This window comes from Microtus pennsylvanicus, chromosome 1 (assembly GCF_037038515.1).
Source record: "Microtus pennsylvanicus isolate mMicPen1 chromosome 1, mMicPen1.hap1, whole genome shotgun sequence".
NCBI classification, from domain to species: domain Eukaryota; kingdom Metazoa; phylum Chordata; class Mammalia; order Rodentia; family Cricetidae; genus Microtus; species Microtus pennsylvanicus.
In genome coordinates, this window is record NC_134579.1 from 126,646,042 (window position 1) to 126,785,770 (window position 139,729).

Genomic DNA, 139,729 nt, shown 5'->3' on the forward strand with positions numbered 1-139,729 from the left:
AAGTGGAGGGGAGAGAAAGGGAGGGGAGCAGAGAAAAATATATAGCTCAATAAAATCAATAAAAATAATTCTGTCAGTAGGACAGTGAGGTGACTCAGTGGGTAAGGGTGTGTGTCACCAAGTGTCAGTAGGACTCAGTGGGTAAGGGTGTGTGTCACCATGCCTAATAGCCTGAGTGGTAGCCTGGGCTGCATAGAAAATGTGTGTGTGAAAAGGAGGTAGACACTATAGAACATGCGGGGTTTCCTCCTGCCCTCCATTCCAAGTCCTTTTCTCCTTAGCTTTCCACGACCCTAAAAATCCTATGATTTCAGCATTCCTCCTCCAAGGGATATCTTTTGCATGTATGAACACAGAGCATCTTATGTAAGAGAGCACACATGTGTTCCTCTTCTGCTGCCACAGGAATATACACACAGACCTGCACATGCACATTAAGCAGGTGTCTTAGTTGCTTCCTTGTTTCTGTAAAAACACCACAACCAAGGTAACTTATAGTTCCAGAGGGTGAGTCATGGCTGGGCGCAGGGAGGCAGGCATCACACTGGAATGATAACTGGGCACTTACACCCTTTTCTGTAAGTAGGAGGAAGAGAGAAAGAGAGAGAGAGAGCTAAGTGGGCCTGGGTTTCTGAAACCTTAAAGCCTGCTCCCAGTGACACACCTCCTCCAACAAGGCCACGCCTCCCAATCCTTCCTAAACAGTTCCAGCAACAGTTCCAGGTTCCTTCCTAAACAGGAACTAGCATTCAAACAGATGAGCGAGGGTAGAGGGGCGTTCTTGTACAAACCCCCCAGAGAGTAAAATGATACCATAATGTAATTGCATTTTCTTTGCTGTATAATTTACCTAGAAACTTAAACTTTGAGATCACCCATGAATCCATCCTTTCCTTCTCAAAAATGTTATTGTATTACATCGTGAAAGGGCAAGTGTCATACAGTGAAGTCAGTTAATGGCTGTGTGTCGTACAGTGAAGTCAGTTAATGGCTGTGTGTCGTACAGTGAAGTCAGTTAATGGCTGTGTGTCGTACAATGAAGTCAGTTAATGGCTGTGTGTCGTACAGTGAAGTCAGTTAATGGCTGTGTGTCATGTACAGTGAAGTCAGTTAATGGCTGTGTGTCGTACAGTGAAGTCAGTTAATGGCTGTTGGGTTTCTTTTGTACGGTGTTTAAGACAGGGCCTAGCAATAGAGCCCAGGCTGGTGTAGAACTCCCATCCTCCTGCCTTGGCCCTTTCAGTTTTAGGATTCAGGCAAGTAAGCTGTTGGTTCTTGTTTGTGGTTGTTTGTTTTTTTAAAAAACAGGGTTTTCTGTGTAACAGCCCTAGCTGTCCTGAAACTCACTTTGTAGACCAGGCTGGCTTCAAACTCGCCTGCCTCTGCCTCCCAAATGCACCACCACCGCCCTGCTAAAGCTGTTGGTTCTTAACCTATGAACATTTGTCATTTTAACAGACACTCAGGATCCCATTCCAGAGTAGCCACACCCATCTCTTAACACTTCCTGCTGTTTTGTTGTTTTACTGTGACCTTGATTGAGCTGTGTCCTCCCAACCCCCCACCCCAGCACAACACACACATACACACACTCCCTCTGCAGGTGAGCTGTGTCCTCCCAACCCCCCACCCCAGCACAACACACACATACACACACTCCCTCTGCAGGGGCAGGGAGATGGGTGGCCCCAAGCTGCGCTGGTGGTGTAATGATGGGCTGTGGATTCTAGAGTGGGCTGCAATGACTTCCCTCAACAAGACAGGAGGGAGGAGAGCACCGTGTCGGCAGTGCTGAAGGCAGGCAATTTAGACCCATTTAGTCCTGCTCTCAGCCCTTTCGCCAGCACAGTGGTAGTGTGGCCACAGTTCTCACCCCAGAGTCCCCTCGACAAGTCCTGGGTACCCTTTTCTGGCAGAACTCACCTACTAAGGCCATTGGAGCTTGACCGAGATTGGAGTCGTTTTCATTTTCTGAGACTCTCAGCAAATTAAAAAAATAAAATGGCCAGAAAGGTTAGCAGAACCGTGTCTGTAATCTGGTCACCGAACAAGTAAACACTCTTAACAAGCACGGAGCCCTATAATCACTCTGGTCACAGATAATTACAAGATTCATAGACAATATTAATTCCTAATGCCCTGCAGATGGTGTAGTCCAGGAATGGAGCACATACGGACATCCATATGAAAAATAGCGTTCTTTATGCGTAAGTGCCTTGGATATGGCTAAATTTGGGCAACTTTCTAAACGTGAAGCAGGGCACAGCCCTGTTCCTTCTCTGGCCACTCGGTCCAGTTACTGGCGGGAGCGGGAGGGCTGGGTGTGCAGCTCTGTCACACGCTTGTGTCAGCACGGGGCTGGTGTGCAGCTCTGTCACACGCTTGTGTCAGCACGGGGCTGGTGTGCAGCTCTGTCACACGCTTGTGTCAGCACGGGGCTGGTGTGCAGCTCTGTCACACGCTTGTGTCAGCACGGGGCTGGTGTGCAGCTCTGTCACACGCTTGTGTCAGCACGGGGCTGGTGTGCAGCTCTGTCACACGCTTGTGTCAGCACGGGGCTGGTGTGCAGCTCTGTCACACGCTTGTGTCAGCACGGGGCTGGTGTGCAGCTCTGTCACACGCTTGTGTCAGCACGGGGCTGGTGTGCAGCTCTGTCACACGCTTGTGTCAGCACGGGGCTGGTGTGCAGCTCTCTGTCACACGCTTGTGTCAGCACGGGGCTGGTGTGCAGCTCTGTCACACGCTTGTGTCAGCACGGGGCTGGTGTGCAGCTCTCTGTCACACGCTTGTATCAGCACCCACCCTAAGTGCATTTTACAAACTCTCAATTGTGAGTATTCCAATTGAAATCATACTCGGTGGTTTGACCCATTGTTCCTCAGTCTACCACACCGTTTGGGGAGACCCTGGAGCTGACAGGAGGTGGGTCTGGCTGCAGGAAGCAGGTAGTGGCAGGCAGGAAGCAGGGCTTTGACTGACGATGGACTGTTCTGCCCGTTTCCTGAGCTTCGATCTCACACTTCCATGTCCACCATTCCTCCATGCCTTTTCTGCCATGACGGACTAAAACCCAGATAAGCCTTTCCTCCTCAAGCAGTTTCTGTCAGATGTTTTGGTAGCAGCCATGTGAAAGAACCTAGTAAATTAATGAATGTAGTTTGGGCTATTGTATTAAAATAAAAAGCGGAAAAAATGTTCGTCTACTTCTGGAGTTGTGACGGGGGCTTAAGTGACAGAGGTGGGGACTCCAGGAAATGAAGGAGTGGGTTCTGAGTCAGGAAGCAGGAGGTCTGGGTGAAGTAAGTGGGTTCTCAGCCACCAACAGTGCAAGCCTGGGTGAAGGGCCAAGGGGTTCTGGGACAGGCCCGAGAGATGGATCCTGGACAAAAATGAGGATTCTAGGCCATGACAGGGATGCATGCTGGGATTGAAAGCAGTAGGTTCGAGGACATACACAGATGGGCTGTGGGCTGGCATCCCACCCCACGCTCCCAGAACTCCCATGCACTGTTCCTCGGAGCCCACGCTTCCCTGGGCGCTGGCAGCGCGGTGTCCCCAGGCCCAGCTCAGTCTTCCCTTTCCATTCTGTGAGCTGGACAGAACAGACCGCTGCTGGCTAGACTGGGCCTCCCTGTGGGCAGGCGCCAGGTCTGCAACAGCTCCCGCCGGCAGCGCCCAGGCGGAGCACGGAGCCGCGGATCTTCCAGGCTGTTCCATTTGCAATTTCATCCCACGTGTCCGCGGGGCCTCAGAAGTGTGTGTGGGATCCATCACAGGCAAGAGGGGCAAGGGGAAGGACACCGAGGGGAAGAGATGCGGGAGGGAGGACCCAGCTGGACCAGTGCGGTTGAAACACGAAGACCCAGCGCCTGAGGCGCGCACCTGGCCTGCGGTGGGGCGGGGCTCGCGGACCTCCCCCCGCGGACACGCGCGGCAGGTGCACGCGCCGGGGGTCCCGCCCCGCCGCCCCCTCCCCGCCGCCAGGCGCGCGCGGCATTGTGGGAGTTGTGGTCCTCGGAGCCGCGGAGCGCAGCGCGGGCAGCACCGGCTCGGCGGGGCTCGCGGCTCGGGCCGGGCGGCTGCTGCGGGCGCGGCAGGGGGCGGCCGCGTCCCTGGGGCAGTGGCGTCGCCCGGCTCCCCGCAGCCGCCCGCGCAGGTAAGCGGTGTCTCCAGGGCTGCGGGGCTGCGGAGGACGATGCTCTGGGCGCCCGCGCCTGCATCTCAGGCCGGCCCAGGGCCCGCGGTCGCCTAGCACCGGCTGCATGCTGAGTGCCTCTCGGGCTGGATCGCGCCGCGCAGCATCACCCCCGCCTCCTCTCTTCCCCCTCCTCCTCTCTTCCTCTCCTCTATTGCCTTTTCTCCTGGTCCCCCATTCCTCCTCAGCATCACCCACTTTGACCCACCTCCCTGTCCCATGAATTGTCACGCGTCCTGACCCTCCTTCCTACTTTTCCAGGTAACCCTTACCTCAACATCTCATCCCCTGACTACTGGGCATTACTACCACCTGCGTTAAAACGTCTTTCTGACCTGGCTCCAGGGCCTGTGACACTGGCGGGAGACTCTGAGGAGGGAAGCTCCCTAGAGGGGAGGGCTCGTCTCCGGACAGCTCTCGGGCTCTCTGGTAGAGAGGACAGCGAACATCACACAGCTGCTGTGCTGTGCCTTGCAGGGGGGGTTCCGGAGTCTCCTGGCTTCACCTCAGGGTGACCCGGGCTCTTTAGCATCAAAAAGCCTCTTGAGCTGGTCACCTGATCCGGGTTAACTGGGTCAAATGCAGACTGTCTCCCCTGGCATTCTTCGTGTTAGAAGTTATCTTTGATTGGACTTGATTGAATTTGGCCTTTATTCCCTGGAGCCCGCTGGTCTTTGAGATCTGAGGTGTAGAACCTGCATGATGCCCATCACTGATGGGAACCAGAAGAACCAGTGTGCATCCACCCATCCTCCTGCTGCCACTCACTCCACTAAAACCAGAGATGTTTTCTTGTCACAGGTTAGCTCTGGGCTTGAATGTTCCTCCGTGGGTGCAGGAACAGCCAGCCTCTTGGGGCTCTAAGTGACTGGCAGCTCCCAGTTCACTCTCTTAGCACTGGATTGGATCTCTTGAAGAGGTTAGGGTCTCTCCTTGCTGAATCTTTCACTGTTCTGTCTTAGGGAGGGCTCTTGTCTGCCTTGTCCGGAATGAGGCTGTTGTGAGGAGGGGAAGGGCTCATGGCCCATGGAGAGCTCCCCTAGCCACCCACCCATTGTGTGTGTGCGCGTGTGCGCACGTGTGTGTACGTGTGTGTGTGCGCACGTGTGCGTGTGTGCATTTGACATGAGCAGGTTAGTGGGAACTCAGTTTCATAGGTCAGGTACTACCACCAGCTGAGTCTCCGGACACCCAGGAAACCTGCTGCTGAAGACAGTTTTACAACCAGCTGAGACTCTGGGCACCCAGGAAAGCTGCTGCTGAAGACGGTTTTAGTTGCAGTTTAGAAGGAAACGTGTTTCATTTGGGGAATCCTGGACTGGCTTGAAGAGCAAGTGCAAAGAAGACACCTTTTCGGAGCTTTTTCCCTTTTCCTAAACTGGAAACAGCGAAGCGTTGGTATCACCCATGGAGGAGGGGCCAGCGAAGGAGCTTAACACCCGAGCTTTGCATCTTGAGAAGAAACTGGCTTCTCTCTCCCCCATTCCTGTACTTTTCCTAGAAGCATGAGTCCCCATGAATATTCAGTATGTGTGTTTTTTTGACTTCCTAAACATTATAGTCAAGTGATTCTTTATTCAGCCGACACCGGGATGGTGCCAGTAGGTGAGGAATGGGCACCAAAGGTTCTCCATGAGACCAGGAGTGGACATCACCCCAAGTTGGGGTGTTTCGGCCTAGCATTCTGCTCAGGGTGGGAGTCTTGGGACACTCCACGTTTGGTTTGCCTGTTACTCTCACAATGAGGGCTCACTGTGACATTATCCCCAGCCAGTAGATGGATGAAAGCTTAGAGAGGGCTTAGAGAGGGGACATGCCCTGCAAACAGCTGGTGTCCACTCCTTGTCTAGCCCATGTCTAGTTTGGGTGTGTAACTTCTCTGCTGTGCTGAAGACTTCCCAGGCCTCGCTGGTCCAGGCAGCAGGAGACAGTCTTGCTGTCATTGTACTCTATTCTCCCCTAGGGAAGGAGGAGGAACACTGAGATGCTCCCAACTGTGTTCCTCTTGGTGATGGAGGGCTTCCAGGAGGACGCAGACCTGACTGCACCACTGTGAAAAAGGAGGGGTGGACAGAGTGTATCAGAGGAATTGGGGGACACTCTGGGTTCTGGAGATCTGGGAGGCACAGTTGGACTTGCATTGTGTTCTACAGTGACTTGGGTTCCACCTCCCATAATGGTGGCAAAGCAGCGTCACTGCTGTCCTCAGAGGTGGGAAACTGAGTCCAAGACGTGGACTTTTCCTGTAAGGCCAACTGAGTGGCAGAAAGAGGTGTATCTGCCACAGAGGCCACTCCAGGGCACCCGCTTCCTTTTCCGACGTGCTATTAGCCTGATTTACAGCATGCTTGTAAAGAGAGAGCGACTGTGCCATTCTGACAGCCCTCTGCTGTCACATGATGCATTTCCATCCTCCCGAGACTCTTGTATTTAGGACTTTTCTTTTCATAACTTTAACGTGCTGTTTTCTGCTTTCCATCCTAGGTTTGGACACCATGAAGATCCTTTCATGGTGGCTGACTGACTGCATTTGCTAATGGGATATAAGGCAGCACCCTCTGCCCAACTTCAGTGACTTTTGCTGGTGGGCCTCGTCAGCAGGCCTCACCATTCATCAATGGCGCCCTTGGCGGGAACTGAGGGACAGTGGCAGCCATGCCTCCCCCTGCTCCAGCTACTCCTTCCACCTTCTGCTAACCTGGATGTTGTGGGTACCGTGGCAACCCCCAGAGGACTGATCGTCTGAGCCAGCTTCCACCCAAGCACTGAGTTCCTCAAGATGTGGCTGGAGGGGCTGGTGGTCTGGAGCTGGTCTCTGGATGGCCTGAGGGACTGTATTGCCACTGGCATCCAGTCTGTACGGGACTGTGACAGCACAGCCGTTGTCACTGTGGTCTGCCTGCTGGTCATGTTTGTGTGGTACTGTTACCATGTGGGCCGAGAACAGCCCCGACCCCATGTGTCCGTCAACTCCCTCCTGCAGGGAGTGGATGCCAATGGGCTACAGAATGGGTCCATGTACTGCCAGTCCCCCGAGTGCGTGCGCTGCATGCACCACGATGGTCTCAACCAGAAGCTTTACCACAACCTGCAGGAATATGCCAAGCGGTACTCATGGTCCGGTATGGGCCGCATCCACAAGGGCATCCGGGAGCAGGGCCGCTACCTCAGCAGCCAGCCCTCCATCCAGAAGCCTGAGGTCTTCTTCCTGCCTGATCTCCCCACTACACCCTACTTCTCCAGGGATGCCCAGAAGCACGATGTGGAGCTGTTGGAGCGGAACTTCCAGGCCATCCTCTGCGAGTTTGAGACACTCTACAAGGCCTTCTCTAATTGTAGCCTCCCACAGGGGTGGAAAGTGAACAGTACCCCCAGCGGGGAGTGGTTCACCTTTGACTTTGTCAACCAGGGCGTTTGTGTCCCCAGGAACTGCAGGAAGTGCCCACGGACGTACCGCTTGCTTGGCAGCCTCCGGACCTGTATTGGAAACAATGTTTTCGGGAATGCCTGCATCTCGGTGCTGAGTCCTGGGACTGTGATCACGGAGCACTATGGACCCACCAACATCCGCATCCGGTGCCACCTAGGTACGTGGATGGGGTAGAGCCCCAGCATGCACAGTCATGGAAGCCTCAAGTAGCAAGGTGCTTTTGCCTCTTGAGTGCTTTGACCAAATACAGACACATTCAGCTGGGTGCAGTGGCACACACCTATAGTGCCAGCACTCACTTGCTTGGCAGAGGGTTGAGGCTTGAAGTGCTAACCTGCACTCTATGTGTGCACGTGTGTGTGTGTGTGTGTGTGTGTGTGTGTGTGTGTGTGTGCGTGCTGAGGCCAGGGATCAGCATTGAGTCTTGTGTCTCAGGATCTGTCTACCTTGTTTTTACAGGATTTCTCTGGAATCTGGGGCTCACTGGCTATGTTAGATTCGCTGGCCACAAGCCCCAGGGGGGTCTGCCTCCCCTTCTCTGACTCCCCAACCCTGTAACTCTAAGTGTGTGCCACAGTGCCTTGCCAGCTCACATGCGGAAGTAGCAACTCAGGTCCTCATGACAATACTATAAGTGCTTTACAAGACTTGGCCATATCCCAGCCTCAGAGCCTGATTTCTTGGTGGTGGTCTATAAACAACTGTGACGGCAGAATATGAACCTCATTTTTTTTATTCTCTCAAACTTTGACTCATTCTCCTGTGGTGCTGGAGATGGAAGCTAGGCACTCACACATGCTCTCTGCCACCAGGCCACACACCAACTTAAATCTAGGATCTGGCAGGAAAGGCACTGTCTGAAAGAACTTTGGAGGAGAGGCCGGTAAGTGTCCTCCATCTTCCCTGTCCATCGTGTGAGCTGCTGGCCACGTGTGGCTGTTGAGGGCTTGGGCCATGGTCCGTGGAACAGCTGAGCTAAAGTTTTCACTTAAGTTTATGTATCCAGCTATGGCTGGTGGCTGCTGTTCTCTGTGGTGGTTGACACAGAACCCACGGGGGTTCTGACAGTGACAGAGGGCCTCAGTGGTGCCTGAGAGGCTAGGAAAGATGCTTAAACATTCTGAGTCACCACAGATCAATGGTGTCCAGTATTCTGGTCATTTTATTTAAAGTCTAGGAATCGTGTGCGCTGTGTGTGTGGCATGCAAATTGAGTGCCAAGCTAAGCTGCCTTTTTATCGAGCCCAGCCATGAGTTAGCTATGCTACAAGTGTGCTGCTTCCCTCCTCTGAGCTGCCCCAGAGTGAGGCAGCAGCTCTCCCTTGGGGATCTGTCAGAGGAGGTGTGTCTCAGAGTGGCCATCAGTGCTAGGTGCAGAGTAAGGTACATGGAGGTAAACTTCACAGCTGTGGGGGACCTTCTTCCTGGTGAATGGTGACAGAGTAGAGCATGCTGAGCTAGGAGGTGGCAGCTGTAAGAGGCGGTGCTGGCTGGCAGGAGACGGGGAAAGTGGAGAATGAGTGTCCCGAGCAGGCTGTGGTGGGGCTCGCTAGTGCACTTTGCAGGAGCCTGTGCCAGATGCTAGGCCCCCACCCCCTCTCACCCAGCGGTTCTGCTCCCTCTGCTCCCTGGGTGGGGATTCTGGATACGGTGTGCTTTGCACTGAAGATGTCTGTGCTGAGAAGCAGAAGTACCATCGTCAAAGGGCTGCTGCGGTTGGCTTGACAGGCAGGTGGGACAGGGTGGCAGCTCAAAGCCAGAGTCTGGATCCACGGGCAGCTGCGGGCTGGACAGGGTCCGAGCCTCCAGAGACCTCATCGCCTCTCTGCAGAGTGGACACACAGCTCCAGCGCTAAGGAGAACTTTGAGGACACAACTCACTAAGTGGCCATTTGGCATAGTGCCTGGCAGTCTCCTGAGTGTGGCAGTGGCTGTCATGACTACACAGTGCTCAGTAAGGCATCTCCCACTGTCAGGTCCTGGAAGCCAAGCTTCCTCTTTAAAACAGGGGGTGGGGCGTGCTCAACCCTGCCTTCAGGGCTATTTGAAGAAAAGTAAGTAGTTCGTGCCTTTGAAGTTCTCGGCAGGCAGAGGCCAGCTTTATTACCAGGTAGGCTTTGATCCACACCATGGCTTTGCTTTAATAAACCTATGGCAAGAGTCCATAGAGGGAGCTGGGCTGCAAACAGCTGGAAGGCTGAGGTAGGGTAGGCTGAGGGGAGCAGATGGCTGACTTAGGCCAGGCTAGGCCAGGTTCAGGGCTGTTGGGAATGGGAGTGAAGCTTTTCTTTTGAAAGGTCTTGCTTTGTGGGAGCTTTTGATTTCCAGGGTACTGGGCTGAACCCGAGTCTGATGCATGCTGGGAAAGTGCTGAGCCACTGAAGTGCATCCCCAGCTGCCGTGCTGTTCAAAGGCTTTGGAATGCAGAGCAGGGGCAGGCCTGGGAGACTGATGTGGTCAGGATCCAGGGGTGCGGAGCAGGCAGCCGGGGAGAAGGACATGGAGGTTTGGGTCGCTGTGTTAATGTCTGATATGTGCGTACCATATACTTGTGTGAGCGTGCATGTGTGCAGAATGTGCGCACTGTGTCATTGTGAACACTCCCTTCTCAGGCCAGCTAGTAACTTGTAGGGAAAAATGGGTCCTTGATCTCCGTGGGAATAACAGGGAATTGTCTGTTGAAGAGGTCCTGTTGTAGGCTGGCTGTGCATGGACGAAGCTGGCTTGGATTCCCATTAATCCCAGGACGAGACATCATGAGTTCTTGAGGTCATGAGAACCTAGACTGATGTAAGCAATCGGTCTAGGGCCCAGACCAGATGAAACCAACCAAGGAGGAGTTTGGCTGGTAGTAGCCAGCACGGCCTCGCCAGTCCCGCCTGACCCTCAAAAGACTGACTGGCTGTGTGACAATTCCACATGCTGGGTGGCTGTCAGATAACAGGACAGGGCTGGCGATGTGGCTCAGTGAGCGAAGGCGCTTGCCTTACAAGCCTGATGACCTGAGTTTGATTCCAGGAACTCACAGTGGGAGGACAGAACCGCCTCCCCTAAGTGATCCTTTAATGCTCACACTCATGTGGTGTCAGGCACACCCCACACAATATTAATACAAAGTTTTAAATTAAAAAAGAACAGAAACAGCTGGGTGGTGGTAGGGGAACTGAGAGTTCAAGGCTAGCCTGGGCAACACGGTGAGACCCTGACTGAACAAACAAAACATCCCAGAGGCAGACTCCACAAGGTTCTGAGGCTGGAGGTCCAAGGCGGAGCTCTGTAGGCCCAAAGAGGCTCTGGCTGCCAGGTGAGTGTCTTAGCCAGGGTTCCTGTTTGCTGTGATGAACACCATGACCAAAAGCAAACTAGGGAGGAACTCACACAGGGCAGGAACCTAGAGGCAGGAGCCGAATGCAGAGGCCATGGAGGATGCTGCTTACTGGTTTGCTCCTCATGGCTTGTTCAGCCTGCTTTCTTATAGAACCCAGGACCTCCAGCTCAGAGATGGCCCCACCCACAATGGACCCTCCTCCATCAACCACTAATTAGGAAAATGTCTTACGGTCAGATCTGTGGAGGCATTTTCTCAACTGGGGCTCCCTCCTTTTGGATGACTCTAGTTTGTGTGCCATGTGGGCATAGATTCGCCAGCACAGTGGCCGTGGCGTCCTCTTGCTGTGACCTCATGTAGTACAAAGGTCCGTTTTATAAGTATAGATCCCATGCATTACCTTAGCCTAAAGATCCCTAATTCCATCATCTCGGTGGCCTCAGTCACCCACATATAGCCCACAGTGTGGACTCCAGGGGAGCGTGTGGAAGATCTAAGCTTTTAAGTGCCCACCGGAGCAGCCCAGCTCCACCTTCTAGCAGCCTTGAACCCTGGCCACCTTCACTCTCAACCCTCTGTTTTTCCCCAAGGTCTGAAGACTCCCAATGGCTGTGAGCTGGTGGTGGGGGGTGAGCCCCAGTGCTGGGCAGAAGGTCGCTGCCTGCTCTTCGACGACTCTTTCCTGCACACTGCATTCCATGAAGGTGGGCGCTGCCTCTCCCAGAGCTTGCCCGCCTGCTTGTTTATGGTTGTTTTTAAAAGAGAAGTTTTGGGGTACCAGACAAAACTGACCAGGAACTCCCAAGGCCCCCATTTCACCTTCCCATGCAGTCTCCCCACATGGGTAGCTGGTATGACAGGTGACGAGCCAACTTCAACCAGCTGTCATGACTTGAAGGCTGTCGTCACATTCAGGTTCATTCCCAGTGTCAGACGTTCTGTGGGTTGGGACAACAGTATGCGGACTGTGTCCGCAATGACAGTCCCACTGGCCTTCCCAGGTTCCCTCCCTGTTTTTCTTTCATTCGCTTTCCTCAAGACATTGGAGAGACCTTATGAACATTCTCCATCTGGGACGGGAGGCCTTCCCATGCCCATAGGCCTACAGCTCGGCCTAGATGAGTGTACAGGGCCACCCTGACCCCCTATGCTCCTCCTCCCCACCCTGACCCCCTTATGCTCCTCCTCCCCAGGTTCCGCTGAGGATGGCCCACGGGCGGTCTTCATGGTGGATCTCTGGCACCCCAACGTGGCAGCTGCCGAACGGCAGGCCCTGGATTTCATCTTTGCTCCAGGACGATGAGGACGTTGCCTGGGCTGGAGCCAGGCTGAGTGGGGCCCAGGTGTACTGTGGGACAGCCCAGTCCCTGCCGTGGTCCATACTGGAAGCGTGAGTGGCCTCCTGTCCCCATGAGAGCCCTCTTTCCTTTGGTTACTGGGAACTTCTTAGGTTTCTTTCCCCTTCCAGTTATCTACTGGGACTTCTGGCCTATTAGTGTGTCCCTTTGGTTGTGACCAGAGACTCTGTACCCCTCAAGTCTGTGACTTTGCTACCTGATGTCTTCTCTGTGTTCTGGAATAGAGTAACCAAATGGCCATTTGTCTGAATGAAGTCATCTTAAACTTTGTAGCTGTCTCACCAGAGACCACAGCCATTGGGCCCCACAGCTTGGCCTCTGATGCTGTCCCAGAGCAAGAGACAGCCTGCAGTCTGCACACCTGCTTGGCTTCATTAGGGTCTTACCAGTCACCATCAGGGTGGTAGTAGGTATGGGTCCAGGGAATCCATCATTATTGCTATCACCCGAAGTCTGTCAGAGTCCCTGTGGTTGTGACCAGGGCCTTTGCTTTAGTCACAGCTGCCTACAGAGCCGATGGCCAGTGAGGGCTCCCAGGTTAGCAAAGGACAGGGATGCTCTTAGCTCACTGCCTACCGAAGCCTACTGCCAAGCCACGGCTCACACGTGCTGCTGCTGCTGTGGTTTTAAGTCCACCGAGATTGTCAGGAAACATGCTCGGCTTAACCTTTGCCACCAACCAGGTGACCGGGTGTCCGTCATGCTTTGGAGTCTGTTGCCTAAGAGTCAAATGCTAGACTAGGGGACAGCAAAGAATCAGCCCCATGTCGATCAAAACATTGACTCAAGCCCATGGGCGTGAGGACACGGAAGAGAGCTACAGACCCTGAGATTCACAGATATGACATTGGTCTTTCGTCTCCAGAGAAAACACACAGTTCTCTTCCCAAAATGAAGGCTAGCCAGAGGCCCAGATAGCCACAGGTCAGCTGATATAAGATCCTAGTCAGCCATTCTCAGAACACGCTTTGGGAGTAGTGGCCCATGGTTCTTGCCCAGAGCAGGACAGAATGACAGGTTGCTTATGTAACCCTGCGTTAGGTCTGAATGCAAACCCGACTCCTCTAGAAAGCAATCCAATGAAGTCGGTCCACAGAGGAGAGAAACACACTGAGACTATTTCTGTGCTCAGGGTTGGAAGGGAATCTTTGGGCTCCAGAGCTTCTGCACCCGGGGTTCTCAGCAGAGACCTTCAGAGTGCATGGTTCCCATGTGTCCCCACTGCCCCCCTACATGCCAATGACATGGCTGTGGAACAGGAAGTGAATAAGAAACTTGCTGACAAGAGACATGCTCATGTAGCTTGTGAGAGCAGGCAGGGCCTGGGCAGCCGGAAGTGACGGGCTGGTGTGGGAGCATGCCTCTTAGTTTCTGAGTTGGCACCAATGGCTGAGGCCAAGGTCAACAGTGGGTGAGGCCAAATGGCTGTCTTAACAGAGTCCTGTGGTATGGCTCGGGGCAGAGCATGGCCTAGCATGCATGAGACCCTGGGTTCCATCCACACTACATATGGCAGGTGAGTGAGGGTGCGAACAGGAGCCAGCCAGTCTGCAGTGTTGAGTCAACTCAAATGGTAAAACAGACAATATTTGTGTGGGAAGAATTTGTAGTTCTTACATTTTGCTGGACTCATGCTCAGCATCTGAAGTTCACTCCCCTGCCACTTCTTGCAAACCAAGTCCCCTCTCCGAGTCTCCCTTGGTCTCCCTGAAGAAAAGTCTGGTGTTGGCCAGGCGTGGGATCCTCTGCATAGCAAAGCCACATATCCAAGAGGCAGGGATAAAGGAGGACGGGCCATTTCCCCTGGACAGCGGTGGCAGCCAGGTGCCCCGGGACAGCCTGACTGTCCACATGCCAGTGACAACCGACAGCCACAACAAGTCGCTGCACCAGGAAAGGAAGAGCGTGGTCCTCCCAGGGCCAGGGTGTTTCTCATGCTCCTCCGCATACACCGCCAGCCAAGCAGCTGCTGAGGTCATTTCTGTGTCGCCAGGACTGCTGGAGGGGAGAGAGGGGAGCAAGCCAGGCCCAGCTCCAGAAGGAATCCCCACTTTCCGCTCTTTCCAGTTCTTCATGCCTCTCCAGCCAAGACCGCAGCAGTTGCTTGATCAGCTCCAAGTCACCATCAGGTCCTCAGAGCCTAAACCCCTTTCCTGTCCATCACCTCTCCAGGATTGTGTGGGCTGTCTTGACTGCATGCAGCACAGACAGGTCTTCAGTGCCCTCCACCCCATCCCCACCCCAACAGCAGCTGCCCTCTCTGTCTGGGGTGGAATGCAGACCCACCTATAGTTTAAAACTCATTTCTGTTTTGGGTTTGAATTGCTGGGGTTGAGGGTCACTGATTTGCATAGCAAGGACAGTAAGCTGTAGACAGTAAGCAGAGGGGTATGTCTAAGCCCTGTTCTGAGTGATGCTGGGCAGGCCACCTGACCGGCTTCTACAGCAGCCAGTTTGCGATGCTTGACTACATCCTGGGCACCGGGTTTTGTTTCCTTGTTTGTTTGCTTGGGATGGATCCAGGATCTTGAACATACAAACACCCTACCACTGAGTCCTGCACTAAACTGTAACATCCCACACTTAGCTCATGAGTTTTGGGTCTGGCAGATCTCAACTTAAAGGCTAGACCTCTGACCCAGACCTGACCAACCAGCCTCCTGAGGTCCTATCCTGTTGGTTCAGATTTTGGGCACATGACCCAAGTTCTTACGCTGGGACCACTGAGAAAGAGAAGGAGACAGCTAAGAAAACACATGAACCACAGGAGAGTAGCTGGCCTCCATGTGGGGTCCATCTGCATCCGGATGCAGCTTGCCTGTTGATTGTTAGGTTCCAGGAGCAAAGCAACTGCACTGACTCTCAAGCCAAGTTTGAGTTCTGCTTTCTTTCCTGTGCCACCACGAAGTCCCAGTCAGTCTCGTCCACAGGATGGGTCTCATGCTTGCTTCGTAAACTTAACCTGACTTTTCAATCAGGCAGTACGATGTCAGATGGGAGGGCCTGTGCGGATGCACACATGCACGTTAGAGCAGACAGACTAGGGGCCAATGTTTTCCTAAGGCTCCCCACTGCACTGCAGGCAACGCTGCCAGCAGCCTTCTCCGACATTTCCCTCCCCGGGCAATGGCTGCTAACCAGCTGTAAACATGGGGAACAGGACAGAATGAGGCCACATACTTCAGAGCTGCTGACAGATGGCCGTGGACATACTCAAGCAGACTGCAGTGCTAGGTGGCCCTAGGAGGTGACATACTGGACTGATCACTTCCTGCCACCTTCCCAGGTGACCTCTGGTCACCTCCATTCTGTCTTCCTCCTGACCCCACTTGCCATGTGAGAGTATTCCAGGGGGGGTTGGGTGGCTCACTGCACTGCTGGGGATGGAACCCAGAGCTGCCGCACACAGGCAAATACTAACTGCTGCATTTCACCCCACTGATAAGACCCTAGGCAGCCACTCTTCCACTCAGCCATCTCCTGTCCCCTACGCAGGCATGGCTACTGAGCCATGCATGCCCCTAGCCCCTCACTGGGGGTTTCCAGAGGAGCTCTAGCATGAGCCCAGCCCCTCACAGGGGGCGGGTCTAGGCAGGTGCTCTGCCCCTATTCCCCTCATTGGGGGATCCTAGGGAGGGGCTCAGTCATGAGAACCTCTCGCTGGGGGTGTTCTAAGTAGAGGCTTTGCCATTGTGCCCTTCACTGGAGGATTCTAGGCAGGTGCTCTACCGCTGACCCATCAGAGTGCAAACACATTTAAAAAAAAAAACAGGGATGGAGCTCAGTGGTAGAAGCTAGCCTGAGTGAGGTCCCAGGTCCCACTCCAGCAGCTATGCAGCAGGCACCCACCTTTTGCCATTTCTCTTCAGCAAAGACTTGCATAGTTTCCCCTCTGTAGTCACCCAGAGGCAGCTTAGGTTGTGAGGACAGCTACACCACAGGGACTCCAGTGTGCAGATTTAGGTGTCCTGCTGGGGCCCATGCACTGTAGATGTGGACATGTACCCCAGACCCCTCCTTGGTACTAAGGCCCAAAACAGCCAATGTCCCGGACCCTTGTAGAATGCCTTGTCCTGAGGCTGTGGGAGGGCCAGCATCCTCTGGACTTTAATAAAAGGACAAAGACTGAGCAAACTGAGCAGGGGGGTGGGGCAGAGGGACACACGACACAACAGCCACTCACCGTCCTTGGTAATAGGTGCTGTAATAGGAGCCCAGATGCTGAACCTGGCACTAGCTTGGCAGCTGGGGTAGGAAGTGAATGTGGGGCCGCCCACAGCCTCCACAGAGCCCTAAGCCATTACTGTCGCACGCTGGGCCTGGCTGTAGGAAGGAGGGACAGAGACGGACTGCCACTTGGCAATTCTGAAGCAGGCTCTGGGCTCCTGCCGGGGCTCAAAGACACCCAGAAAGAACACAAAGCAGTTTCCCTCACAGAGAGGCCTGGAGGCAGGCGCCTCCTCTCAGAAGCCAGCAGTTGAGGGCTGGGAGCAGGTGTGTGTACTGGGCAGAAGGTGGATGCAGACAGAACCAGTGCTCACCTCCCCTGCACTGCTATTTCCATCTTGAGGTGGGCACCTGCCATCCACCAAGGAGAGTCACTCCCTTGTCTGCTGCCAGGTCCATCCACTTACTGTCCACCCTCTCTGGACCACAGGCTGCAAGCCCTCCCCAGGGGCAGCCACAGCCTTCTAGAAGCCTTTATCACCACCACCACTCTCCCTGCTTCCTACCCACTTGGGAGTGGTGACCTGACCTTCCAGCCAAGGACAGGCATGCTCTCATGCCCAGAGGCTCCTGGGAGGAGCTGGCACCTCAGCAGCCTCACCAGGCCTGCCTCCCCCACAAGCCACCTAGCCCACTGCACACTCAGAGTTCAGTTTGCAGACACAGGATATAGCAGAATCCTGCCATATGGCTATACCGGATGACTGTAAACTTACTGGCTTAAAATGTCCGGGATTCCCCCTTTGCAGCTCTGGAGGGCAGGAATCCATCCAGACCCCTTCAGCTCTCAAGCAGGTCCCCTCACTACTTCCTGGCACCCAGCAGCCACCGGCTTCTCCCTCAGCGTCCCTGTTCACACAGCCCTTCTCCCGGTACTCAGCTCCCTCAGCTTGTTTCAGAAGCACCAAGGACGGCACCCAGGGCCTGCCTGGACACCACGAGGCTACACGGGACTGTTACCGCACGTTAAGAGTCACAGAGTCAGGGATGGGATGCCTATGGGCCAGAAGCATGCCTCAGAGGTGGGGACTGTTAGGCATGCTGGCAACTGATGGGGTGAGGCCAGGTGACTGAGCCACCTGGAGGGGCCACCCAAGGGCTAAACACAGCAGTGACCACCAGAGTGGGCAACTCCAGCACAGCACCTGGGCTCCACCTGCACGCCTGTCACTTGGAAGTGCTGTGAGTGGATGTGCCCCAGTGTTTCCCAAGGGGTCTATTTTCCCAGTGGGAGTGATGGCCAGGTGGATCTCTCCTGGGAATGTGGGCCCCACAGTTCATAGTGGGGCAGGGAGTGACCCCAGCAAGGCTCGATGCCCTTTCCTCCTGTGGTCTCTGTCGTGTGAAGTCTTTTGTCCAGGTCCATGGTGACAATCTGGGTGTCAACTATGAAGCTGCAGATAGATCCCTCTGGCAGACATTGCCCCCGACGCTGCTGTGGAGGGCCTGGTGCCCATCCAGGACAATGAGAGTCTGCTATAACCTCTGCTGGGCCTCTGCTATAGGAACACACCATGTTTAGAGGGTAATTTGGGATGTGTGGGCTTGGCTATGCACAAACTGTCCTAGGACACTGGAGCAGGAAGCTAGGGGTGGGGAGGAGGCTCTTTCCCAGCAGCCTCCAGGCCAATCACTGTAGAGGCGACAGCAGTGCACACCTCCCTGGGCTCCCACAGGTCTCAGTGGACCTTCCATGTCAGCAGACAGACGTCACGGAGGCCTGCCGGACAGCTCGGTGTAAGTCCAACAGCCTGAACTGGCTTGGCAGGAGAAAAATGATGAGGCAAGGAGTGCCTGCAGTGTTTCAGGACTCAAATTCTTGAGTTAGCCCTGGGATGAGATGCACACGGGTTCTGCAGATCTAAGGGAAGTAACTCCCAAGATTCTTTTTGGCAAAAGTGGAAGTTTACACACACACACACACACACCTGCCAATGGCAAGCAGCTCCCTGTTTTAGGCAGCAGGACCAACTGGTCTGTAATCAGGAATGGAGAGGGACCTTTGCCCCCTCCCCGGCCACTGCCTGTCCACACCCCAGTGAGGTATCCTAGGATCAGGGAATGCTTCCTATCTGAGATCCCAACCCTTCACTGCACAAAGAAGCAGAGCCGTGGACTTGTCGCATCCTCTCAAGAGGTGGTACAAAAGGGACTGGTGAGGCTGGGGCAGGAGGCAGTTGGGTATCTGGGGCACTGTGTGTGGAAGCTATCTGCGTGGGAAATGTGACTCCAGTGTACTCCTGGGAAGAGCCTATGACTGCATACAGCTCAGCTTCACCTGAAGGGGTTGGCAGGGCCATCTGGAGCCTGATGGGGACTGGCAGATCCACTCCCAACAAGGTTCACAACCTGCTGGCCAGGCTACAGTTTCTCATGGGGCTACCTGTATGTCCTCACGACATGTGGCCCACACCCCCAAAATAAAAGGCCAAGAGAGGTGTGTGTGTTACTAGTGGTTGAGACCAGAGCCTCATGCCAGGAAGCATCTTAACCTGAGCAAAACCCTCAGCCCTTTCTCATTTTCAGGTATGGACTCAGTAGGAACCGCGGCTGGCAGCAGTGCAGGCAGCCCTGAGCTTGGGGTCTTCCTGCCTCTCCTCAAAGCTGGGAATACAGTGTGGATTACGGGTAAGAGCAGGCTTACTGCAAAAGCATGTGGACCCGAGTTCAGATCCCTAGTGCCCACATAAAGAGCTGAGTGTGACCATGCACATGCCTGCACCCCACCCCTGCAAGGAGGGGCAGGGGAGTTGTGAGGTGGGAAATGGCAGGATACCCCATGTCCTCCTCCGTTCTCCTCCACACACATGTACCATACACACAGAAAACTAACCACTTGATACGTCCATGCTCAAGACAGAATATGCTCCTGATTTATAGAAAGACTCCTGGGGGTATTTTTAAAGACTTCCCATGCAGTGGTGCTCAGGTCACCTTTGGTCCCGACTTTACTCCGGTGTAAGTTTAATCGGGAGGCCCACAGCAGCCCACAGCACTGGTTCTACAGTGGCTGTGTTCTGAGTGCAAAGCATTCCTGGGCTCAAAGCAGTCCTGCCAAGGTGCATGGGACAGGTATGGGCTGCACACAGCTCCATGTCACACGAGGACTGAGAGAGGTCAGTGACATCCCTTGGAATAGCTTCCTGCAAGAGTCCTCAAACCCAGGCAGTTAGTGGGCCACAGAGGGAAGATGGGATGCCTCCAAGCTCCTGACACACCACGGGCTGTCTTCTCAGAGGTTAGGGCCAGGACTTAGAAGGTCTTGCGCAGCAGTTGGCAGAAGGGAGAGTGTACCATGCGAGCACCCCCTCGGCTGTAAAACACACTGTAAAGCCATCAACAAACTTCCCAAGTTTCTTTCTAGAACTGTTTAGGGACAGTTCTTTCTAGAACTGTATCTGGCTGCTGACAGCAGGACTCTCCTGGCATGGACATCAGTCTGTGGTCAGCAAGTGCTGGAGAGGCCTCATGGAAAGGAAGAGACCGCAGGTCACGTGGCTTATGACCCTGTAGACAGGCACACTGGTGTGTACAGTTCATGGAGAAAACACAGCCAGCTCTCCAGATCCATGGGTTCTGTACCTGTAAGCCCAAGGATAGATGGGAAAGGAAATCATGCCCTGTCACCATGCAGACTCAACATAGTTTAGAAACTCCCTCTGCAGCAGGCCTGTGAGGCTGGGGCTGTCAATCACTATCGGTCAGTGTATATGGGTTCTATGCAGATGCTCTGCGCTCTAACAAAAGCAACACAGAACCCTCAGTGTGGAACAGGGCATGGAGGAAACTGCGTGTGCACACACCCATGTAAAGCATGTACACTGACTTTTATTCTGTCATGGAAATGCTAGCCAATTACACAGAACTCAGTTTGGTCATTTTATTTTTGAGCAGTTGGGAATCTTTCATAAACTTGAAACTCAGCATTGCAAGGTTGCAAAAGTACCATGGGTATTTTGAGTAAACTGTCAGGTGAGATTCCCATGGCTGCATTCTTGAGCCTGCAGCCTGCACTGCACCTGTTCAGGTCACTTACACATGCCAGAACCTGAGCCCTCTCACCCTCATGCAGCAGCCACTGAAGAACAAGGTCCTTCTCAACCCTTAGCACTGTGGACACAGTCTGGAGGAGCTGCCGCTCAGCCCAGGTGACATACGGCTGTGCATAGCTCAGGTTCTTCTCAACCCTTAGCACTGGGGACACTGTCTGGAGGGGCTGCCGCCCAGCCCAGGTGACACGGGCTGTGCACAGCTCACAGCAGGTTTATGCCGTGCTTCAGCAGTTTCCGCTTGGCTTTGCCTGCAAGGCTGAAGGCACAATCCTGAGGGTTCGGGAAGCCAGAGCTGCGAGCAGTGGGCGCTAGCTGCTGGAAGTAGGTTTCCTGGGCTGGGTTGCAGCAGGCATACACAGCTGTGGAGGCGTTCCTATTGGGGAGGAAAGAGGACAACAGCTCAGGGGTGACAGTGTGAGGCCCTGGTTGGCTGCTCCAGCACCCCAATGCCTGCTGCAGGCCCAGGTAACAACTGTCCTGTCTTCTCAGCTCTCAGGGGCTGGGATGGTGGGCCTGAGGTAGCTATAGCCAGGGTCTGGAGTTACCGAACAAATGGCCACTGAAGCTGCTGCCAGCAGAATGGCAGCGGAGCAAGTCCTGCTCATGTCCCTGACTCACCATGGCAGGAGGGAATATCCCACCTACCAGCAAGGAGCCTGGGCTTAGGACGGTGGCTGTAAGGCGCTTGTAAGGTGACAGAGGAGTGGCAGGGACAAAAGCAGGAAACCTGGACCCATAGGTTAACAGAGGGACAAAGAATGGCACAAAGGAGGATCTGTAATGGGTATTTGAGAAGGTGGGTGTGAGGTAACCTAGGAAACCGCAGTTGCATCTTGGTAGCTGGGCTCCTGACAGCATGCTGCTCATCTGCTCCACATCCTTAAAGCCACACCCCTCAGAGAGGAGACAGCGGGACACTCTCCTACACCGCACAGGCACACCACCCAGGGGTGTGCCCTCCACAGCAACACCATTTGCCCTCAGACACGGAGACAGCGGGATGTTCTCCTACACCGCACAGGCACACCACCCAAGGGTCTGCGCCCTCCACATCAGCACCATTTGCCCTCGGACACAGAGACAGCGGGATGCTCTCCTACACCGCACAGGCACACCACCCAAGGGTCTGCGCCCTCCACATCAACACCATTTGCCCTCAGACACAGAGACAGCGGGACACTCTCCTACACCGCACAGGCACACCACCCAAGGGTCTGCGCCCTCCACATCAACACCATTTGCCCTCAGACACAGAGACAGCGGGATGCTCTCCGACACCGCACAGGCACACCACCCAGGGGTGCGCCCTCCACTCTCCTACACCGCACAGGCACACCACCCAAGGGTCTGCGCCCTCCACATCAACACCATTTGCCCTCAGACACAGAGACAGCGGGATGCTCTCCGACACCGCACAGGCACACCACCCAGGGGTGCGCCCTCCACATCAACACCATTTGCCCTCAGACATGGAGACAGCGGGATGCTCTCCGACACCGCACAGGCACACCACCCAAGGGTCTGCGCCCTCTACATCAGCACCATTTGCCCTCAGACACAGAGACAGCGGGATGCTCTCCTACACCGCACAGGCACACCACCCAGGGGTGCGCCCTCCACATCAACACCATTTGCCCTCAGACACAGAGACAGCGGGACACTCTCCTACACCGCACAGGCACACCACCCAAGGGTCTGCGCCCTCCACATCAGCACCATTTGCCCTCAGACACAGAGACAGCGGGATGCTCTCCGACACCGCACAGGCACACCACCCAGGGGTGTGCCCTCCACATCAGCACCATTTGCACTGCTGGCTTAATCCCCCACCCGCTGTGCTCTTTCCCCAAGACCGGGGAACAAATACCTTAACAGGGTAATTTGAGAAGAAAAAGGGTTACTTTACCCCATGAATATGCCACCAATCTCATAAATAGTCATAAGGACTCCTTAAAAATCCACCATTCAGGGCTAGAGGGACGCTTGACAGCCTCAGTTCCATCCTGGAACCTCACAAGTTGTCCTTTGACCTGCACATGCACACTGTAGTGCATGTGTGAACATATGCACACATCACACACAGGTGCATAAACATACAGACATACACATACACTTTAAAAGACCCAAAACCAGTCCCCACTATGGTGCTCCCCCGCTTTCAGGCCAGTGCCCCAATTTCTCTACTTTGCTAAGTAAGCTTCGGCTTAAACTGTCTATCAGGGGAGTCTTTCCTCCCGAGCACAGGACCAGGGAGAAACTCTTACCTGTTAACAGACCCACCCGGCCTCCTTAGCCCCCACATTCTTCTTATCTGGAGCCCTTAGTCTAACAAGCCTGAGTTTCCCTGATTCTAGTATGCAGGGTCAGGGGCTGCTAAGGCTCCTTCCCTCAGCTGTCTCCTGCTGGATGAGGAGGAGGAAGCTCCAGGTCTTGCTCTTGTGAGGCATTTCTCTGGCAGGCTCCTCTCAAAGCTGAAGGGAGTATGGCTTGGTGAGAAAACCTTCCAGTCACACTTGTGTGGCAATGCCAGCCCTCCTACTGGCAAGCAGGGAGCCCCTGGCTTTATTACAGAGTCCTGCAGAGTCTGTGTGCACTCCTTAGCATATGCCAAGGAACTGTGCCCATCACTGTGGTGAGAACCCACCCAGCATGCCTTGGGCTCTCCCCACACTGAACGCTCTAGGAAGGTGAAGCACAGCGGCCACCAGCAGGGGAGCAGATGTCAGCATCTGTTTGCTGCCTCCTCCCACTCAACAGCCACACACCCAGCACACCCAGGTCCCAGAGTGGTGGCTGCCAGATGAAAAGGGCAGACTGTGCTATCAGCAGCGGATGACACCAGGACAGACAGCTGGCATCGGTGTGGTCAAGTGACAGGACATGGGAATTTCATCCCCAAGGCTCTGTGTGCTCCCGCTGAGTCCCGACCCACAGTCTTGGCCCAGCTAGTGAAACCTATGGGGAAAGAGCATGCACCTGAGTCATGGAGACCTGCAGTCAAACCCTGGCCGTTGGCTTCGTGAGACTGTGACCTAGGACAGCACCGTTCCCACACATGCTCACATTTCTTACTCTAAGAGGAAGGAAAAGTGTGTCTGCACAGCCATAACGACAGTCGGCAGGCTGACGGAGGGGTGGGGAAGCTCTTCCTCTAGCCCTCTAACATGCCCAACTCTCCAAAAGTAGCTTCAGAAAACATGGAGAGAAAGAACACAGCTGTTTAAGCATCCAGTTTCAGGGACAGTCACCTGAAAGATGAGTTAGTATGACAAGGGAAAGGAAATGGAACCTGTGTCGTCTGTTATCAGTCATGGAGAATAAGAACTAAAGCAGCAGTGGCCTGGAGCTCCCCCCAACACACGGAGACACAGGCTGGCTCTGGTGTTGCTGGGCATCAGAGAAATGTCTGATTCTGAGATTACTGCAGTGACTGTGTTTTTACCAACCATTTTGTTTGTATTTAGAAGCCTATAGTGTTGTCTGGCCCACCCTCAGGAGTAGTGCAGCCCTGTGCTCTCTGACAGTGAGGACTTAGGGCTTTGCCACTGTTGTGACCTGCATATTTAGAGCAGGGAAGGCATTGGGAGGACGGCCTCCAGAGGGACTAACCATATTTAGCCTGTGATGAGGATGGTGACACTGCTGTGAGGGCCTGAGAAGCTCACCTGACAGTCATCTCGTACAGCGCAGGCAGCTGGGCAAAGTCCGAGTGCATGAGGTTGACGGCCTGCAGAAAGCGGCGGTCCTGGGGAGAAGCCGCTAGAGGCAGGTTGGCTGGCAGAAGGAGACAGAGGTGGTGAATGGCAGCCCTCCCCGACTCCTTGGGCCAAGTCCTGGACATGGGAGCAGTGAGGCTAAAGCCTGAGTGTGGGTGAGAGGCCTGGAGACAAACAGCCCACTGCCAGCCCCACCGCCAGCCCCAGCAGCTCCTATTCTGGGCTGACCTTACCACAGATGTTGAAACTCCCGAGTTCCCACTGGGGAACAGCAAACAAGAAAAGGAGCAAGTGAGTGTTTGCCAGTGAGCTCGGTGGCTGTACTCCAGCTGTGGCCAGCGGGTTGTAGGCTGCAGCATTGCCATGACTGGGGCTGGGTTCTCCCTCCGCCCATGTGGAGCTGGGCTCCCTGTACCTGTAGCTTACCTGTGAGCACGCTCTGGATTCGGTCATAATGCATGAAGTTGTACGTGCTGCTTGTGAGGCTAGCCTCGTCTCGGGGTAGTGTCTCCTTCAGGTGGACTTCCAGCCCATTCAGGGATGCCAGGCTGCTGTGGTACTGCAGAGGGGCCAGGAGTGGGTCACAGGCTGGCAGACTCAGTTAAGAAGCACCTAGACAATGCCTCAGTGGTCACTAGACCTAGCAAAAATAGCCATTGTCTCTGGTGGAGCATCAAGTTCCACTCACATGCTCCTTTTGAGGCAGGGCTTCCCTATGCAGCCCCGACTGGCCTAGAACTCACTATGGAGACCAGGCTAGCCTCAAATTTGTGGGAAGCCTCCTGCCTCTGCCTCCTGGGTTCTGGGACTACAGGTGTACACCATCCCCAGCCCCTTATGTTCATATATGCATATACTTTCCTTCTTGTGTGTATCTATCTGTGTATGCGGTGTTATGTGCATGCACGTGGAACTCAGAGGAGGGTGTCACACCCTCTGTGTGACAAGTGTAGAGGCAATTGTGAGCTGTCCGGTGTGGGTGCTAGTACTGAACTCAGGTTCCCTGAACAAGAACTAAGTGTTCTTAGCTGCTAAGTCACCTCTCTAAACCCATGGTCTGATATTTGTAAATTAAGCGTCATACTGTGTGAGGATAAAATGAGCAGGTTCTAATTTAAGAAGAGTCAGGAGGCATGGCAGTACTAACCCAGAACCCCAGCACTCAGGAGGCTGACGTAGGAGGACCACAAATTTGAGGTCATCATGGGTAGAAGAAAGGAAGAAAAGAAAAAGGAGGAAGAAGAAACAAAAGGAAAAAAAAGAAAAGAAAAATTACCCATGATACCCAGTGGTGGCTGCTTAGGTGTGGCTTCCCAGAAGCCCCCAGGGGACTATCTATTTTATTTAAATATTTACTTATTTTTAATTTATCTGCCTTATGTGTGCAGAGTTCAGAAGACGGCATCAGATGGCCCGGGTTGGAGTTCTGGGTAGTTGTGAGCTGCCTGATAGGATGTGAACTCTGGTTCTCTGGAGGAACAGCAAGTGCTCCAACCCCCTGGGCCGTCTCTGCAGCTCTGACACTGCTTGTTTTAACGCTATTGGTGGCCTTCTATGTTCCCAGTGTTTCCCAACCTGGCCTGAGTGAAGTCCTCATGGGTTAATCACTCCCATGAAGAATATGCACCTTCTACAAGGAACGAACAATGCTGTCCAGTGGCCTGTGCTCAGTGGCTCTGAGAGGCCGTAGGAATCAGGAGCTTCAACAGATAAGTAGTGTGTGAACAAATCCCCTCGAAAGAGCCAATGGATAAACACAGCCAGTGCCAGGCACTTCAACCACTGGCTTCCCCTGAGTGTACAGCTGTGGAAAGCAGGTGCGTGCAGACCCACCTTGCTCTGACGGTCAGGACACTTACAACACAGGGTCAGCAGACACAAACGAGCCTAAGCTTCAAAGTCGTGTGTGTCTTGGGGGTGACAGGGTGGGATGACCCTGGGGCACCCGGGGGAGCTCACCCTGCAGTGGAGGAGGGGGGCACTGGGACACCCAGGGGAGCTCACCTTGTAGCTGCACTACACTTTCTGGATCTTAGGGACCTGATAATAGCCACCCCTCAAGCTGTTAACAAGAAACAGGGAAAACTGGACCGGAGAGTAGGCCAACTAAATCCTATTCTCTCTAAATGTATTAGGCTCTACTTCCAAATTTTTCTGCCTAGCTTGTAGTCAAGACAGAGTTGCTTAACCACAAACCATCACAAGATGTGTGGTATAATATGGAGGAGACTTCTCTAATGACTAAGTGTTGTCATAGATGGAGGGGCCTAGTTAAATCCAGGCAACCTGTTTTTGTGCAGCCTGACAACTGAGGATGGTTTGTGTCTGTCACAGTACTTGTCTGTACTTGTGAGAAGTGCAGGAGGTGGCCACACAAAGCCACACCACACCACACCATTCATACACTGCCTGGTTTAGAACCACACAAGGCTGGGGAGTTTGCAAAGTTGAAAACGTCTGCCTTCTGAATCCATGAAAAAAAAGCTCACTGATCTCAGAGTGGCCCGAGGAGACACAGAGCTCTGACTTCAGTCCGCACTAGAGCTGACGGTAGATGGTCGATCTGTGGGCTGGGGAGCAGTGTGTGTAGCCCACATGGCCGAGATTGGGAGCTTTTCTACTGGATATCTCACCAAACGCTCCCACCCTGACTTCAAGCAGGTCTTGCCTCCTACCCATTCCAACCCTGATGCCCCCGTGCATGGCCTAATGAGGCAGTAATTCACAGGCTCCCTGGAACTGAAGGCCCAAGGGAATATACTAGGCAGAGCTGAAAACCAGGCTCAGGGACACTAAGCTGCCCCCTGGTGAGGGCCTCCTGCACTTCCCTTTGACGGCACAGCTCCCAGGCTCCAGAACCTGATCGCCCTGCCTCCTGAGGAGGTCTGTGTGGACAGAGCCTTTCAGAGAGCTGTGCACCTCCAGCCTGTGGGACCACACTGCAGAGACTATGTCTGCCTTCCAGAAAACAGCAGGAAAGCTACAGAGAGATCAGGTGAACATTTCTTACTCAAGTCTGTTCTATTTAAGACAGTAACAAACCTCTCCTATAAACCAGACTTGGGGTCTGGTTCAAGTTCATCTTCTTAAACCAGCACAGTGTTCAAAGTTAGCAACTCCATAGTATAGACAACACCACTAGCGTTTGCCTCCCACACCCTGTATCCCATTTCCTGGGCCTAATAGCACCAGCCCTGCTTTACAGGAAAGCTGAAGGCTGTGGTCACAACACTGTGGTTGACCTTGACAAATGCTTCCACACAGTAGAGGCTGCCGAGGCTGGGCACTCTTCTCTCCTCTGTCAACCTACAGGCAAGAGCAGAGCAGCCTGGGACAGGGAAGTAGGGAAGAGACAGTGGGAATCAACAGAACTGCATGAGGCCTCCACTTCACCTCGCTCGCAAGGCTCTTCCCTCAGGACAGGAGTTGCAGTGTCTGCCCTCCCAGAACCACCCTCAGCTTGGCTAATACAGTAAGCCAGCTTAACATATAATTGTGTAGACCGCCTCTCCACAGGCAGCCTGTGCTGGGTTCTTCAGAGTGGCATTCTATCTATTCTGCTGCATCTAAATACCAGGCTTTCGGAGTGAACAGTCCTGAAGCTCAGCACAGTAAGAACTGGGGAAGCCAAGGCACAGAGCTGCCCTGAATGAAGCCACAGTCAGGACCCATTGCTGTCCTAAAGCAGAGGTGGACACAGCCACCCACAGCTATGCTAAATGAGGATACATGTAAAAAGTCTCAACTCTGGGCTGTGGGCAGGGGCTGTAGAAAGAGACAGGAAAGTCAGGTGGCTTAGAGAGAAGCCGCCCAGCAGCCTGTCCTGTGCTCCAAGGTGACCGGCTCCTCGGTGGAGGGCCACAGGACACGCATGCCAATGAGATGCCTCAGAATAATGTGGATTTAAGAAGAAAAACAAGTTGAGCCCCAGAACACCATTTGCCCTCTAGCAACTGTTCTTCCTGCCAACCACAGCAAGGCTGTTACCATAGCAACTCTATCGCCAGTGTGGGTCCAGACTCTAAAGCTCAGTTCACTGCTCAAGGAAGGGATGGCTACTCAAAAAGCTCCATCCACCGCCAGTTTGGATTTCAAGGGTACTCTGTGAAGGAGCACTAAGTCACCATGTGAGGTGGGGTCTAGGAAGGAAATGCGGGGTTCCTGCCCCCCACCCCCACCCCAGGCTGTAATGTGCTGCAGAAGACAGACGCTGGCAAGAGTGCCCATGCAGCCTTAGCTAGGAGCTGAGCCAGCAGCAGGGCAGCTCTCAGCCCTGCCTGCAGTCTCTGGCTGCATGACCTCACTACCCGAGAGTGGGAAGCTGAACACCACTGCAGGCTACTAAAAGGGAAACAAGGCCCCCGAGGGGAAAGCTGTGTGCAAGAGACTCCTGCTCACTCCCCCCGTCCTCTATACCCATGCTCCCAGACACTCCTGCTCACCCCTCCCTCCTCTACACCCGTGCTCCCAGACACTCCTGCTCGCCCCTCCCTCCTCTACACCCGTGCTCCCAGACACTCCTGCTCGCCCCTCCCTCCTCTACACCCGTGCTCCCAGACACTCCTGCTCGCCCCTCCCTCCTCTACACCCGTGCTCCCAGACACTCCTGCTCGCCCCTCCCTCCTCTACACCCGTGCTCCCAGACACTCCTGCCTGCTCCCCCGTCCTCTACACCTGTGCTCCCAGACACTCCTGCTCGCCCCTCCCTCCTCTACACCCGTGCTCCCAGACACTCCTGCTCGCCCCTCCCTCCTACACCTGTGCTCCCAGACACTCCTGCTCGCCCCTCCCTCCTCTACACCTGTGCTCCCAGACACTCCTGCTCGCCCCTCCCTCCTCTACACCCGTGCTCCCAGACACTCCTGCTCGCTCCTCCCTCCTCTACACCTGTGCTCCCAGACACTCCTGCTCGCCCCTCCCTCCTCTACACCCGTGCTCCCAGACACTCCTGCTCGCTCCTCCCTCCTCTACACCTGTGCTCCCAGACACTCCTGCTCGCCCCTCCCTCCTACACCTGTGCTCCCAGACACTCCTGCTCGCCCCTCCCTCCTCTACACCTGTGCTCCCAGACACTCCTGCTCGCCCCTCCCTCCTCTACACCCGTGCTCCCAGACACTCCTGCTCGCTCCTCCCTCCTCTACACCCGTGCTCCCAGACACTCCTGCTCGCCCCTCCCTCCTCTACACTCGTGCTCCCAGACACTCCTGCTCGCTCCCCCGTCCTCTACACCCGTGCTCCCAGACACTCCTGCTCGCTCCCCCGTCCTCTACACCTGTGCTCCCACACACTCCTGCTCGCCCCTCCCTCCTCTACACCCGTGCTCCCAGACACTCCTGCTCGCCCCTCCCTCCTCTACACCCGTGCTCCCAGACACTCCTGCTCGCTCCCCCGTCCTCTACACCTGTGCTCCCAGACACTCCTGCTCGCTCCCCCGTCCTCTACACCCGTGCTCCCAGACACTCCTGCTCGCTCCCCCGTCCTCTACACCTGTGCTCCCAGACACTCCTGCTCGCCCCTCCCTCCTCTACACCCGTGCTCCCAGACACTCCTGCCTGCTCCCCCGTCCTCTACACCCGTGCTCCCACACACTCCTGCTCGCCCCTCCCTCCTCTACACCCGTGCTCCCAGACACTCCTGCTCGCTCCCCCGTCCTCTACACCCGTGCTCCCAGACACTCCTGCTCGCCCCTCCCTCCTCTACACCCGTGCTCCCAGACACTCCTGCCTGCTCCCCCGTCCTCTACACCCATGCTCCCAGACACTCCTGCTCGCTCCCCCGTCCTCTACACCCGTGCTCCCAGACACTCCTGCTCGCCCCTCCCTCCTCTACACCCGTGCTCCCAGACACTCCTGCTCGCCCCTCCCTCCTCTACACCCGTGCTCCCAGACACTCCTGCTCGCCCCTCCCTCCTCTACACCCGTGCTCCCACACACTCCTGCTCGCCCCTCCCTCCTCTACACCTGTGCTCCCAGACACTCCTGCTCGCCCCTCCCTCCTCTACACCCATGCTCCCAGACACTCCTGCTCGCCCCTCCCTCCTCTACACCTGTGCTCCCAGACACTCCTGCTCGCCCCTCCCTCCTCTACACCCGTGCTCCCAGACACTCCTGCTCGCCCCTCCCTCCTCTACGCCCGTGCTCCCAGACACTCCTGCTCGCCCCTCCCTCCTCTACACCCATGCTCCCAGACACTCCTGCTCGCTCCTCCCTCCTCTACACCCGTGCTCCAAGACACTCCTGCTCGCCCCTCCCTCCTCTACACCTGTGCTCCCAGACACTCCTGCTCGCCCCTCCCTCCTCTACACCCGTGCTCCCAGACACTCCTGCTCGCTCCTCCGTCCTCTACACCCGTGCTCCCAGACACTCCTGCCTGCTCCCCCGTCCTCTACACCCATGCTCCCAGACACTCCTGCTCGCCCCTCCCTCCTCTACACCCGTGCTCCCAGACACTCCTGCTCGCTCCCCCGTTCTCTACACCGGTGCTCCCAGACACTCCTGCTCGCCCCTCCCTCCTCTACACCCGTGCTCCCAGACACTCCTGCTCGCCCCTCCCTCCTCTACACCCGTGCTCCCAGACACTCCTGCTCGCCCCTCCCTCCTCTACACCCGTGCTCCCAGACACTCCTGCTCGCCCCTCCCTCCTCTACACCCGTGCTCCCAGACACTCCTGCTCGCCCCTCCCTCCTCTACACCTGTGCTCCCAGACACTCCTGCTCGCCCCTCCCTCCTCTACACCTGTGCTCCCAGACACTCCTGCTCGCCCCTCCCTCCTCTACACCCGCTCCCAGACACTCCTGCTCGCCCCTCCCTCCTCTACACCTGTGCTCCCAGACACTCCTGCTCGCCCCTCCCTCCTCTACACCCGTGCTCCCAGACACTCCTGCTCGCCCCTCCCTCCTCTACACCTGTGCTCCCAGACACTCCTGCTCGCCCCTCCCTCCTCTACACCCGTGCTCCCAGACACTCCTGCTCGCTCCCCCGTCCTCTACACCCGTGCTCCCAGACACTCCTGCTCGCCCCTCCCTCCTCTACACCTGTGCTCCCAGACACTCCTGCTCGCCCCTCCCTCCTCTACACCTGTGCTCCCAGACACTCCTGCTCGCCCCTCCCTCCTCTACACCCGTGCTCCCAGACACTCCTGCCCGCCCCTCCCTCCTCTACACCTGTGCTCCCAGACACTCCTGCTCGCCCCTCCCTCCTCTACACCTGTGCTCCCAGACACTCCTGCTCGCTCCCCCGTCCTCTACACCCGTGCTCCCAGACACTCCTGCTCGCCCTTCCCTCCTCTACACCTGTGCTCCCAGACACTCCTGCTCGCTCCCCCGTCCTCTACACCCGTGCTCCCAGACACTCCTGCTCGCCCCTCCCTCCTCTACACCCGTGCTCCCAGACACTCCTGCCTGCTCCCCCGTCCTCTACACCCGTGCTCCCAGACACTCCTGCTCGCCCCTCCCTCCTCTACACCCGTGCTCCCACACACTCTTGCTCGCACCTCCCTCCTCTACACCCGTGCTCCCAGACACTCCTGCTCGCCCCTCCCTCCTCTACACCCGTGCTCCCAGACACTCCTGCTCGCTCCCCTGTCCTCTACACCATGCTCCCAGACACTCCTGCTCGCTCCTCCCTCCTCTACACTCGTGCTCCCACACACTCCTGCTCGCTCCTCCTTCCTCTACACCTGTGCTCCCAGACACTCCTGCTCGCTCCTCCGTCCTCTACACCCGTGCTCCCAGACACTCCTGCTCGCTCCTCCCTCCTCTACACCCGTGCTCCCAGACACTCCTGCTCGCTCCTCCCTCCTCTACACCCGTGCTCCCAGACACTCCTGCTCGCTCCCCCGTCCTCTACACCTGTGCTCCCACACACTCCTGCTTGCTCCTCCCTCCTCTACACCCGTGCTCCCAGACACTCCTGCTCGCTCCCCCGTCCTCTACACCTGTGCTCCCAGACACTCCTGCTCGCCCCTCCCTCCTCTACACCCGTGCTCCTACACACTCCTGCTCGCTCCCCCGTCCTCTACACCCGTGCTCCCAGACACTCCTGCTCGCTCCTCCCTCCTCTACACCCGTGCTCCCACACACTCCTGCTTGCTCCTCCCTCCTCTACACCCGTGCTCCCAGACACTCCTGCTCGCTCCCCCGTCCTCTACACCCGTGCTCCCAGACACTCCTGCTCGCTCCCCCGTCCTCTACACCCGTGCTCCCAGACACTCCTGCTCGCTCCCCCGTCTTCTACACCCGTGCTCCCAGACACTCCTGCTCGCTCCCCCGTCCTCTACACCCGTGCTCCCAGACACTCCTGCTCGCCCCTCCCTCCTCTACATCCGTGCTCCCAGACACTCCTGCTCGCTCCCCCGTCCTCTACACCCGTGCTCCCAGACACTCCTGCTCGCTCCTCCCTCCTCTACACCCGTGCTCCCAGACACTCCTGCTCGCTCCCCCGTCCTCTACACCCGTGCTCCCAGACACTCCTGCTCGCTCCCCCGTCTTCTACACCCGTGCTCCCAGACACTCCTGCTCGCTCCCCCGTCCTCTACACCCGTGCTCCCAGACTGCGGGAAGCAGAAAAAGGAGAGTCCAGTCCTCTGCCGGTGCTTTGATGCATGTGTGGTTCACTCTTACACACCACACAAAATCTCACACAAGTGGGCACTATCCTTCGCCTCACTACAAAGGCTGGGGTATTCTTGCCAGGGGGCTGGTTGGTCCACGTTCCAAGGAGAAAGATGAGGGTACAGAGGAGCCTGGGGACACTCACCACTTCCTCGATGGCTGCAGTGTCTCTGAGAAGAGGCTCCTCAGCCAGCAGGGATAGCACCAGCCCATTCACACTGTGAGTGTAGAGGCTCATGGACAGGAGCCCTGCATGGAGCCCAGCAGGGGAGGACTTGACATCACTTTTGTCTGCAGAGGTGCCGGGGCCCTGAGAGTCAGCTGAGGGCAAAGTGCATGCTAGGGCTGACCTGTTCTGGAGGCTTCCGTCCCCACATTGCTCCACACTGGGCTCCACACCCACAGGGTCCTGGGGAGGAAGTACCACAGGGCTGCTGCTTCTTCTGGGGAGAGGGTCTGTGCCAGGAACTTGGGTTTGGCCATTGGTGATGGGAAGGTCTGCAAGCCATTCCTGCCCTCTGCTCTCGAGGAGCCTCTCAAGAGGGGAAGGGTCCAGACAGCTGCATATTGCGGTGTTTTCAGGCAGTGTGGGGGCCTGGTGGCTGGTGAGGAAAGCTTCCTGATCACCTATGACAGGCACGGGTGGGAAAGCTTCCTGAGCCTCAGAGATGTGGATTTCAGACAAGTCCAGTTCCTCTTGGGAAAAACCCAGCTCCTGCTGCAGCCTGCTGCTGATGCCAGAACCCTGGCCACAGGCAGTGGTGCACAGTCCTACAGCCACCGCATGCTCCTGTGCATGTCCAGGGAAGGGTCCATCTGCCCCCCTGCCATTCAGCCATGCTCCATCATGGGGCATAGGCTCCAGGATGGTGGCTGATGTCCAGGCCATGGATGCCACACACCTAGTGGCATCTTCTGCCTGGGTAGGGGTGCTTCGATCCCTGGGTGGGCACTGAGATGGACTTTCCTGGAGTCTGGCAAACAAAAGAGATGTCACATCAGCAGAGTATGGGGAAAAGGCTCCCATGGGGACTCTTGAGGTACCAATCCCCTGAAAGGCACAGGCATCAATGACAAGCAGGTATCTGCAGTCATAGAGCTAAGATGCCACCATGGTAAAACCACAAAAGTAGAAAAAGGTGAGGACTTGTCCAATGAGGTCAGGATCATTGACCAGAGGTCGCCAAGGCCACACAGGAAGTCACCCACAGCTGAAGGGTGTCCTGAGAGTGGCTCCACACTGAGTCCGCTGTGTCGGGAGGCCAGGACACCTCTGATCAACAGCTTTACAAGACAATGAAGACACAGTGGGGAGCACACACACATGAAAGGAACACCCCACCTACCTAGTCTCCTGCTCCACTGTGAACACACGGAGGCTAGCAACTTCCTCCTCACTCAGAAAAACAGGGGTGATCTGCACATTAGGGGGCAATTCTGCTCCTGCAAATAAAAACATGGTTGGGGCTCCCCTGGGATGCGGGGGGCCCTTGGCACTCACAAATGTCACTATGGTAGCACCAGGGTTGCTCCCTCAGCCCAAAGCCCCAGAGCTGCAGCCTGGATGCTCTGAGCAGCAAGAAAGAGAAGTGTGGCAGTGTGGAGAGGGAGATACCTGACAGATGTTCGGAGAAAGGGCTTTCAGCTGGCCAAGACTCAGCAAACTCAGGCTTTGGAAGGAGGCCAGAGCCTCCTGGGGATGCCACCAGTGTTCTATCTCTCCCTCCATTACCACACCCCAGACACTGTCTAAGCAATGTCACAGAATGGAGTCAAAGGAGGGCATGCCCAAATCATGACCTTGGAAATCCGGGTCCCAAAGGGAGCTGTCCTAGCTTGTGCTAGATCCATCTGCTGAATCTATGAGCAGAGGAGATCCACATGGGGGCTGGATGCTCTCTCCCTGGCTTATCCCAGGAGGAAGGCAGCATACTACTGTCCATGCACCACGTACCTGCTTCCTGTGCAGCTGCCCCTGCTCCAGGAAGTCTCTGAAACAAACAAATACACAGGTTGGCCCCAGGCACCATGCTCTCCTCTTAACCATTAGGAATTCATGGCACCATCTGCTCATAGGACTCAGCCAAACCCAGGGAGCTGGTATGACCCTGTGCCAAGAGCCCAGCAGATGGAGCAGGGCCACTTGCTTCTCAGAAGCCAGGAGGCGAGAACTGGACCTACTCTGGCCTCAAAGCAGCAGCTCTGAAGTGTTATGTGTCCCCCATGAAACACCAAAGCGAGGGTTCCTCACTTGAGCCCATGTTGGGGAACCTAAGTCTAGAGAGCAGCCATAGAGGCAGCAAATACCACTCAGTGACAAAGCCCAAGGCCTGGGGCTCCAATCCCCAGCAACAATAAACAAAGAAACAATTTATACCCCCCCCCACATTCCTGTTAATTGGGATTTTCCCCTTTAAGTACATGCCTTTTACTACTTTGAGACATTAAATGAAATTCAGTATTTCCACTTAAAACAGCTTATATGACTGCACTCAATGTAAAATCTCTGGCTAAAATCTGAGGAAGTCTACAGCAGCTCCTGCCAAACAACTGACCCTCAGTCACAGACCAGATGCTAGCAGTTCCTTGACACAGCCTCGGGGCTGTGAGCCTCTGTCCCGACCACCTGCTGTACCAGACAGCAGCAGCTCCACACAACTACACGTGGTGTGGCGACATCAGCAGGCCAGTCGGTAGCGCCCTCAGGCAGTCACGTCCCACTAGCTTCCCCCTTCACTAGCAGGCCAGGAGGGCTGGCTTTCCTCTGTAGGGATTCCCACAGCTGAATCAGGGGAGGTGGGCAAGGGCGTATTAAAGCTCCAAACTGCTAACAGTGAAGGTGGCCCTCCAGACACACCACCCACAGGAAGATAGAGCCCACCCAGGCTCTGAATGGTTAGAGAGAGGCCAGTGAAGCATTTGAAACAGAAGCTCACAAAACAAGCCAAGCTGGTGGATTAGCCTGGGACCTGAGCAATGGGAGGTGATGCAGATGGATCAGAAGTTCAACTCTCAATGTAGACCAGGTTACCCAATGAGAAAGAACCCCATCTCCAAAATCAAAACAAAACAATTTAAGAGAGAGAGAGAGAGTCTAGATGGAAACTGCTCAGTGATGGCTGTGGGTCCTATGTTGTTATCTGGAACATTTCCTCCCTTCCTAAAACAGGAGCTCACTATGGAGTCCACCTGCTTCTCTCTGCCATGACACCTGCCTGTGCACAGTTTTATTCTCCATGGCTGTGTGTATTCATCACACACACAGAATGCATAGGAAGATCAATGTTCCCTATGCCCTCCCTTCTATTCCTTCTTCCTTTCCTCCAGTTTCAGAGACATCCCCTCAGTATGTAGCCCAGGGTAGCTCTGTACTCATGACCATCCTGCCTTAGCTTCCCAGGGCGGGCACAAGAGGCACACAGCACCATGGCCAGCAGTTTCCCTGTTGACTTAAGAATATGTTCCTTACAGTGCTCTGTCATCAACACTGTGTTATTGGAAGCTGAATGGACCCACCACCTGGGGCAAATGCTTGCTTCTACCCTTGCTTTACTCCTTGACCACACCAGCGAATGAAGCGTTGTGACAGATTCAGTGAAGCAGGTGCCCTAGACCCACCCGCCATGTGGGGCCAGCCCCCCTCAGTTGGAGGGCAGATGTTCTGGGTCAGTCTCCCACCAAGTTGTAGGCTGTACTGTACCTGGCCTGTAGGGACAGTCTGATGAAGCAGGACCTTGGCGGTAAGAGAAGGAGGGAGCTGGGAATTCACGATCCTGGGGGTAAGACACAGGGACAAGAATGCCATGAAAAGAAGTGCTGGGCCTCTCAGCTCCACAGATAGCAGTGTCTCTGGAGGTAGAGGATCTTGGGGATGTGCCTGGCAGGAGTTTCATCAGGTAGATCCTCAGTGAAGGGCTCTCTGTTCTGCAGGTCCCACTGACAGTCAAAATGTAAGCTCTCCAATCAGGCAGGACTGAGGGGTCATATGGCTACTCATCACGAGAAGATAGCAGGCATACCAAAACCACAAGTAAGCCACCTGTGTGCACTGGAAGAGAATCACTGAGCCAACCACTTAGAACACAAAGATACCCAGCATTTCAGAAGGGCTCTACTCCCTGTGCAATTGGTACAGAGGGCAGGGCGTGGTAGCATACAATTTTAATCTCAGCACTGGGGAGGCAGAGGCAGTGGCAGTCTATCTTTGGGAGTTCAAAGCCAGCCTGGTCTACATAGAGAATTCCAGGACAGCCAGGACTACATAGTGAGATACTGTCTCAAATAAAGTGTGTGTATGAACCACACACACACACATATAATATATATCTCACATATATAGTTACATAGATATTATATAGGTGAGAAAGAAAATATGAGTGATAAAATACTATTTTTAAAAATTTTAAAACATTTATCGTGCTTCTGTGTATATGGAGGCCAAAAGACAACTTGGGGGAGTCAGCTCTCTCCTTTCACCATGTGGGTCTCAGAATGGAACTCAGAGCGCCAGGCTGGGCAGCAAGCCTTTCACTCACTGAGCCCTTTGTCTGCCCACAAACACGATCTTTGCCGCCACCTGTGTCAGCGTGACTACAGTCACCCTGAGAACAGGGAGAAGAAAGGGGTGATGGCCACGGGCTCTGTGCTTACCCTCCACATCTGCCACTCCTGTCATTCTTCAGCAAGGGTCCCCACTTCCCAGGAGAGGAGGTTGGGGCTACTTGTCCAAGATGGTGGAACAAAGAGGAAGAGAAGCCAGGGCTCGAATGCCCGCTCTGGAGAGCACTGGCTAAGGCACGCCTCTCAGCCCTGCCTAATGCCCAGCCTGCCTGGACAGTGAGCACAAATGTTTCTCACGGACGGGCTGTCAGGCCCTGGGCTCTCCTGGTGTGAAAATGACTGCTGAGTTTGGTGGAAGGCTGGAAGCAGTTGGGTAGCACTTGGCACAGCCTCTACTTGCAGGGCTGGCTGCTGCCCACAGTGGGGCTCTGTACTGAACTCTATCAATGGCACTTCACCAGAACACCCAAACCGAGGACCTCAGGGCTCCTTTCCTGAACAGTTCCCAATGGCAATGGATGCTCGGCCAATCTACATGACCTGGCCTCTGCTGAACAACTGCAGACTCTGATCTGGAACTAGTGGGGACAGCGGCTGACATAGGTGGGCACAACTCACAGTCCTTTGTAGAGGATGGAGCCAGCTAGGACATGGGGCGAGCGCTGGCAGGTCTGTAGGATGAGGGCTGCCTTCAGCAGCAGCAGGGGCTCCACCTGGGGAGACAAGACACATGTCTGTGAGCATGCCTACAAGTGCCTGGGGGACAACAGGCTTCAGAGACCAGCTGATGGGGTACAACCCACAGTCAGCTCACAGTTCCTGTAAGGAATCAGCTACTCAACCACAAAGACCACATGAGCCTGTCCAGAACCGCCCAGACACTGCAGCCTCCTGGCTGAGGTGAGCCAGGTGGTCAGGACCAAAGTAAGAGAGGACAGTGACCTCACTCTCACAGCCCCAGACTGCCTTCAGTACCAACTGGCCTTCGAAGTTGTCCACAGCAGTGGAAACCCCCACCCACCCCATGCCCTGCGCAGTGGGCTCTGGAATGCTGAGTCCCAGCTTCTTCCTTCAGCAGTGACATGAAAGGTGCAGATCTGAGATGCACAGGCGCCCGGGCCACACAGCAGCCGGTGTGCGTCAGCTGAGTGCAAATGGGAAACGGGCTGGTTCAGAGAAAACCTTCCGTTCTCTCTCAGATGCAAATGAGTTCAAATGTGAATCGGGCACTTTGATGGAGTCACTAAAGTCAGGCCATTTATGTGGAGAGAGAAAGGGCCTTCTGGTCTCAGAGTTCAAAGGCAATGATGATGCTCCACTCACTGAGAGTTTATTCGGTGTGGCCAGTCCTGGAAGCAGGGCCCCTGAACTGTCAGGAGACAGTAGGGTCTGAGAGGCAGCCTGCCTCCCCACCCCAACCCACCCTACCCCACCCCCGGCAGCAGCATAGAAACTGTTCATCAACTGCTCTGCTGGAAACACGGCCTCTCACTCCCTAGCTACATGCTCGGACACAGGTGACCCCTTTCAGCGCCTCACAGGCCTGTCCCAGAAGCCCATGTCCATGTGGGCAGTGAACAGGAGGGCAGCAGCTTTACCTTGGTGTGGTCCAGATTCCACAGGGCGTTGAAGATCCTGTGCGACTCGCTGGTGCTCCTGAGGATGTGTGTGATGACAGTGTCCCACTGCAAACTCAGCTCCTCCTGAGGACGGTTCTGAAACAAAGACAAAGGGCATCAGTACCTGAGATGGGGTTGCTACTTTCTGCAGGGAGCTTCCCACCAGGAAGACAGCAGGAGGGACAGGCCTGTCTCATCCCACCCCTACCACACATGTCCTAGCTCTCACTCCAATAACCAGTCCTGTCATAGAGCCAGGAAACATCCTGAAGAAAGGGGTACCAATCCAGGGAGGAGAGGAGAGCAGACACATGGGGACACACCTTGTGCCACCTTGTCACATGGCATCGTGCAATACAAATGTTGCGCCCTGTATTACAGAGACGGGCTCATGTAATACAGAGACAGACCCGAAGAAGGCCTGGTCCCAGCAATGCTGACTTTGAAGGGCCTAATACCCTTGGCAATCTGCACGTCTACCTTGTAGGCCAGAGAGACAGGGCCCATGTAGAAATGAAAGAATCCAATGAGTTGATCCAGAAACTGCCTGCAGCTGACATCAGAGAGCTCCATGCCACAGCCCAGAGCCTGCAGAGGGAGAGCACAAAGACAGTTCTTGTGGCTTTTCTCTGAGGCCACAACCAGAACTCAGGATCTGTGGCACCTGCCACAGGCCTGTGAAGTCACCACCTAGCCAAGCAAGATAACTCCAGCTTGCAATTCTGGCAGTTGGGAGATAGAGGGAGAATGGTCAGCCTGGGCTACATACAGAATGTGTTCCAGGTCAGCCTGGGCTACAGTGAGATCCCGTGTTCCAGGTCAGCCTGGGCTACATACAGAGTGTGTTCTAGGTCAGCCTGGGCTACAGTGAGATCCTGTCTAAAAGCTACATCTTCCGGAGAGTTACTCTGTGGGGACTGAAGCATGGCTATCAGCGGAGCATCTGCCTAGCATGTGTGAGGTCTCAGTTTGGAAACAAAGGCCCACCACTCTGTGTCAGCCTCTAAAGAGTCATTTCATCAGTGGGCTTGATCCAAGTGAGAAATAGGGAAGAGTTCCAGAAATCCACAACAAAAACAACAAAAACTACTTAGAAACTCAGAAAAGCAACAAGCAGCCTGAGCTGCATAGGTCATGGGTGGCAGAGGAGAGAGAGAAGCCACTTCCAGCAGCTAAAGCAGACAAAATCCTCACTCCAGGACAGGCTCACAGCCCTCACAAGGGAGCAAGGAAGACAAGCCAGTGGTAGAGGGAAACCCTGTCAGAATGCGGCAGTTCCCGCTGAGGTTAGAACCTTCTGTCTGTAGGGAAGCCCTATGAGGTTCAAGGTATTTACAGGGGGGTAAAACACTCCATCCCACAGAGAAGCTCCTTAGGTTAAGGAAGGAAACAACTCAAAACAGCTTCAGGAAACTAAGCAGAGTCACTAGGCCTCTCTCTCCCCAAGAGGCTCAGAGCAACCGAGGAACCAGGAAAGGACACTCTTGACCTGCTGAGATGCCTACAGGCTGGGCAGTGCTTCAGGATTCCAGCTCTGGGAGCTGCTACCTGTGCTGACTGGGTTTTAGTGATGCAGCCATCTTTGAGTTGTCTCTCTTCCTGTTAGTGCCCCCAACACACCTATATCCCAGTTAGGAACTCCAGTAAACTCGCGGGCTCGCCAAATTGAGCTTTGGTGGTATCTATACTTTTGTCTGTCATGGCCTCCCTATTTAGACAACTGTGCTGGCTAACTTTAGGTCAACTTGACACAGACCAGAGTCCATAACACTGGGCTGTAGGCATCAGTGATTGATGTGGGAGAGTCCAGCCCATGTGGGTTGGTGGTCCTGGGTTCTATAAGAAAGCAGGCTAAGCAAGCCATGGGGAACAAATCAGTAAACTGATGGAGGAAGGTCATTGGCTAATAAAGAAGCGGCCTCAGCCCATTTGATAGGCCAGACTTTAGGTGGGAGGAGTAAACAGAACAGAATGCTGGGAGGAAGAGGAAGTGAGCTTAGACGCCATGCTCCCCTCTCCTGGGCAGACGCGATGAAGCTCCAACCCAGGATGGACGTAGGCTGACATAGGCTAGAGTCTTCCCGGTAAGCGCACCTTGGGGTGCTACACACATTATTAGAAATGGGCTAGTCCAGGTGCGAGAGTTAGCCAAGAAGAGGCTAGATATAATGCGCCAAGCAGTGTTTAAAAGAATACAATTTGTGTGTTGTTATTTCGGGGCATATGCTAGCCAGGCGGCCGGAAGCTGGCATCAGGAACGCAGCCCCTCAGCTCCCTCAACAGTGAGCAGCACCCTCCATGGCCTCTGCATCAGCTCCTGCCTCAAGGTTCCTGCCCTGCTTGAGTGCCTGTCCTGATGAACAGTGATATGGAAGTATAAAGGAAAATAAACTCTTTCCTTCACAAATTGCTTTTGGTCATAGTGTTTCTTCATCACAGCAACAGAAACCCAAGGACAACAACTGTTCCATCTCCCCAGGAACACAACACACACTATCTGCCATGAAGGTCCATGGCTGTGGGAAGACGGGGTCCACTAGGAAATAAAACCACAGAGCCTCATCTTAAGTACCTGCTTTCTGTCTCGGTAAGCACTTGCTGCTGGAAACCCCTCTTACAGTGCCAGTTGATGGTCCCTTATGGTACTCTATCACCTAGACCACATCTGAGACCGACCAATGAGGAGAGAGATCAAGAGTGACGCCATGCCACTTGTAAATACCCTGAGGGACTGCAACTCGGCACCTGCACCGGGTTCTACCGGAGTCACTGGTGTGAATGAAGTGTGCTCTCCACTCAAGTCTCAGGGTCTGCTCTGAGAGTGGCCTTTCCCACAACGGCTGAATGCTATTTTGTTGATAACTGAGCTAACTGGGCTGAGGTTGGGAGCTTCAGCATGGCTGGTATAGCCGCTAGGAGAGGGAAGGCTCAGCTAGGTAGCAGAGAGCAGGAAGGTGGAACACTGACAAAGGGAGGGGGGGTGGTAGGAGGTGGGCACAGCTGGGAGGTGTACTAAGAGATACAGCCCTGTTCCTGGTGGCCAGGAATAGATCTCACTAACTGAGAGTAATGTTGAAGGCTGATAGCTCTGAGCCCAAGCCAAGTGGGTGGGTGAAATCTGTCTGTCAAAGTTGCAAGGTCCCAAGAACTCTGAAGTTGGAGGGTGTGCATGACACTCACAAAGTGTCTCTCCAGCAGGTGAGTCACACTCAGAAGGTCTTGGAGTAGGAAAGTGGTTCCTCTGCTGTACACACCTGTACACACCTAGTGCCCTGAGTGCCCCCACGCCTCCTAGAACATCAGCCACCTCAGGGTGGGTGGGACCCAGGGAAGGGGAGAGGATCTACTTGGCCCAAGGACACAAAGCTGAGTGGGGCCAGCAGAGCTGACTCTTGCACAAATACAGGAATAGTTGACACTTGTCCTACCAAGACTGGGCAGCTGTGTGAGCCACAAGAAAGTCTGGCTCATATCTTCCCCTCAGTGCTCACAACAGGCATCCCAAATGCTGCAAGACCAGAAAGGAGAGAGGCTCCAGAATCATGTGGGATTTTGTTGAGGGTTGTTTTTGGCTTTTTGAGTGTGGGACATCCCCCACCAACCCCCCTCAGTTTTCTTATTGGATTTCTGCAAGAACTTTTACTGAACTGAAGTTTTTGAAGGTGTGCTTTTATCTGCCATCTCTTTAGTTCAACCTCATTTACGGATTTTCCCACTCTTGTTCAGCAGCTTTTGATTTTTTTTCTTGTGTGCCCCTTTTGTTTTCTCTGCTCTCCCATCTGCACACACAGGGTGTTCCACCTTCATTCTGCTTACTGGTTTTCCTTCACTATGTCTGGGTGGCTGGTTGTGTAAGCAGGACCTGAGTTTAATGTCCAGCACTCAAGAAGACAGTCATGATGGTGCAGGCCAGAAACTCAGCACTGGGGAGGTGGAGACAGGGGGATCCCTGGCTGATCACCCAACCTACCCAAATCAGAGGGCTTCAGATCAGTGAGAGACCCTGTATCAAGACATATGGTGTAGAGTAACTGAGGAAGACAGCCAACACAGACCTCTGGCTTCCACAAGCATGCACACACCCACAGGAACATCTACCTACTATATGTAGTTCTTCCTTCTTACATCAATCTGAGGTTTGGAAGTCATGTGTTGTTCCCACAGATGCTGAGGTCATGCTAACACTATAGCACAGTCTACAGCATTACCACTGTCAATTTTGTGGTCCCGTGGAAGCCTGTGCTTTGCTCTGAGCGTATTTGTGACATGTGCAAAAGGCTGACTGTTTCTCCTCTCTGTGGTTTCAGAGCAGACCTCTCAGGAGGACGATCCCCTAAAACTCTAAGTGCTCTGCACAGTGACAAAGCCAGGCAGTGCGACTCCCTAGAAGAGCAAGCGCAGCTCCTGCAGAGCACAGACACTCGACCCCAGTGAGGATGCTGACAAGCAGGTGGGTCAGTCAAGAGCACGGGTAAGAAGAACTGGCAGCACAGAGCCAAATGGAAATGCTGGAAGCAAAACCCAGTAGATCAATGAAAACACAGGGAAGCTTTAGAAGGGGTTTGGGCAGAGCTAAGAAAGAATATTTCCTTCTGCCGGCATGTCCAGTCCCGCTCTTCCCGAGAGCAGCACAGAATACTGTGTAGTGTGCCATTAGAGTGGAGCCATCTTCCCACTCTGTCCCCAGAGGCTCAGGTTCAGAGGACAGAGAGAAAGCCACACATGGCCAAGTGTGAGCGACCAGGAAAATTTCCATCAGTGTTCTCAAGGACACAGAATTCCCTCAGACATGCAGTGTTTTAGGGCCCAGGCTACAAAGCAGAGCTGAGGTGTCCCAGACGGCAAATGGGAGCAGGACACACTGCTCCCTCCCATAAACACAACAAGCTGATCTGCAGACGAGCGGTAGAGATCTTTACTATAAAAAGGCTCTCCCAGTCTGGGTCTCACTATGAAGTCAAATCATGCAGTTACAGCCGGCTTCCCTGTTCCATTAACAACACTGTTTGCGGCGCAGTGGTGAGCTGGGCATGTGACGTGGGTCTTTCCCTCTTCTTTGATGCAGAAGATGCTGAGCAAAGGTAGTGAGGTCACCTGAAGCTAGTGTTGTTCTCCAAGCCCTGCTGACCACAGTCCGCCTGCTTGTGGGAGAAAATGACCTGCTTCTTGTTATCCCCCAGATCAGCAGAGTTCTCCACTGTGTGTGGCAACAGTGAGGTGGGGGTCTTAGGCAGGAACTGTGCTCAAGTCTGTTACCATGACCCCCAGCAAGGGGTGAGGCAAAGATCTGAACGCAGGACAAGGCCTTGCACTGACACTGAGGATGGAGGTGATGGTTAATGACAGAGGGGAGGTCAGAGGTCACAGAAGCCTGTGCTTAATTCCATCACTGAAACACAGTGTGCCAGGTTCCTTCCTTCCTTTCTTTGAGATCAGGTCTCACTGTGTCGCCCTGAAACTAGCTCTATAGATCAGGCTGACAGCAAACTCCCACAGGGATCTGCCCGCCTCTGCCACCACCATTCCAATGCTGGAATTAAAGGTGCGGGTAGTGTCCTTACTGTACCTGTGGCTTCTCCTTGTCGCTCACTCTCCTTCCTCCTTTTCACGACCGTTTCCCAGGCACCTGGTCTGTGTCTGCACACAGAGCAGTACACAGCAGCGCTGAACTGAGACCCAAAAGCCCGGGAGCAGGGAGGCGATGAGGTCAGTGGTAGCACAGAGAAGAGCATCAACCACACATGGCCTATCCCAGAAGCCTCCTCCCAAGGCTCTAAGAGAGAGTGGCGCTTCCTGCTGCTTCCAGCTTCCCTCACAGGCCTCCTTGCCAGGAGGCAGGAAACCTGTGTCACAGCTGTCCTTCAAAGCAGGGAGAGCCAATCAGCGCAGTGGCCTTGCTGGGGCCTCTGCTCTGCCAGCTGCTCCGCTGGTGGGAGGTCTTCCTCCATGTCCTTCTCTAGAGCGCTCCACACTCTGGGTCTTCACTACTTTACTTCACTGTAACCGCGGTGCAGAGGTGGATGCACAGGGCGCAATCCTGGGAATTCCCAGTTCCTGGGAAACTGAGGTAGCTTGCCCTGTAAGCCCCACCCTTCCACAGCCATGGCATCAGGACGCTCATGCCACTGGGAACTCAGCCAGCGTAGAGGGAGTCCGAGGCCGGCAGAACGGACCCAGACTGCACCATACTGCAAAGCAAAGTCAGAAGCCTGGGGGCCTCTGGGTCCTTGGCACCTTTCCCTCCCTCACTCCCAGGACTCCTGTCCAACCGGCACAGGATAGGTCACAGGTGCAAAGGGTCTTCCTGGCGCCTAGCGACACAACAGACGTGCACGACCAAGAAAGCCCAGGTGCCGCCTGCCACGGACTCCGAACCGCTGCCTTTTCTTCCAACCACGCCGTGCCCGGTAGGCTAGCCCGGTAGGCTAGCTCCAATCTCAAGGTCTCTCTGGGCTCGAGTCCGCCACAAGCCCCGCCCCTCCCTAGCCCCGCCTACCAGGCAAATCTGCCACTTAAGGGTTAATGACTAAGCCAACAGTCCACATTCTGCTCTCCCTGGCCCATCACAGGGGAGACTGAGGAGGTGGTTACCAGTGACTATAGAGCCGAGAGAATGTACAGAAGGGACTACTATAGCCAGGATAAGGTTCTGAGCTTCTGAGCCTTGGGCCATAGGATCTGGGAGGGGCAAAGTCCTGCACCCAGGAGGAGAGGGGCTATGGAGTCCCAAGGCCAGGGCCATACCACCAGGGTCACCAGGGGCAAAAGAGTCACCCTTTTCCAAGACAAGCAGGGAGGTGGGGCTGTTGAACCACCATCACTTCATGCAAGGAAGGGTGAGCCGGCTTTGACATACCAAGGCCTCTATTACAGGCCTTCCCTGGCCAGGAAGAAGGCTGTGTATGACTTCCGGGTGAGGTGGCCAGATCTGATTCTCCTGGACCAGAAGAAAATGGAGGAACTCCCCCTAATTGGCAAAAGCACCTCTGACAAGCAGGTCCATGAGGCCAGTACCTGCTCCTCAGGGATCAGCATCAGCAACACAGACCTGGAGAGCACTCCCAGTGAGTGCCTGGATTCCAAAGGAAAGGAAGGCCCCCAACCCCTTCCTGCACAGTCTCCATATATGACCATTTTCAAAAGCTATCTGAAGCCAGAGTCGATGACCAGGAAGGAGAAGAAGGTGAGGAAGAAGACCCTGGTGGCCATGCAGAAGCTGGAGCAGGAGATGGAAGCAGTTAAGAGACGGCGGTGGGCACTGATGAAGGACATCAAGGAAGTGGAGTGCGAACAAACAGAGGACAAGTACTTCCTGGAGTTCCTGAAGCAGAAGAAGGAGGAAAGCCAGAGGAAGTATGACTCCCTGTGGAAAGACTACAGACAGCAGTGTCAGGAGATTGAGGTCAAGAGGCAAGAGCTGGTCCGCACCTTCACCTCCCGCACAGCATACCTCCAGAAGAAGCTGTTGCAGGGCAGGAAGATAGAGCTAGGCTTCAGGAAGAAGCTGGATGCCCTGAGGCCTATAGCACAGATAAAGGAGAGCCAGGACAGAGAGCTCCAGGCCTTAGAGCAGGAGAAAGCCAGCATAGTAGCTGACATCCCCTTGATGGACAGAGAGGCACACTTCCAGTTCCTGAAGGAAAGGGCCGCCCTAGAGAAGCAGGTGGAGAAGCTGAACCTGCTGGAGTCAGGAGAGAACACCACCAGAGAGCTGAGGAAGAAGGCCAAGGCCTTGGAGGCTCTGGCCAAAAAGGCTCACAAGGACTTCTGCCAGGGTGTCAGTGCTGAGAACAGGGAACTGCGAGCACAGCTCCGGCAGCTGGATAAGGAATTCTGTGAGCTGGAAGCCAGGAGGGAGAAGCTGGAGCAGCGAAAGCAGAGGTGGAAGGAGCAGCAGTGGTACCTGGAGGCCCTGGCCCGGGGGAGGGAGCGCCTACAGCAGCAGGAGTACCGGCCCCCCAAACCACAGGCTCCACACCCAGCCCAGGGCCATCTACTGGGTGCCAGGCCAGGAACCAATCCTAAGTAATGGCTGCCGTGTCCCAGGAAGCAGACTGGAGCTGATGTTGAGGGTAGCACACAAGGAATGAAGATGCTATCAGGCTAATACAGAGAACAGAAGCAGCAAGGGGGATGGAGGACTGAGCTTCTCAGAGGGGCAGGGGGTCCTGGCCTGGCCTGTCTCTCAGGCTTGGCCCCCTCACTCTAACCCGAAGGGCTGTCCTAACCAAAAGCTTCCCCACATTCGGGAAGCTTGGTTCTTTAGCCCCCATACCTTCCACGCACGACAAGTTCCCTGTTGTAGTATAGACTTGGGTGCTCACTGCCTGCTCTGGTGAGGACGTCATGATGACAGGGTGCATTTGTAATCGGCACTTTCCCCAGCCACCCCATTTCACAGGAGTAGGTTCGTGTCTTAGGGGGGTGGGTGCGGGGTGTTATCCGGGGAATTGGGTTCTTTGTATCTGTGTGTCGCCGAGGCTGTACGGTCTGCAGAGCTGTGGGTCGTGATGTGGCATGCGGTCCCAGGTTTGGGCCTGTGATCCTGTGTGACCAATATAGCCAGCTCTCTGAATCCCGGGCACTGCTGCAGGCAAAAAGCCTCAGTATTTCAGTGCAGAATTTTAACTTTTACTGAAACTCATTTAAAGTGCTGAAAATGAATTGCTGAGTGGACCTTTGGGTTACAGATTTAACTTGCATGTGAAATGCTTTGCTCCTAAACAATGTTATTGAAAAGGTAAAAGCCTGCCTGTGATTCATTCAAAATAAAAGTCTATTTATCGTTACCCAAAACAAAAGCCTACTTGTGATTATTCAAAATAAACCACAAAGGTGAGAGAACACAGCCGGAAGGAAGGTGGAAGATGGGAGCGTGACAGTGAAAGACTTAAGATCAAAGTTTCCGTATTGGCTGTCCATTTGCTGGGCATAAGACATCCTAACGGTTTAAGATGGAATGGCACCATGGCCAGGAGGTCCAGCAGGTGGCCATGTCCTAGTATTTGAAGCTGATGGACAACCATCCCCTCTGCCATCTCCATCCAATCCCCTATGCAGCATGTACTGCTGTGGATGTCGTGTTTGGCCCCATGTCAGTGTTTCCAGTGGTCAGAACTGAGCAGCAAAGACCCAAAGGGTGACAGCAGGTCATGTGATACCCCAGCACCTCATGAAGACTTAGTCCAGTGTGGAGGCTTTAGGGAGATTTCAGTCACCAGTTTCCCAGCACCACCCTGTGCCAGCTTGTCTTAACAGCGGCTCTCCGTCTGCCCTGCATATGTCTCAGGGTGGATTCCTGGATTCTGCCTCCTCTGTTCCAAGCGCCCAGGGGCTCCAGAGTCCTCATCTGCTGAATCACTGAGTTGCCACGTTTTTGGCACAGTACCTGTGGTCAGTGACCTATAGGAAAGTGTCAGTAAAGAGGCTGCCTGCCTGCAGGAACCCCGCGGGAGCTTGCTCCTTGCAGCGTTGGCACAGAATTTATTCAGGACATGCTGGTGAGGCTTGAGTGAGCAAGTGGCTGGGGAGCAGGCCCCTACTTCACAGGAGATCTTTGGCAGTGTGCAGCCTGGCTTCCGCTACCCTTCATTTTGTGATCTACGTGCAGAAACCGTGCAGTCTCTCCCAGCTGGCATTCCTCCTGGTCCCCACCACAGCTCTTAAACATGAGGCAATGCCTCTCACTGCACAAAGCCTGACCTAATGCAGACAGGACACAAGGGAAGAACATAATGCAATTCCTCAACAACACAGACACAAAAACTCCAAGTCTAGGAAACTAAGGTGAAGAACACAGTGAAAGCTGGCCGTGGTGGTACATGCCTTTAGTTCGAGGCCATCCTGGTCTACCCAGTGAATTCCAGGACAGCCAGGGCTGTCACACAGAGAAACCTTGTCTTGTAAAACCAAAATAAATGAAAAAAAAAAAAAGATAAGTAGCTAGCTCAGGGAGACAGAAGGGCCTTTGAACCCAGGGCCAGGTTCAATTGAAGCAATCCACACAGTCAATACAACCCCATCAAAATCCAAACAACAGTCCTCAGAGAACTCAGAAAAATAAAATTTATATGGAAAAACAGTAACAACAACAACAACAAAAACAAGATCCTGACGAGATGCAATGTGAAATTATACCACAGAGCCATAGTCAGAAAACCAGCATAGAACTGCCACAGCAGCAGCCCTAGGGTTGGTCACAGAGAACAGAGGGACCACCAACACCAGCACAGCTTCAGCCACCTACGCTTCCAGAGCTCTCAGAAAAGGCAGCTTCCTTAACCAAAGAACGCATGTGGGCCGGTAAGATGGCTCAGTGGGTAAAGGCACAGCTGCCAAGTCTGACAAGAAGAGTTCAATCCCAGAGGTCTACATGGGGAGGAGAGAATCAGCTCCAGCACACTGCTGTCCTCCCACCCACACACAGCCATCAGAGCAGCTGTGCCGACATGCGCACTCTCGAGGACAGGCACACAGATGCAGGCAGACAGATACACACACACAGACACATAGACACACACACTGAATGAATGAATAGCAACATGGGTTGGTAAGATATGTGGTATTATATGTCAATTATCCAATCACTTGGGAGGTAGAAGCAGAAGATCAAGGTTGATACGTGATGTACCCATAATGAAATCAAAATTAAATCATGGCATCTGTAGAATGGATAGAAATCAGTATGGTAAGCAAAATAATGGCTTTTGGTAACCCTATTCCTCATACTGGGTTGCCTTGCCCAGCCTTAATACAACGGGAGGAGCTTAGTCTTACTGCAACTTGATATGCCATGCTTTGTTGATACCCAGAAGCCTGCCCCTTTCTGAGCAGAAACAGAGGAGGAGAAGAGGGAGGATGGGAGAAGAGGAGGGAGGGGAAACTGTGGTCCGGATGTAAAATAAAATACATTTTAATTAAAAAGAAGATTGGGAAAGATAAATACCACATGTTTTCTATAGAGAACTTAGATTTATATTTTATATTTTTGGGAGGTAAGGATTACAGTACACATGTGGGGTCAGAGCACAGCTTGCAAGAGTAGGTTCTCTATGCATCTTGAGGAAGCCAGAAGCGGGTGTAGATTCCCTGGAACTGGAGTCACAGATGGCTGTGAGTCACCATGTGCTGGGAACTAAACCCAGATGCTCAGGAAAGCTTAACCACTGAGCCAGCTCTCCAGGTCCATAAGCCATGAAATCAGAAAGGGGATTATGGAGATCATTAGGAGATAAGAAGACATTTTTCTTTTCTTGACAGGATCTCACTATGTGTAGCTCTGGCTGTGCTGGAACTCACAGACATCCACCTGTCTCTACCTCCTGAGTGTTGGGATTAAAGGTGAAGTCACCACACTGGGCCAAGAAGACCCCTTAAGTTGGCTGGAATGAGAGGGCCAGGAAACACAGGTACCACAAGCAGAAGCAGAGAACAACCGAAGCGGCAGCTGTGCATAAAAACGCCAGAGTGTAACCTGCTGCTGCGTGGGCTGACCCATCTTCTGCAGCTAAGCCGACCCCACTGCAGCAAGGCCACCCTCCACAGACACCATGCGCTTCTGTCTCCCAGTGATGGGGCTGACCTGAAGCGCCCATTCCTGCTCATTCCAGGTCCTTACTCAGCTCAGGTGCACGCCACATCCTAGTGACTCCCTGGGCCTGCTCTGTGAGCTGCATCTGTGCTGGCCTCCCTTCTGCCGTGTGCTGAGGTCATGCTGTGACACTGCATGTTAAACTCGGTGCCATTACAGAGACGGTGAGCAGGAGGCTACAGAGCCACGGCAGTTCTAAGTCAGTGATACTAAGGCCAGGGCTCGCTTCTCTGGAAGGTGATGCTCAGCTAGAATGTGAGCCTGCCAGTACTCGGTGCCTTAGAACCAATGGGATGAACGGAAGTCACCAGAAATGTGACATCGTCAAGGAACCTGGAAGGAAAGGAGCCCAGGCTGTCCTGTAGTGGGAGCTGCAGCACACGTAATACGAGTACTGCTCCCACCCCCAACCCACTCAGGACTCCCAGTCACGCCCACAAACTGCAGTTGAAAACAAAACAGCATCCCCAGTCAGAGTCGCTGCAGAAGGGATAGGCTGCGGGAGATACTCCATGCCAAGACTCACACAAAACTAGAAATCACAGCATGTGGGACTTGATCATCTTCACGCAGACCCAGACCCATGCTCAGTCACCTGACAAAGGTGCTTAGGGATCTCAGCAATGGCAAAGGAATGCTGGGTAATGGATGAGAAAAAATTACCATTGACGTCCACTCACACCACCCAAAGCCAGAAAACCAGTGGGATTATAAACACAAATTTAGAAACAAAAACAATCAGACTGTTTTTAAAAATTGGTGACCAAAATAGTAGGCAATAGTTTCTCAGACTGCAGAAGGCAGCAGCAACAGAGGATAACACTGACTAGATCCCATCAAAACAGAGACGACATAACAGCACGCTACAAACAGGGTTTCCATACACATGCACATATGCATGCACATGTACACACATACACCAGGTATATACAAATATAAATAAGTAAAAATAATACTAAGAAATCTGCCACATCCAGAGCAGGGAGTATCTGGGGTGTTCTGGAGAGGGCTCTGGGGCTTGACATTGTGAGGCCCCGGCAGAGTCCCCCTTCCATCGCAGCAGCTGGAGAGCAGCTGGAGTCCCAGGAAGGACACAAGCCATTGTCACCGCAGACTCCAACACCAGCTCCATGTCCTCAGACTTAGCTTACCCACAGGTAGTCCCCATCCACTCTGATGGCAAACTTGAGCTTCCGTAGACGGATGAGTGTGGGCGGAGTACCAGAAAGGTCCCACAGGCAGCGCACAACTCCGGCAAGCTGGCCACAGAGCAGTTCCTGTTGGTCCAGTAGGGTCTGTGGGAGAAGCAGACAACGTCTGACCTGATTGCTCTGCACAGATCAGCACCTGCTCCCCATTTTTCCAGGCTGAGAATAGTTCTTATATTCTTTAATTTTTGTAATGATTATCATATGTTTCTGTGTGAGCTCGTGTGGGAGCTGGGCACGGGCACCAACGCAGTGTGCAGACCAGAGGACCAGTTCGGCAGCTAATTTCCTCTTCCACTATGGGTTCCAGAGGTTTATGTTTTGACCTGCTAAAGCCATCTGGCCAGTTGTGCATGTGTATTTTGGGTTCTGTTGTTGTTGTTGTTAAGATAGTGTCATATTTTGTAGCCCTGACTGCACTGGTACTGGATCATAAGAACCAGCAACAGCTGGGCTTGGTTGTTTATGCGTCTAATCCCACTGACAAAAGAATCCAATGTTCAAGGGCAGGGACTGGAGAGGTGGCTCATCAGCTCAGAATATTGGTTGCTCCTCCAAGGACTGGAATTCGATTCCCAGTATCCACATGGTGGCTCACAACCACCTGCAACCATCCAGTTCCAGGGGATGTGACACCTCCTCTGCCCTCTGTGGGCACCAGGCACATATATACATGTAGACAAAACACTCAAATACATAAAATAAATGTAAAAAAAAAGAGTCAAGAGCAGCCTGGGTCATAGGGCAAGATACTATCTCTAACACTCGCACCACACAAGAGAATGGGCCATAGGGCAAGATACTATCATCTCCAACACTCCCCATCACACAAGAGAGCCAGCAAAGGGAGTCCTGGTGACTCTCGAGTGGGGCCTTCATAAAGGCACTGCTAGGGTAACAGGCTGTTAGAGAACCCCACAGTGAACATAGACAGAAAATCAGGGCTTCACCACAAGTGGCTGCACACATGCCCTGAACCACGGCACAGCCACACAGGACAGGATGTAACAGGAAGTGCACCTGCCATCCATGATGACATCCTGCCTCACAGAGCGTACCATGAACCTCGTCAGGGATCTAGAGCGGAAGGTGGAAGGAAATCAGTTGACAGATGTCACTGATGTCACCATGAGAAGGTGGTCATCCCAACCCAGAGCATGGCCTTTTACATGGCAGCTCAGCAACGTGAGGAATAAGAATACAGGATGGCTGGCACGTGCGGACTAATATTAAAAATGGAACTGAGAACAGACTAAGCAAGCGGGATATGGGTGTTGTTAGGGTTCTGGTAAGGTGGATGGGGGGGAAAGGAGAGAGAGAGGAAGGCAGGTAGGGTCAGTCACCAGAGTAATGTCAAAGAAACAGCAACAATTAGCGTCTAGCTGCAGCACCTAGTGACACTAGAAGTGCTGTCATGCATGGTCACCCCATCAGGTATGATCATGACACAATACACACGTGACCTGACACTGATGGGCAGGATGACACAATGTCTAGAACTTGCTCTAAACGTCCCTGGGGAGAAAGTAAGAGAGCTGTTGGAGCACAGAAACTCTGCAGAGTTCACAGCTGCCGACACTAGGATGGCACCTAAGAGTTTGTAATAGTCTCTACTTTTCGGTTTGAATAAAAGCTTCTGGAGGAGACAGACAAAACCTCCTGCTCTGCACTGGGCGGTGGTGGCGCACGCCTTTAATCCCAGCACTTGGGAGGCAGAGGCAGGCGGATCTCTGTGAGTTCAAGGCCAGCCTGGTCTGCAGGAGCTAGTTCCAGGACAGACTCCAAAGCTACAGAAAAACCCTGTCTTGAAAAACAAAGCAAAACAAAACAAAAAACCCTCCTGCTCCATCAGAGCTAGGAAAGGGGAGGGCTGAACTGCTTGGGAATTAAGATCAAGACAAGAGTACTGCCTGGTGGCATGGGCCTGTCAGCCCAGCAGCGACAGAGGCCGAGAACTCAGTGAGAACCTGCCTCGAAACTCAAAAGATAAACAGATAGAAAGAGGACTGGAGAGAGCAGAGCATGCACAGGGCCCTGAATTTCATACCCAACATGTCTTAAAAGAGGCCATGTGTATCGACAGTCCTGCTTACCTGGGAGGGGTAGAAGTAGCAGATGCCAGCTCTAGTAGGGTCTCCTTCCCCCTTTACCTTGGAACCATCATACAGAAAAAAGTAGTTCCACCTGGTAAAAGAACAGAACGGAGTCATGGGTCTCTGCTGGTGACAATGCTAAATTCGTGACACTTCCTCTCTTGTCTCTGGCTCTGCGAAGGCTGGATGTTTAGCTGCCAGGAAGAGCCCAGCAGCCACAAGCAGATAAACCCACTGCAAGTGCAACACAGGCAGACTAAAGATCTGCCTGGACCCAGCTATCAGCCCATCTCCAAGAGGAAGCAGTCATCCCTGCAGGGAACCAGATCACACACTGCAAACTGCTGTGTGAAACCCTTACCCCCAACTGCGCCCCCAGCTGCACATGCTGCCATGCTTTCTTGCTGTCTCTCTAGGTCTTCACTGCACTTCTCCTGAGCCTGCTGGTAGAAAGCAGCCCTTTCCTGAGAACTCAGATTCATTTAACAGATGTGTGTGGAGGGTCTGCAGCAGACATGCCCTTCTGTAATGTGTGGAGGGTCTGCAGCAGACATGCCCTTCTGTAATGTGTGGAGGGTCTGCAGCAGACATGCCCTTCTGTAATGTGTGGAGGGTCTGCAGCAGACATGCCCTCCTGTAATGTGTGGAGGGTCTGCAGCAGACATGCCCTCCTGTAATGTGTACAGAGGGTCTGCAGCAGACATGCCCTCCTGTAATGTGTGTGGAGGGTCTGCAGCAGACATGCCCTCCTGTAATGTGTACAGAGGGTCTGCAGCAGACATGCCCTCCTGTAATGTGTACAGAGGGTCTGCAGCAGACATGCCCTTCTGTAATGTGTGGAGGGTCTGCAGCAGACATGCCCTTCTGTAATGTGTGGAGGGTCTGCAGCAGACATGCCCTTCTGTAATGTGTGGAGGGTCTGCAGCAGACATGCCCTTCTGTAATGTGTGGAGGGTCTGCAGCAGACATGCCCTCCTGTAATGTGTGGAGGGTCTGCAGCAGACATGCCCTTCTGTAATGTGTGGAGGGTCTGCAGCAGACATGCCCTCCTGTAATGTGTGGAGGGTCTGCAGCAGACATGCCCTCCTGTAATGTGTACAGAGGGTCTGCAGCAGACATGCCCTTCTGTAATGTGTGGAGGGTCTGCAGCAGACATGCCCTTCTGTAATGTGTGGAGGGTCTGCAGCAGACATGCCCTTCTGTAATGTGTGGAGGGTCTGCAGCAGACATGCCCTCCTGTAATGTGTGGAGGGTCTGCAGCAGACATGCCCTCCTGTAATGTGTACAGAGGGTCTGCAGCAGACATGCCCTCCTGTAATGTGTGGAGGGTCTGCAGCAGACATGCCCTCCTGTAATGTGTGGAGGGTCTGCAGCAGACATGCCCTCCTGTAATGTGTGGAGGGTCTGCAGCAGACATGCCCTTCTGTAATGTGTACAGAGGGTCTGCAGCAGACATGCCCTTCTGTAATGTGTACAGAGGGTCTGCAGCAGACATGCCCTCCTGTAATGTGTGGAGGGTCTGCAGCAGACATGCCCTCCTGTAATGTGTGGAGGGTCTGCAGCAGACATGCCCTCCTGTAATGTGTACAGAGGGTCTGCAGCAGACATGCCCTTCTGTAATGTGTGGAGGGTCTGCAGCAGACATGCCCTTCTGTAATGTGTGGAGGGTCTGCAGCAGACATGCCCTTCTGTAATGTGTACAGAGGGTCTGCAGCAGACATGCCCTTCTGTAATGTGTGGAGGGTCTGCAGCAGACATGCCCTTCTGTAATGTGTGGAGGGTCTGCAGCAGACATGCCCTCCTGTAATGTGTGGAGGGTCTGCAGCAGACATGCCCTTCTGTAATGTGTACAGAGGGTCTGCAGCAGACATGCCCTTCTGTAATGTGTGGAGGGTCTGCAGCAGACATGCCCTCCTGTAATGTGTGGAGGGTCTGCAGCAGACATGCCCTTCTGTAATGTGTACAGAGGGTCTGCAGCAGACATGCCCTTCTGTAATGTGTACAGAGGGTCTGCAGCAGACATGCCCTTCTGTAATGTGTGGAGGGTCTGCAGCAGACATGCCCTCCTGTAATGTGTGGAGGGTCTGCAGCAGACATGCCCTTCTGTAATGTGTACAGAGGGTCTGCAGCAGACATGCCCTTCTGTAATGTGTGGAGGGTCTGCAGCAGACATGCCCTTCTGTAATGTGTGGAGGGTCTGCAGCAGACATGCCCTTCTGTAATGGGAAACAGTAGCCTCTGAAAGTTGACATAAAAACACCAAACTGTTCTCTGGTCTCAAAACCTTGCCAGCAGCTCAATCTTGCTTCCTCCCTACCCTTCCAGATTCCTCAGCGTAAAGGAATCTTTCTTTGGAATTTCTAGTACCTTCTGCACTTTCCTAAAGACTTCCACCCAACCCAGACAGGTCTCACTCTGTAGCCTAGAATGTCCTCAAACTCCATAGCCTCCTGCCTTTACCTCCCTCCCAAGTTCTGGGACTACAGGCTCAGCCAGGACTGAAGTTGACATCACCTGATTGCACAAGGTGAGCTTGGCAGAGACAGGCCTTCAGTTTTACTTCTTAGACTCAGAAAGCACACCGACCAGGCCAGAAGAGCCCATCAAGGGGACACAGCGCTGTAACTGGAGCTGTTTTCACAGGACTCGAGGTCCTCCCCTGGACCTCCCACTTCCCTTCTCATGACAGACACCTGTCCCAGCATCATCCATTTTCTCAAGCTATAGGACTCAATGTGTGACTGGCCAGCTGCAGGTTAGACGGTGACCAAATGCCCTTGTGAACTTCCAGAGCCCACCATGGACCACCCACTCACCCCACATCCTCCCCACACTCTGAAATCGGCCCTGCTCCTCTAGGTTCACTGTAGCTCAGGCATCATTTGGAAGGGATCCACATTTACTCAGTTGCTAGGTCTGCTGAGTCTTGTTTAGCCACACCTTACACTGTCACCTCAGGAGCATTTGCTGACCCAGGTTATGAGAAAGGATGAAGCTACGGAGGGCACACGAGGGAAACATGTCAGGCAGACATTGTGCAATAGCCTTAGGAGCCAGACTGGCTAAACCTCAACTGTAACCATCCTGCCTCTCCAGACACAGCCACACCCAGGCGATCAGACTGGCTGCGCCATCACAGTCATCTACCCACAATGCCTGAGGTGCAGTCTGAGAGGTGTTCTGGGTTACGCTTTTCCTTGCTGTACTAGGGATGGGACCCAGGGCCTCTCAGATGCTAGGTGGACACTCTACCACTGGGCTATATCCCCAACCAAAAACTTGTAAGGTCCCAACACATCAGCCCTGGAGAGAAACGGTTCCCACGTTTAATGAGGTTTTTCTAAGCAGAACAGCAAAGCAGCTGGCCCAAGCTTCCAGTGCACTCAAACGATCCCAGAAACACCTCTAGGCAGGCCTTGACACTCACCACGAGGCTGACTTTGTTTCTGAAGGGGTGGGGGTGGCCATTTACTCTCCAGCTGGCCTCATCCTTCTCATCTGGTATTCCTCCGAGAAGAACTTCTCCACGCACACTGGTGTCCCCAGTCCAGTGACTCCAGGTGTGGGCCCGTCAAGTACTTTCTGCCACTTGCTTACTGTCTGTCCATTCAATATGAAAATGCAACTTCCCTTTGGAGCAGTTTCATTTCCAAAAGTGTCTCCGCATCTCTGAGAAGTTCAGGGGGAAACAGACTGAAGATGAACTAAATCTATTCACCAAGTCGGATCCGTAGTCTGGTTTCAGGAGCATCCATGTGGCTGTCTGCGCTGGGACCTCTTCCACCTCCTCTCGGGGAGGTCCATGGGAGAGAGAAGCATGTCAGATGGGCACAGCTTCTGACAGGATCTCTAACTATGAAGAGCTGAAAGCCATCCAGTGAATTCCTTCAAACAGTTCATACACCAGTGCCTCAGCTGTGAGGAAACACAAAGAATCAATTCTTTCAGAAACCAAAGAACATGCATGTGACCCACAAGGTTCAATGAACAGTTGATTTCAAAACAGCTTTCAAAACTATATTTCAAAATAAAATTTAAAAAAAGGTGGGTAGCAGAGACTTCAAAGCCCCCTCATTTTTCAGCAGAAAACACTGTCAGCCTTGCAAAAGGAAAATTAAATAACAAGTGTGAAGATTCTGGATGTTAAATAGCCACACAAATCAAACAGCTGCCAATGTGATAATAGAACCTAAATTAAGGAACTGGCACTCAAAAGCCTAATCTGAATGTGTGCAGCTTTTCAGGGTGCAAGAAGACTTTCAGAGTGCCCTTCAATTCCAACTCGACCTGGGAGAAGACAACTCAGTAGACCGCAGAATACCCAGTCAGAACGGAGCCTAGCCTCACCTACTCTAATCCTTGGCTCCTCTGTGGGAACTGTCCAGAAAAAGGTGGTTCACGGCATTAAAATTACAAAATCTCCTGACAGTAATCTTCCACTGCCGGGATAACACACCAGGAGGAAACACAAAAATGGTTTAGTCCACTTGACAACCCTTTACTAATTTTCATCTACGATCCTATTTCCACTTCTCCGGTTAATTCCCTCAGGGACACGGTCTCCATAGCTAGCCACAATTCTGCCATCTGTGGATATTAAAGTATCTTTAGGGAAAAAGAGAGGGAGGTAAAGGCAGGCAGATTGCTGAGTTCCAGGCCAGTCATGGACCCTGTCTTAAAAGCAAGAAAAGTCCCCAGGAAGAAGGAAGTGCCTGAGGGAGATCCCCTATGAACCTGAGGAAGGCCTAAAAACCTGTCATCTCAGTTACAGACACCTGGCTCCAGGGAGTGCACAGGGCATCTGTGCCGGGGGCATCTCAGGTCTTGAACCCACCCCTCCCTTTCCCAAAAGCCTGGTCGGAGGACCAAGCAGCTAGTTCTCAAAGGTCCAGATGAGGTCAGTGATCATCTTGTGGCGAGTGACCTGAAAAGGTCCTGGCAGCCTGAGAGGTGACAGCATAAGGATGGTCCAGGCGCGCGTCGAGAGGGAGGCGTGGGAAGTGGCCCCTAGGCGTCAGGAGCCGGGCTGAGGGTCGTGGGAGCCGGGAAGAGGCGGCCCGAACGCTCGGGTCTCACGCCCGCCCACCCACCCGCCCGCCGGGAGCCCGGGCTCCGATCGGCCTGCGCGACAGCACCCCAGCACCCAATACCTACACTCAGCAGCCCCACGATCACGCGCGGTCCCACCTCCCGCCTCTAGAGGCTCGGCGATGACGTACGAGTGTGACGCGACGCCATTGGCACGGCAGCCGCTCTGGCGCGCAATGGTGACGTCAGTGGCATGGCGGCTACCGTGGCGGCTCCGGAGCCCTGGAGGGCCGTGGCTCCGCGGAAGAAGCGCTCAGTGGGGAGGCGGCCGCGGCGGGACGAGGGACTTGTGCGTGGGCCTCAAACCGAGCAGGAGCCGGACGGCGAGGCTGTGCTGCGCCGCCTGCGGGAGGCCAAGTGAGTGCAGCGCGTTGAGGCCACTCCAACCGAAAGTGGGTGTGCCAACCTGCAGGGGAATGCTGAGCTCCCGCCCGATTGCACTGTAGCAGCTATCGGTGAAGCTGCCATTCCCGTTACTGCAGTTACGACAGCTTGGCTTTCTGTGCCTCTGTTTGCCGTTTTTGAGACTGAGGTGGAAACATTACGTAGGGTTGCTCAGAGCATTAGGTGATGTATTGACCATAAAGTACTTCCTGGTACCTGGTAAGCTCCGGGGCCCGAATTTCGTGTTATACCCTATATTGATTGTTTTCTTTAATTGGTTTTTGGTTTTATATATTTGATGTTGAGTCGGGCATATGTCATGGTGAATATGTGGAGCTTAGGGGACCATTCCTCTCACTGCATGGGTTAGGATGATCAAACTCAGGTTGTCAGGCTTGGTGGCAAGGGCTTTCACCTTGTGAGCCACCTTCCCAGGTTTGGTTTTGCGTTTTGTGAGACAGGATCTCAATTTATAGCTTAGGCTAACCCAGCAGGCCTGGAACTGGAGGAGATTCTGCCTCTGTCTCTCCTAATGCTGCAGTTACAGGTGTGGACCACACCCCACATTGATTAATGCTATTGTAAATCGAGGTTGCAACATGAACACAGTTGTCAACATTGTTATCAATGGTTTACTGAGCAGCAGCTGTGTGCACAGACTATCGCATCCTACACACTTCACAGCTCCATTAGGATCTTGGACACTCAAAGAGACATTCAAAGATAATTGTTGCAGGCCCAGGCCTTGGTGAATCAAACCCCATGCTTCCACCTCTCCTTTGCTCTGTATTTTCCTCCACAACCATCTCCCTACATCTTGGACCCTGCCTCATTACAGGACACATAGACAGTGCCCGCCATACACAGGTTACTCTGTGTTCTTGCCTTTTCTGGTTGTGATCTTACAGAGCTAAGTTACAGATTTGGGTAGCATTTCAGATGGGTAGGAATACTATGACGAGCGTGCTACGTTAGACTCAAAAAACAGTGGTGACCCAGAAGTTATCTCGGAACAGAAATTACTGGCTGTGGCTGAGGGGGCAAATAGAAGCAAGCAGGAAATCTCCAGTCTCTGAAGATCAGGGAGATGAAGGGGCCTAGGGCCTGAAAAATGCTCAAGGCCCTCACCAGATAGTCAGTGTTTCCTCAGCTTCTTCAGAATCTCCCAGAGCTCCCCGCTTCTCCCAGCACCCCTACTGGGGTGTGATTATCACTCCTGATTCCTGAGCATAGAGACTCAGACCCAGGACTACCTATATTTTCAAAGTGCTTTAATGTATTAGGTTCTTCTTTCCCTTGTGAGGAACATAGGTCATAGGAGCAGGTGGGCTCCTTCCTCTTGTGTCCCCTAAACACTGTCTCAGAGTGTTCTCGTTCACTGTTGATTGCTTTGCCCTAGGCGGTATAAAGCAGTTGACTTGAATAAAGACCCAACCCTTGGACTTTCTCTTCGACTTTCCCTTTAGGATTATTTATCATGGGAAAGCTGTTTCTTGAGTGCCTGCTGGGTAGCTCACTTCGTCCCCCCTGCTAGTTACAGTCTTGAGAGAAGGAAACTGAGTTTTCAGAAAGGCTGTATTCAGTGACTTCCCGGTATCTATTGAGCTGCATCTCTGCCAGGCCAAAGATGCAGAACAGACCCAGACCATCCCTGGGAAACCAGGACCAGGGCCTCTGCATGAAGGTCCTTTTTTTTTTTTTTAATCTCAGCAGTCTGCATCCAGGCCATGGGCACGTCACTCAGTAAGGGCTAGCTCTGCATTAGATAGTCCTACATCCTCCATGTATCTGGCTCATGGTCAGGGCTAGGGTGGCCTGAAAGAGACAGGAGATGACCATCCCCTTTCTTCTCAGGGAGGATCTTCAAATCTCTGATTTCTGCAGTTCAGCACTGGGTGAGTACATCTGGCATGGGTGGTGGCATGGGAGTGGAAGGAGGGCAGAGGACATTCTTCCTTGAAGGGTGTTTTGCTCCACGGCCTTGCTTTAGCACGGTGGTGGCATGGGAGTGGAAGGAGGGCAGAGAACATTCTTCCTTGAAGGGTGTTTTGCTCCACGGCCTTGCTTTAGCACTTAGCTAAATCTGAAGGGGAGATGGTAGTGTATGTATCCTGCCGTTTATAAATCCTGTAGTTATGAGAATTAAATAAGGTGATAATTGCTTGGCTGTCACACCAAAGGCAATAAATGTCATAATCAGGATGGCTAAATTTTCTTTTTATCCTGCTTTTTCCTTGACATTACAGGGCAGACTTTCCCCCTTGCAGTTATGTCTTAATACAGTGTGTGCCAGCATGATTCTTAGTGAAGGACGGACCGTCTTTACACTTTGTATCAGAAGCTCCCATTTTAATCACTCAGTGCATCTCATCTGAAGGCTGCATTCCCCAGAGTTGGATTGTTAAATATAAGGCAGCATCAAGCCACCATCGAAGAGTGTTTCAGGGTTCTCTTCCCAGCAAGGACATAGACAGTTTCGTGTACAGCCTTATGTCACCTGGGGAACCTGTGCAGAGATAGATTTGCCACCTTGGTGATCAAAAGCAGCTTGCTCAGTGCCGGGACAAAAAGCGTCTTTTGTTTTTGATGGTAACCTAAATGGAGGGCCAGGAGGTGGTGGAGACAGTGGTTTTGAACCTAGCCACTCAATTCCTTCTTTAGAGGCCATCTGCATCCTGCACACTGCTTTCTGACACTCAGCACAGACGTCTGAGTCACATGGTTTTAGATGTAAACCTTTTACATATAAAGCTCTTAGTTTTGGAACAGTTGAGTTCAGGATCCCACCTCCAGTGGCCTGGACATAGGTCTCAGGCAGCTTTGCTCTGAGTGTTGAGGCCTGTTGTCCCATGCTATGACCACATTTGGGGAAATGATCTTTCAGAAACCATCACCCAGTGTCTTAGAAAACAGCTGGAGCAACTGCAGGGCCTAACAGAAGCCCTTGGAAGACTGAAGCTCAGCTCCTCACCTGGTGGGTCGGGAGAGCCTCCAGTCACGAGCCCCTTCCCTGTGACGTGTGTGTGCTATGGCCTCGGGAACTTTGCCTCCTGCGCCACTGCCCGGAGTCAGCTTGCTTTCATGCTTCTCTTCCTGGAGAAGTGCCAGGTGAGCTTTGTCGTCTCCTGCCCCTGGCATGGTGGTGGTGTGCCTGAACTAAAGCAGCCCTCTTCCCATCCAGATCCCCAGAGGCCACTGCTGGGTCTATGACCCTCTGTTCAGCCGCACTGAAGTTTCAGTGCTCACTGCCCTCGGTGTGACTGTCCTCAGTGAGAATGAGGTAGGTGCTCTCTTCCATCCCACCCACCTCTGCCACTGGACAGGCTTTCTGGGACTCCGTACCTCACCTGGCCTTCCTAGAGCCTGTGGAGGAAGCCCAGTAGTGAAAACTTGAATCAGTACCATGAACTAATGTGTTAGGTTTGCAAAACCCCTAAGTCCTCAGCTGTTCAGAGCACTGACTGCTCTTAAGATTCCCAACACCTGCTGGGCAGTGGTGGCTCACGCCTTTAATCCCAGCACTCGGAAGGCAGAGGCAAGTGGATCTCTGTGAGTTCGAGACCAGCCTGGTCTACAAGAGCTAGTTCCAGGACAGGATCCAAAGCTACAGAGAAACCCTGCCTCAAAAAACAAAAAAACAACAACAAAAGAGAAAGGAAGGAAGGAAGGAAGGAAGGAAGGAAGGAAGGAAGGAAGGAAGGAAGGAAGGAAGGAAGGAAGAGGAGGGGAAGGAAAGAAAGAAAAACACCGGTATAGAGGCTCACAACCATTGTAACTTTAATTCCAGGGGACTTGACGCCCTTCTGGCCCTTGCAGGCACCAGGCACACTCATGGTGCACAGACATGTGAAGAGAACAATAAAACATGTAAAAAAAAATTGGAAAACAAACCGCAACAACAAAAACACAAGAGGGTGGAACCTTGTAGGTCCTGTTGGGGTTGTATGTGAGTTCTGGGGATCTGGCATGGGTTGGATGACAAGTACCTTTACTCTGCCAGGAGGGGCTTTGATGGGGTCTCTGGAGCCCAGGACGGCCTCCTCAGCCTGCTGCTTGAGCAGTGAGATCCTACAACACTTCAGACCAGCCTTTGAGTGCTGGCTTTGTACGGAGAAGAGCAAATGAGTGAGGTCTGAGGCACCTATAACCTGCAGGGACCAAGTCCAGCAGCAGGGTTGGCTTGTGCACTGAGAGCCACAACGGCTGTGCCCAAGACCACAAGCAGCTCCTGTGGAGGCAACCACAGGAAACCAACATGCTCGTGCCTGACCAAAGGGAAGCTGCAGGGGGAGGAGCGGAGAGGGAGGAATGGCCAGACAGTTGACAGAAGAGGTGACTGTGGCCCCACTGTGATGAGGATCTGCGGTGATACATAGAAGACTCTGGAATGTAGGACATGGGGGCAGTTATCACATGGGTTCCTGTCCTGTACAGCCACCCATAGAAGAGGTAGGGTTTGCACTTAGCTCCTTAGCACCCATTCTGCTACCGCTTCCACAGGAAGGCAAGCGCAGTGTCCGAGGCCAGCCCACTGTTTTCTACATGCCACACTGTGGCACAGCTCTGTACAACAATGTGCTATGGAGCAACTGGTCCACAAATGCCCTTTCCAGGGTGCTCATCGTCGGCAACAGTTTCCGAGGCCTCAAGGAAAGGTGAGATCCCACTGCCGGCAGAAGGGCTTCCCCAGGAGGAACTGAGTGACGGGTTTAAAGCAGATGTCAAACCCTGGGTCCAACTTAAAGCACTTAAGGAATCTGCAAAGAATTGCCAATTCTGGGGACAGTGTGTTTGAGCAACCACGCTTTCCAAGTATGAAGACCACACTCTTGATGTTTTACAGTGCCTGTCCATGCTGTCCTCTTCCCTGTAACTGCTTATTGGGCATCTCATTCCACACCCCTCAACCCTTTCTGAACTCATCTCGTTTTTCTACCCTTTACAACTTGAAAGAACCATCCATATACTTCCTAATTGTGTATATATATTTTTTTATTTCTAGGTTGTTGACAAGGATTCTGCAGAAAAATTATCCCTACATCGCAAAGGTGTCTGAAAGAGTAGTTGGGTAGGGGGTGGGAGTGCAAAACCACACTACCATTGATGCTTCTGAGCACACAAAGCATGATGTACTGGCAGGGGCTCTCCCCTAGAACAAGTCAGAACCCAACCCCTTTCATTCTTAGAGTGGGTCCAGCATTTCCAAGGCCTTTGGGATTAAAAAGCATTGAAATATAAATCCCCATTTCTTAGTTTTCCAAAAGACAATGGGGTGGCTAGGTGAAGGAAAAGTATGCCAGGAGGGCAGGGTCATGCCTAATGCCTGTGTCTGGACCTTCCACTCAGATTCTGAAAAGCCTAGAAGAGATCCCACTGCCACAGACTCCACGGTACATGGACACCTTTAACGACACCTCTGTTCACTGGTTCCCTCTGCTGAAGCTGGAGGGACTGCCCAGGGACCTTTGGGCATCTCGGGAAGAGCCTGATTACCAGGACTGTGAGGACCTAGAGATCATCAGAAAACAGACAGACTCAGCTCAGCCAGTGTAGCAGGGCAGCTCTCTCCTGCCACCTGCGCCAGGAGCCATGGTGCAGACCATCCTTCTCTGCCAAGCCAGGAATACAGCCCGGGCTGGCGGCATCACATCACATCCTGCCCTGGTGCTGGTTTCCCAAATAGAGACATCATTTGTAAAGCTGGTTTAAAGTGCTGTTTATCCGCGCCTGCCAGGTGTGGGCCCTGGTGTCTACTTGGCCATGTCTATGAGGCTCTGCAGGGAGGTGGGCACCCAAGTCTTCTCGCCCTGCACAAACACCACACCGCGGTCAATGTAGATGACGATGCGGCCAAAGGTGTAGAGCTGCTTGCCCTCGTGCCGCTTGCCGATGACAGGCATGAACACGATGTTGTGCTCCTCCGCCTTGGTCTCAATGAGGTCCTTAAAGTTCATGGGCACAGAGCTGGCAGCCACACCAATGCCCCTCTGAGCCATGTTCTCAGCCTCACGGCGCTCCTGCATGGCCTCGTACTGGAAGTCCTTCCTGCGCTCTGTGTGGGTGAGGTAGGCGATGTTCTCTCGTGCACCTGGCTGCATGTAGGCACCTTGAAAGAAGGGAGGACAGTGAGAGGTTACCCCTGGTATGCAGAACCCAACATTGCATCAGGATGACACAGTATATCCTCTGCTTTTAGAACCCAGGCATTAACATGATCACTGAATGCTTGGGGAGAGACAGCATCACAAAACTGGTCCAGAAATTATAGCTAATACCAGAAGCGAACTTGTTAGTATCAGATGAGATGCTAACTCAGACTCAGAGATGGCCCCCTAAAATCCTGGAGTCAGATCCACTCCTGTCAGCCTCTGTCACATATAGTATGGCCTATATACTGCTTCTACTTTCCCCTTGCCCACAGAGGCCCCTGCCCTCAAAGAATGGAAATCGAGGGTTGGAGAGACAGCTCATTGGCTAGGAGTATGCATTATGCTCATAGAGAACCCAGTTTGATTCCCAGCACCCACTTCCGATGGCCAAAACTACTAACTCCAGATCAATGGGATCTGATACCCTCTCTGGCCTCCCCTGGCACTGACTCATGTATATAACAACCCCCTCCAGACACATTCATCAACACAAAAACTTAATTTTTTTTTTTAAAAGGAAACTATATTTAGGGAGCCAGAGTGTGGCTACTTGAAGAATTACCCAAATTGTAAGTTGTAAGAGGTACAGGGGAAACATTCTGGGAACATGGTCTGGGTGGATGAGGTAGAGTTAAAGGAGACAGCAACGCCCATTCCAGCTGCCACCCCGGAGCCACATGCTTCCCCCCGCCCCCCCAAGCACTGGGCCTCACCAGGATCTGAAACCCAGCTAGGAGAGGTCCAGGCCCGTGTTAATGTATAAAGCTAAGTGGCAAATACCCTTGCTTCTGTTGTGAACCCCTTCAGTCTACTTACAGCTCAGCAGTGTGACCTGTGCAACACTGCAGCCCCGGGCCCCCAAAAGCAATGATACACAAGGACCCAGCTGCCAAGTACCACAGACCTGAGTTCAGCTCTCTTGTAGCCCATAAAGTAGGGCCCAATAGTGTCAAGCACAGAACATCGTTCAAAGGGGAGCAACTACCAAGTGCTGTCTGTGCAGAGCACTGTGGGAAGGCTGCCTGGAGTCAGACCCACTCCTGCCAGCCTCTGTCACAGGACAACACAGTGGGAACTCTAAGTAGCTGATACTCTAAGACACTGGACACTGTCGAGGGGATGAAGTGCTGCTTAGGGAGGCCTCACAGAAGACCACAACAGGGAATCAATGTCATGCTTAGAAACCAGGGTCAGGATATCCCCAATGTCCCCTACTTACCCACATTGGAGGACACGGCCCTGTTCATGATGTCAAGTGCTTCGTTGAACTTGTCCTTGACAGAGGGGTGTGCCAGCACCTGGTCTGAGAACATGGATTTCCAGCCCAGGTACCACTTGGTGATCTCCTCATAATTGGGGCTGTTACTGAGCCAGGAGCACAGCACCTGCCAAAGGACACAGGACACTGAGCCGGTGGCCACAGCAGTGAGAGCAGAGTGTCCCCAGGGGCCATTTGCTGTATTCAGTGCTGCTTCTCCCAGCAGCCCCCACTATAGGGCTCATGGAACTACAACATCTAGCAGTTACTAGTAGAATTGAAGCCAGCCTGTGGCCTACATGTGCCAAGCCTTAATTTCCACATCTCCAGATATGTTCTGTGAGGACATGAGGTGAGGCAATATGCCTAGACAGCAATGGGCACTGAGGACCCTGGGGCTCTTACCACCCAACCCTGCCACCCTGGACCACACAGTGCACCTGAAGCCACTTGGGGAAGAAATGCTTCTCCAGCAGCCCCACCAGGCTGGAGACTGAAATCATCCCTTCCCAGTCCATCACCCAGTAGAAGGCGTCCATATGCTGCTGGTGGGGATTGATGACGAGCTCACCCAGGCACATGCCTGCAAGAGAGATGGTCCCTGGCTCAGCTTTCGCAGTGGCAAAGCCATGAACACACACAGTGCTATCCAGCAAAGCCTTCAGTCTCGGGTCTGCTCCTCCCTTCCACCCTGGGATTTGCAAGCATTTAAGAGGCCAGTGGCTTTCTGGTCTTGGCAAACAAACCAGCATTATCAGGAAAATCACAAGGCCCAGAGAGCACAGAGTCACCTCACCACTGCAGACCTTGGTCACAGTGGAGAGACAGCAGAAGGCCCTGGTTCCACTCCCCTTCCATCTCTGCCCTAAGCAGTCCAACACCTTTTGTGCTGGACACTGAGTAAACCACACTTGGCCCACATATCCCTGTGTCCTTACCCAACTTGGGCACTATGTTCCTGAGCATGAAGGCCTCCCAGGACCCAGGAGTGAGGACCTCTTTCCAGGGCTGCAGGATGAGCTTGGCTGAGGCATCGCTGGGGTGCCACTTCTGCAGCGCGCTGGACAGCTTGCTGCGGACAGGGGAGTAGAGAGGCTCCAGGCGGGCCTGCATGAGGGGCAGCCACGGGTGGATCCACGAATGGATGGGAACAGTGTCTGTCAAAGGGTTCCAGTTGTCCACCTGCAGGATGAATGGAGAAGGATGAGCCAGCCGTGCAGTCATGGACAGTTCATGACACACAGTGTGTCCTTAGGAAAGAAGCATGCATCCTGACCACAGTCCACAGTCCTTGATGTGTGTGTGGAGGGCAAGATCCACCATGGAGGTAAACGGCAGGCACAGAAGCTGCTAGGAGGCATTTGTACTCTAGGTCCCTCCAGAAGAAAAACACTCATACCACCAACTCAAACCTCAGCATGTCTCAAGGTTCGCCAAAGGTACAGGGGAAATGAATTCTCTTTTGAGGGAGGCAGGAAGGGAGTACTCCGGAAAAGGCTAGAATTAATACTGTAGGACACTCAAGTGTTAACAGAGCCCTTCCGTCCCTGGAGTCTGGTGGCATAGGCTGTAAGAGATGCTGTGTGAGAGCACTGTCCTACCTCCTTCTGCAGCTTGGGGAAGATGAGCTGGTCCAGGATATTGTCCAGGATCCACACAGGGATGATGGGTGCCCAGCTGTCCAGGAAGTCCACCATTGGGTCACAGTTCCTAGGCTGCCACTGGGCAACAACATTCCGAACAAAAGGCATCCAAACCTCCCACATGAGCCTGTGAGAACCAAGGGCAGCTGGTCAGCCACAGTGTAGGCTTCAAAGTGCTCAAAGTGTGCTACCCCAAAGACTCCCACAAGAAACTTCAGGCCAGTCCCTACAAGGGCTCCCATGATGTCCTGGCTCTGGGCCTTGGGCTCCTCAGTGGTGCCATGCGGGCTAATGGTGTCGGCACACAGTTATAAGGTGCTTTCCCACCAAGAGCTCTGTTCACCGCACCTCACACTCAGGAGTCAACAGTTTGAATGTCCCCTCCTGAGATAGCTCCGCCCTCTCCACGCCTGCCTCATTCTTGGTTCTCACTACTGCCCTGCACTGTGTTCATTCATCTGCCACCCGCCTTTCCAGACTGTGGGTGAAAGTATCTCATGGTCCCCCCAGGGTCAGCCCCGCTCCTAGGAACTCAGGATATGCAATAGACTTGCGAGCAAGCAGGCCTTCCACCCCAGAGCAGTGCCATTATCGAGCAGAGTCAACAGGAGTCAAAATGGCTACCATCCAGCCTTTAGCAGAATTCCTGCTCCTCGGGGAGGCAAGGGGATGCAGTGGGGTTGTGGGTGGGGCCCCTGGCACCTGTGGAAGGCGTCTGAAGACAGGTCCTGGCTGCTGTGAGACAGAAGCTGATCATTCTCCAGGAGGCTCTTCCACTTGGAGATGATCTGGGTTCCATAGCTGCCATCCTGCAGAGCACCGACATCAGCCTTCCCACCTCAGTAAATGCCCCTGACCAAGTTGCAGGCTGCCCCGAGCTCACCTCGAGGGGGTGCCAGTCCTTGAAGTATTCCTTCACAAGCGGGTAGACGATGGCCACAGCAAGGTCTGCACGGTCTGCCAGGCGATACTCCTCATAGTACTTGTCCTGCAGCATCTCAAAGATGCGGGCACACTCATCTAGCGTGAGGGGGTCGGTGCCATGAGGCTGCATGCGGCGCTCACACTCCTCTACCAGGGCCAGCACTTTGCTGAGGTTGGAGATGACACGCTCCTCATGTGCTAGGACCTCCGCGGTCTTCTCAAGCTCATGCGACAGGCTGACCACCATGTCCCGCTCATACTGCAGCTGACGGTCACTCTGGATGATCTCCTGCTCTGTACGCTCAATGAGCAGCTGCAGGTTGTGCTCCAGTTCAGGAAGTGCAAAGCCCGGCACCTTGGCTTCCTTGCCAGCTGTGGGAGGCAGCTGCGCCAGCAACGGCAGCCCTTCATCGGGGACGCTGTGCTTGTGGCTGATCTGGCTGTAACTGTAGTACACCTTCTGCTCCCGGCCTGTCATGTCGATAACCTTGGAAAGAGTGGCAGGTTGGCATCTGTAAGCCTCCACTGAGCAGGGGAGACAGGATGCTGGCCAAGTGTCAAGAGCCCTTGCTCATGTACACAGCTGCCTACCACAGGCCTGAGCTCTCACACCCACACCACCTCAGCTGCCACCAGTGCTGTCTAGCGACTTGGAGAGTGACAGCAATACGAGTCCATCATAGAAGGGGAGGCCTTTCCCCCATCGCAGCTGCCCCAAACCTCTCACTTCATTCAGAACCACAACAAGCCTGATGCCTGTGGCCAGTCAGAAGTCCTTACAGGAGAGGTCTTTCTCCTGACTCCCAGCCAATCAGCACACCTTCCCTACCTGCTTGCTGCACTCTCAGGAGCCCTCTCCTGGGTCTCAAACAGAGCAAAGTTTACCTACAAATGTATCTACAGAGAACCAAAAACAAACCAAAGGAAGCAGCAGGCTGGGCAGAGGCTCAGGTTTAGGAGCTATGTTCACTATAATGGTCTGAATGGAGAGGTAGCTGTTTTGCAGGGCATGGGGTGGAAGGCAAGGCCTGATGTGCTCTGTGCTTGCGGAGTATTTCCTGCTAGAAGCGTTACTGATTCCCTGGGCAAGAGCTCCACACAGACAGGAGCACTGTGTGCTTGTCTTGGCCACTGTTGTGCCATGAAGGGCCAAAAAACAGAACGGAATGGAGAGGCAGCCATGCACTAGAATCCCAGCATCAGGTGTGAGGAGGACTGGGCATCTGAGGCGAGCCTGGGCTAAGAGTTCTAGGTCAGCCTGGATTACATGTTGAGATTCTGTTATAGAAAGGAAAAGGACCCCCACCCCACACACACACCATGATGGACAGGGAACCAATGTGAAGCCCTCATACCTTGACCTGAGACAGCTCTTTCTGAGGTGCTGTGAGCTTCTTACTGATCCTGCCCTTGGCCTTCAGCTCCTCCACAGTCTTGTAAGAGTACTTCGGCTTCTTCTTGCTCCCGCTGGGGTCTTTCCTCCACTGACTCAGCTCCTTCTGAAACTCCTGAGGCAGAGGGATGCAAAGAATGACAACAGGAGGGGCCTCTTCCACAGCAGCCAGGACCAAGGCCCTTAGCATGCCTGGAGCCACCAAGTGCCACTTCCCAACACCCTTGTGGAGTAGAGGCAGTGAGATGACAAAGCAGGTGCCCGGAGGGCAGGCAAAGCTCTGCTGGTCCTCACTGACTCAGGCAGAACTTAGAAACAGACAAAGGATTAGGGAGCACGGGGACCACCTGGCAGAGCTCCACAGAAAAGGTGAGCAGAGGCCATGCGCGAGGCCCCAGCCACCCTACAGTCAGTTCCGTGACTACCGTTTATTCTTCAAGCTACTTTAAACTGCATTCCTTTCAAGTATCTGGACTTGCAGCAGCTGTTCAGGAATCATGGTGTCCAGTCTCACACAGAGCCATCTCGAGGCTGAGCGAAACCTACTCTACAGTGAGACCACCACACAGCTGCACAGCTGCACGCCAGTTTCCACCCTGTCCCGCCTCACAGCTGCCTGCCTCACACACACATAAGCCTACGGCAGCATGATGCTATTGGCTGCACACTGAGCCCCCAGCTGGGTGTGGTGATACCCAAAGGCCATCAGAGTGCACAGCCCATAACAGCTGACTGGAGTGGCCCAGCCGAGTCACCCACACAGCTGCCCTCCCATTACCTCTTCAGCCTCCTCTTCTGAGTCGGCCACAGGGAAGTCCTGCAGAGACTGAGTGGTCCTCTCCGAGCCGTAGGCCCCCACGGCTCCTTTGCCTTTTCTCTGTTTGGCTTCAATGGGGTTGATGATACCTGAGCAAGAATAGGTGAGAGACAGAAAGACTTTTCAGATCTCGGCAACCTATGGGAAGACAGCACTAAGAGCAGGCTTCCTGCCACTCCCCCACAGAAACCACGACTCAGGGCAGGACGGCGGCATCTGTCCCTGTGCTCAGGACAGTGTCCATGATCACTGGAACTTGCAGAGTGGGATCACATGCAAACCTGGAAACTGTAGATGAGTAGGAAAAGACCACTACCGAGGATTCAGCCCTACACACTGCCCACTGCCAGCATTCAGAAGCCTCTGTGGCCAGTAGCTCAGGACACTGACTGGCTAAAGGGCAGCTGTGGGCTGGAAGGGGCTCACACTGCCCTGCAATTAACTTTTTTTTTCCCCTTTTGGTTTTTCAAGACAGGGTTTCTCTGATAAACAGCCCTGCCTGGCTGTCTTGGAACTAGCTCACGTAGACCAGGCTGACCTTGAAATCAAAGATATCCATCTGTCTCTACCTCCTGAGTGCTGGGATTAAAGGCGTACACCACCAGTGCCCAGCTACCTGCAATTAACTTTTATAACATGGCTAAGCCCTGGAAATAAGCAATACGGCATTTTCATGAGGATTCCTGCCCCTCTCCATGTTTTTCTTCTACTTCCCCATTCAGCACTGCTGAAACCTCACTGATGCTCTGCTAGTCTCTCTTCAGTACATGCTCAGCACTCCCTGAGATGAGTGTGGCCCTGCCTGGGAATTACACTGGACCCAGTTCCTGCTCCTCATGGCTCTGGCTGAAGGTGATGAACTGTGTGTGCCAGGGGCTGTTTCTCAATGAGGATGGTATGGGGACCAACACAGGTTCTGATGAGCCTGCGGGAGACACAGCCTCAGTTGGTGAAGGCTGCCATGCTGCTCACTGACCTACCTGACACCCAGATGTTGACTGAGAACAAAAACCCAGAAGCAGGGATTGTAGAGCTGAGCCTTCAGAGCTCAGGCAGGCTCACTTACATGACCACCTGGTAGCCCGCCAGGAGCTGAGGACACTGCTGCAGAAGACCTTGCACAGCCCCAGAGAGAGCTCAGGCGGGCTCACATACACGACTACCTGGCAGGCCGCCAGGAGCTGAGAACACTGCTGTAGAAGACCTCACACAGCCCCAGAGGCAGCCATGAAGCAGCCCAACTCCTACCAAGCAAAACCTAGAGTTCTCGGTGAAACTGTCTGACTTTAAAATACTAGCAGTTATTTGCAGCTAGTTTAGATCCTAACACTCCCCTTCCCACTTCAGCAATTGAACCGGGGTTCTGAGAAAGTCAGGAAGCTGGGGGGCACAAGTGGCCCGCACTGCCAAACCCAGCTGCAGAGTCAGCCGCTATTTTATTTGGCTCTGAGTTTAAGCATCCTGCCCAGGACCTGATCCGCCAAGATCACCCCATACTTGAAAGGCTTCCTCAAGGGGAGAGGCAGAGGAGGTGAGCCCACCCTGTACCTCCCCTCACCACACTCAGCTTGGGTCACAGCCTCACCTTGTGCGTTCTTTCCCAGGCCCCGTCCAGGGACATAGCCCATCTTCTGCAGCAGCTTCTGCCCGATCCCCTTCGTGTGTCTCTCCCAGCTGCCAAAGTCCATGAAGGACTTGGTTCCTCCAGCAAAGCCTTTCTGGCTGGGCTTAAAATTGCCACCCTGCAAAGAAGGCCAGAGGAGCATGGGTGAGAGAGAAACACAGAACAATACAAGGAAGTTCACGCCAACGAGAGAGCAGCCTGCAGCCACAGCGCATTATGGAAGTGCTGTGAGTGGACCAAAATCACATCAGGGACAGACCAGGAAAGAGAATCAGGACCCGAGGGGGGCGGCATACACATGGTGCTCGCTGGGCTCCCTGCCAAGGAAGCCTCTGTAGTGGTGACCACTTAGAGAATACCCTGCCTAAAAACCTACCGTTTTTAACTTCTTTGGTCCTAAATCCTTTGGAAAATCCTCCTGCTTCGCAGGCTTCTCGTCATCATCAGAGTCGTCAGAGTCCCCTTCCTCAGCTGCCCCTTTCTTGAGCCCCGCACTGATGAAGTTGACGGGTGCAGAATAGTCTCGGGCCCTGCAGACAGACACAAATCCCCCACATCTGTTGAGAACACCTCTGCAGCACCCTGTCCTAGAAACTGTTCACAAGAGAACTCGTTAGGGAGAGAGGCCCTCATGGGGCCCACTTTAAAGCATAATACATTTATTCTGCTCAAACACCAAAAGGGACTCAAAACTGTCTGCCAGCAACCTCATGTTTAACATATTAAAAAGCATTATGTCTGTGTGGTTATGCACGCGACTGTGTGGGTGCCCAAGGAGCCTAAAGCATAGCTCCCCTAAAGCTGGAATTATAGGCAGTTGTGAGCTGAAAGGCAGGGGGCCAAACTCAAGTATTCAAGAGCAGTATTTGATCTTAATTGCTGGTTCATCTTCCAGCCCATATTTAACATTTATGGGGTCTGTTCAATTCCAATCTGTTGCTGAAGACTTGTCATTGTCAACTGAGTTGATTATAAATTCAAAATATGATGTACTATCTTACTTCCCTTTGACACTTTTAAAAATGTTGGGGCCACATGTGCCTCAGCAAGCATGTGAAGGTCAGGGCAACTTTGTGGAGTGGTTCTCCCTCTTCATCTACGCAGGACCTGGTAAACTGAACTTGGCCTGCCAGGCTTGTATGGCAGTGGCAAACACCTTTACTTGCTGAGCAGCCCACTGGGCCCCTTACAACTGAGGACTACTTCTGGAGAGCAGTGAGCACTCACCCAGCACGCAGGCGGCCCTCGGCCCTGCTCCCAGCAGAACACACATGCAGCACTTGTTTTAGAAACCATATCAAGGGTTAAAAAAAATCAAACAGGACCAAAAAAATTCAGATAGATAAAAATCCGAGCTGAGTAGTGGTGGCGTACACCATTAATCCCTATACTCGGGAAGTAGAGAAAGCCAGCCTGATCTACAGAACAAGTTCCAGGACAGCCAAGGCTACATAAAGAAACCCTGTTGGGGTGAGGGTGAGTCTAAGTAAAATTAATAGGAAATTCTGAATTTAATCAGATGTGGGGACACATGAACTTTTCTTTTCTTTTGAGACACTGTCTTACTAAGTAGCCCAGGCTGTACTACCTCACTTCCCCTGTGGACCCAATCTCTTTCCACCTTCGCTTCAGCATTCTCCAGCATGAACCTTCCCTAACCTCCCTATCCTTTAGGACCTGTAAGAATGCTCCTTGACCAGAGCCCGATTCCAAAGCTGCCAGGCCTGTGGTTGGTCAGCATGCCTCTATCCATAAACAGCTGTACTTCCATCACACAGCAATTGCTGAAGAGGAACACGCCACCCCAGCTCAACAACACAGCAAGATGCTGTAGCTACAGGACTCAATACGGCCAGGAGAAGACACATTTGGGGTGCCTACCCATCCTCTAGAGCCAGGGCACGCAGCCCAGCAGACTGTACCGTTTTCCTCCAAAGCTAGGCCTCTCCTCGTCCGAGTCACGTTCAGCCCACACCCCATAGGTGGCCTCCTCCTTGGTCTGCCAGTGACGCTGCCGGTTGGGATTGAACTCATTCTGGAGATCCCAATCTGTGATCTCAAAGTTCTCACGCTCGTCATCATCATCGTCCAGGTGGCCTTCCCCATCCCGGTACAGGTGGGACAGTGACATGACTGGTCACTAGAGGAGAGAGGACAGACAATAAGAGCACCGTAAAACGGGAAGCCAGCAGAAGATCCCCAGGAATCTCTATTCCTGTTTCCTCCAGAGGAAAGTCCCTTAGTCTCACACTACTGCTCGATAAAGTAGCCATTAAACACAGGACAAAGTTACCAGCTCTGCAACAAGTGAAATCGGTCCCAGCAGTCCGCACGGGTCCAACAACCCATGCTGCCTTGGCCTTGTCAGAGTCAGACATCACACACCAGTGCCACAGGAAGTAACAGCCCTACGTTGTTACCTCAGAAACTGGGTGGCCACCTCGGCCTTTTCAGGTCTCCAGGAAAGAGATTTCTAACAGAATCGGGTTCTCGTGGAAACTTCAAGACGTTTTCTGAGATACTGTTTCATGAGACTGAATGCCCAGCGCAACACTCAGGTTTTCTCTCCCAGGGCTGAGCAGCTTCTGAGGCACTGTAAGGCTGCAGTCTTTATGAATGGCACTTCACAGCTGCACCTAGACTGTGGGATAAACAGACTGTGCTACCCACGAATCTAACTGGATCGGTGGCTATGGTCTGTTTCAGAAGGTGTTTGTAAGGGCTGATTAAGGGGGCACGGTAGAAAGGACTCCCCCTCCCCGAGCACTCGGGAGGCAGAGGCAGGTTTATCTCTTTAGATTCAAAGCCAGCTTGGTCTACACAGGGAGTCCTAGGCCGGCCAGGACTACACAGTGAGACCGAATTTTAAATAGCAACAAAAGCTGAGCTCCCAATAGGGAGGCCAGCCTGGTCTACAAGAGCTGGTTCTAGGACAGGCTCCAAAGTTACAGAGAAACACTGTCTCAAAAAAAATAAATAAATAAAAACGCATCCTCACCAGGCTTGGTGGCTACACAGAGAAACTCTGTCAGAAATGAAAGGTTGTAACTATATGTAGCTGTCAGTTGACATAAATGCTACAGGGGCATGATTTGCCTGTTTCAATATTTAATTAAGCTTGCAAAAATATCGAACCCTCTGTCTAGAATGAGGTCATATGGGGGTGGGAAAAGTGTTTGGTGAAGCATAAAGGGGAATTAATGGTCGCTTTTATAATGATAACAATGTATTTCTTACAAGTCAAAATAGGAGCCCAAGCCGGGCGGTGGTGGCTCACGCCTTTAATCCCAGCACTCGGGAGGCAGAGGCAGGCGGATCCCTGTGAGTTCGAGGCCAACCTGGTCTACAAGAGCTAGTTCCAGGACAGGAACCAAAAGCTACAGAGAAACCCTGTCTCGAAAATAAAAAAAAAAAAAAAAAAGGAGCCCAAAATAAAGCTGTTTAAAAAAAAAGAAATGAAAGGAAGGAGAGGGGAACAGAGGGAGAGAGGGAGGGAGGATGGATTGTGAAAATCAGAAACACTTAAAGCCGAGTTCAAACCCCACGTCTACCAGAGCCTCTGTGCGTGGTTAGCACATGCGTGGATATCACAAACAAAACTCCAGCACGGTACACTGCACATTGACTTCCTCACTGCGTGACGCCACTGGGTTCAGCTGCACCACTGACTGACAGTGGTCTTCCGAACAGCGAGATCTGGGCTTCCTCAAGCAGGATGGAACTGCTTAGCAGTTACAAATGTCTCCCCGCTCTTCCTCACTATGCGCCAGTTAACTCAACAGGTTCCAAACTCAGCTACGAGTGCACATTGAATGCAAAGTTCTCAAAGGAGGCCCTAGACCCACGGGATTACAAAACCGTCGTCTCCCTAAGACAGAGACCGTAAAAAGCCCACAGCGGTCAGGAGACGCTCAGAACACGAGCGCCCTGGGGCTGGCTTTTCAGTGGGACGCTGGCAGGTCCCAGGACCGCCGCGGGCAGGGCTGGAGACCGAGGCGCGGGGAAGTGATGGAGCCGCCGCAGCGGAGGCTCAGCCCGCGCTCCCGGCACGCCATCCCGACCCCGTCCGCTCACCTCGTTCAGCGATTGCGGTCCACCGGCGGAAAACCTCTGAGGATTCCTCCAGCCGAAACCCGGATGTAGCCCGGCCGGCGCGCCGGAATGACGTCACCCAGCGGTGGAAATGATGCGTTGTTGCCCCGGCAGCGACTTTGCACCAGGAGGGGGCGGGTCTGCGTAACGGAAAGACTAGTAAATCCCGTCCGTGCTGCTTCCGGTTCCCACCGGAACTGGGGCCGTATAGAAATCGGGGCCAAGGGTACGCCTTTGTCTGGTCTAGTCTATCCCAGGCTACGATGCAATGATTCCAAGAAAATCGCTGCGGACGAGAACCGCCGGGTCCAGACTATCTGAACCAATGTCACGGGGACCCTGAAAAATTAAAATGTCCTCAGGACTCCTTGTCGCCAAAAGGAAAGTCGAAGGGCCTAACCCCAGAATATCTGGCCTCCCGGGAGAGATTTCCCCTTGACGATCCTCTCCTCGCAGACTAATCGGCCTGCATGCTTCCTGGCTTTTGTCTCCTCTTTTCTATAAAGCTATAAACAGGAAAGGCAGTGGAACCGAAGAACTTAGCTCCAGGCAGTTCTGGCCAGGCTGTAAATAAATCCGTTTTCCTTTGCCAGCCCCTGTGCCTGTTTTCTTCTGAGATATAATGATACTAAGACAGCAGATTTATTGACCTAGGTCCCTCGTTCTTGGCTCTTTTAGGACAAGCCAGCGTGGGGCCACGACAGTTTAAGGAATGAATGGGCGGAAGGAGTGCCCAAGCCATCTCTCCAGGAAGCAGTTTTATTATTTTCCTCTCTGCTCTAGTTATTTCTCTGTTGCTGTGATGAACAACTAGGGACAAGACAGGGTGGGGTTTTTTGTTTGGTTGGTTTTTCTTCCCCCCCCCCCCCCCAACACAAGGTTTCTCAGTAGCTATGGAACCAGTCCTGGAACTCGCTCTATAGACCAGGCTGCCCCTCAACTCACAGAGATCAATCCGCCTACTTCTGCCTTACAAGTGCTGGGGTTAACAGCATGCACCACCACTGCCCGGCTTGGTTTGATTTACACTGTATAGCCGGACTGCCCTGGAACTCGCTCTGTAGACCAGGCTGACCTCAAACTCAGAAATCAGCTTGCCTGTGCACAGGATTAAAGGCCTATGCCACCAACGCCAGGCAAAAAGGAGCATATTTCATTTTAACTTTTCTAGGTTGTCGTCTTTGCCATCTCAAGTTAAAGAAAGGTTAGTTTTCTCTTACAAAGAGTTAGAAGACCGTCCGTGTCCTGGTGGAATTTTTGGGTTTTTCTTTGTTTTTGTTTTTTTGAGCTAAAAGTCCATGTCCTGGTGGATTTTTTGGTCGGGTTTTTTTGTTTGTTTGGCTGGGTTTTTTTTGGATGGTTGGTTTTATTTTTGTTTTTCCTTGCCATCTTGACACACACAAGAGTTATCAGGGATGGCCTATAGGCAAGTCTGTGGGACCATTTACTTGACTAATGATTGATGTTGGAGGGCCCAGCCCATTGTGGGTGGTGCCACCCCTGCTCTGGTGGTCTTGGGTGAGCATGGAGAGCAAGCCGATAAGCAGTGTTCCTCCATGGCTTCTGCTTCAGTACTTGCTTTAAATTTCCATCTTGTTTTTCCTTAGTGAACTAACTTAACCTGTAAACTAAATCAACCTTTTCCTCCTCAAGTTGCTTTCAGTCACGGTCTTACAATACAGTGATAAAACCTAACTAGAACACACAGGAAAAACATATTAGTGAAGCTACTGGGGAGTCTGTCAGAGCCGCCATGGTAACTGGTAAAGTCAGGGTCCCTTCTTGGGATTTTAGTCACATTCATGAAAGAATTTAAGGACAGATACAAATGCAAGCTAGAGGACAGTCCTTCCAGGGCAGGCAAGCTGTAGCTCTCCCAGCTGCCCGAGGAGAATGGAGAGAAGAAGGAAAGGCATGATGCCATTAGAGACACCAGCATGGAGGCCAGCCACATGGCAGGGAGGGGGCATTAGAAGATAAGTCTGGCCAGGCGGTGGTGGCGCCCACCTGTCATCCCAGCACTCGGGAGGCAGAGTCAGGCGGATCTCTGTGAGTCTGAGGCCAGCCTGGTCTACAAGAGCTAGTTCCAGGACAGCTAGGACTGTTACACAGAGAAACCCTGTCTGGGGGCAGGGGGAGGTCTGGATGCCCAAAGTACAAATTTAAAGAAAAAACCCAGGGAAGGCAAGCTAGAAATCTAGAAACTACCACGGCAAGGAGCCTGGAGAAGGGGAAAGCCGTGTCATAAGATAAACTGGCTCGAGGTCAATCACGTGGTGGGGGTGGGGGAGGCCTTTGGAGAATGAGCAAGTAATCACAGTGCGTGGATATTAAGTCTACTTACACTGGGGAAGAATATGCCCACATGTGACAAAGTGAAAGGAGCCCAGCCAGGCAGGCAAGCATACCCGAGCTACGAGTTCATTTCTCTTCTGATGAGGATGGTGTCTGTGTGGCACCCGTTGTAGGGCCTCAACCTCAACTTGGCATGATTGACTACTTCACAATCCTTGCAAAGGGGAAGCTGTGATAGTCAAGTTTCAGAAAGGCCTGGCTCTGGGGCTGGGCATATCCTACAAGAGTCTCACATAGTGTGTGTGTGTGTGCGCGCGCGCGCGCGTGTATGCATGTGTGTTATACAATACTGGCCTTTAGGCAAGCTATCTTTAATAAACCAAAACAGAAACCTTCTCACACTTAGGTTCTGACCAAACCCCAAACTAAAAAGACAAAAGAAAACTGTGCTGGGCACGATTACACAGCTCTTTCATTTCAGCACTGGAGAAACACAGGTGATTGGATCTCAGCAAGAACTGGCCTAGATAGCAAGTTCCAGGATATCCAGGGCTAAATAATGAGATCTTGTCTCCAAAAAATTAAGAGAAATGAAAGAAGAAAAGAAACAAAAAGAAAAAGGAAGAGTTATATTTTTCTGAGTCAGAACTCAGAAAGACCCAAATGAACCTGAGTGGGAATTTACATTATTTTAAGATGAGCCTTCATGAGGGTCACCTTAAGCAGGTCCTTGACCTGCCCCAGTGGGTTAACCCGTAAGGGAGTGGGGGAGACAAAAGCATCACTTCACTTAGTGTTCTCAACCTGTGAGTCACGACCTCTCTGGGAAACCTCTATCTCCAAAAATATTTACATTATGATTCATAACAGTAGTAAAATTAGTTATGTAGTAGCAGTGAAAATAATTTTATGGTTGTGGGTCACCACAACATGAGAAACTGTATGAAAGGATAAGAAATGTTGAGGGACACTAACCTAGAGGCAGATTCCATCCTTTTCGTAACAAGTTCTTCGTTGAGGGAAATCAGGACGGGATTTCCAGAAACCACGGAGGAATGCTGCTTGCTGGACAGTCCCCTGGCCCATTCACAGACTTACTCACGTTTAGCTAGCTTTGTTATACAACCCAGGGCCTACCTTGGTGATGCCCACAGTGGTCTGGGTCCTCCTGCTTCGAGTAACCATCCAGACCATCCCAAATAGACACGCCCACAGGCCAAGCTGATCTGGACAATTCATCACAGCTTTCCTTGCAGGTGACGGTGTCAAGCTGACAACTAGAGCTAACAAGAGCATTCCAAACTGGCTGGGAAATAAATCCATTCATTCATCCACTGGTCCTAGTAAAAGAATGCATAGGAGCTGCACCCAAATAGTATAACAAACAGGATGAGTGGAAGGTTAGCAGGGGCATGAAGAGGGACACTGAAACAGATTGCCGGGAAGTGAGGAGCTCATTAGAAAAGCAATTAACGCCATGGACAGACAGACAGGCATAGTGGAGCCTCCAAGGAGAGTTCAGAGCCCTAGAACCAAAGACAGACTACAGCAAGGACTTCTTACAGAGACTCTGAGACCGTGAGGAAGAAGTGGGGGGTTCTGTTTTTATACTTTTCTGAGGAAGGGAAGTTTCACAGATATGAGCCTGGATGTCCTCACGTCCCAAAACTCGTTTTTTTTTTCTGAGAAATGATTGGAGACAGGGATGAATATAAGCCCCTGGAATCTAGACCAATAGCCTAACTCCACATGGAAACCTCTCCACCCCAAAGACTGACATGTCCTTCATCAAGATTACACAGTTTAAGGCCAGACAGTAGTGGCACACACCTTAAATTCTAGCACTCTGGATGCAGAGGTAGATGTAGTAATAGGGAGCGGCGGCGGGGCTGCGTCCCCAAACACCCCAGCCGCCTGCCCTGCCCGGCTAGCTTATGCCCCAAATAATTACACGGACACTGTATTCTTTTAAACACTGCTCTGGCCCATTTCTAATCATCTGTGTAGCGCCCCTAGGTGCGCTTACCGGGAAGATTCTAAGCCTAAGTCCATCCTGGGTTGGAGCTTCATAGCGTGCGTCTTCCCTGGAGCAGGTAGCATGGCGTCTGTCTGAAGGCGTCTGCTCCGGAGAGGAGAGCTGTGGAGTCTGCCCTCACTTCCTCTTCCTCCCGGCATTCTGTTCTGTCTACTCCTCCCACCTATCTTCTAACCAATGAAATGGGCCGAGGCAGTTCCTTTATTGCTTAGCCAATGAAATCAACAGATTGATATATGACACTCCCACATCACTTCCCCTTTTTCTGTTTAAACAAAAAAAAACGAAGGCTTTAACCTTAACATAGCAAAATTACATATAACAAAACAGTTATCAAGTAAAAGTTACATCAGAAACATTTATACATATAACAAAATTGACCGTAAATCTCTATCAATAAAGCAAAATCTATACTAATTCAAATTATTCATATCTATATCATATCCCCCTTTAAATGTAAAAGAATTTATAAACTATATTTGGGAACATGGGCGCAGTTTTTTCTCTCCAAACTGCTTCCTGCTGAATGGGGGCGTCGTTAATTAGGTCTTTCATGGTATAACCTGTGTGCTAGTTTCATCTCAGTTGGCAGTTGAGCAAAGCAATTTTCTGAAGATGTTCACAGCAACCCTTCAGGAGGACATGGTCCATCATACCAAATCGGAATAGAAGAAATCTATAGAGTCTCATCCTCTGTGAAAACAAAAGAAGACTCTCTCCAAAGCATCAAAACCTTAGACCCAAATTCTGAAATCGTAATACCCTTATATCCATTCTGGTTTAGCTTGGCAGCCCATGTAATGAAATGTCTCTCTGTACTTAGCTCCTTCACAGTCAAAAATTTTAAAGAAAACACAATGTACATAATCCAGAATCTCTGTGAATTTTTCATTTTTACGCGGCTTATATTTCTTTATATCTATAACTATCTGTACTCTGTCTCTTTAAAGACTTTACTTTTACTTTTTTCTTTTTAAACCATTAACTTTATTCTCTATATTCTTTTTCTTCTCTCTCCCAAGCCTACGTATATTCATCCAACAGTGTGATTCATTTAGTGGTCTGAATCTGTCCTATTGTGAATCTGCAATTTTTTACTATCCAGGAGCACTTTTGATTTGCGCCTTTAAATCACTAGGCGCTTAAGAATCTAAGCTGTGACATTCCTAGGTTAACTTTTTGCTTTTTTGAGCGTATATCTGTAGACCAGGCTGCCTTTGAACTCTCAGAGATCCGCCTGTCTCTGCCTCCCAGGCATTGGGATTAAAGGTGTTTGCTACTACTTGAACTCACAGACATCTGTTCGTCTCTGCCTTCTAGGCACTGGGATTAAAGGCGTGTGCTGCCACACCTTGAAGTCACAGAAGTTTACTTTAAGAATTTTAACTTTTAGTCTGCATATATTTTTAACACACAGTAAACCATTCAGAAATTTTCTCTGTCTTTGAATCTCTCTTTACTGTATATCTCTCTTTTTCTGACCACAAGAGCCTTTAATTTACCAAGCAATATCAGTAGGACTAAAGCCGTGGCTTTGACGGCTGGATCCTTAGCTTTCCAGCCTCATGGCTGAGGTACTGGCTGTAGCCATGTTTATAGCCACAACTGGCATTTCAAGGTCCCTGCCAGCCAGCAAGCTACAACAGACAACACTCAAGTCCTCTCTCGGTAGCTGGCCCTCCTGCCTCAAACAGTCAGAGTGTGCCCTGGCAGGATGGCCCAGAAAGCCGGCATTTTAAAACAACACAGGTTTGTTCCTGCTGCTGAGTCAGGAAAATTTCAGGTAGGAGTGGCACTCAGCACTTTAATTCTGAGACTGAGCGTGCAGCACAGAAATTCTTTTCATCCAAGTTACATCCAAGCCGGGCGGTGGTGGCGCACGCCTTTAATCCCAGCACTCGGGAGGCAGAGGCAGGCGGATCTCTGTGAGTTCGAGGCCAGCCTGGTCTACAAGAGCTAGTTCCAGGACAGGAACCAAAAGCTACGGAGAAACCCTGTCTCGAAAAAAAAAAAAAAACAAAAACAAGTTACATCCAAATCTGACACGCAGAGCACTGTGCAGTCTGAAAACACGTCTCTGTATGGCGGCAGGAATCCGCCATGCTCTTCCGCCTGCCTAAGCCTGATTCTGCCTTTTGCCCAGGAGCAGGCGGGGAGCTCTGAGTCATCGTCAAGGTCTCAGAGCACTCTCCTTCAGATCCCAAGCGGGAACACAAACATAAAGCCAGAGTTTGCACTGGCAGCACAGCCCCAGGAAGCCACGCTTTGAAATGACACAGCGTTTTTTCTGCTGCTGTTGCTGAATCAGGAAATCTCTCTACAGCACGCCACCAACAAACAGCAAAAATCTGTGTTAAACTCTCTCTCCCTTATTTTTAAGCCTTCTCAGGTTTTTTAAGTGGGTTTAGTCCATCACGTGGGCGCCATTTGTAGTAATATGGAGCGGCAGCGGGGCTGCGGGGTTGAGTCCCCAAAACCCCAGCCGCCTGCCCGGCTAGCTTTACCCGAAATAATTACACGGACACTGTATTCTTTTAAACACTGCTCTGGCCCATTTCTAATCATCTGTGTAGCGCCCCTAGGTGCGCTTACCGGGAAGATTCTAAGCCTAAGTCCATCCTGGGTTGGAGCTTCATAGCGTGCGTCTTCCCTGGAGCAGGTAGCATGGCGTCTGTCTGAAGGCGTCTGCTCCGGAGAGGAGAGCTGTGGAGTCTGCCCTCACTTCCTCTTCCTCCCGGCATTCTGTTCTGTCTACTCCTCCCACCTATCTTCTAACCATTGAAATGGGCCGAGGCAGTTCCTTTATTGCTTAGCCAATGAAATCAACAGATTGATATATGACACTCCCACATCAGGTAGATGGATCTCTGAGTTTGTGAGTTCATGGCCAACCTGGTCTATATAATGAGTTCCAAGACAGCCAGGACTACACAGAGAACCCCTGTCTAGAGAAAGAAAGCAATTCTCAGTTCAAATGTTCAGCCTTTGGGAAAGCAAAGATAAAAAATATTCAGAGACATAGATTCAGGGACCCGTATATCCATCCCTATGTCCTGTCATTTCTCAGATAAAGACCTAGCCTTGGGACTTGAGGACATTCAGGGCCATGTCTAGATGCTCAGTGAGGTACTAAGACATGTAGGGGTTTCTAAACAACAAGGCTCCTCATCAGGAATGTGGTAGGCCCTCTGACACTCATCGATCCATCCCCCTCCTTTCAGAGAAGAGAATATAGAGAGGGCCTTGGGAGAGGGCAAATGCCTGCAGCTTGAAGCAAGAACAGAACCAGGCCTGGCCCCCAGGAATGCAGACATATCACTGCTTTCTTCTCTGAGGTAACAGAGGGACTTCCACACACTCAAGGTCACAGTCAAAGACCTCTGAGACACCATCTCTTTCTCAGCCTTCAAAGGGAGCTTCCAGTGTCCCCCCACTCACTCTCCACGCTTCTGATCGTTCCCTGTGTAGTTTCTAAAGATTGTGTGGGGTGTGGGGAGCCTGGCTCAGTCACAACTTTAAATAGGTTGGTACCATAGAAACAACCCTTAGGTTGCAATTTCAAAGCTGATGTATTTAAAGTCTAGCACATGTACTTTCTCTTAGGACAGTGACATTATGCCATGGCACATGCCTCATTCTTATTTTGAAGTCTGTTACAAAAATAGACATGGTGTACTGAACTTGGCAGGATTGAAAACCCAGATCGGCTGAGATCAGCAAACCTGGCTTCGCTTTAAGAGTTTCTGCATATAGTTTCTGGTTTCTGGTTTAGTCTCAGAAGGCCCTGTGCTATAGAGAAAGCCATGCTGCTGGGGAGCTCTGCAAAGCTAGGGCCCTCAGAAGCACACAGTGTGTGGGAAGGGCTGCAGAAATAACCCAGCAGTTAGAAGCATTTGTTTCTTTTGCAGAAGACTTGGGTTCGTGTCCCAGAAGCCACATAGCCAGCTTATACACAACTGTCTGTAACTCCAGTTCCAGAGGCTCTGATGTCCTCTTCTGCCTCCTTGAGCACCAGGCACCCAAGTGGTCCACAGGCATACATGTGGGAAAAACAACCACACACGTAAAAACAAAAATGTTTACAGGACAATTGAAACCACACAGTGTGCTGGGGGAAGTAGCTTGGTAGGTAAAGCACTTGCTTCAAAGTCTGAGGACCTACTCTGGGCAGTGGTGGCACACACCTTTAACTCAGCACTCAGGGGCAGAGGCTGGTGGATCTCTCTGAGTTCGAGACCAGCCTGGTCTACAGAGCAAATTTCCAGAAGAGCCAAGGCTGTTACACAAAGAAACCCTGTCTCAAAATACAAAAAAAAAAAAAGAAGAAAGAAAAGAAAAAGAAAAAGAAAGAAAGAAAGGAAAGGAAAGAAATAAAAAGAAAAAGAAAGCATGAGGACAGAATTTGATCCAGAACTCATGTCAAAAACAAACAAAAACTAGCCACGGTGGCAGGCACTTTTAATCCCAGCCCTGATTAGGCGGATTCAGGTGGATCGCTGAGGCTTCCTCAACAGCCATCCTAACCTATTTGGTCCGTTCTAGGCCAGTGAGGAAATCACCTAAACAAAGTAGTGGACAATGCCGGGGAACAGCAGCTGAGAGCTCTGCCTGCCCAGTGCATTCCTAACGATGGACGTGGCCAATGGCATGTCCCACGATTGAGAAGTATCTCTGTCCATATGCTCCTCTATAAGTGACTTCCCCCCAGTGTGTTCCTCCATCTCTTCATGAAGGGAGGACTCCATACAAACAGAAACACAAGGTTGCAGGCTCATTTTTAAAATTACCAGTTGCAGCCAGGCCGTGGTGGCACATACCTTTAATCCCAGCACTCGGGAGACACGGGCAAGTGGATCTTTATGAATTGGAGGACAGCCTGGTCTACAGATCAAGTTCCAAGAAAGTCGGGGTTACAAAGAGAAACCTTGTCTTGGGGTTGGGGGAGGGGGCGGAGAAATCACCAGTCACATCTGAAATATCTACTGCTCAGGGAAGAGCCTGGACAGTTTGAGCAGCCTGGTTGTCTTAGATTGCCATGGAAGCCTGCAGGCACTCTAGCTGAGAACAAGGAAGCCTCTGGAAGATAGACCATCAGTGTCTGTCTGGAGAGTCAATGAGCTAGACTCACCAGCTCTCAGCACCCATGATTCCACGGTGGTAGCTCTCATGTTCTCTGCATGCAGCCCGAGGGGAAGGGCACAGGGAAGATCTGAGTGTTCTCTGCTGCCCAGCCATGAGTCTTCTGTGCTCCTAACACAGACACTGTCCATCCCCAGAGGCAGGGGTTACTCTTTGGGTAGATACAGGAAGAGATTTTGTTCATGTTCCCTGACTGCCTTGGAACTCACTACACACAAGACTGACATCCATTGCAGAGATCACCTGCCTCTGTCTCCTGGGATCTAAGTGTGAGCCATGGAACCCATCAGAAGGAGGGGTTTGTGTTTTAATTAAGTTATTTATTGTGGCCCAGCATGGTGGAGCACACCTTTGATCCCAGCACTTGGGTAGTTGGGAGGTTCGAACTAGCCTGGCCTACAGAACAAGTCTCAGAACAGCCAGAGCTACACAGAGTCTCAAAAAAAAGTTACTTATTGTCTGTGTTGTATGCTATGTGTGTGGTGTGGGCACAGATGGGTGGGGTGCATGTGCCTATATGCATGCATGTTGTCCCTACTATGCACCTAGAGAAGTTCCCACTTAATCTTAAGTTCACTGTTTCAGTGGGATTGGCTGGCCGTTGAGTTCTCAAGACACACAAGTCATTGCCACTACCACCACCGCCGCCCCAGTGCTGGGGACAGTTCTGCAGAGGAGGCTCAGTGCTCAGGTGACTAATCTGTGGCAAAGAATGTTAAAATTAACCATGGCATCTCCAAAGTCATCTCTGCAGCCCCAGGAAGAGTTTGTGTGTGTGCTCTGGGGACAGGTCCTGATGCAAGTTCAGCATAACTCTATCACTGAGCCCAAGAGGATATATTTCTTTTTAAATTTGAAATTGGAGTCCACTCTATTGCCCAAGCTGGTCTCAAATTCAAAGATCACCCATCTCTGCCTCCTAAGTGTTGGGATTAAAGTCATGAACCAACACTCCAAGCTTTTATTTGTTTATTTGAGATGGGGACTCACCATACAGCCAAGACTAGCTTTGAATTTAATAATCCTTCCTACCTCAGCCTTTGAGTAATAGGATTGCAGGTGTGTGCCACACCCAGATTTGAGTGTTTTGTTTAATTTTTACATTTATTTGCTCTCCCTCCGTCTTTTCCTCCCTCTCTCCCTTTCTCTTCCTCCCTCCCTCACCCACCCTCTGTGTGCCGTGTCTGTGAACAGTGTATGCTGCAGCACGCATGTGGAAGTCAAGCATCAACCTACAGGAGTTGGTTCTCTTCTATCATGTGGGGTCCTGGGATGAAATTCGGGTCATGAGGCTTTGTGGCAAACACCTGTTGCGAGGCACTAGTCTCCAAGTCAAACTTGTCATCTGCAAAAGGCCAACAGTGTCAGCTTGCAAATGATCACACCCAGGCTTGTTGACCACTGACATTCCCTCAGGCAGCGGGGAGAGACACTGAACCCCTCCCAACCAACTGTCTGAGATTCTGCCCTAATGGTCTGGGAGGGAGCCTAAGGAGGGACTAAACAGAGACTGGGAAAGATTAAGGGAAGCTGCTACCTGTATGTCTCAGTCAGGGTTTCTATTGCTGTGAAGAGACACCACGGCCACAACGATAACTCTTATAAAGGAAGATGCTGTGGGACAATGGTCTTGTACTCTATAAAGATTTGTCAATTGTACTGGTTTAATAAAATGCTGATTGGTCAGTAGCCACACAGGGAGTAGAGGCAGGGCAACCAGAATAGGAGAATTCTGGGAAGAGGAAAGGCTCAGTCTGCAGTCATCACCCAGATGCAGAGGATGCAAGAAGAAAATGCTTCACTGATAAAAGGTACCAAGCCACATGATTAACAGAGACAAGAATTGTGGGTTAATGTAAGATATAAAAGTTAATAAGAAGCCTGAGATAATAGGTCAACCAGTTTATAATTAATGTAGACTTCTGTGTGTTTCTTTGGGACTGAATGGCTACAGGACCGGGCAAGACAGAAACCTCTGACAACAGGAAAAGATTTAAATGGTGCCGTGTAGTGGTTTGAAAGAAAATGGCCCCCAAAGGGAGTGGGACTATTAGGGGGTGTGGCTTTGGAGGAAATGTGTCCCTGTGGAGACAGGCTTTGAGGTCTCATATGCTCAAGCCATGCCCAGTGGGACAGTTCACTTCCTTTTGCCTTTGAATCAATATGGAAAACTCTCATCCCCAGCACCATGTCTGCCTGCATGCTTTGCTTTCCACCATGACAATAATGGACCAAACCTCAGAACTGTATGTGAGTGAGCCATCTCAATTAAATATTGTCCTTTATAAGAATTACTGTAGCCATGGTGTCTCTTTACAGCAATAGAAACCTTAAGACAGGTTGGCTTACAGTTTCAGAGGTTTAGTCCATTATCATGGTGGGACGTGGTGGTATTCAGGCAGACAGGTGCTAGAAAAGGAGCTGAGAGTTATATGTACATTTTGATCCACAGGCACCAGAAGGAGGTTGTGTCACTGAGCGTATGTAGCTTGAGCATATGAGACCTCAAAGCCCACCCTACAGTGACACACTTCCTCCAACAGGGTCATACATTCTAATAGTGTTACCCTCTATAGGCCTAGCGTTCAAATGCATGAGTCTATGAGGACCATACCTATTCAAACCACCACATTCTACTTCTGGGCCCCCATAATGCAGCCATAACATAATGCAAAAATGTATTTAGTCCAACTTCAAAAGTCCCCATAGTCTATAACAGTCTCAATACTGTTTAAAAGTCCTAAGTTTGCTGGGCAGTGGTGGCGCATGCCTTTAATCTTGGGAGGCAGAGGCAGGTGGATCTCTGTGAGTTTGAGGCCAGCCTGGTGTATAAGGCCTAGTTTCCAGAACAGGCTCTAAAGCTACAGAGAAACCCTGTTTCAAATAGAAAGAAAGAAAGAAAGAAAGAAAGAAAGAAAGAAAGAAAGAAAGAAAGAAAGAAAGAAAGAAAGCCAGTCTTAAGTTCAAAGTCTCTTCTGAGACTTAACTATAAAACCAAAATAAAAAAACAGATTATATAATTCCAACGTATAATGACACAGGATACTCACTGGTATTCCAAAATGGAGGAAAGGGAACATAGTGAGGAAATATTGGACCAAAGCAAGGCCAAAAACCAGCTGGGCAAGCTCCAAACTCCGCATTTCCAGGCTTGATGTCAAAAAGCTCTTCAGATCTCCACATCCATTCAGCTTTCTTGATTGTGACATACTTCTTTCTCTTGGGCTGGTTCTCCTCCTTCTTAGCAGCTTTCCTTGGCAGGTATCCCATGGCTCTGGCATCTCCAAACTCTGCGGATCTCCAATGCAATCTAGGCTTGATCTTCACAGCTTCACTCAGCGGCCTCTCTGGGCCTCCATGCAGGGACACCCCTGCCACATGTATGGCCTTATCAGCTTTCCTTAGCCATGTAGGGAGATTATACAACCCCTTTCTTGTATCCTTGACTCTAAAGCCAGAATCATGTGCCAAAGTTGCCAAGTTCTGCTGTTTGCTAGGGCTGGAACATAACCCCCACATTCAATTACATGTTCACCAACTTTCTGTTTTCTATGGTTTCCTTTACTGCCTAAGCTTGGCTGTCCAAAAATTTGATCATTAGACCAGGTTGGCCTCACACCCACAGGATCTATCACCTTCTGCCTTTGAAGTGCTGGGATTAAAGGCATGCACCACTACACCTGAACCTGAACTGTTCTTTAATTCCTTTTCACAAGCTGGAAGCTTAGCTGAGTGGAATCTTGCCCTGACATCACAACTAACTCCTTTTATTCCATTTCATAATCTGTTCATCTCCTAGAACACAGGACTTAGCTTCATTCTACTTCCTTGTGCCCCTTTCTCCTCAGATTGTATGTCTTGTATTTTTACTTCTTTATTTTTTATTTTTCAAGACAGGGTTTCTCTGTGTAGCTTTGGAGTCTGTCCCAGAGCTCACTTTGTAGGCCAGGCTGGTCTCGAACTCACAGAGATCCGCCTGTCTCTGCCTCCCGAGTGCTGGGATTAATGGCGCGTACCACCACTGCCCAGCACTTCTTTTTAGTATAAATCTTCTTAGAATTCACACTAATAACCACATGACAGAGTCTATGCTGTTTGAGATGTCCTCTGCTAATGGAATTAATCCAAATCTCTTCACTTTAGCCTCAAGCTGACTCTTCGGACAAGGGCAAAAAGCCACTACACTCTTCACCAAAATATTACAAGAATGATCTCTAGGCTACATACTAAAATTCATCTCCTCTGAAACCTTTTGAGCTGGATCCCCACACTTCAAAAGCCCTTCCGCACCACCGTCTTCCATGCTCCTATTGGTATGAGCAGCACTTAAAGCATTCCACTGCTTTTCTAACCCAAACCCCCAAAGTTCAAATTCCTCCAACCAAATACATGGCCAGGTCAATCACAGCAATACCCCAGTCCCTGGTACCAACATTTTCCTTAGGGTTTCTTTCTTTCTTTTTTTTTTTCGAGACAGGGTTTCTCTGTAGCTTTGGTGCCTGTCCCGGAACTAGCTCTTGTAGACCAGGCTGGCCTCAAACTCCCAGAGATCCGCCTGCCTCTGCCTCCCAAGTGCTGGGATTAAAGGCGTGCACCACCACCGCCCGGCTGTCTTAGGGTTTCTATTGCTGTGAAGAGACACCATGACCATGACAACTCATAAAGGAAAACATTTGAGGTGGCTTGTGGTTCTGAGGTTCAGATCATTATCATCACGGTGGAAGACGGCATCATGCAGGCAGACGTGGTGCTGGAGGAGGAGTTGAGAGTTCTACATCTTGATCCACAGGCACCAGAAGGAGGCTGTGCCATTGGATGTTGCTTGAGCATATGAGACCTCAAAGCCCACAGTGGCACACTTCCTCCAACAAGGTGCCTCCTAATAGTGCCATTCCCTATAGGCCAAGCATTCAAACACACTAGTCTGTGGGAACCATAGACTATTCAAACCATCACACCGTACTTGTGAACACTTCCCATGGGGAATGCCTCGAGGTACCCAGGCTGTAGTCAGTAGTGCCCTCACCCATGTGTTGCGAGTAAAACCAATAAACACTTTGGTTCCCCAGGGTAAACTGCGGTGGGACTGTACTTTGGTCTGTTAAGATCTTAGGAAAGGAGGGTCGATACTGTTCGCATCTCCCCCAGGAAAGAAGTTTTACCCACAGACCCTCTCACTAGTTTTTTAAAATGGAAATTACTCTGTTCTCTGGAGGCGCTGATGACACAGGCAGGCTGGCAGCTGTGAATGAAAACTCTGTACCCAGGGGCACGGACACTCACGGCTGTGACTCTGGCTGGGTTTCAGCTCTGCTGATATGCAGTGTTGAAGAGCGAGCACGAAAGCTCCATCATAGCCCATCTCTTAGAAGAGCTTGTACGTGGAGGTCAGAGGACAAGGTGGAGCTGGCCTCCTTCTTCCAGCTTTACACGGGTTCCAGGGATCCTGCCCGCCCGTGTGCTTTGAATCTCCTCTCCATGACTTACAACAATGCCTCACACAGGGAACTGTGGAGCCACAGCAGGACTCTGTGTATAAAGGACATGGCTAGAGCTTTCAGGTGGGCTGTTAAGTCTCCAATATGTGCTTTCTCTGTTTTCTTTAAGTGGGCACTTAGTGCTATGAACTTTCCTCTCAGGACTGCTTTCATAGTGTCCCATAAGTTCGAGTATGTTGTTTCTTTATTTTCATTGAATTCAAGGAAGACTTTAATTTCTTTCTTTATTTCCTCCTTAATCCAGGTATGGTTCAGTAGTTGACTGTTCAGTTTCCATGAGTTTGTAGGCTTTCTGGGGGTAGCATTGTTGTTGAATTCTAACTTTAATCCATGGTGGTCTGATAAGACACAGGTGGTTAGTAATATTTTTTTGTAGCTGTGTAAGTTAGCTTTGTTACCAAGTATGTGGTCAATTTTCGAGAAGGTTCCATGAGCTGCAGAGAAAAAGGTATATTCTTTCCTATTTGGGTGGAATATTCTATAGATGTCTGTTAAGTCCATTTGCTTCATTACCTCCATTAATTCTCTAATTTCTCTGTTAGGTTTCTGTCTGATTGACCTGTCCATTGGTGAAAGAGGAGTGTTGAAGTCTCCTACTATTAGTGTGTGCGATTTGATGGCTGCCTTGAATTTTAGCAATGTTTCTTTTACATACGTGGGTGCTTTTATATTAGGGGCATAGATATTCAGGATTGAGATTTCTTCCTGATGAATTTTTCCTGTTATGAGTATAAAATGTCCCTCTCCATCTCTTTTGATTGATTTAAGTTTGAAGTCAACTTTGTTAGAAATTAGTATGGCCACACCTGCTTGTTTCTTAGGTCCATTTGCTTGATAAGCCTTTTCCCAGCCCTTTACTCTGAGTAGGTGCCTGTCTTTGTGGTTGAGGTGTACTGACGAATATATTGCATACCATCCTAGAACTTGCATCTGGCGATGGATGGAGATAGAGACAGAGACCCACACTGGAGCACTGGACTGAGCTCCCAAGGTCCCAATGAGGAGCAGGAGTGAGAACATAAGCAAAGATGTCGGGACCACGAGGAGTGCACCCACCCACTGAGACAGTGGAGATGATCTACTGCGAGCTCACCAAGGCCAGCTGGACTGTTACCAGAAAAAGCATGGGATAAAACTGGACTCTCGGAACATGGCGAACAATGAGGGCTGATGAGACGCCAAGGACAATGGCACGCGGTTTTGATCCTATGCAAAGTGCTGGCTTGGTGGGAGCCTAGCCAGTCTGGATGTTCACCTTCCTAGATATGGATGGAGGGGGGAGGACCTAGGACGTACCACAGGGCAGGGAACCCTGACAGCTCTCTGGACTGGAAAGGGAGGGGGAGAGGAGTGGGGGGAAGGGGAGAGGGGTGGGAGGAGGGGGAGAAGAGTGGGAGGAGGGGGAGAAGAGTGGGAGGAGGGGGAGGGAAATGGGAGGCTGGTGGGAGGAGGTGGAAATTTGTTTTTTTTTTTCTTTTCTTTATCCTCCTTTTATCAATAAAAAAATTAAAAAAAAAAAAAGTCAAAATAAATTCGCATCGGATTCAAAATTCTCTGACTTCTGAATAGCATGTGCCTTTCCCTATACCAGGTAACTAAGAGCAAACGTCAGCTCTAATTCATGCAATGATCGAATTTATTTATATAAAAATTAAAAAAAAAATAAAGGACATGGCTTTGGATCCCATGTAAAGTCAGATGCAGTGGTGTGTATCTGTAATCCCGCATATGCCCTAGTCCACAAACACATACACATAGTTAAATATTAGAAAAAGATTTACAAAAAAAATTTAAAACAGGGTCTCATACCATCTAGCCTGGCTTCTGACTAACTATGGTGCACCATGCCTGGCTCAACAAACCAGAAGCAGGCCAAGCAGCAAGGCAACAATTTCCTCACATATCCTGTAAGCGCCAAGTTGAGGCTATAGGGGGCAGGTTGCATATGAAAGTGAATGCAGATGGAGAGAGGTCAGGAATGCCTGGAAGAAAGCACACGTGGCAAACTGTGCATATTGATGAACACACAGAAAACCTCAGGAGTGACAGTCACAGGTGCTTCCTGCCATGTCTGACCACCTCAGTTCAGTCCCTGAAACCACATGAGGTAGGGAGCATGGACCTCCACAGGTTGTCTTCTGACCTCTACTGTGGCATGCGCACCAACACACCCATGAACAAGTAAGTGTAATAAAAAAGTAAGGAAAAGGAAGGATCTCAGAGGCCTGGTCACCCTCTCACCAGTCTGAAGAAGAGGGGCAGATGCTGTCACACAGGGGCACTGCCCATGCCACAGTTGGTTGTTTTTAGTGATCACACGAAGTTTTAAGGAGACCCATTGTACAGATGAAGTAGCACCATCTGTGCCGAGTCAGAAAGTAACTTCATCATCAACCTGACTGGTGCAGAGGTACCTTTGAGACTGGATGAGCAGAGCTCTCAGAATGGCTGAGAGGGTGTTTCCAGAAACAGCGAGCTAAAGGGAAAAGACTGGCCCTGCATGTGTGCAGCACCATCCTGTAAGCTTGGGGCTCAGACACAAGGGGAAGAGAAAGGGAAGGCCAGCTGAGCCCTGGCATGCCCCTCTCTCTGCTTCACTGCCCACTGTAACCTGAATGTCTGTCACATGCGTCCTGCTGTGATGGAAACTAAGGGCAACATAGACCCTCCCTAGCTAATGTCAGGTCTCACAGCAACACAAAAGTCAGCCTGCTTCCAAAATCTATACCCCATGGTCTCCCTAAGCCTCACAGCTTATCCCAAGAAGCCAGGCAAGGTGTGGACAAACAGCCCTTGTGAAGCTGCTCTTGGCCAGCTAGTTATAGAGCGTCTAGGGATCACACTGCACAGTGAACTCAGCAGGCCAGAGCTAAAAATTGGGCCCTTGGCACCTCCAGAGTGATGTGGGATTCCTCTCTGTATGCTGTGAATACCACTGGTTAATAAAGAAAACTGTCTTGAGCTAGTGAAAGGGTAGAACAGAGCTAGGCATGGGTAAACTAAACTGAATGCTGGGAGAAATGAGGCAGAGTCAGGGAGAAGCTATGTAGCCCCACCAGTGACAGATGCTGGAAACTTTACCCAGTAAGCCACAGCCATTGGCAATACACAGATTACTAGAAATAGGTTAAATTAAGATATAAGTATTAGCCAATAAGAAGCAGTGCTAATGGGCCAAGCAGTGTTTTAAATAATATAGTTTCTGTGTGATTACTTCGGGTCTGAGCTGTTGGGCGGCCGGGAAACAAACAAGCAGTCCCTCCTTACAACAAATTGGCACCAATATGGTTGACTAAATCCACATAAAACCTGAGAAAACATAAAAAGGAATCCTAGACACAAAAGAACAGAGTTAAGCATGGTTTGGTAGTAGCGTTTTCTTGGGTGGGCTCTGTTTGCTAGAAGCTTCTTTAAGAGAGGTTTTCCTGATTATGTGGTTTTGAAATGCTGACTTTCTGGGCTGTGCTGCCAGTGCAAACTCTTTCTTGAGAGGTCTGGCTATTGAGCAATTAAATGGGGTTTGTGAGCAACATGCTACAACTCGCTTAATAGCATTATAAACTGCCTGTGTGCCTAAAAATGGGGCAATGTATGGCTCTCAGAGGCAGCAAACAGCTCCACCATGCTGGACTGGGCGGGGCAAGCAGGCATGGCCATATTTGATCTAGCAATGCTGCAGCTTAAGCTTTTAAGATGTGCTCCTGGACAATAAAGAACTACAGATATACAATAGGACAGATTCAGACATAAAAGACCTTTAAATGGGTCACAGTATTGGATAAATGTGCGTAGGCTTGGGAGAGGAAAAAGAATATAGACAGTTATAAAAAGAAGTAATTGGTATTTTTAAAAAAGCTAGTCTTTAAAGAGACAGTACAGACAGTCATAGATTAGAGGAGTAAAAAAATAATAAGCCACATAAAAATGGAATATACATAGAGTCTGGACTATGTATATTATTGTGTTTTCTTTGAATTTTTTGACTGTGAAGGAGTTAAGTAACCAACATATATACTTTAAAGATATCCTGACTTCAGAATTTGAGTCTAAGTATATGTTGCTTTGAAAAAAAGGTTCTTTTTTTTTTTTTTGTTTCCACAGAGGATGAGAACCTGTGGATTGCTTCCAGACAAATATGGTTTGATGGACCAAGACCACCTGAAAAGTCACCTTGAACAACCCTCAAAAAACTACTTCGCCCAACAAAGCAGGAGGAAACAGCTTGGAAATATATAGTTTCTGTATGATTATTTCGGGTCTGAGCTGCTGGGTGGCCGGGAAACAAACAAGCAGCCCCTCCTTACAACACCAGAGAGATTGCCTCCAAGGCACTGACACATGCTCCCTGAGAGAAGTGGTCTGCAGTAAAATCTGGGTATGGAGGGAGGCTTAGGGCACACCCTCCCGGGCACTGGTGGATAAGATCCATGTTTGCTTGTTTCACCTCCAACAACAGCCTGGGTCTAAGAGCTGAGCTGAATGCTCTATCTGTTGCCATATAGCCTCTGCGAGAATTACTCAAGTGACCACAAACTTTACTAGGAGGAACCCCCCACACTGATCTTTCTGGACTCTGCTTTTCCTTTCTTCTTCCTGTGGGATAGTGGGAGCTCAGCGGTGCCCTTAGCAGCACAGTTATGTCTTCCAGTGTCACCTGTCACCCCTTGTGAGGGCAGAAAAGAACCCTATTCACTCGGTGTGAAGTAAGGCACAGATAGCAGCCTGTTTACTTTATTCAAATAAACTCTTCTCTCTGTGAAACTGAACAGCACTAAAGGATGGAGGGAACCCATATATTAAACTCTTAAATAGATCCTCTGAGTTCAGAGTCCGAGTCAAGGAGAGGAACGGGTCATGGGTCACGGGTCTTGTCCCAGAAAATGAGGCCACCAAAGGAGCCACTCATCAGGGAAGATAGCAAATTCAATTCTTTAAAAAAAGTTCTCAAGGAGAAAAAAATAGAAAATTCCTAAGTTTCTGAAGCTGAAGTAGTCTTCTCCTCAATGTCTACCCTGAAGCATCCAAAGGCAGAGGTTCCACGTTTGTTTCCACTGAGATGAACGCAGACCATGGCATGACTGAGGGGAAGCAATGTGCTCGGTTTAGTCCAACTTCTGTGTGCACACAACATCTGAGCCCTGCAGAGACTGAGAAAGGGGAGGTGGCATCAGCACGGGGCAATGTTATTTATTTTGTTTTCTACCCCACCCCTCCATTTTTGAGACAGGATCTCACTACACAACACTGGCTGTACTGGAACTTGATATATATAGGCCAGGCTAGCACAGAACTCACAGAGATCCAGCCACCTCTGCTCCTTGAGTGAAGGTATTAAAGGTGTGTGCCACTTATTTTATTGTTAGTATTTCTGCACACATGGGGTGCAGGTACCCACAGAGGCCAAAGGAGGCTACTTGTCTCTGTCCATTCTTAGGAGTGCACAGGTTTTATAGATATACATTCCAGATGGCTGGGGAGAATCTAAATGTAAAACTGGCTCTTGAGTTCTCACCTACATATTAACCTGGTCTCTGATCCTCTTCTCTGAATTACAAAGAATAAATGAGGCCAGGCCTGGTGGCATTGATCTGTCTTTCCAGCTACTCGGGATACTGAGGCAGGAGGTCACATGCTGAAGGTCTATCGAGGCTACAGTGAATCCAAGACCACCCTAAACAGCTTAATGAGATCCTATCTCAAAAAGTAAAAGAGACAGGTCCATGGTAGAGCCCCTGCCTGCATGTGCCACAACTGCAGAGGTTCAATACATGAAGCTCTGGCTTCAACAGTGCACCCCACCCACCGCCAAAAAAATTATCTGTTAAATACAATGAGTTTCAGAGGAAAGACAGGTATCAGTCCCTATTTCAAGCCAATCCATACTGGGTTGGCTGGCAGGCCCTGTATGTGGCATCTCATTTAAACGGTCAGTTAGGATTGAGCCGGCTTTGGAAATGGGCTGGTCTAGGATTCTAACAGATCTGCAGAAGATGAAGGCAGCAGAGGCAGATGGCGAGCACTCTTCTCTTCCAGGTTCTCTTTGTAATGAATCCTTCCACACAGTTGCTGTGAGAATCCTGACTGCCAGAGATCGGACGGTCCCCAACTTAAAATCCCCGGGAAAGAGTTAAGGCTGCAAATGGCACCGGAGGAAGTCAGCTGCTGGTGTGTGATACAGACGGCCATGGGGTTTTCTGTACAGCGGGGAGCTGTGTGTCCTTTGTGTGCTATGCACAAAGCATCAACTGGCCAACACCTTGGGGCACTCTTGGAAGAGCCCCACAATGAGAACACTGGTCGCTGTGAGCCAAGGCTGAGGCTGTTACAGAGGCGGTTTGACAGACGCTACCTTCCTCTTTCTCTCTCTCTCCCCACCAGAACCCCCCCCACACACACACAGAACACATGAGGGGTTCACTGTGCTCAGGACAGGATCTCCCAGGTGACAGGGGCATTGTGTGTTGTACCCATGGGCTTAGGATCGCTGCCTCCACGATCCTTCCTGCGCCTCACAGACTAAGCCTCCATTCTATAAATAGCTCCCTAGCCAGTCACCATGGAAACGAGATGGGGCAGGATCTGTCCACCTTAGTGGACACATCTGAGAAAAGGCTGAAAGGATGGGCACTTTAGCCAGGGCTGGGAGCCTCAGTGAGGCAGCAGGAGAGCTCACCTGGACATCACGAACTTCCCAGGTGTGGGGAGGTGCTGTTCTGGTTCACCTGGAGGGACACAGGCGGATGAATGGGTCAAGGCCAAGTGGTGGATGAGGGGGGTTCTTTTTCCTTCTAGGAGACCCAGTCCGAGCCCACTGACTGAAGAACTCTGGAGCTACCAGGAACCCCCTCCCCAGGAAACCTTCCTCTTTCTCTCCCCACCAGGAACCCCCCCCAGGACACATGAGGGGTTCACTGTGCTTAGGACAGGAGCATCATGTGTTGTATCCATCTGCTCCACCCTCCCAGGCTTCAACCCCATTGCTGGTCCAGCCCTTAAAGCTGTAATCTACGAGAACAAGTTCCTTCTCCCCACACAGGACATTTCGTAAGATGCTGCGAAATCAAGAACCCATGGAAGGGAGTAGTTGAGCCAACTTGGGTAGGCATATCAGTATACATACTATGTCATCCAAAAGGGTCACAACCTCACCCAGCAGACATGGAGATCCCGTGGCAGCAGGTGTGCCATGGAAGCACAATCAGCACAAAATGTACACACAGGCTACAAAGGTAAGAGCAGAACACCGCTGTCCCCAACTCACACACCCAGAGTTTGACCGTTAAAACGGTGACCGCCGTAGGGTGGCCCACACTGAGAGACTGTCTCAGAACACAAGATAGAAAGGCAGGGGATGTGTGCATGTATGTGTGCACACAAAGACAGGCTCGCATGCACATGCATGAAGGAAGACAGACTGAGGAAGATGCCTGATACTCACATGTGGCCTCCCTAAGAACATGTAAACTTGTATAAACATGCACCACCTCACTTACAAAAGTAAATACATGCACAAGGTTACCCATCTCAGGACCATCTCATCATTTGAAAGACAGTATTTTAGCCTCCAAGGGAGCACAATGGTGTCAGACTACAAGCCCATGCTGTCAGAAGGCACAAGCTGTACTGACCCTGACACTGCATGAACTGTCCTCAGGGACAGCACAGGGATGGTGGGCCCAGCTGTTGGAATGCATGGGGAAGTGTGGCTCATGGCCACTTAGTCACATGCCCCATGATCCTGTAACTCGTATCTTCAGATACAGAAGAAAAGTATGTATGGGGATGTGCTTGACAACTGTCACCTTAGGATGGGGTTTAAGTTAGAGAATTAAAGTCCTCACAGAGTCCCCAGTCATCTTCCAGTCAGAGAACAAGGGGCAGAACAGCTGAAAAAAGTACTGCTGAGATTGGCCTCGGATAGAGGAGTCACTTAAAGACGCCGCCCCCCCAACCACTCAGCACTAGTCAGGTTTATGATGAGTGTCATCCACCCACCCACCCATCCATCTATGCATCCATCCATCCATCCATCCATGGCAAAGTGCAGCAGCTATGGACCAACTCTTAGGTGGGGCCTAGTCAGAAAAACAGAAAGCAGAACTCCTGCTCTGGGCTTTCTAACCTGAAAATATCCTTTCAGATTGGCTGGCGTTTTATAGTCTCCTTTCAAGACCTAGGAAAGAAGATAAGTGTCATTGTGGGAGAAATGGACAGAGTAAAATCCAGACCATCACTGATATGTCTATTCAAATACCCATCCACCTACCCATCCTCTGCTCCCCCAGTTCTCCACCCGCCCACCTATCACTTTCACACTTCTCCCCCACGCCCCTCTCATCTATGTACCCCATCAATCCACCATTTACACACTTCTCCCCCACTCCCCTCTCATCTATGTACCCCATCAATCCACCATTTACACAATCACTCCATTTATCCATCACAGATCCAGTCTGTCCATCATCCATCCATCCATCTTCCCTCAGCAACATTTACTGAGCGCCTCTTATTCTACCTCCATGGGACAACGTAAATGGAGTTCTTGTTCCCCTGCACTATATTCCTGACAGGGTACAGATGATATACAGATAACAGGACACACAAACTGTCACAGGCATGTGAAGCCATGAGACATGCCAGGAAGGTGGTGAAGCAAAGGCGTGGTTAGGAGTGACCAGAAGTTTCTGCAACCATGTAAGCATGAAAGTGAGGTCCAGATAGGTGAAACCAGCCAGGTTAAATAGGGAAGAAAAAGTCCTCTGGCAGAGGGTAAGACCAAGGACTTGAGGGTGTGATCCTCACAGTGTCACCTGCTGCTGTCAACAGGAGTCAAATGGGACCCCGCTGTGCAACTTTACCCATTAACGCAGATATCTTTTATTCAACCTGGTATGTAAAGCCCTTGAGCAAATCAACATGAACGCTATATAAAAATGACTAATGAGAAACCTGGTATGTTTTCTTGGGCCAAAGCCTTCCAAGCCACTGTACATTTCCATACACAGTCTCAGTCTCATGTCTCAGCACTGAGGTACCGAGGCCCAGGGCCCAGGACAGGGAGACTGCCCACAGCACTCATGCACCCATGTCTGCCCTTCAGCTCCCACGTGGCTTTTCCTCAGGGGTATCCTTTTGTAGCGCAGGCTGAACACCATGGAGATCAAACCAGGGCTCGTGCCTTGCAAAACCAGAAATCCAAGGATGGAACTGGAATGTCTCTGATTCTCTGGGAGAAAATTAGGCACTGTTTTATTAAAAAAAAAAAAAAAGTTTGAAGAATTGATCCAGCATCAGCACTCACTAGAATTCCTGTTTCATATGCTAGAGTCTGGCCTTTCCCTGGGAGCTTTGTACTTCCCTGCGGCACACACACACCACAGTAAAATAAAAGGGAAAGAATGGAACCCCGGTGTGCCTTCCTGTCACTGCTGTGGCCCTTCTGGACGCCCAGAGCTGGATTTCTGTCACCGTGAGGGTTGTTTTTAAATCTAGACTACCATCATCACTTAGGACAGGAACCCAGAGCTGCATGTATGCTTGGAGAGGCTCCACCACTGTGCCAGGCCATCTCTTTCTATTTTAATCAACTAATTAATTTTGCTTTTTCCAGACAGGGTTTCTTTGTGTACAGTTCTGGCTCTCCTGGAACTCACTTTGTAGACCAGGCTGGCCTCGAACTCACAGAGATCCACCTGCCTCTGCCTCCTGAGTGCTGGGATTAAAGGTGTGCACCACTACCAGGAGCCTCTTTTTAATTGACACAAACTAACTGCCCACATTCACACTCTGCAGCGCTGTCGTTAGCTGTCCAATAAGGTCAGATGGAGCCTCTGTAAGGAATATAAAACATGGAAATGGAGTTTGAAGAATAACTTGTTTGTGAATAAGAATTAATTAATAATATGTATAATAAAAGCAGACGCCAATACAGCCTCACTGAGAATGCCTGGGCTGCTGCTGTGCAGGGGTGCTTGCCGGGTCTGCATCTCTATAAGGGCTGAAACATTATGGCTGGGATGTGGCTCAGTGGTAGGGCACTTGCCGGGCATTTGAGTCCTGGGATCATCCCCAGCACTGCTCACACAGAAGATGAAACATGAATGGGAATCAAAGAGGCAACAAAGATTTCTTTGGGCTAACTAGGAATTGTAATGCATGCCTGGAGTTGTAGCTATTTGGGAGGCTAAGGCAGGAGGATGGTTTGAACCCAGGAACTGGACAACATAGCAAGACCATGTCTCAAAAAACCACGGAAATGTGGTTGTGATGTGGCACTTCTTTGTAATTCCATCAGCTCAGGAGACAGGCATGGTAAGACCACAGGTCCAAGGCTGCCTGCACTACACAGGAAGACACGCTCCATAAATGAACACAGTTGTTCTCAGGAGCGTGGGAGTGATGCTGTGAGAAACAACATGCGGGCGTACACTGCCATGCAGTACAGCCTGGACGTGCAATATAGTCTCTGCACACCTCGAATACATAACTGTGCCCTGAGCCTCCACATGACTGGAAGCCAATGGGTGGCACATTGTGTTTGGATGTCCCAGCAGCTAAGTGACCAACAGCAATGTGCCAACTTCATTATCCTCCCATTGTACATCAGAACTGTAACCACAAGGGCACCTGTGTGAACGCTCAGCTATGAACCCAAAGCGTTCAAGAAGATGGATGACGCCAAGTAGACTTGACCATGAGCTACTGAGCTGCTCTTATAAAATGACTGTCAAAGTCATTTCCTTTAAGTATCTTTGGCATGGCAAACAGTAATTTCAACAGCTTCTAGCTCTGGTGTGTGGAATTTCAATGTTAGGGTCCATTCTTTCTTTATAGATGTTTTCTCTTAACATCTCTGCACACATGGAAAGAGACCAGGGAGGCAGGAAGGAAAGGTAAGTAAATCCTGAGATAAACAGACCTGCTGGGCGAGGTGACAGGGAGAGGACACCTGTTGACCCGGAGACTGGAGTACACATCCTGCTAAAGCCTACGCTCACACTCCTGTGTGTGCACATGAACTCACCCGGTGTGTGTTGTTGATGACAATCGGGTCAGGGTTCCCATAGTTGGGGGGGTTTGCATATGGGTCATAGCCAAGCCGAGCCAGCATGGGGGCAATCTGGGCCATATCCCTCACCACGTCTCCAGGGATGTGGCCGGTCCACTTGGAGAGTGCTTCCAAGTTCACGGGTTTGATGACCTGGTCCGTGGACCGCTCAATCCTGGGGAGAGAGGACAGTCTCGTCAGGTGATGGGGGCAGCAGGAAGGCTGGGCAGTCCTGGCCCCTGGACAGCCGTGCCCCACCAGCTGTGCGAGTGCAGCCAGGGTGCTGTGCCTCATGGAAGCCACTCACACCAGGAAGCACAGCCGTGTGCTAGCAATGCAGACGCAGCTTCCTTCACTGTATGTGCTTGTGTCTGTGTGCACATGTGCATGTCTATTCATTTGTGTAGTACATGTGGGAGCCAGATGTTGATGTCCTCGATCACTTCTCCCCTAACCTCGATGTGCTGGCTGGGCTGGCAGTCAACCTCCAGGACCTGCCTTCTGTCCCTCCTGACTCCTGAGTCCCTGGCAACCATGTGTGGCTTGTATGTGGGTGCTGGGGAAGCTGAGCTCAGCCACCATGCTTTCACAGCAAGCATTTTATACCTACTGGCCCTCTCTTTCATTATTTTCCAATTTACTCACTCATTTTTATTATGTGTACATGATGTGTACATGTGGGGCACCGCCATACCTTTAAGTAGATTCTGGGAGTCAAATTCAGTTTCTGGGCTTGCACAGCAAGCCCCTTTACTTACTGAGCCATCTTGCTGGCCCAGTCCACGTTTCCTTATAAATAACTGGTGATATCTAAGACTGACATGAGCAATGTGTTCCTGAAGAAGACATCAATACTGATGTGCAGGCTAGAAGTCCCTGGGGACACCCAGGTGTCTGGGCCTTCGGTCTTGAGTGCCTGCTTTCCTCATGTTGTCTGTGCTTTTCCATACCACAAGGCTTCTGGTGCAAAACTGCCTTCAGTCACCCAATTCCCACACCTTTCCCCATTACACAGAAAGATGCTGAAGCTCAGAGAGGCACAGACACTTGCCTAAAATAGCACAGCTCAAGAAGGGCAGACTCGACCTGCCGCTTGGAGCCTGGGAGGAGCTGTGGGGCCCCACTCACTTGGACAAGGAGACGCCCCCAGGCTTGCCAATGAGGTCCTCATGGTGCAGGACTGTGTCACTCCAGGTGATGCCCAGGAAGTCTAGGATGCGCTTGAGTGAGCGCCGGGGGTGCAGCACCAACTGCTCATAGTACACAGGCAGGCACTTGTCTCTGCCCACCTCCATGCACTGTGCGTACATCACCTCGATGGCCTTGTTCCACTTTGTAAGACAGTCTCGGTAGCTGCTGAGGTCAAAGCCTGCGATGGTGACCTTGCGAGTGATCATGGAGTGCACGGAGGCCCGGCCATCGCGCACCATTAGCAGAAATTTGGAGTTGGGGAACAGGCGTGCCAAGTAGACAGAGGACTTGAGCGTGAAGGGGTCCTTGTTACACAGCACACGGGCTGGCTCGCCATGCTTGGCAATCACCTCCAGGATGAAGGCCTGCATAGCGGCATCCAGCACCTCGTCTGTCACACCTGCTTCGTCCAGTCGCAGCTTCTCCCGGCCAGACTTTGACCAGGCCTGCCGCATGGCCAGCACACGAGGGATGATGCGCGTCTCTTCCCCACAGCGCACCTCAGGGTGCGCGTCCAGCATGGCACGCATGAGGGTGGTGCCGCTGCGAGGTACGCCACCCACAAAGATGAGTGGCATGGCCTTGCCATAGCGGTACTCCACCTGGTTGGCATCAAGCATCACCAGTTCCTCCTGCTCTGGCCGCATCCTTCTTGAGCTCCGCATGCCCTCGAGCACTGCCCGGCACTCTAACACTTGCTGCCCAAGCTGCAGGGCCAGCACCAGGGCCAGTGCGCAGCCAGCAGCCAGCAACACCTTACGCACCGATAGGCGCATGCCCAGCCAAGGGCGCAGGCCCAGGCAGGGGGCCCGCCTCATCGACGGGTCAGCAGGCCCACCTGGTGTGCATCTGTGGAAAGAAGGAGAGTGTCAGCAGGCCCACCAGGACACAAGGTAGATGCTGGGGTGACATGCGCAGTGACAAGCAGTTGACAGCACCTCCCGTCTCGGACTATCACAGCCCGGAGAGCCTCCCGTCCTGGACTTTCACAGCCCGGAGAGCCTCAGGTGATAGCCTGACTCAGTCCTCCACCACCACGGCTCCAGTGCCCTGGTCAGTCAGCTGGAGTTTCCATCAGTATTTCAGCTGGCTGACTGACAACGAAGGATGGTAGTGCTGGTTATTATCAAAAGGCTGGAAACACCAGCACAAGCCTGTATGTCAGCTACTTGGGGGGCTGATACAGGAGGATTCCAAGTTCAAGCCTGCCGGTATCAAACAGAAAGTAGGGTTGGTGCAGGGAACTATGGAGCTGGCCTGGCCTCGCTGCCTTGAGAAGCAGGCGTCCTAGGGTTTCTCGAAGAGCCCATGGCTCCTGGGGCACAGCGTGCTTTTCAGTTGCTGAGACTGAGGTGATTCCCCAGGCAGTGGAGTGTTCAGGCTGCCTTGTGTTTCTCTGTATGTTCCCTTAGAAGTCAAGGAAGCAGAGAAGCTTGACAGGACAATTGGTCTTAGACATCAATTTGTGTACCCTGTGTCGTTTACATCACTGTATCCTGGCACTTGCCACTGTATTCTGTTTCTGACAGAAGTGTAAGAAGTCTGATTGCTCTCAATAAAATTGTCACAGGCTCAGTCTTGCTGTGGCCCCTCCAACCCAAGCCTGGTTTAATATCTCGCCGGCCATATCAGGTAACCTTGGTAACTGGGTGTCCACAGTTGGGATGGAGGGTCTGCCTGGCATGCACAGAACCCTGGGTTTGACCCCCCCACCCACCCAGGACCACATAAACCAGGTACGGTGGCTAATGCTTGTGACACCTGACATGTGGGAGGTGAAAGAAAAAAACATCAGGTTGAAGCCAGCCTGAGACACAGGAGATCCTGTCTTGAAAAAAACAAAAAACTAACCCACAGGTCTGCTTGATCCTGCAGCGTGCACAGGGGAATTGTGTCCTCAGTTCCCTGAACAGTTAATAATGATGGAATGAGTGTCTGAATGACCAAGGCCTCATACAGAGGAGGAAATGAAAGTTAAGAGAGATGCCCACAGTTACCCAACGAGGAAGCAGCTAAGCCAGGGTCCTGACTAGCCTGCCCTGTACTGCATTGCAGGGAACAGTCTCCTTCAACACTGTCCTTCCCTTTACCTGCATTTGGGACATGCTCACCAAATTGGCACTAAAGTCTATGCACTAAGCCCAGGACTGGGAAGACGGGAGACAGGCAGCCAAGACAGCAGTCTCCACTGCACAGGCCCTGGTGAAGAAGTGGGATATGCATGCTTACAGGGGATATGCATGCTGTGATAATAAGCTAGTTGTTGCTCCAGGGACCCAGAGTAAAGGTAAAGGAAGTGGCTAAGAGCCGCTGGGAAGGGAACGCTTGGAGCAGAAATGGTAATGCATCTCCCTTCTCCAGACCTTATTGACCAGAGAATAAGAATCCAGCAATGCTTTTATCAGATAGAGGCTTCCTATGGAAAGCAGAGCCAGCTCCTCTCAGCCCCTGCCCAGATCACCATCAGTACTCAGGCTCCACAGCTGGAGGCCAGCAAACAGTGGGCAGATGCTCTACCATCTCAGTCCACTTCGCCCATTCTCTGCCTTGCCCTCAGTGTCTGGGAGCCTGTGTTCCTTGCTTGCCCCTTGAGCCTCTTGCTGGAATCAGTTGGGTGGTTCCAGATTTACCCAGTTCTATCACTTTCAACTCAGTTAGCACTGTGGGTTCACACTGGGAGGTGACAGGTCCTCGGAAAGGCAGTCTATTATCAAGCTGAGGTCTGAGCAGCAGGGAGAAGTGGCAGGCAGCAGGCAGGAAAGGGTGTTCCTGGAAGCAGGACTAGCCACTGAGAAGGCACAGGGAGAGAACCCCACGTGACGAGGCCACAAGTGGTTCAGCACACACAGGAGGGTCTGGGGAGTTGAGCAGAAATGTGACACTGGATTTTAAACACAAGGCTTGACAAAAATCATCAAAGGACCGGGCTCAGGGTGGGCCAGCCCACCCACAGGGGGCACAGCAAGTGAAAATGGACTCAGTTGAGGAAACAGCCTCAAGCTTCAAGTTCTCATGTCTGCCACAGTCAAACTGGGGACTGCCCACTGCAAGGCTGAGACAGATCAACCTTGCCCAGGGCCAGCAACCTGAGCATCAGAATCACAGCAAGGGCCTCTCACTAGAAAAATAGCTCACTCACTCTTGCCAATGCCAGAGATGCTCCCTGCTTCAATTCTGGATCCACGATGAGAAAACTGATCCCGAGACACTTTTAGGGGACAGAGCAGGCTGGCTAGGACACAAAGTCTACCTGGTGGACCTGAGATCCAAACTCTGCCTCTTCCAATGACTATCGTGCCGAGGAAGTCACCAACCACACCTTAGCTGGAGTTAGAACCACTGCCCTTTCGGGGTGAAAAGGTAGAGTGTGTGTGTCGGGGGATGTTTTAACTGTGGGTTGCTTGCAGAATAGGGCAGTACAGTATTCATGTGTGTGCACATGCATGTGTGCACCTGTGATTGGTGACTGACATAGCAACCCTGGAGGAAAAGGAACATAGGACAGCAAAAGGTTATTGTGCGGCCAGTCAGTGTTCTCAGAATCCACCCTGCCTGCATTTTGCTTTTATAATTCTAGCATGCTCACAGATGCATAGCAAGAACTACAGGCCTGACCCAGGACAAGACAATGCTTGTGCAGAAGAAAACAACTGTTCTTAGGCAGGTGGGATGAGTCAGAGGGCAGCTCTGAGGAAACACTGCTGTCCTAGCAGTGACAGCAGCAGGCAGGAGGAGTTCTACAGAACTGGGTTCAAATCCCACCCTTGCAACTTGCTGGCTCACAACATAGACAAGAGACTTTCCTCTCCAGTCAAGGGGAGCAACGGTAATCATTCCCAACAACATGAACATTGGATGGTGCCCGTAGGAGGCACTCAGTACCACTGCCCAGGGTGGCCTATAACCCACAATGCACCTGCACTTTCCTGAGTGCTGGCATTCCCGGTGTGTACCAGGCTTGGCTGTTCCTACATCTTAACTAGCCAGCTGGGCAGAAAACTCACCCAGCTGATGCTGGCAGGGAATAAATGAAGCACTTATGCTAAGGGCTTGTCAGGACAGTGGCGTCTCTGGGCAGACTCACCTCCCCTGGGCACCAGTCCTCGAGCCTGCTCAGCAGGGCTTTCTGTCCCCACAGTCCTGTAGAGCAGTGGAGATGCTGTGTCAGGAGTGGGCTGAGGCACAGGGGCTTTTAGGCTCCCGGAGGCACCAGATCTTTGGGGGGAAACTGCAGACCTTTGCTGCCAGTGGGGAGTCACCTGTTCCTCTAGGACAGCAGTGCTCAACCTGTGGTCGCAATCCCTTTGGCATACCTCCACCTCCAAAAATACTGACATTATGATTTATAAAAGTAGCAAAATTATAAATAGCGACAAAAACAATTTTAGAGTTGGAGGTCACTGTAGCATCGGGAAGGCTGAGAACCACCGCTCTAGGGTGTTCACAAGGTACTGCTGACTCAGGGAGCCAGAGTCCCTGTAAGCCTCTTCCACCCTCTCAATCCTGAATGTCAGAAAAGTAAACAACACAACAGCATGCCTGCCAGGGAATGCTGGGAGTGATTCACCAGGCTCTAAGGGCAAAGGCTCATCTCCACCTGGAGGGAAAACTGCCTGTTTTAGCATGTGTGGGCTTCTTGCCGGCTTTTCCTAGACAGTAGTGTAGAACAACTGTTCACACTGCACTTACACTGCACCAGGGGTGTAAATCAACTTGAGGTGTAGCAGGCAGGAGTGGGCTGGCAAGAGGGCTCAGCAGGTAAGGGCGCTGCACAAGCTTGGTGACTTGAGTTCAGTCCCCAGCCCCACAGAAATGCGGACAGAACTGACCCTACAGAGTTCTCTGACCTGCAGGCTTACACCAGGGCATTCATCCTCCCTATCACAATGCAATGATAAAAGAAAATAATGAGTGAATTGAGGATGTGCGTGAATATTGGGGCCTTTCATGTCGGTTGGAGCACAGGCAATGAGGAGCATGTGTGTGCTTTGTCAAGGTGGGGGGAAGGAAAAGAAGGGAAAGCACAATACAAGAACAGCAGCCTCAGAAACTGCCAGTACACCACAAACCCTGAAACAGCAGCCACAAGAGCAGTCATAAACTGTCAGCCTCTATTCTAGAACTTTCTACTCTGTGCTGAGCTGGGCTCTACCACACAACATTGACTCAGAGGACAGTGAGAGGCAGGGTTGGGGTCTACAGCTCTCTTCTTACAGGAGGGTCACTAGTCAACACTAAACCAGGGGCTATCCATGTCCTGCCCGTCAGCCCCATGCTTGCACAGTGGGCTCTGCCTTCTACAGACCTAGATTTGTGAGGATGCAGGTCAAGTATAACTGTGCTCAGGGCAGAAACGCTAATAAGGCAAACTAACTGCCACCCAAAGCAGCAGCTGAAAAAGACTGAAACACTCGGATGTCCCCTGTAGAGTCCTGGTTGTTGGGGGACATGTTCTCCTAAAACACGCCTCTGGTGCTGTTGCTCACTGTCGTCCTGTGATGAGGGCATCAGGGGATTATTAGGTTTTCCATTTGTGTGCCAGGCACAGAAATGGCACAGGCTGCCTGCACTCAGACCCAGCTGTGTGGTGCTGCTCTATCAGCACCTAACCTCTCTGAGCTCCTCTGAGCTGTGGGGATTTTTACACTCAGCTTGAGACAGCAATGCAAACATGGGAAGGGGCTGTCGGTGAAGCAATGCATTAAGTCCCGTGTGATCATGGCATGTGATAATTTTTTTCTTTTTTATTGTTTTTAATGGAGCTATATATTTTTCTCCCCACACTTCCCCTCCTCCCCCACCCTTCCTACTCTCAGTTAAAACACGTTTAACACAGCAGAACGGAAAGCAGCTCTTAAAAAGGCATGAACTCTGCTCTCACCATGTCTATTCCAGAACAGTAGAGTTCCTAGTGGACAAAGAAAAAGTATCCAAACAGAAAAAGTAAATGAAAATGTAAACATTATGGTTTCAGATATAGAAAATCCTAAAGGCTCCATCTTCCACTTTCTGGGAACAAATTCATCTCATCAAGAAACAACATGAAGTCACTTGATTTTTGTATACAGTAGTAGCAAATTACCAGAAAACAAATTTAAGTAAACACCCCATTCCCAATAGTATTGAAAATAGCAACAAAATCTCCACACTGACTTCCACAGCAGTGATGGCAGTCTGCCTCCCCACCAGCGGAACATAACTGTTCCTTCTGTCCACTCTGTGCCCACATTTGTTTTCATAATGATCGCCATTCTGACTGGGGCGAGGTAGAGTTTCACTATAATTTTTATTTGCATTTTTCTAATGACTTGAGAAGTTGAATTTAATTTTCTAATGTGCTAATTGGCCACTTGTGTTCCATCTTTTGCGAACTTTCTGTTTATTTCATTAGTCATCTGTTGCCTCAGTGGCTTGGTCTCTGGCTGTTTACCTTCTTGACTTCTTTGTACATTCTGGACATTAATCTTCTGTCAAAGGAATAGCTGTCAAGACATTCTCCCACGCTTTAGACTCTTCAAAGAAGCTCTTTTAAAAAATAAAAATAGGGCAACAATGAAAAAAATGAGCATCTGCCTAAAGCCAAGTGTCTGTCACCCGTGGCCCACTGCCATGAGGTGGGGTTTGTCCCCGTTTGCTAAAGGAAGAGGCTGTGGCCCCACAAGTGACATGATGATAGAAACCACACAGCGAAGGAAACGGAAAAGTCAGTTTCCAAATTCAGCTTTGTCCTTCAATGTTGCCCCACCCCAAGGTCATGTAGTTCCCAGAAAGGGCCATTAGGGGACCGGAAGGGGGAAGCAAGTGAGGAAGGTCTGGGGGGGGGGGCACCTGCCCCAGACAGTCAGCTACTGTGTGACTGCGCCACTCAACAGTGGGATTCAGAGACAGAAGACATTTTCAGCCTCACAGGGGGCTCAAGGCCAGCCTGGGCTACACGAGAGTCTGTCTCTAACAAGAGAAAACACAAAAGACACAGCACAGGTGCAGTACAGAAGGAAACGCCCAGTTTGAGGTGCAAGCACCCACAGCAGAGGGAAGGAACTGACATTTTGGCTTAAACCCATCTGTACTTCTTAACTGGCCTCTCTCCATTTTCAACTGATCAAGAAAAAAGGAGATGTGAGCAGGAGCTAACAGTACAGGTGGCTGGCTGCAGAAGCAGCCACCACATTTAAAAAATGGCCAGGGGCCCGTCCACAAACCCAGAAAGGCTGTGTGGCCCTGCCCCCAGGGAACTAGCTCTCAAACTACCAACTGCCAGGCAGCGATGCCATCGCATTTCTGGGCCACTCTGCTTCCCCCATAAACGGCTGGGGGGCCCTAGGTATCAGAGACCACAAACCCACTCCGGAGGGGAGCCACACAAGAAAGCCAGCAGGGAGAGAATGGGAAAGGCCTTGAGGCCAAGGCTGCTGCTAAGCCTGGGGACGATGCAGGGTGGCATCGGGGAGGAGGGCATACAGGGTGGTCCAGAGGAGAGCACTGTGGGGTAACACAGGGTGGCACTGAGGAGGAGGGATACGGAGTACTGCTTCCTTCCTGCACACCTTCTGTCCCTAGCAGTCTCCTTCATAAACAACCACCTACAAAGATTCAGGCCGCTGAGGCATCCAAGGTCACACAACTGGAAGCCATCTGTCTCAAGAGCCCAAGGTCTTGGCCCTGACTTAATCTGTAAAGTTTTACCTAGAATGATGGAGGCAGGACCCCAATGCCACTCCTGCCTCCCCCTTTGAGGCACAAGCAGTGGGGAGCAGTGGGGAGCAATGAGTCTGATCCTCTCAGGACCTCTCCACTCCAAGGCTGGGAGAATTCTCAGTGAGGAACATGGATGTCTGGAACAAAGCAAGTCAAATATACCACACAGCTTCAGACAAGGCTTGCATACAGTCCTTACCACGGCCACAACATCTTGTACATCAAGATCAGAAAGCTAGTCTGGGGAATCGAGCCAGGCACGGCTCTGCTCCTACACACTTCTCACCCCCAGCTTCTGTGTGTAACCTGGAGAGCTCACAAGTCACTTCAGGGAAGGTCTCTGAAGGTCAGATGGGTTCTGACTCAGCACAGAAGTCATGTAGGTGCCACACACAAGACTGTAGGTGGCTGTGTTCCGGTTGGGTACTTCACAAAGCCGTGAGGCAAACAGGCCTGGGGCTTATGGCTTGGTGTGCAGACTCTTAGTGCAACAACAGCACAGTGAAACGTGGGCAAGCAAGCAGGGCAAGATTTCAAGGCCCTAGGACAAGGCCAAAATGTGTCTGGTTCTCAGGAAAGCCAGTAGGAGGACGCAGGTGGCCAGCTTTGGAGAGGAAGAGGAAAATGCATAATTCTAGAACACATATTTGATCTTTCATTAAACTCACAGATACACAGGGAGCATCACAGTCTCCTGTTCATAGCCTAGCAACATCTGACGAGAGATCCACATGCAGTTGGAGGTTAGTTTGTCTGTTTTACTCTGTTGTCTTTGAGACAGGGACTTGAAAGGCAGCCTGGAGCTCCGGACTTGCCCTTGTATGGATCACTGGTATGTACCACTTTGTTGAGATGGGTCTGTGACTTTTACATACATTTTAGGATCCACAGACTGAGAACTATTACACGCTTTACTAAGGCACATGTGCACCCCAGGTGTGTCTGAAGCTAGAGGCTCTTAAAGCCTTTGTCCCACTTAACGCACACTGCTGGGGACAGTCTGCCCTGTGCCCTGCTCAGCTCCTAGCTCCGTCTGAGCCTGTGGTGAAGCCTCACCCTGGGCTTTTGTCCAGACAGTATGAGCAGGAAAGGGCCAGGACAACCTTGTAGGAGCCCAGTTTCCTGCACTTGCACCACCTCCTACAGGATCCTGTCTCCACTCCGCAGGAAGCTGGGGGTGGGGGCTGAGCACTGTGAGGAGTCCTGCACACCTGGCCATGATCCATCTCTGCTGATGCAAGTAATGTGGAACACACACACACACACACACACACACACACACACACTTCCTCTCCCTCTCTGAAGATGCTTCTCAGAACAGCTTCCTTGCGGGCCACCCTTGTGCTAATCTCTGTCCAGTTTTACCCTGCAGCCCAATCTGGTGCCAAATTACAACAATCCTCCTGCCTCAGTTTCTCAAGTGTTGACGTTACAGTGCAGGACCTACATGGCAGGTCTGAGTTCCAGCCAGTCTGGTTTATGTACACAGTGAGTCCTCTCAAGCTCCATGAGGACAGCACTAGACACCCAATTGCAGATGAGGCCCAGGAGGCTATGAGAGATTGAACTCCTTAGCTAGAGTCAAGATTAAAGCAAGGCCCAACCTGGGCTGGGCTAAGAGACCATGCTGCCTCCAACTTCACTCCAGGTGGGATTTGAGGGCACAGGTGAAGTAGGATGCCACTTCCAAAACACACAGGTTTCCCTTGTGGTGTCCTGAGGACAGCCTGGGAGAGGGCAGAGCAATGTCCTGCAGCCTGGGCACAAATCCCACTGCAGTGCTCACGTGCCAGGTCACTTTCTGCTCTGGGACTCAGTTTCCCCATGAGACCTCTAAAAGGAGGCTGAATTGTTTCCTGCTCCTGGGCTATGCCAAGTTGCAGGGACAGGACCTACTATAATCTGGTACCTGAACTGATACCCCCCTAACATTTGTTACTATTCTGCAGAGCTGGGGATGAACCGAGGGCCCCGTGCATGTTGAGAAAATGTTCATCACTGAGCCCCACCCCAGGCTATGGACCACATTTAAAAAGCAGAGGGGTCGCCCCATGTCTGTATAGTGGAGTCCTCGGACCAGAGGCTAGGAAGTGAAGGAAGACAATATACCCCCATGCTGGAGCCTGGGTCACTCAGCACCCCACTGAGGGCTGGCCAGAGCCCTGTGCTCCTTCTTCCCTGTGACCCTGAGCTGAGTGGGGGAGGCTGCATGAGACTTAGCAAAAGGGATATAACAGCTAGAAGCTGCACAGCCTGTCCACCCTTGCTTGCCCATGGGCTCATTCATGTAGGCCGCTCATACCTATCCTCAGTACCCTGCTTGTTCCTTTCCCACAAGCTCATGCGGTATTACAAGAACCGGAGGTTGTGGTCCATGAGGCTGGGGACTCGGGGCACAGGAAAAGCCTCTGGACAGGTTAGGATCACATGTAGCTCTGCTCTGTCAAGGTCCAGCCATGGGAGGAGGGAAGTTAACAGAGCAATCTCCGTTTCCCATCTACACACTGAGGCTAGGCTGCTTGCATCAGGGGCTCAGTCTGATGACTAACACAGGGCAGGATCTGGAAGCCACCAACTTCCTATCATCTGGTCACTCACTGTCATCACACCCCAAGGTGTGATTTTACCTGTTTAGACAGGTGACAATGTCTGAGGACAGGTCTGGTTGTCACAACCAGGGATCGGGAGGGGAAGAGGTGGTGGCGCTATCTATCAAATATCCTTTGCCAGTGAGCCCCAACCCCAAGGAATCATTTGGAACCAAACTGTGTCTGGAGAGGCTCAGGCCTCAGGTCATCTACAGGCAAGAGAAACAAGGTCTTTCTGCACTGTGTCAATCCCATGGGTCTGGTTCACACTGCAAACACCTGCTGCATGCCAGGCTCCGCTCCAGCCCAGAGCCACACTGGTGAACTGCCCATGCACATAGCCTTGCAGGAACCCACCACTCGCTTGGAGAAGGCCATCCTGCCAGACATTTAGGCTCCTCTGTCTTTGATGCACAATCCACCCATTAGAAGGACCCTGTCCATGTATCCCATGTCACAGTTGCCCCAGGCAGTTGCTGGACAGCAAAGGATGGGACACCAGGAGTGTAGGAGTCCCACCCTAAGGTTCTGAGTCCGTCCCTCAACAGTCCCACACATCTGCACACTAGACACCCTGCTGACTCCACACTGAGGGACCTAGAGGGACCCAGAAAGACACGAAGCTGCAGCTGGCTCGCTCCCTGCTGCACAGAAGATGGAAGCACCCCAACCCTCCCACCACACCCCTTGGTTCTGTCAGCACCAACCTTGGGCTGCCGAGCTCTGTCATCTTCACCGAGCTGGTGACTTCCCCCATTTGCCAGATGTGGTGATTTAGATTGAAGGAGGCGTTTGGACACACAACCGGGCATCCGTTACCTCCAAGGCCCCTGCTAGCTTTGGCTTCCGGATCTAGCCCCAGCAGGATCCCTAGGCTGCCCACTGGCCTGGTCACTCAGACTTTCAGAGTTTCTAGGAACATAAAATTATGGAACCCAGGAAATAACAGAACATTCCTGAAGGAGGAGACAGCCTGTGGGCAGGGCATCTAGGTGCCAATGGCCAGGCTGCCCTGGGCCTGCTCATGTCCAGTCATGCGGGACTGAGGACAAGCTGGGCTCAGAGCAAGCCTGCTTCCTCGGCCTGCTCAGGGCTGGGTTTACAGGTACACTGCACCATGCCTGGCTAAGGAGTCATCTTTTCCAACTTAAGTACAAGAATCTTTGAATCCGGGGACCACCTTGTGCCTCCTGCACATCTCAACCATGAGACTGTCTCCAGGGCAAACACCGGTCCACACTTGGATTAAGACTTACAGTTGGAAAGGGGCAGCTGATGCCTCAAAGGCTGCACATGCATCCAGCTCTCCAGGAGTGATGTGGTGCCTGTACTGACATCTACGAGCCCCAGTGCAGTCACAGGTCGTGTGACTCCTGTGGTGGACGCACTTGCGGCTAGGCACCCCCTCAGGTCCTGCAATCCTCCTGCCTCAGTCTCTGGAGCCCTGGGGATACAAGCTGGCATCTCTAGGTCTGGTATATCAATGACTCTGAGGCTCAAAATTCCCATTTCCACCTCTTACTGACCAAACAATGCCCCACAGGAAAGGAGAGATTTGTGACGCCTCCCACAAGTGATGTGCGTCCAGGATATACCGAGAGCTCAGAGAAATTGGCAGGCAGAGAGAGAGGCAACCTGGCAGACCAACAGGTTAAAGAGAAAAGCGTTACCAAACCCGTCAGCCAGGCACAAGAACCAGGACTCTGTATTTCCTACCAGGGAAATGGGCTAAGGGCATCGTGGGATCTTTCTGCCTGAAGAAGATGGTAAGAGCAGTGCTGGCAAGGACAAGGCACAGACAGTTTCCAGCTCATGCCAACCGGCACTGACACCAGAGTCACACCTCATAAACCGGCTGTAGGCCAATGGCCTGTGGGAAATCTGCAGTACTCCAGACCCATGGGCTGAAGGCGATGCTTCTCTGCCATCCAGAATGTCCCTGGCCAAGGACACACCATCAGAATTACATCAAGTCAGTCCCCAAAGTGCTCTGCTGGGAAGAACCTGGGTGCCTGTCACCAATGGGAAGGACAAACAATCGATCACAGATCAATAAACACGACTGACTGGCCAGGAGGAAGATGCCAGGAGGTTGGTCACATGACTAGACCAACCCATGACAGTGGACTTTACAGAACGGAAAAACAACACAAGAAAGTAAAAAATGGAAGGCACCCTCACTCAGCTGCCGGGGCTGAGGCATGGTGTTGATGCCTGGGCACCTGCCACTGGCACGCTGTTCCGGAGGAGCACAGAAGCTCTCGTTCACTCTCTCGTCCATACTCTGTGGTAACACACGCTGAGGCTTCTGGTCATGCCACCTATGCGTCACCCGGCACTGACCCCAGACTCACACCCCATAAACCAGCCGTGGGCTAATGGCCTGTGGGCAAGCCGCAGAGGAGCTGCCTGCCTGTCCTCATAGACACCCCAGGTTGCTACTTCATAACTGTAATTTTGCTGTTATGACTCATAATATAAATATCTGATATGTCACCCCTGAGAAAGGGTCGTTTGAGCCCGAGGTTGAGAACCCCTGCTTTAGAGGATGAAGCTATGTAAGGGCACAGGGCTAGACAGGGCCTCCTCGAGGCAGTGGCCAGCAGCTAGAGCAACAAGGTAGCAGTGTGCAGCCTTGGGGTCAGGCTCTGGATCCAGATCACCTGTGGCACTTTCACTGTGTCAGTGTTTGCTAGACCATCTAGAGTTGGTCTATGTCCCTGCCAAGTCCCAACTGTCTAGGTGACATCCCCGCTATCACACCTGAGCTTCCTTCACCCTCAGGAGTCCAGCCACTCACCTACCCTCTGTCTCTGTCACTGTCAAAGAGACAACTGCTCTCGGTCCTGCTCTTCCCCACATGGCTCTTGTGGGCTGAGGGGTTGGACAAGGTTTCTGCCCCCTCCCTCTCTCTCCACAGCTGATACGGAACTCAACAAACCCTCAGAGGTACATCCACATACCTGAGGCCACTCTACCGACGAGCAGGGAGTTAGACAAGGAGAGACTCATAAGAAAAAGAGGCCTCACTGTCTCTGGACTCACTCTCATCTGTGAACAGGACAGCTGAAAGCCACCTTCCCCACACCACAGGACATCAGTCGCCCCAGCACCCCACAGTGTGTGCCTCCGCTGAACCTGGAGCAGCAGCTGCGGCACAGCCCAGCAGTTTCACTGTGGGTGGATACAATTCGGGGGCTTTCAGGAACTTCTAGGGACTTGGCACTGTTCTGGCAGAGACAGCTAAGCTGGCAGCACGTTCCATGACTGGGGAGAGGGTTGCCCAAGAGAGAACTACAGCGAGACATCCCCAAGAGACAGAGTGTAGGAGAAGAGTGCAACAGAGCGCCCGGATCCAGCTGTGCCTGAAGGAGGAATGTACTTCTTACCCCTTTTCCTGGAGCCAATACAGGGCCTCCAACCACAGCCTGGCAGAGACAGACACGTACAGACCCGGGCACCACTCCACTCACCTTAAGACCCACCGTACGTTTTAGACAAACAGGCGTTCTCATGAAGAAGCAAATCTATTTCCTGTCCTGTGTGTAGCCTGCAAGTGAGGGCTGGTAACAACTTCCCATTCCCCTTTGCCTTAGGTATAGGCCGGGCACTCTGAAGCATATGGTCAGGGAGGTCCAGGCTTACTTGGCAGATCTGATCTAGAATGTTCCCGGTCAATTTCCCCTTCTTTGCTCCCCTGGAGGGGTGGCTTCATTAACATCATAGCCCAGTGCTTCACTGTTGTGCAGGCACAGTGGCCTCTGTCCACAGGAACAAAAGCAGAGGGTGACACATTTGCTGGGATGAGTTCCACCTCTTCTGTGGTTCAGCCTGAAGACACTGGGCTTTGATCTTGTGGGGACCTGGGACATGTCATTACAGGGTGGGAGCAGAGCTCAGGGGCAGGTTATAAGTATTATTAGATAGGCTGGGCTCAGCATGCTGATGCCATACCTAAAATCCCAGTACAGGGAGGCTGAGGCAGGAGGTTTGGGAGTTCAAGACCAACCTGGGCTACATAGCAAATCTGAGGCTAACCTGAGCCACAACACACACACACACACACACACACACACACACACACACACACACACACACACACACACACACACACCAGACTCAGTTTTGAGATGGCATCTACCCTCCCAGCTCCCACTCAGATAGACTGTTAACTCCCTCTTCCTCCTCTTCTTCCTCCTCCTCCCCTGGCTCCTAGACAACAAAAGGCAGACAAGTCAGAGGGCCTCTTAAATTCTCCCTCTACCAGGCCACCTGTGGGTCCTTGAGAAGTTCCAAAGACATGGACCACCCAGAAAAGGTGAGATTACTGTCCAAGGGGCCCCAGAACCTGTAGGCCAGAGGACTTGAGAGTTGGCTAGGGACACACCCACCAAGACCCCCACAGCCCTTCTCCTAGATGCTCCTTGTCCAGAAAGAAAGCTGGAGACTCAGAGCCCAGAGAGCAGAACCAGAAGACAACTGAGGCAGGAGCAGGTTGGCCCACGCTCGGGAATGTGCATTATCACCACACACGCTACACCTGGGACAGCGACCTGCTACCTCCCCCCCAGGGGCTTCCTGATGACGTGCGCCAGGCATGCAGCTGTCCCTCCTGTGAGTCCTGGACCCTGTGGCTGCACAGGAGGGCAGTGCTATGGCCTGAGCTCACACCCACGCAGAATGAGAGCCTGGGTTTGAATCCCATGCCTCTGTCTTCCCAGACAAGTGGCCTAACACCTTGTACCCCTTCCCTGGCCTGCAGCTGGGGCAGTAGAGGGGCATGGGCTCGCAGAAAAACCTCAGCACAAGACTAGTCATACACCAAAGGCTCAGCAAACACCAGTGTGCATGCTGACTTTGGCACACGACACTAGTTTCCTATGCCACCCTCCAGCTGTCTGCTCTCGAGGCAGCCAACTGGAGCCACCCGGGCCTGTTTCCTCTGACTGCCTCCTTCCCGGGACTCCTGGTGCCCACCCTTTCCCCAAATCACCAATCACATTAGCTCTCCAAGGGGAGAGAACAGGTCTGCCCTGCTCGCTGGTGGATGTCTGGTGCCCGAGGCGCCTCACAAAGCCCATGGAGGCCAGTAGTGCCAGTATTCTTCAGTGATGGCTAATACTGCCAACCTGACAAAACTGAGAACCACACAGGAGACAGATCCCTAGGCACTGTTGTGAGGGCATTTCTGGGTTGGGTTAACAGAGCAGTTAAGACCACCTGCACATGGGCAGTACCATGCCATGGACTGGGGTCCTAGAGGAGTGAAAAGCAGGAAGAGATCTGGGTGCCAGCCTTCACATCCCGGGCAATGTGACCGGCTGATCACACTGCTGCACTAGGACAGCCTACCATCACAGACTGCCCTCAAACTGCAGCCAGCCATCAGGTGTTGTCATGGCAACCTTTCACAATGAACATGTAGGGACGATTAAAACAATCAAATGACCAAAGGCCACACCACACAAAAGTTCAAAACTTGAATTGGAGATGGGGACTAGACCTGGCCTAAGAGCTCACTCTCCCAGCAGGGGCCGAGGGTCTTCTCTGACATCTGCTGAGAACATACCAAGATACCACTTAAGGATAACGTCCACAGCATCCTTCATGGTGTCGGCAGATGTGTGGGAGCTCAAGGGTCAGAGAAGGACAGACAACAGAGAGAATGGAGAGAGAGCTGCAACATGGGAATGAACATGAACTGTGTGGGAAGTCAAGAAAGGAGACAGGAAAAGAGAGGCAGCCGAGACCTTGCAAGGCTCCCAAGGTTCAAAGGGATACTCGGTGTTCCTGGGTCTGAGGTGCAGCGGGGCAGGGAAGCCCAGGGGGGCCCCACAGGCACTTCCAGCACACCACGTGTGAAGCCCCACAGGCGCTTCCAGCACACTGCATGTGCATTTCAGAGAAGTCACAGCCTGTGAGAAAAAGTACCGATCTGAGGTTTCAGCAGGAAGGGGTTGGAGGAGTGGGGTCTTCATGTGCACTCCAGTGCCCCCTCCACCTAAGCCCCACCAGCACCAGTGCAGCGCTCGCTGGCTGGGACACTAGGGATGAAGACCCTGGGAGGTGACTCTCCTGTGTTCAGCAGACACAGCAGACACCAGCTCCACCACAGGGAAGCAGAGCTTCCACCACAGGGAGACAGTGCGGTGTATCTGCTCACCCCAGCACCCTTACTAAGTCCCAAAGTTCCCACAGGGACTTAGTGGGTGGCATCCCCAGTAGGGCCTGAAGGTCTTCCCCTCCCTCCTAGGAGGGCTTTTCCAGGACAGCCTGGCAGGCCTCCCACCCATCAGCCTCCAGACTCAGTTGGCTTTTCATGCCCATCCCCTATTCTTCACTCCAACACTAAGTTGTTCACTTTCAGACCTCAGTTATCTTCTGAGGGAAAGACCCCAGTTTTTAACACTTTTTTTTTCTCCCTAAACTCCAAACTCTTCACCAACAAATACATGTTGGGTATGGTAGCACACGTCTTTAAATCCCAGTACTTGAGACAGAGACATAGGCAGGTGGATTTCTGTTTAGTTAAGGCCTGTCTGATCTACATAGCAAGTGCCAGGACAGCAGGGACCAAATAGAGAAACCCTGCCCCCATCTCACCTCCCCTCCAAAAAAAAAAGGCAAAAGGCACTGTGGGCCTACTATGTTCGTGAACAGAGTTAAATGACACTTACTATGTGAGACTGTCAGGAGTCCCAATGATTAGTAATCAACACACTGAGTATAGGAGCCTAATCAGACCAGAGTAGCCTCCTGTCCCACAGGCACACCCTACTGAGGCTAACCAGGGCTTCCTCTTCCTCCCACAGCCCTGGGGCAGGAAGGAGGGGAGGCCAGGGGAACAGCCACATCAACATTCCCCACAGCTCCAAGAGAAGGTTCTGAATGGAACTGATGGCAGGATGTCACCCCAAGTCAAAGGAAGTGGGAGAGAGGAAGGGCTGTGCCTGTGTGTATGCAGAAGGGGGCGGGGTGCAAAAGTCAGAGACTGGGCTGGAGACAGGGATGGGAGATACAGAAGACAGAACAAGGGGCAACACAGAGGGGCAGATATGAGACCAGGGAGCAGAGGCAGGGGAGCCTGAGACAGGCAGATGAGGAAGATAGAGACCAGGAGAGACCAGAGGCCACAGGCACAGGGAAAGACGGGGAGTGGGCAGGGAGATGGCTCCATGGGTAAAGCGCTTGTATGTGCAAGTATGAGGACCTGAGTTCAAATCCCCAACACCTACATAAAAGCGGAGGCAGGAGTGTGACATCTGTAATCTTAGCTTTGAGGATAGGGCATGATGACAAACATATGCCAGGGACTGCTGGCCTTCCGGTCTAATGGAAACGGTGGGCGCCAGATTGAATGAGTAACACTTTCTCAAAAACTAAGATGGAGAACCACACAGGAAGACACCCAACATCCTTCTGTGGCAGGGGCTGAGAAACAGATGGTGACAAGATAGCAAGAGGACAACAGAGATGGCAAAAGACACAAAGACAGGGACAGTCATTCTCAGAAAGAAGGCACTGGGAAGGCAGCCTGAGGCTTCCAAGGCCCAGTGCCCACAGGTTATCTAGCAGAGCCAGGGGACTGGAGGGAAGGAGCTGTGGCCGGCAGAACTTCCCAGGGCAAAGAGCCCCCGTGCCTGTCACGGTCCCCAAAGCCAAGGAGGGTTATCTGGCTATACCCAGAACCCTCTACTCTTGGATATTTTCTTATTAAATGATTCAAGTCTTTTAAAAATATTTTCTTCGTCCTTCCTCGACTTCCTGATACTCTGAGATAGGGCACAATCCAGCCTGGTATGGGAGGCTTGCCTGTGACTTAAACTACCTCCAATTTTAAAGCCTCCCCCCACGTGTGCCACCAGCTGACACCCCACAAACGCAGCAGTTCATACCCTGAGCTCTAGCAGTCTTCTGCCGGCTAGCTCTCACTGGTGTGGTTCTCCTCCTCCAGGATGCCTCCTTGACTACCCCATCTCTGTACCACACCCTCAACAAGCATGGCTCCCTGGTGGCTTTGGGGATAGTCTTGCAGTGTCTCCTCTGTACTGCCTTTCTCAACCCCACATCCTTTCAGGACCTATCACGGTCCCTAACTCCCACCATGGTCTGCACACATTTGTGAAGTGTATGGGAGGAGAATAAAGGCCCCTACCTGCCTCAGATAGACAGAAAGCAACTTGAAATGGCTCTGGGCCCTGTGACCGTGTGACAGGCTGCCCACCCAAGCCACCTCGCAAACCCCACAACCTACTTCAACTCGACTCAGGCTCTTCCGCAGGGACTCTAGCCAGTGTCCCATAAAAATAAAAAAAAAACAAAAACCAGAGCTCACAGCACTACCATCATGGAGCCAAGCTGAGGAGACTCAACATGCAGAGCTAAACACAAACGGACAGACTCTCCACAGGATGCTGCAGCTCAGAGGTCTCGCGGCCACGCTCCAAACTACAGCCTCAGATGTCATATGCGTCCAGCAGAGCTGATCAGGGACAGTTCCCCATACATACTGCACTTTTCCTATACACACATCCATGACAAGGTTCAATTAATAAAACAGACCCAGTAGGAGATTAACAAGAATTACAATAAAATTTATTATAATAAATGCCATGATGAAAGTTTGTGCTTTGGGGAAATTACTGAATAAAACCAGGCTACTTAAGTCTTCTGGAAGATTGGCAGCTGATGTCATAACAGATAATTAGGAAGTGACGAGTGGGCAGATAGCATATACACTGTGGATACCCAAGACGAGAAATGAATCAAGTCCTAGTCATCAGGGCAGGTTCTTAAACCATAGGCCCTGCTTAGAAGGACCTACGGTCTAAACGTACATACTGCTTTTCCCTAGAGACTTCCATTTAATATTTTCAAACCACTGTAGATAGAGTAACTGGAAATATGGGGGGAACTGTACTCCACGTGATATGGCAGCCACAGATAAAAGGTAGTCAGTGAGCATAAGTCCAGAACAAGGGGTAGGGCAGGACCCACAGACTCTTGAGTCCAGACCTTCACTCTTTAAATGTGCTCTTTAGAAACCAGCATGGAGAAGATGTTAAGCACCCAACTCCCCAGATCCCAGGAACAAGGTGTCCTCACTGCCTCTGGATCTGGTAGCAGCTTCTTCCTAGGGAGTTGCAATTTGCCCTCCTGCTACTGAGTGTGCAGTGTCTTCTGGTCCAGCAGAGGTGACTATGCATAATGGTATAGGGGGTCTCTCTCTGGGCGAAACAGGTCCTATGTGTGCTGGCTGCCTCTGACAATAATCAAGCTTGTGTGGCCTCTGAAAACTGACTAGAGGCCAGCCTTAGTGTTTGGGAAAGAAGAGGTGTAGCTACTGAGGACAGACATGGGGAGGGGACAATGTCCCTGCTCACAGAACCCAGAACCGGACGCACCCCTGCTGAGATGCTTAGGGCAGACCTGAACCCACCAAGGAGATGTTCTGTGACTTGAGGAGTGTGAGGGGGGACACATCAAGGAAAAGTAGTCTTCAAAGATGTTAAGCAATGGGAATGGCTTTAAAACACAAGGAAGGCCCTGGCCATCCACAAAGCCTTGAAGCTCTCAGACACCAGTTCAAAGTTCTTGGGGCCAGTCCTGAGTGTGTAACATTGGGGACAGGTGGGGACTATAGAGATCAGGACAGTCCAGGACAGTTGAGGGAGCCTCAGGCTGCTCAGTTTAGAACTGTAATTTTTCCCTACAAATATCTGAAAGTCAGTTCAAGTAAAACCAGAAAAGCAGCCAGGGCCCAGTGGCACAGGCCTGTCATCCTAACTCCTGGGAGGCTGAAGCAGGAAGATTCAAAGTTCAAAACCAGCCTAGGCTACAGAGAGAGTTCTAGGCCAGCCTAGGCAACTTAGTGAGGTCTTATTTCAAAATGAAAAAAATGTGAGAAGTAGATTGGGCTGTAGTTCAATGGGAGAGAGCCTGCCTAGCATGCAGAGGACCCTAGGTTCAATTCCCATAACTACAAAGCCAACTGACCAACCTAGAAAAGCCACATCACCACCAAGGAGCTAAACAAAAACCACACGCAGTAAACCCCTCCCTTAGCAGGAAGAACAGGCTCAGAGTGGGGAAGCGCCTTGCCCAAAGTCAGCCGTCTGGAGGGAGCTGGGACTTAGAGAGTCCTGTGTTCACCCTGCTGCTCAGAGGAAGTGAGACACAGACAGCAAACGTGCACATGAGTAGCTAATACTTGTAACCACTGTGCCCAGGGGCTTATGTACTGGGCCTTGCAAAGGGAAAAGAGATGGTGAGGAGGGTAAACTATAAAGACGGGCCTTTGCCTCAAATCTGTCTAAGTGGCATCTGGGTGACCAACCCTGCAGCGGCCACTGCGGCCATCTGTACCTCTGCTATGGGGAGAACTGAGTGAAGGGCTAGAGCTGGCCCTGTGTCAGCCAGGTTCGGAATCACTGACTCTGGTAGGGAGGCTGGGGCTCACAAAGGGCAGGCTTGAGATTCCGAGAGCCCATCTCACTCAGCTTACGTCACCACCTCCTCCTATCCCCAGGAGGTGGCAGCCACTTGTACTCTGCTCTGCAAACTCAGCCAAGGGGCAGCGAGCAGCCACAGCTCCAGGCTTTGCTTCCAAGTGGAGTGGTGGTACAAATGCAGGCTGTGCCAACTCACTGACCTTGCCAGCCTTCTGCCACAGGCCAGCCTGGGTCAATAGCCTGGTAAATGTGAGAATCTACTTGGCAGCGGGGCCACCAGTTCCATCTTCCCAGCAGTCATGTCCTCCCTGGTCCTCCCCTGCAATTTCTGGGCTTGGCCCAGCCCTCCAGCTATTTCAAATGACTCATGCCCACAATTCCTCCTCAGCCAGCGGCCTAGGATGTGAGAGAGGGGTATCCCAGACTTCTGTGGTATGTCTGCAGCTGGGCCAGTTAGGGGCCATGGAGCACAGCGCCTCACAGACAGCAGAACACAGAAGGCAGGAGGCAGGCACAGACTGCTGCTCAGGAGAGCTTCTGTGAGGTCACCTGGAAAATCAAAGCCACCCAAGTCATACCTAAGCTCACAAAAAGTCACTGTGATGCCATACAACCCACACTCTAGCTACAAACACACCCACGGGGTCACATGGGCAATGCCCGGGCAGCCTCCTGGAGTCTAAGGTATCATATATGAAGCTCTGAGGATGCACACCCATTCCTCCAACAGCGACACAAGGCCTAGAGGTTTCCCGTTCCCTAGACCGCTTTCTTCACCAAGGAACTCAGGGAGAGTGAGGGAGCTACATTTAGTGCCTGGGGCTCTGCTTTTCCAGTTCTGTCACCAACTACAACCAGGTGGCACCAGGTTGGACCTGGGGACTAGGACCTGCAAGGTAATGTTTTAAACTCTGCAACAGGTGACGAGGAGAAGCCTGGACTGACCTTCAGAAATCAGACTCCCTTCAAGAATGTGGCTCAGGGCTTTGCAAACATCTCACTGGGATCGTGCTATGCTAGCCTGAGGACCCGAGGCTGGAATTCCATCATTTCTGGAATAGGCTGGGTATGGTGGTGCACAGATTTGATTCCAGCAGCTAGGAGGCAGGCAGGTATCAGTCAGTTCCAGGCCAGCCAAGGCTATACAGTGTGACCTTGTTTCATGAAAGAAAGAAAAAGAAAGAAAGAGAGAGAGAGAGTGAGTGAGTGAGAGAGGGAGGGAAGGAGGGAGGGAGGGAAAGGAAAGGAAAAAAGAAAAAAAAAAGAAGCTGGCCTCAGCAGCACGTGCCTGCAATCCCAGAGCTTGGGGTCACTGTGAGTCACGCAGGTCTCAGGCGCTCTCTGGCTAGTCAGTCTAAGAAAAATGGCAAGTTCTGCATTTAGTGAGAGCCTGTCTCAAAAATCAAGACGAAGAGCAATAGAGAAAGACACCCCACATCGACCCCTGGCCTCTCCAGACCCACAAATGTGCATAGACACACACCACCCACAGTAGTTATAAAAGGAATGCAGTTTAGTTGGCAGAGTGCTCTCCTAGCATGTCTGCAGCCCTAGGGCCCACCCCCAACACTGAATAATAGTGGTGCAAGTCTGTAATGCTAGCATTTAGGAGGTGGAGGCAGGAGGATTAGAAGTTAAAGGTCATCTTCAGTTCCATAATGAAGGCCAGCCTGAGTCACAGGAAACCCTGTCTCTCCCTGTCTCCCTGTCTCCCTGTCTCTCTCTCTCTCTCTCTCTCTCTCTCTCTCTCTCTCTCTCACACACACACACACACACACACACACACCTTTACCTCCCTTTCCATGGGAAGAGCCCTGACTGACCACCTTCTGCTGCCTCTCCTTGCCCAGAACAGGGAGGGAGGGAGGGAAGGGAAGGAAGGAGGGGGTAGGTCCAGGCCCCAACACCACTAGGTACTGCTGATGCTCCTTAAGTGCTGGTCCCAGGACTGCCCCAGTGACATGCCAGGTACCCTTCAGTCCATCGATGAGATACTTGTTTTGCAGGAACTAGGAAATCACTAGTAACAAATTCATTGAAGCCAGGAGTGTCCTGACTTCCTCGAAAGAGACTAAACACACTCAGGACTGTGGGAACCCTGAAGCTAGGCAGGCTGCACAGGCCTCTAATTCCAGTACTCAAGGGTGGGAACTGGAGGGTCAGGAGTGCAAGGTCAGCGTGGGCTACATAAGACCTGGTCACAAACATCACAACCATCACGTACCACAGGCAGTCGTGTGAAACGGTAAAGCACTTTGAGAGTTTGGCAGCTCCTAAATATGTTACGCTTTAAAAGGACCCTTTAGCCCAAGAACCCCACTCCTAGGTTAAGTATTAGATGGAACTGAAAACGCACACATGTACCAAGAAAAAGATGTACACAACACTCCCAGCAGCAGTATTAATCACAGCCAAAAAGGAGCATCAACCCACTGGCCAGCTACAAGTCATTGGACAAAAAATACATACATATGGTCTATTCACACCAGAAAATACTATTCAGTCATAAAAAAGATAAGTGCTAAGGTGGAGACACACCCACACTCCTACGAAAGCCAGTAAAGCCTATGACCCCAGGAGGAAACACAGAGAACTATCCAGAACAGACAAGTTCACAGACAGACAGTAGGTGTTGATGAGAGTGGCCAGGGCCTGGGGAAGGAGGTTTAGGGTGTGAATGAGCGCTGCTTTGGGGGATGTGAAAATGTTCTAAAAGGAGACAATGAGGACAAGTGATTTAAGTATCCTACACCCACCAAAAGTTCACTTCCAAAGGGTGAGTTGTATGATTAGAAAGCTGTTATGAAATACTTCGGTATCGTTTTTAAAACAAGAATATGGTAAATAGATAAGCTTGGGCAGAGACGAGTACAGCAGTCCGCGAATAACTTAACCGCTTCTTTAGGATAATGAAACAAACCCAGTTCTGCATCCCCGAACTGGACGAAGGGGCACGTCCCCAGTCTTAAACCGGAACCTCCCGCCCCGATCTGCCCCAGCATAGAAGGCTGGGCCTAACCATCAGGCAACCCTGCTGGGATGAAAGAAATAACGGTTGGGGGAGGGCTGAGGGACAGAGTGGACGCAGGGAGAAAGGGGCATTACCTCTGGGGTGGGAGGGAGTGAGGGTCAAAACAGAAAGCCCCTTCCCCAACACGCGCGCGCATGGAACCCCGAGGGAGAGTTTACTGCTGTCCTGACTGCGAGTCCCAGCGGCCAGGCACGTGACAGCCCAGGCCTCAGTTTCCCCACGTGTGAAGCAGGAAGCCAGCCAACTAGGCAGAGCGCGGAGGCATTTGCATTCTAAGAACCACCGTGGGCCGCGACCTCCGCAAGTTAACTTCCCCGCGGCGCCGCGCGGATGGGGCTCCAGGCCACGCGTGAGACCCCCCGCCTCCAGCGGCGGCCGGACTTGTCCGCGCCGCCCACAGTCCCCACAGCGCCGTGCAGCACTGACCCGGCGCTGGCCGAGGCCCCCGCCACCTACCGTGCACAAGTCAGCGCCCGCGCAGACTCCGGCTCCCCGCCGGTCGCCAGGGAGGCGCCGCGAGGGGCGGGGCCGCGTGTCGTGACGCAAGGGGCGGGGCCACTTGTGATCACGCCCCGCCCCTGTGTCCTACAGTTTCACCACGCCCCCTACCGCGGCCCTCGCGCCCAGGATTCCTCTCTTGCCGGGAAGCCCTGGGGGGCTGGGATCTGGGTAGGCCCTGCCCACATGGCCTCGGCCACGCCCCTTCCCCCGCAGCTTCTCCCCCCCCCCTCTTTCTCCCCCCCCACGCTCCGGTAGGGCGGCGCGGCGCAAGAGGAGTGGAATCGAGAGCGCCCGCCCCTCCCTGCGCAGCCCCGCCTTCGCCTCCTCCCTGGGGCGGGGCTCCCGCCGCCTCGGGCTTGCAGCTCTAGCTCCTGCCACCCCGCGGGCGGTCCCCACACGCACAGCCTCAGGCAGGGCGTAGCCACTCAGGCTTGCGTTCTGACCCCAGGCGGGCTTGCCGCCCTTCAGGCCAGGCCAGCGCCCCAGCAAGCAGCCAGCCCAAGGTGTGAGCGTGGAGGCTCGCCTTTCTCTGCATCCTCTTTATCCTCTGTTTACACTGTCTGTACGGTGTGTGTTAACTGTTTAAAATACATTTCTGGGACCGGAGAGACATCTCATTTGGTCAAGACACTTGCAATCCCCAAAGCCCACGGAGAGGACCGACTCCACAAAGTTGTCCCTGACCTCCACACGTGTGCTATGGCACACAGTAATAAAAATAAATATTTAAAATAAAATTCTGTTGGCTAGTGACTCAGTGAGTAACAGCGCCTGCCTCCAAGTCTGAGAACCTGAGTTCGATTCGGGATCCACATTATGAAAGGAGAAAACAGACACCCCCACCCAACAAGTTTTCTGACCTCTGGGGGAGCTGTGAAACAGTATCCCCATACCTATACAAAAATAAACATAACAGCCGGGCAGTGGTGGCGAACGCCTTTAATCCCAGCAATCGGGAGGCAGAGGCAGGCGGATCTCTGTGAGTTCGAGGCCAGCCTAGTCTATAAAAGCTAGTTCCAGGACAGGAACCAAAGCTTCGGAGAAACACTGTCTCGAAAATTCAAAAAAAGAAAAAAAAAGAAAGAAAGAAAACATAATAAATTTCTATTCTAGTTACAACTAACCCAAATATACACACACACCAGAGGGACGCAGATACGTGTTTGTCATTCATTCATGGACTCCATAAAACAGTGTCCACCCTGTGGGAGATGTTGGACTGCCAAAGTCCCCACCTCGGTGAAGCCAATTCTCTACAATAAAACCAAACGACATAGCATTTATTGAGTGCACATTTAAAACTCTGGAGTGTCATACTACTTATGGGTGAAGAAAGGTATCAAATAAGAGATCAGAAGGGGATTCTGCTGGGGGGGGGGGCGGCTCTGTGCTGGGCTTTATGATTCTGGAAGGAAGTCAGATCCCTCAGAACTTCACAGTAGAGTGTGTGTAACTGACCAGAGAGGAATAGGGGTCTAAGCTGGTTCAGGGAGGAAACATGGAGTGCTTACATCATAACCTGAAGCTCAGGCAGGGCGGCGTGTGCTACTAGTCATGAAAATCACATTAGTCACAGTAGAGCGTCGGGCGGCAGGTGCAGCATTCCGCAGGGGAGGGGTCAGCCCAGCCCGGGGGCCCTGCATGAAGACAGGTAGGCAGGGCATGGTGGAGGTGAGAGGATGCTCCAGGCTCCCGTGCACCAGGGAAAGGAGTCTTGATGAAACGGAGACTGGGAAGGTGTTCACCAGGGGATGGTGTGGCTAACTGCTTTCTGTCGAGACCTCTCTTGGTGGGAGCTTCTGGGGAAGAACAGGAAGGCTTTGGTTCATTCCAGGGGTAGTTAAGCATCCCAGGGCAGGCATAAGGGTACAGAGGAAGGGCAAGACAGGGGAGACAGAGCTGAATGGATAGCTAATTTAGGCTTTCTGGCTGCCACCCAAGGTGGCAAAGGCCTCTATCTGGATGTCACCCACTAGAGGAAGTCGGCTCCCTGTCTCCCTTACGGATTAGCTTGGGAAGCTGATGTGGCATTGAAAGCAGGCTGCTGAACAAGCTCATTTCCATCTTTCCAGGATGGAAACCTCCTTCATCTGCCTGCCGACCCGCTTCCTTAACGGAGTCACAGAGCGTGGCGCTTAGGGGGCAACCAGAGGATGTTGGCTTGGGATAGAGATGTAGCATCAGTCCCACAGGTCTAATGTCTACCTAGCCCTGGCCTCTCAAAAGGCTATGTGGAGGCTGTGCCAATGGCTGTGCTTCAGGCACAGAGCCTGTACTCGGGGCAAAGGGCATGGCCGAGTGGTAGAGCGCTTGCCCAACACCCTCAGAGCCATTCTGAGCACCACTAGGTTTGACTGTTTGGTTTTTAATATTTTTCCACCTGTCTGTTCACGCTCCCCAACAGCCTTCTGAGGCTTCTTCTCATTACACACGTTCTACAGATGAGGAAACAGTCTCAGTCAGGAAACCTGGTCTGAGGGCTACAGCAGCCTCTTGGTACTAAAGCAAGCTCAGGTCTCTCACTTTCCCAGTGCTCTGGCAGCAGGAGGCAGCTGGCACAGCTGGCAGTGGGGCCCTGCTCCAGCGGGCAGCCAATGGGGTTATCATTTCTCTCTGGATGGCCAGGCTTCAAAAAGCACCCTTTGATCTCTGACTCAGGTGACCAACTGCCATGGTCACATGACTCCTAACAAAGTGTTCATCTCTGGTTTTGTTCTGTAGTTTTTATTTGCACTCGTGTGTGTGTGTGTGTGTGTGTGTGTGTGTGTGTGTGTGTGTGTGTGCGTGTCCCAGGGCAACCTGAAGTATTATATTCTGGAATCCTGGTCCCTCATTGACCAGAAACTCACCTGTTAGGCTAGACTGACTGGCTCACAAGCCCTGCGGCCTCCCCAGTGCTGGGATTGCGAGCACAGCCTACCACACCCAACATTTGCAAGGTAGGCACTTCTGTGGTTGGTCATTTCCCAAAATCCTTTCGGTTTTTTGAAACATGATCCTGCTGCCTCTGCTTCCCCAGGGCTGGAATTAGTCATGCACTGGCACCACCACCTTTAGATGCTCACCTCCTTAGAGCCTCCCTGGACCACCCTGGAACCACATCTTCAAGAACTAAACATGTCCTCCAGTGTCTGATGCTGACCAATTCTGACCAGTGCCCCTGAACACTTCCAGGGCTACTCCTTCCTACTCTGTGTTGCGAGCGTGTGCGCGCACACACACTCAACCTATATTGTTCCTCAAGCTTGAAAGATGCAGGTTAGGTGCACCACCAGGGAGACACTTTGTTTTCTCAAAGGCCCTGGAATCAAAGATTTAAGGTCTTGGGTTTAGTGTGGAGATGGGATGGGAGTTCTCAGCTCAGTTGAATTGCAGCTGTAAGCCCAGTGTGAGGAGCAGGTCTCCAGGCTTCTGGAGAATCTTCCAGAAAAGTGGGCCCTGAAATCAGCCCCTATTTTTCCTCAGTGTCACCACAGAAAACCTCATGTGTTTGGAGTTGAGATTGAAACTGGGTTTTGTTTTCAAAGCACATCATGGCTTTTCACCTTGAAGCTGGAGTTCTTCCCCAGGTGGTCAGGACCTCACATTTCCTGGGCAGGCTGGAGTCAAAGCCTGGGGCAGAATCTGCTGTGATTACCCTGGCCAAGGATGTGTCCCCCCCACACCCCCCTCCCGCCAGTCTTTATTTTACTTAGAGTATTTTGTATGCTTTGTTTATCTTATGTGTGTCTTATGTGCTTGTAAATTTGCTGGCAAAACAATAAATAAAAAAATAACAACGGTTATTTTCTCCTCGGTTTGTGTTTGTTTTGGCAAGTGTATGTATCTAATCTTAAGGATGCTAACTTGCCCAATTTTTTTCACCTGTCAGTACCATCAAGAAAATATGGCTATCACTGAGCTGAGAGCAACTAGGAAGGAGTTTTAAAATTAATCAGGCTGGCGAATTTCTGGTCTTTCTCCCTGCTTCCCCACGCCCCACTTTCTCTCTCTCCCTCTTCCCTCCCTCTCTTTCCCTTCTCTTTTTTCTCTCTATCCCTCTGTCCTTCCCCTCATTCCTCTCTCTCCCCCCCCTTCCTCCCTCCCTCCCTCCCTCCCTCTGACCCTCCCCTCATTTCCTTCTCTCTCTCTCTCTCTCTCTCTCTCTCTCTCTCTCTCCCTCCCTCTGTCTCTCTGTCCCTCCCCCTCCTTCCCTTCTCTCTCCCCCTCCCCCTCCCCACCACCACTGTTTCCCTGTCCTCCTGTCCCCATTACCCCTCCCCAAGGATCTCATGTAGCCCAGGCTGACTCCAGCTCCCTACATTGCAGAAGATATCCTTAATTACTTGATCCTCCTACCTCCACCTCCCAAGTGTTGTGATTATAGGTAAGTGGTACCACACCCAGTATGTTCTGGGATGGGATCAAACCCAGGGATCCGAGCAGGCAAGGTGAATGGCTACCAACTGAGCTTTAGCCCCAGCTTCTCTGTTTGTCTTTTCTAGGACTCAGATGGACACAAGCGAAAGAAAACTGTCATGTAAGAAGATCAAAATTGTTCTTTCAACAAGCATGAAATGAAAACTCTGAGTGACCGAATAGTGGTTGAGTTGGCGTCCTTGGAAGTCAACTTTCTCTTTCTATGAGACCATGGTGCATCATGCTACCTGCAGGACCTTGGAGCTAAGCAACTGGGAAGGTTAAGTTCATGTGGCTTATGACTGTAGGGCTCTGCTCTGCTACAGCTTTAATCCCTCGACTCAGGAGCTGGTGGCAGGAGGGTCAAAAGTTAAAGAATTATCCTTGGCTACACAATAAGTCCAAGGCCTGCCTGGACTATAATATCAAAAGGAAAACCATGGGAGCGCAGGGCAGTGAGGAAAAGGAGAGGGGGGAAGAGAAAGAGAGATAGAGAATGGTGGCAGGAATTGACATGGTAGGGAATCCATGGAAGGCTGGTGATGTAGGTAGCCTCAGAACCTCGGGTCTGAAGGGACAGTGAGGCTACCGATTGGCAGAGAGAAGACCCAGAATGAAGCCATTCATGGGACACATCCCAGGGCCCAGCAGAAGGACAGACCAAATACTGTGCCTTTGGATCATCCCAGGAATCCTGGTCCACAAACAAGCCTGTCTTCTTGCCCAAGATACTGGCCACCTTGTGTGGTAGGAGGGGGAAGAGGCAGGATGTAGGTGTCATAGCACTAAACCCAAGGAAGGCTAGGCAATATGGCACCTCTGCTTTGAAGCCCCAGAAAGCCCAAAGTGAGGTGTTAGGAGGCCCCACCTACTTTATCACTTTCATCTCCTGCCCACTTATCCTCCCAACCTGTCCCACTTCTGCCCACACAACCCCCAAGCTACTGCCCCCACCCAGGATGCTTTGCTCCCTCACCACAAGCTCTCTGCACCTGTGCCTGTACTTGTGGTGCTGCAAAGCTGCTGGACACAGCTGTGCAAGCTGGCCACCACACAGGGTGTTGCTTCCACACTGCAGACATCACAGGCGTCTACCAGCAGTCTCTAGCAGGTGGCAGGAAGATGCATCTGTTTTCTTTTAATCACCTATACGTCGGCGCCATCTGGGCCAGCAGGGCTCTGCTGTTTGCTCTGCCTAGAATATAGCCTTCCCTATGCTTCACGCTTCACCAAGCTGTCTTTGGCTCCATCACTTGAGCCTCTTCTCTTGGAAGATATCCATAGCAACACCCTTTTCACCACATCCGGCTGACGTCAGTCAGTGCTAACTGTTGATAACAGGAGTCAATAATGCTTATAGAGATTTCCAGAAGACATGGTTCTGGGTGGACATGAGGGCTGAATTGATTACTCAAAAGTAATGCTCCTTTCGATCTTCATTGTTTAAACAGGAACATTAAAAAAAAAATCAGTTGGTTTGTGCTTTTCTTTGACACTTGCTAATGAGTGACTGACTCATGTCAAGGGCAAGTGAGCTAGAGTCAGGGAAACTGTAGCTGCTGCTGGGACTTAACACACAACCTTCTTTACACTGCATTTGCTCTCTTCGTGAGACTGCCTTCTGTCTATAGTATCTGAGGTTGAGTTTCTGCTTCCTGGAGTGCTATAATGTTTTATTTACAAATCCACGAGTCTATTGAATGTTCCAAGTGCAAATGCACTCAGATCATCTGCAAGTCAAGCAGAAAGTCACCTGGGGAGGATGAGAGTTTGATGGGCAGGCCCTGAAGCCAGATCACCTGAACTGGAGTGCAGTCACTCACTGTGGGGTCTTGAGCAAGTCTGTTCCCATCTCTGGGCCTGCTATCCTTCACACGTTCAACTGGAAGGATTATAAACGCGAATATAAAGTAGGCTGAAAGCTACAGGGAGCTGTGTGTCATGACTCTAGCAGCCAGGCACAGTGGTACACCCGGTGATCTCAGCACTCCCAAGGTTGAGGTGGGAGGATCCCAAGGTCAAGGTCAGCCTGGGCTACGTAGCATGACCTTGTCCTTAAAACTTAAAACATAATATGCACATACACACATATTATTTTATGTACATGAGTGTTTTGTCTGCATGAATGTTTGTGCATCACAAGCATCCCTGGGGTTTGTGGAAGCCAGAAGAGGGCAACAGATACCTGAGGACTGAAGCTATAGCTGTTTGTGAGCCACCATGTGGGTGTTGGACATTGAATACAGGTCCTCTGGAAGTGCAACCAGTGCTCTTAACCACTAAGCCATCTCAAGAGCCTCTAGACCTTGTCTTAATAAATAATTAAATAAACAAACAAGCAAATAGGTTGGGAGTGTTGCTCAGTTGGTAGAACTCTTGCCTAGCATGTGCAAAGTCCTGCGTTCAATCCCAGGTGGCATAGTAGCTCATGCCTCTAAGGAGAAGGCAGCTCAGAAATTTAAGAATATCTTCCACTACACAAGGGGTGCAGAAATCCAAGGTCATACTTGATTATACAGGAAACTTGAAGCCAGCTTGGAACATAAGACCTGTTCCCTCCCTCAAAAAAAAAAAAGATCTTTGAAGAGATTTCTGTATTTATGATTGATTGTTCTAGTTGCTACTACAAATAGATGTTGCAGATGGGCACACACTATTCAGAGACCCAAGGGTATTTCGGCTGTAAGAACTTTTTATTAGCAGGGGGAGATGGGACAGTTTGAGGCAGGGAGGGCTGCAGTGGGGAGGGGTGCAGCTTGGCTCACTTGGGAGGCTCTGCAGCCAGCACCGGGAAACAGCCCTCATGATGCCACTGGCGGTCACGCAAGCGACGCACAGCCTGCATCTGTGGCTGAAAGGCGCCCCACTCATTCCAGTGTCGGAAGTCGCCAGGCTCCAGCAGATACTGATAGCCGCGGTAGCCTGGGTACTGGTAGCCGACCCATCTGGGAAGAGAGTGGGAAAGGTGTAGAGACAGCCAGGGTCCTCCCTCTTCCCCAACCTCTCTCTTGTTACCCATCTTGCAGCTAGTGTCCCAGGAGGGTCCACACACCTGCCTGGCTTGGCCTTTCCTGTCCCATGCCCTGGGAAATGGCCTTCCCATTTCCGGTAGGCCTCAGTAGATTCTCCTCTGAAAAGTGGGCACTGTCACTTGGCTGCTGTTTTGAGTACGCTTGGGGACCAGATGAAATGAATGCCCCCACTGTAGGCAGTAAGTCCACACCCACGGGTCCGGGAAGGACAGAATTCAATACATGAATCTTGAGCTCCCAGGTGATGAGGACGAGGAGCCATGTCTCCAGACCTGAGTGGCCCTTCATACGTGGCGGGCTCTCTGGCTACTGTAAGCGCTGTCCAGTGTCAGATAAATAACCTAGAGTCAAGTCCAGAACCTGAGCCCTGTGGGCCTCAGTTTACTCTCTGGGAGTGGTGATGGTGGTGATGCCTCTCACTCCGTTTCTGATGGGGACTCATTTCCTCTGGTGGCTGAGTGCAGCACAGAGGCTCCCTCACCAAAGAAAGGGGCAGTCAGCGATTCACTCCACGTTCGGTCCTTGCCTGAACATAAGCCAGGTCTTTTGCTTGCCCTTGGCTGGTTTCTGTAGAGGAAGAGCCAGATCCCGCCCTGTTCCTTCCACACTGCTACAGTGGGTAGTCAAGGCTGGACCATGTCCACACTGTACAGAGCATACTAGTGTCTCTAGTGCTGGGCAGAGGAAACCCCTCTAAGCAGAGAGTGGCCTCAATCCAAGCCTTGCCTCTGTGTGCCCAGCACGTGGCAGGCTCTCAGACAAGACTCAGAATTCTGAGAGGAATGGATGAGGTTCAGGGCAGAAGGAAAAGGGGGCTAGGAAAAGGCTACCATTCTAGAAGCACTATAGAAAGGCAAAGAGGACACTCATCCACAGGGGCCACGACTAGAGACAAGGCCGCTGACTCTCCCTAGGTTCTTGAAGAAGTAGGGTAAAGGGCTTTGCTTGGGAACCTCAGATGCCAGGAATTCGGGTGGATGAGGAAGCCTCAACCACGCATTGTGCAGCCAGCAGCACTCAGGTGAAGATGGGGTGCCATCTCACCCAGAGACCTCTGCTGGAACTACCCTCTGTCCACATCAGCTCTGGCCAGGGCCACATTACTCCTGAGCAGCTGAGAGTCTCTCCACTGTGGGCTATAGTACTTAGATGGAGGTGAAATTGTCACGCACCACAGAACACCAGGTGATCTGTTGTGTGTGTGATCTGTTGGCAGAACCCCAGGACCCAGTCCGTTCTGGAAGACTCTGTGTGTGTGTGTGTTTGTGTGTGTGTCTGTGCATATCTATATGTATGTGACTGTGTGTGCCTGTGTGTGTCTGTGTATGTCTATGTGTGGTTCTCTTTGTGTATGTGACTGGGTGTGTATATGTGTGTCTGTGTGTATCATTGTATGTCTCTATGCATGTGTCTGTATGCATGTGTGTTTTTATATATATATATATCTGTATGTGTGTGTCTGTGTGTGAATCTGTACATGTGTCTGTGTGTTTATGGGGGACGGTTATGAGGTCTTTCCCAGGGACCTGATGTGACATTTCACCTCTGGCAGCCTTAGCCTCTCTCTCTGCACTTGCTATGAGGTCCAGGACCTGGTTGCTTACGTGCCACCAGAGACGGTCACGCTGCCCACACGGTCACAGAAGCCATATACCCAGAGGCTGGGCACGTCATCCTCTTGGATCTCCATGGTGTTGCCCTTGAAGTTGGCTCCTTCAAACAGGCAGATCTTGTGCTCCTGAGAGTCCTGGGGAGGCCAAGACCAGTCAGAAATGGAAGCTGGGGTGGGTAGAAGAAAGGGGTGAGGAGGGACCCTTTGGACTTGCCCAGTGTGGACCCTCCTTCTCTGGGAAGAGAGGATAATGGCTTCTACATCTCAGGTGCCCAAGGATAAAATGGAATCATCCACACAGGCTTAAGTTCTTATGGGGAAATGTGTGGCATCACCTTGCAGCAACACAGAGGCCCAGAGAGGGCAAACATATTGGTTTACAGCACACAGCCAGCAAGGGATAGCACCTTCCAGAGAAGTATCATCCCCAATTCCCAGCAGTCTCTGAGGTATTGGGAAGCCCCTTTCAATGTCTCTTTATATGAATTCTAATCAAGTGAGCTGCAATGGACCGTAGTTGTAGAAGGACAGACAGATGGAGCGTGGATCTGCATTTGAGCCCGAACTGTGGTCCTTATGCCCAACACCTTGGACATTTCACTCTGTCCTGCAGGCCTCAGTGTGCTCTCCTATAGAGTGGGCTTGCTGCCACTTCACCCCGGGACTGTGGGTAAGAGACTTTGTGGTTGAATGATAGACCTGGAAGAGACTGAGGTGCACCCTTGAATGCCAGCATAGAAGAGTTCTGGCTGGAACTGGTGTTCTTTTGGTTGTTGATTTTGCTTTTTGTTTTGAGTGCTGGGGTTGGAATCCTGGTCCTGCTACATGCTAGGCAAGTGTTCTGCCACTGAGCCCCAGGCTCAGCCCCACTGAGTTTTAAGAGGTGAAGTGCCATGGGGATGTGCAGCCAACAGGGCGGAGCGAGGCCCAGCCTATTGCTGATGAGCTGTGCAGTGTGAAGAACTTCATTTTCCATGCTTGGGCCTTGGATTCCTTATTGTTACAATTAGTGTTGAAATGGCTTCTGCCTACTAGGGCTACTTTACAAATTTCACAAAAGGAAGAGGAAGCACCGAACACCCAGCAGGTGCTCATTAAAGGAGTGCTTCATTCAACATTGTCACCTAGCAATGGGGAGGGGGGGCAGGGCAAAAGCACATCCTTCCGTGAGACACACTTACGTGGAAGACTGTAAGTGAAGTAAGTTAGTTAGCTCTCCCAGAGGGAAGAGCAGTGGACCAAGGGAGGAGTTAAAGGAGAAGGGAAATTTAAGAGGGACTGTGTAGGTCAAGTAGAAGTATGAGAGCTAGAGAGGGAAGTAGGGCAGAGGTCACAATGAGTGGAAGAGAAGGCATAGACAGCAAACATCCTTGAAAGATTGTGGTGTGAGGTAGGGATGGGGACACAGGAGACAAGGTCGCTACTTAATCAATGCCAGTGACTATTACCTATAACTATTGCCATCTTGAGGACCTTGAGGAAGGTCCAGTCTGTGGCTCCCTATTGCAATGCAGGTGAGACCTCATAGTGCCCCATGAAGCCCTGTGGGGCCCCACCTTGCAGACACCCCTTCTCACCCTGTGCCCCCACCCCCGGCCACTCCTGCTGCGGTCAGGTGGTAGTGTGTAATCTATTCAGCTAGTCTGACCCTGCTGCAGGACTCTGACCTCACTGGCCCTTGATTGCTTTCCCTACAGCTGTCCTTGGGCAACTCAGCTAGCTCTCAAGCGACCCTCAGGTGCTGGCTGCCCTGCTAACTGCCCCGCCTAGTCTCCCCTCCTACCAACCTACCCCAGCAGCACAGACCAAGGTTTCTGGTTACTGATGGGCTTCCAGGGCCTGGGGTGGAGTTGGC

General features: G+C 51.9%; 7 protein-coding genes across 12 annotated transcripts in view; 3 read left to right on the top strand and 4 right to left on the bottom strand.

Annotated features, from left to right (window-relative positions):
* Positions 1-3,580: 3,580 nt before the first annotated feature.
* Positions 3,581-12,560, top strand: Asphd2 (aspartate beta-hydroxylase domain containing 2). Of its 2 annotated transcripts, XM_075983487.1 has the most exons (5): positions 3,581-4,156; positions 4,997-5,114; positions 6,680-7,782; positions 11,543-11,656; positions 12,146-12,560. In XM_075983487.1, the coding sequence occupies exons 3-5, from the start codon at positions 6,975-6,977 to the stop codon at positions 12,253-12,255; spliced, it is 1,032 nt and encodes a 343-aa protein (XP_075839602.1). In that variant the 5' UTR covers positions 3,581-4,156; positions 4,997-5,114; positions 6,680-6,974; the 3' UTR covers positions 12,256-12,560. The 2 variants fall into 2 exon arrangements, with proteins under 2 accessions (XP_075839602.1, XP_075839612.1); XM_075983497.1 differs by lacking the exon at positions 4,997-5,114.
* Positions 12,561-20,562: 8,002 nt separating this feature from the next.
* Hps4 (HPS4 biogenesis of lysosomal organelles complex 3 subunit 2) lies at positions 20,563-59,249 on the bottom strand. 3 transcript variants are annotated; one of them, XR_012911624.1, is made up of 15 exons: positions 59,141-59,249; positions 57,414-57,901; positions 53,987-54,077; positions 51,837-51,980; positions 39,576-39,683; positions 39,075-39,191; positions 38,095-38,189; positions 36,617-36,689; positions 34,871-34,907; positions 34,263-34,359; positions 33,062-33,890; positions 24,732-24,864; positions 24,255-24,363; positions 20,712-20,962; positions 20,563-20,627 (listed from the first exon to the last, which is right to left on the bottom strand). XR_012911624.1 is itself a non-coding variant. In XM_075983619.1 (15 exons), the coding sequence occupies exons 2-14, from the start codon at positions 57,452-57,454 to the stop codon at positions 20,791-20,793; spliced, it is 2,046 nt and encodes a 681-aa protein (XP_075839734.1). In that variant the 5' UTR covers positions 57,455-57,901; positions 59,141-59,249; the 3' UTR covers positions 20,578-20,658; positions 20,743-20,790. The 3 variants fall into 3 exon arrangements, 2 of the variants coding, with proteins under 2 accessions (XP_075839734.1, XP_075839722.1); XM_075983619.1 differs by having other exon boundaries at positions 20,578-20,658; positions 20,743-20,962; XM_075983607.1 differs by lacking the exon at positions 20,563-20,627 and having other exon boundaries at positions 20,702-20,962.
* LOC142841059 (uncharacterized) lies at positions 45,814-47,124 on the top strand. Its single transcript, XM_075957803.1, has one exon. The coding sequence runs from the start codon at positions 45,814-45,816 to the stop codon at positions 47,122-47,124; it is 1,311 nt and encodes a 436-aa protein (XP_075813918.1).
* Positions 59,247-65,011, top strand: Srrd (SRR1 domain containing). Its single transcript, XM_075983634.1, has 7 exons — positions 59,247-59,431; positions 61,313-61,353; positions 62,343-62,566; positions 62,640-62,738; positions 63,959-64,113; positions 64,461-64,506; positions 64,805-65,011. Exons 1-7 carry the CDS (start codon positions 59,268-59,270, stop codon positions 65,009-65,011), a joined length of 936 nt encoding a protein of 311 aa, XP_075839749.1. The 5' UTR covers positions 59,247-59,267.
* Positions 64,428-77,697, bottom strand: Tfip11 (tuftelin interacting protein 11). Of its 2 annotated transcripts, XM_075983588.1 has the most exons (14): positions 77,341-77,697; positions 75,687-75,907; positions 75,189-75,406; positions 73,643-73,796; positions 73,228-73,384; positions 71,604-71,731; positions 70,788-70,940; positions 69,392-69,919; positions 69,211-69,317; positions 68,467-68,635; positions 67,804-68,047; positions 67,306-67,448; positions 66,827-66,992; positions 64,457-65,564 (listed from the first exon to the last, which is right to left on the bottom strand). In XM_075983588.1, exons 3-14 carry the CDS (start codon positions 75,395-75,397, stop codon positions 65,209-65,211), a joined length of 2,514 nt encoding a protein of 837 aa, XP_075839703.1. In that variant the 5' UTR covers positions 75,398-75,406; positions 75,687-75,907; positions 77,341-77,697; the 3' UTR covers positions 64,457-65,208. The 2 variants fall into 2 exon arrangements, with proteins under 2 accessions (XP_075839711.1, XP_075839703.1); XM_075983596.1 differs by lacking the exon at positions 75,687-75,907 and having other exon boundaries at positions 64,428-65,564.
* A 19,327-nt stretch (positions 77,698-97,024) lies between these two features.
* On the bottom strand, positions 97,025-128,899 carry Tpst2 (tyrosylprotein sulfotransferase 2). The gene is made up of 6 exons (XM_075983512.1): positions 128,788-128,899; positions 104,501-105,412; positions 103,349-103,547; positions 100,448-100,498; positions 98,999-99,047; positions 97,025-97,472 (listed from the first exon to the last, which is right to left on the bottom strand). The coding sequence occupies exons 2-5, from the start codon at positions 105,379-105,381 to the stop codon at positions 99,006-99,008; spliced, it is 1,173 nt and encodes a 390-aa protein (XP_075839627.1). The 5' UTR covers positions 105,382-105,412; positions 128,788-128,899; the 3' UTR covers positions 97,025-97,472; positions 98,999-99,005.
* Positions 128,900-135,962: 7,063 nt separating this feature from the next.
* The window catches only part of Crybb1 (crystallin beta B1), a 13,774-nt gene continuing 10,007 nt past the window's right edge, over positions 135,963-139,729 (bottom strand). For both annotated transcript variants that reach the window (XM_075957811.1, XM_075957817.1), the window contains exons 5-6: positions 137,867-138,009; positions 135,963-136,175 (exon numbers count right to left, since the gene is read on the bottom strand). In XM_075957811.1, the coding sequence (XP_075813926.1) occupies positions 135,992-136,175; positions 137,867-138,009 (327 nt within the window). In that variant the 3' untranslated portion in view covers positions 135,963-135,991. The remainder of the gene's footprint in view (positions 136,176-137,866; positions 138,010-139,729) is intronic.

Excerpts from the sequence above, each read along its gene's own strand:
- Asphd2 (XM_075983487.1), top strand. The coding sequence starts at position 6,975 with ATGTGGCTGGAGGGGCTGGTGGTCTGGAGCTGGTCTCTGGATGGCCTG. Across the intron at positions 7,783-11,542 it reads CCGCATCCGGTGCCACCTAG|GTCTGAAGACTCCCAATGGC; the intron begins GTACGTGGATGG and ends TTTTTCCCCAAG. Across the intron at positions 11,657-12,145 it reads GCACACTGCATTCCATGAAG|GTTCCGCTGAGGATGGCCCA; the intron begins GTGGGCGCTGCC and ends CCTCCTCCCCAG.
- LOC142841059 (XM_075957803.1), top strand. The coding sequence starts at position 45,814 with ATGGAGTCCCAAGGCCAGGGCCATACCACCAGGGTCACCAGGGGCAAA.
- Hps4 (XM_075983619.1), bottom strand. The coding sequence starts at position 57,454 with ATGGCCACCCCCACCCCTTCAGAAACAAAGTCAGCCTCGTG. Across the intron at positions 54,078-57,413 it reads GAAACAAAGTCAGCCTCGTG|GTGGAACTACTTTTTTCTGT; the intron begins GTGAGTGTCAAG and ends TTCTTTTACCAG. Across the intron at positions 24,364-24,731 it reads AATCCAGAGCGTGCTCACAG|CCAACCTGCCTCTAGCGGCT; the intron begins GTAAGCTACAGG and ends TCCTTCTGCCAG.
- Srrd (XM_075983634.1), top strand. The coding sequence starts at position 59,268 with ATGGCGGCTACCGTGGCGGCTCCGGAGCCCTGGAGGGCCGTGGCTCCG. Across the intron at positions 62,567-62,639 it reads TCTTCCTGGAGAAGTGCCAG|ATCCCCAGAGGCCACTGCTG; the intron begins GTGAGCTTTGTC and ends CTTCCCATCCAG. Across the intron at positions 64,507-64,804 it reads ATTATCCCTACATCGCAAAG|ATTCTGAAAAGCCTAGAAGA; the intron begins GTGTCTGAAAGA and ends CCTTCCACTCAG.
- Tfip11 (XM_075983596.1), bottom strand. The coding sequence starts at position 75,397 with ATGTCACTGTCCCACCTGTACCGGGATGGGGAAGGCCACCTGGACGAT. Across the intron at positions 73,385-73,642 it reads GACCAAAGAAGTTAAAAACG|GGTGGCAATTTTAAGCCCAG; the intron begins GTAGGTTTTTAG and ends CCTTCTTTGCAG. Across the intron at positions 66,993-67,305 it reads TCTTCCCCAAGTGGCTTCAG|GTGCTGTGCTCCTGGCTCAG; the intron begins GTGCACTGTGTG and ends GTCCTTTGGCAG.
- Tpst2 (XM_075983512.1), bottom strand. The coding sequence starts at position 105,381 with ATGAGGCGGGCCCCCTGCCTGGGCCTGCGCCCTTGGCTGGGCATGCGC. Across the intron at positions 103,548-104,500 it reads GGGGGCGTCTCCTTGTCCAA|GATTGAGCGGTCCACGGACC; the intron begins GTGAGTGGGGCC and ends CTCTCTCCCCAG. Across the intron at positions 99,048-100,447 it reads ATCTGAAAGGATATTTTCAG|GTGAACCAGAACAGCACCTC; the intron begins GTTAGAAAGCCC and ends GTGTCCCTCCAG.